This window comes from Oryctolagus cuniculus, chromosome 12 (genome assembly GCF_964237555.1).
Source record: "Oryctolagus cuniculus chromosome 12, mOryCun1.1, whole genome shotgun sequence".
Classification (NCBI taxonomy): Eukaryota; Metazoa; Chordata; class Mammalia; order Lagomorpha; family Leporidae; genus Oryctolagus; species Oryctolagus cuniculus.
In genome coordinates this window covers 7,847,905-7,992,083 of record NC_091443.1, presented here as the reverse complement: position 1 = coordinate 7,992,083, position 144,179 = coordinate 7,847,905, and the positions used below count along the sequence as shown (strand labels likewise).

Here is a 144,179-nt window from a genome sequence, read left to right as displayed (position 1 = left end):
AAAAAAGAACCAGTAGCAGGGGTGCTTGGGGGACAAGGAAGGGGTGTGTTACGGGCCAATGAGGGAGGATCAGGGCTGGGGAGGGGGACTCAGAGCAGTGGAGACCCTGAAGCGTGACTGAAGATGAGGGGTTTAAGAAAGAAGGGCAGACTGGGCAGGACACAGGGAGGTGTGGAGAGCGCAAAGGCTCTGAGTGCAGACAGGAGCCAGCAGGTCAGGCACGGTGGTGGCTCTGCCTCCAGCTGGGTGCCCTTGGGCCAGTCCTCCAGCACTGAGAGCCCCAGTGTGCACATCTGCGACTTCAGATAATGTGGGAAAACCACGCAGCACAGCACCTGGTGCGTAGACATCCCCCAATGTCAGCTGTCATTGTTAGCCAAGCCTGAGAAGGCAGAGGGACAAACGTTCGAAACGAGGAGACGATCGTAAAAGCTGATCCATGTCAGCCACCCAACAGAGTGCCTTTTGTGATCGCAAGACCGGAGGGAGGCCCCTGGAAGTTTGCTGGGCTGGGTTTCCCTCCCTGAGAGTGATGTAGACTTGAAGACCCCTTTAAGCTCCATATCCATCCTTGGAAAATGGAGGCACTGGGCTCCAACATCGGAGGCCAGTAGAAGGGGGGTTAATCCAGCGCCTCCTGGAGTCCACTGAACTCAGTACACCTTACAGCACCCACTGATGCACTGCCTGTTAGTCTCCCCAGTGTCTAAGGAGATGCCTCTCAGCACTCGCGTGGCTGCCAGGGCCACCGAGAGCATCTTGGGTGCCACAACAGTGCTGGGCATAGCCACCCCTTTCAGAGCCCTGTGTATCTATGTTCCAAATTAGGTGCGTTGCTAAAATTAAGAAATTAAAAAGTAAAGCCTCGGCCGGCACCGCGGCTCACTAGGCTAATCCTCCGCCTTGAGGCGCCGGCACACTGGGTTCTAGTCCCGGTTGGGGCACCGGATTCTGTCCCGGTTGCCCCTCTTCCAGGCCAGCTCTCTGCTGTGGCCCGGGAGTGCAGTGGAGGATGGCCCAAGTGCTTGGGCCCTGCACCCCATGGGAGACCAGGAGAAGCACCTGGCTCCTGGCTTCAGATCAGCGCGGTGCGCCGGCTGTGGTGGCCATTGGAGGGTGAACCAACAGCAAAGGAAGACCTTTCTCTCTGTCTCTCTCTCTCTCTCACTGTCCACTCTGCCTGTCAAAAAAATAAAAAATAAATAAAAAATAAAAAGTAAAGCCCTTCATATCAGCCTTACAACCCCTGGGTTGTTACTTTCATGATTTGCTCAGATGTTGGGTCCAGGCTCCAAAATGCTTTGGTTCTTGTACCAAAGCCTATGTCAAGACAACAGTGCTCTGTCCATCAACTTCCAGCCCAAGATGGCACCGGGAACTGGACGGAGACACTCCGGGATTCCTTCAGCCCACACTACGGAGTTTTCAGAGCTGGAAGCTGAAAGAAAAACCCTGAAAGTACACAAAGAATAAAATCAGATTTTAATTGAATTGCTGCACCGTCCTAGTAAGGCTAGTTAAGCATAAAATTAATTGTTGTAACTATAGCAACAGGATTAGCTGGAACTATTAGGGTGGGCACCAGGGGTTCAACGAGAGACTCTCAAAAAGACAAGTGTTGGAGATTGTAGAAAATAATTCATTCTCCTCCAGTGGTTCTCTGGAGGGCCTCACATGCTTTAGCAACCCAAAATAAATCTACTTAATAATATTTTCCTAGATTCACGCAGCTTCTCTTATCCCAGAGGACCCTGGGGTGCTTTGTAAGCCATGAATATAAATATAGATCTGGAATAATGCATCAGGCCAGATTTTCCTAGTGCTTAAACAACGCCCCCGGGGTTGGTTCTGCACCTTTGGAAGCTCCATTACCTCAGGATCCACGCAATCAGTAATTTATTAAGTGGTATCCCCATGGGCCCAGGGCCTGGAAACTCTGGTAGGGGGAATGGTGGCTCAGAAGATAATACTTTTATTTATTTATACCCTACTTCATTTCCTAAAAGGATTCGAGCAGCCTTACAAAACACACAGAGTACATCAGGATAAAGCAAACACATGAGCACTTCCAAGGCAAGGGCAGACAGCACTAAGCAAGCGCTCTCAGGACCCAGGGAGATGTTGGCTCTGGAGATGCACATAATAAGCTCCCGCAGAGGAGCAGAAGGTGGGGAGAGCTGCAGCTGTTCCTCCTCCCGGCCAGAACAGAGTCAGCTGCAAGAGTAAGCGCTGCCGTGCCTGGGCGACGGCTTCCGCTTCCCCTCTCGCTCTGCTCTTCAGAACAGGGAGTCTGCAGCCCCTCCCGGCAGGAAGTGCAGGAGGACCTTGTCAAGGTGGGCTTCCATCAGAGGCCCCGCTTGTGCCTCCATCCCACCCCCAAATGCTAACCGACCGTCTACTTTGATCTGGGCCTCTGAGGGCAGAATCGTTCCATTTTCTGATACTCTGGCTTGATGTGTGATTAAAATTTAGAGTTTTGGAGCAGAAGTAGTAAACAGTGGTGCATGGATTAGACGGTCTGCAAAGCCGCTGATATTGCCCATTCGGGGAGATTTGCATTCAAATCCAGATTCCCAGTCCTCTTGAGAAATAGGAAGACGTGTAACACTCTGAGCAGAAGCTGAGCCCTTGGACGGGAAATATTTCCCAGGGTCCTTTGTGCACAAGGACACACTCCCTGCAGCTTCTCTGCTTGCTGCTATCCACCTGGCTTTCATATGCATTTGAGGATTAAAAAAAAAAAAACCTCTGATCTAGAATCTTGCTTCTTGTCTATCACTGTGGAATATGTGATGAGAGTGGCAGCCAGGAGATTCGGCCGTGAGTGTTTCCAGGCTATGGCTCTTCGTGTCTCTTCCCCAAGTCACCACTGTCAGAGCTTTGATCTGTCTGTGACTCACCAGTGAGTCATCCTGCCAACTCTTTTCTCCTCTCTACATCTCACCCATCTTCTGGGCTCAGCTCCAGACTCCTCCATGGAGCTTCCTCCAAGTCTTCTGACTGCTTGGTCCTCCTTCTGGGATGGCACCTGGACTTCCAAAGGGAGGTAGGCATAGTTCTTTTAAATAGCCATCAACCTTTCCATGTGCACTGTCTGCAGGTGACCTGTCTGTGACTGGGTCCTTGTCCAGCTGCTCTTCTCCTCCCTTACTCCCAGCTACCCCTCCCATCTAGAACCTCACAATGCTATATGGAGTGGACCCAGATCATCAAAACCTAAAAGGTACCAAACCAGGTTGCACAGTGAACTGTTGGTGCCGAGAAAGCAAACGTCTGGGTAACACACCCTTCTGCAAGAAGGTTCCTCTTGGTTCTTTGCTTTGCCCAACACCGAGGCAGATTCCATTGAGTCAAGAGCTGGCAGATAATCAAAATAAATTTTTAATATTATGTGATACTACCATATATATCAGAGTGTTTATCTCATTCCTGTCTACTTATTTATGTAAATGACATTTATTCAGCAGTCATATCTAACAAAATAAAAAATAGAAAAGTACTGATAGCAAATCCTGTCTTATTAGAGCAATATGTAACTGTCACCCATGAATACATGAAAAGAACTGAAAGAAACCTCATTTATTATTTACATCCCAAAACGTTTTTAAGTTTTTATTAACATAAAGAGAACAGATTTAATGTGCTTCACAGATACAATTCTAAGAAGATAACAGTACTTCCCTCTTTCCTCCAATACATTTTTTAAAAGATTTATTTACTTACTTGAAAGAGAGAGAGAGAGATTTTTTTTGACAGGCAGAGTGGACAGTGAGAGAAAGAGAGACAGAGAGAAGGTCTTCCTTTTGCCGTTGGTTCACCTCCAATGGCTGCCACGGCCGGCGCACCGTGCTGATCTGAAGCCAGGAGCCAGGTGCTTCTCCTGGTCTCCCATGCGGGTGCAGTGCCCAAGCACTTGGGCCATCCTCCACTGCACTCCCTGGCTACAGCAGAGAGCTGGACTGGAAGAGGGGCAACTGGGACAGAATCCAGCACCCCTACCGGGACTAGAACCTGGTGTGCCGGCGCCGCAAGGCGGAGGATTAGCCTATTGAGCTGCAGCGCTGGCCAGAGAGAGGGAGAGATCTTTAATTTGCTGGTTTACTCCCCAGATGCCTGAAACCTCCAGGGCTGGGCTGGGTCAGAGCCAGGAGCCAGGAGCTCCATCTGAGTCTCCCCTGTGTGTGGCAGGGGGTCACGGCCTTGGTCCATCATCCACTGCCTCCAAGGTACAATAGTAGGAAACTGGATCGGAACGGAGGAATAGCTGGGACTCAGACCAGCTACCCAGACACAAGACATGAGCTTCCCCAGTGGCCTCCTAACCCACTGTGCCACAGTCAAATTTTATGAGGGCAATTTCTGTATCAATTATTAACTATCAGTAACTGGAATGGTAAGTGCATCCAGAAGGAATAAAATTGTGTCAGGAGAGTGGAAAATGAATATGATTTCAAGGAGAAAGGGAACGAGAGGACATTTCTGGCCGCCACAGAAGAGCTTGCTTGTGCACATTTTAGGTAGTTGATGGTGGCATCTATCACTATGGTGTCCATAGTTCACTGGATACTGTAAAACAAAGGATCAACGTTATTTCTAAAGTCTGTATTTACAACACACCAGAAGCCATACTTTGTTTAACTCTCCAAAGTCATAACAAAATATTTCAAAGTCCAGTCATCAAAGTACCACTGAATATGTGGTTTTTCAGAGTTCTTCGCAGGCATTGCTTGAGTAGTTGTGGTTTCTCCTAGTGATCTGAATTTTCAGCATAGTGCCACATTCTCGTGTCTTTGAGTTGTTGTTTCATATAGTGCCACACTCTCGTGTCTTTGAGTTATTGTTTCATATAGTGCCACACTCCTGTGTCTTTGAGTTGTTGTTCCATGGCTTTATCTCTGGCATCCACAATTTAAGAGCCTTATATCTCCATGAATCACCATTTGCCCAGAACTTATCAATCATTTACTGTGTACCTAGAAAATATGGAGAATGCAAAAGGGGATGGGGAGAGACTTCACTTTTCCCATAGAAGATCATATATTTTATTTAAAGAAAGATGACAATGAAAGCAAACAGCAAAAACTATATTTCAAACATAGGTAGATTCCTTGTGCTTGGAGGTCATTTCTCCCATAATTCTACATTCCAGAGTGTGAGCAGTGATGGAATAAAGACATAAGCTCATTGTCCAAAAGACAGATAAACATTGGAGTTTATTCCTTGCCCTTGAATCTCAATTGGGTCTCACAACCTATTGCCTTCAACCACACCCTGCATTCTTTCCAGGTTCCCAAGGCCTCATCCACTTCCAGGAACTCCCCTCCAACTGCTGCCCCCATCCTCACCCTCATCCCTAGCCCTCTGGCCCCTGGGATCAGGGCCTTCTGCCTTGTGTTCCATCAATGTGCACTCCAGCACTTGGTCGCAAATTTATTTCCTCTGAATAAATGCAGTCTGGTTGTACACTCCTACACTGCCTCCTCTGTATTCTGCACCTCTTTTCCTAACCTTTTTGGTGCCCTGTGTGGGGAGGCACCAATCTGCAACTCTTTTCCTAACAAGCAGAACATAGTAAAAGCATTCTAAGCAGACCAGATTGAAACAATGGGCGTCCCACAGGAAGCAGCAACAAGTCCTCTGGACTTACATCGAACTTATTTACACATACCTTTGAAATTGTTCTAATGAACTGCTCCTCTATTGTCACAATCAAGACAAAAGTGAAGAATTCTAAATGAGACAGGAAATTGACACCTTCCTTAGACAGGTAGTATGTAATGGACTGCATGTTTCCATTGTCCTAAAATACACCTGCTGAAACCTTAACCCCTAGTGGATGGCATTAGGAGGTGGGGCTTCAGTTTGGTAGTTTTCCACAAGGACATTGGTGATGGGGCGAGCATGGGGGAAGGGTTTCCCACGGTGGGAGCAGTGTCTTTGTAAGAGGACAGTAAGCTCACCCTCTCCACTGTGTGAGAATACAGGAGGAGACAGCAAGTTTGCCATCTGTAAACTAGACCAGCCTTCACCCCACCCCAGATCCACTAGCACTTTGATTGTGAGCTTCCCAGCCTCCAAAACTGGGGGGAAAAATGAATCTGCTGTCTCGGGCATCCAGTCTGTGGTTGTATAGTGATAACAGCCCAAGAAGACCAAGACAGTGTAAAGGTTCTTAACAGTGAGGGAGGAGATAAATGCAGAAAACAAGTGAACAGCAAGGTGTTTAGAGTTGTGTAGTGTAAGCGTATACACTGCACTAATACCACTTTGTTACGTATGATTGTCGAGACCCAGGAGTCTGAATCAAAAGGGTTGATGGAGCCGTTGCAGATGCCTGTCACAGGAGGAGCAGGCCCTGGGACAAGTTCCACAGCTACCAGCAGCAAGGCTAGATAGCAGATGGAAAATGTCCACTTGACCTAGAACTCAGAGGGGTTTTATAAGGAAAATTAGGGGAAGGACAGCACGAACTGTTTACGTTGAGCTTACGCTGGCTGCAAGTGAGAGAAGTTGGGTATGACGGCATGGGGAAGGTTTCAGAAGATCTCACTGCTCTGGGTTGGGTGGCTGACAGTCTGGAAAGCTTATCTGTAACCAGGAGGCAGTGATTCCTGGGGTCAGCTCAGCGTCTTCAGTCGCGGTCCCAGCGTGTGTTCAGGAAAGTGGGATCATCTTCTGCTGGTCTTCAGCGATTGCTGCTAACTGAGCAGCTTCCCTTACCCCTTGCCCTGCCTTCCTCCAGCTTGGAATTATTTGGAGTATGTCTCAGATATTTTCTTTTCTTTTTTTTAATTTATTTGACAGGTAGGGTTATAGACAGTGAGAGAGAGAGAGACAGAGAGAAAGGTCTTCCTTCCATTGGTTCACTCCCCAAATGGTGGTCATGGCCGGCGCTGCGCCAATCCCAAGCCAGGAGCCAGGTGCTTCTCCTGGTCTCCCATGCAGGTGCAGGAGCCCAAGTACTTGGGCCATCCTCCACTGCTTTCCCAGGCCACAGCAGAGAGCTGGACTGGAAGAGGAGCAACCGGGACTAGAACCTGGCGCCCATATGGGATGCTGGCGCTGCAGGTGGAGGATTAACCAAGTGAGCCATGGTGCTGGCCCCTCAGATATTTTCTTTTGTCAACATAGGGCAGAGAAAAATAATTAGACTACATTTGCCACAATAAATTCACTGATTTAGTTAATTCTGCCTACCAAGAAAGAAAAGTGTAAAATAACTTTTAAAAGGTTTCTATAGATTTTTTTAAATATGAAGTTAATATTGGAATTAAAGGGAGCAGATTAAGCTTTAACTATAAAAGTCATGTAATGGAACTCTCACTCCCATCTATCACCAGGCTCCACCACGTGTAGTTCAGAAATGAGCTATGGTTTAGGCTAAGGGTGCTCCTTCTCTGTCCGGCCCATGTCTGCCAGAGCAGCCAGCTCTACACTAACGACCTTGCAAAGTAATTGTAAAACACGTTGTGAAAGCATCTTAGTACTGTCCACAGTGATCGAATAAGCAAAGTGATCCAACAAAATACTGTAGGGACTACGTCCCACATGAACCCATGAGCAGGATCCGGCTCAGGACACAGGGTGTTTGGCTTTTAGGGCTTGATTTCTGAGGCTGATGATGAACAAGCGACCAAGGGCAGTCAAGTGCAGTTAGCTCAGGAAACTCAAAGCACAGAACACACAGAACAGGCACAGAGAGACAAGCAAGCAGGGAGATGGTAGTTCTGAAACGAAAAGAAAATAAAGCACCTTTAAAAAGTGATATATGAAAACGAAAAATAATTATATGGTTATTTGGGTGTGCATGTGTGCACATGTACATGTGTGATTATGAGTGCCCATGTGTAAGCATATGTGCACACAGGATTCATATTGCAACTTTCCTGTTTAGAAACATGTCATGAACACTTTCACACCTTTAATATGCTTCTATATCATGATTTTGGATGGCTGTAGAATCCCAATATAATTATGTATCAGGGCTTATTTAACAAATCCTCTCCTTTTTTTTAAAGTTTCCTTTCCAAACATCACTTTTTAGCCTTAGAAAATTACAGTCTGTGTGTGTGCTATCGTATTTTACTTTACCATTCTATAATAAAATATATTATGCAATTTGAGTGCTTTTCCATTACTGCCAAAGCTTATTATTTTATTCTTTTTGAAAATACTTTTAGCATTTAAAATTTTGATTAACATGTAATACTTGTGCATTTTTATGGGGTATTGTGCAATACTTCAACATTTACACAGGGCAAATCAAGGAGGAGCAAGGGGCCAGGTGCTTCATCCGGGTCTCCTATGAGGGTGCAGGGGCCCACGTACTTGGACCATCTTCTGCTGCTGTTGCAGGCACATTAGCAGGGAGCTGGATTAGAAGTAGAGCAATTGTCAATTCACAATAGCTAAGACCTGGAACCAACCTAAATGCCCATCAACGTTAGACTGGATAAAGAAATTATGGGATATGTACTCTTTAGAATACTATACCGCAGTAAGAAACAATGAAATCCAGTCATTTGCAACAAAATGGAGGAATCTGGAACACATCATGCTGAGTGAAATAAGCCAGTCCCAAAGGGACAAATACCATATGTTCTCCCTGATCGGTGACAACTGACTGAACACCAAAAAGGAAACCTGTTGAAGTGAAATGGACACTATGGGAAACGGTGACTTGATCAGCATAGCCCTGACTGTTAATGAACAACTTAATACATTATCCCTCTTAGTAGTTTTTTGGTCTGTTCTACTTAATATGACTGGTTTAATTCTGTAATTAATACACAGTTATTCCTAAGTGTTGAAAATTAACTGAAATGTGATCCCTGTTAAACATAAGAGTTGGAATAAGAGAGGGAAGAGATATATAATTTGGGACATGCTCAAGCTGACTTGCCCCAAATGGTAGAGTTAGAAACATACCAGGGGATTCCAATTCAATCCCATCAAGGTGGCATGTACCAATGCCATCTCACTATTCCAAGTGATCAAATTCAGTTCACAATTGATCATAATGAAAGGACTAAGAGTCAAAGGGAGCACATAAACAAGTCTAGTACCTGCTAACACTAACCGATAGAATAAATAAAGGGGAGAGTGATCCAACATGGGAAGTGAGATACTCAGCAGACTCATAGAGTGGCAGATGTCCTAAATAGCACCCTGGCCTCAGAATCAGCCCTAAAGGCATTCGGATCTGGCTGAAAAGCCCATGAGAGTATTTCAGGCATGGAAAGCCAAGACACTCTGGCAAAAGATCTCTGTGAGTGAGATCCCAGTGGAAAGAACAGGTCTTCAAAGAAGGAGGTACCTTTCTCTGAAGGGAGGAAAGAACCTCCACTTTGACTATGACCTTGTCTAAACAAGATAAGAGTCGGAGAACTCAGAGGGCTTCCATAGCCTTGGAAACTCATGACTGGAGCAGAGGGAGATTACTGATGCCATAGACAGGAGTGTCAACTGGTAAAGTCAACAACAGGAGTCACTGTGCACTTACTCCTCATGTAGGATCTCTGTCCTTAATGTGCTGTACATTGAGATTTAATGCTATAACGAGTACTCAAACAATATATTTCACTTTGTGTTTCTATGGGGGTGCAAACTGTTGAAATCTTTACTTAATGCATACTAAACTGATCTTCTGTAAAAAAAATAAAAAAAAGAAATTATCAACTCCCAACTTGACTCTCACTGGGATTAAACATGACAATAGGTCTGATCTGATTTCATCATCATTTAAAAAAAATCATCTATTATTTTTCACTTTATGTTTCTGTGTGGGAGCAAACTGTTGAAATCCTTACTTAATGTATACTAAGCTGATCTTCTGTATATTAAGATAATCGAAAATGAATCTTGATGTGAATGGAAGGGGAGAGGGAGTGGGAAAGGGGAGGGTTGCGGGTGGGAGGGACGGTATGGGGGGGAAGCCATTGTCATCCATAAGTCATACTTTGGAAATTTATATTCATTAAATAAAAGTAAAAAAAAAAATTATAAAAAAAAAGAAGTAGAGCAATTGGGACATGAACCATGATCCTTATGGGATGCCGGCATTGCAGGAGGCAGCTTACCCTCTGTGACACAACACTAGCCCTAGTAAGTTCTACTTTTTTTTTTTTTTTTTTTTGACAGGCAGAGTGGACAGTGAGAGAGAGAGACAGAGAGAAAGGTCTTCCTTTGCCGTTGGTTCACCCTCCAATGGCCGCCGCGGCCAGCGCGCTGCAGCCGGCGCACCGCGCTGATCCGATGGCAGGAGCCAGGAGCCAGGTGCTTTTCCTGGTCTCCCATGGGGGTGCAGGGCCCAAGTACCTGGGCCATCCTCCACTGCATTCCCTGGCCACAGCAGAGAGCTGGCCTGGTAGAGGGGCAACCGGGACAGAATCCGGCGCCCCGACCGGGACTAGAACCCGGTGTGCCGGCGCCGCTAGGCGGAGGATTAGCCTAGTGAGCCGCGGCGCCGGCCCATAAGTTCTACTTTTAAAGAGACTATTTTATCTATAAAATATTATGTAATGATATTCCCTTTATATTCTTAGACTTGTTTCTATGAAATAGACTGAATCTACTAAAAATACTAAAAGTTAAAAAATAAAAGAAAAACAAAATAATATTATAAACAGAGAGCTCCCATCAAGTGCTAACAATTGCTGAGGCTTGGCTGGGCCGGAAACCAGGAACTCAATCCAGGTCTCCGATGTGGGTGACAGAAACAAAATTTTGAGGCCTCATCGCTGTCTCCCAGGTTCTGTATTAGCAGGAAGCTGACGTCAGAGCTGGATCTGAGAATTGAGCCACTCTGCTGTGGGGAAAGACATCTTGACCACTAAGCTAAACACTCCCTCACCAAGGGACCATTTACAATAGCAACAAACGTGTAAGTTTTCTAGGAAAATATACTAAGAGTTGGGAATGATATTTAGAGGGGAAAATACATCGTTGCTGAAATGTATTTCAATAAATTAAGATCAGTGGGAGAAGTAAGCTGTATTTCCGGATGGAGAGACTCAATATCACAAAAATGCTGATGCCTGAAATTCATCTACAAGCATAATCTAGTTCTAATCAAAACATCAAAAAGTGTGTGAAAACTGATAAACTGATTGTAAAACATGGAAGAGAACCAATAGCAACTCCTTTGAAGACCATTGTGTAGCCTAGGAAAAAGGAGACATATTTTACTAAAAATCAAGAATCGCTGTGCAGTTGTTATAATTAAGCCAGATGGCCAGATATGCAATGCAAAGTAATAAGTGCATGACCCCCGAAGCTTACTCACCATCACCTGGAAACCTGGTGTCCGAGAAGGTCGCATTGCAGACCAGTGTCACAAGTACGGTCCATTTAAGAAACCCATCATTATTCGAAAAGAAAATTTATCCTTATCTTATGCTGTATAAAAAAAATCAACTCTGCAGAGAAGAAAGACTTAGAATATGAAAATAAAGTATTTTGGTATCTTATAAAAATGTGATTTTTGGGGTGAGATTGGATTTTTTTAACGTAAAGAAGATAAGCCAAAAAGAGAGAGAGATAAGTGGGGGGAGGAAGGATAGCTTAATCATATTTTTCATAAAAAGCTGAATTTGGCCAAGTGGAGAAGTATGGACTGCACTTCTGGAGACCTGGGATGGAGGTGTATTTCCCACGTAATGGCTCAGGGGAGCTGAACAGATCCATTCTCTTTTGCTGTCCGGGGCATCTGTGCACTCTCTGACGTCCATCGCTGAGTCCCTGCGGCTGTCCTCACTCTCCCACAGAGCCTCTGCCTTGCGCTTCCTTGTATCTGTGACACACGGATGTGGTCACCGGCTACCTTCACATCATGCACAAACCCACAGCCTGATTACTCACTGCGCACCACAACCTCCAGCACAGAATGATGCTGTTTTCTTTTGTTTCCTGCACACAGGAAACGAGTGACCCCGTCAGAAAGAAACTCCACTTTGCATGTTGGTAGGCTGTGACTTCCCAGCAGAAAAGAACGATGAGTCTTGGCTCCTAATGCTGCCATTCACCTGCATCATTCCCTGTGAAACTAGTCTGGGTCCCATGAAGTGTGCTGGTTCACGCTGTGACTCCGCAGGACCAGCTCCTCCACTGTGAGTCTATATAGTGCACGGCAAGCAGAGACAGCACTTGTTTAAAGAAGCAGTTCATCAAACTTAGATGTGAAATTATTTTTCTATGGTGTTATATTCTGAGATTCAGAACTGCTTGCATATGTACTTGATTTTTGAGAATAGATAAAAGCTATTGTTTATTTTACAAAAAAATAGGATAATATTTCTAATCATCATGTATACTTATATTTAAAATTTATCTTCTGGGGCCGACACTGTGACATAGTGGGCTAAGCCTCTGCCTGTGGCACCTGCATCCAATATGGACACTAGTTTGAGCGCTGGCTGCTCCACTTCCAATCCAGCTCTCTGTTACGGCCTGGGAAAGCAGTGGAAGATGGCCCAAGTGCTTGAGCCCCTGCACCCAAGGGGGAGACCTGGAAAAGACTCCCGGCTCCTGGCTTCAGGATGGCCCAGCTCTGGCCATTGTGGCAATTTAGGGAGTGAACCAGCGGATGGAAGACCTTTCTCTGTCTCTCCCTCTCTCTGTCTGTAACTCTACCTCTCAAATATATAAATAAAAATATTTTAAAAATAAAAATTTACCTTCTAATATGCAAAAATTAAAATATTTGGGAAATTGAGATTATTCATTATATTGTAATGAGATCTTCTAAGGTGACTCAACTTCCTTTAGTTTATTTAAGAAAGAATCACTTTTTCAAGGAAGTGTCTACTTTGCTACTATGCAGTAGAAACAAGTTATACAAGAAGTAGAAGAAGGGGAATGGTTGGGATATGGCTTCCCATATTGGCCATTTCCACTCCCTGTGTCATCTGGGCTCAAGGAGAGGGGTGAATGTAACAAGCATTGCCCCCAACCATAGGCCAGTTGCTTAGAAATATTTGCACATAGCTGTATTTGTACGTGACCAATTCTCAACTCTCAAGACTGTATGATTTTCATGTTTTCTAACAAGTTTGCTGAAATACACCCTTAAATACAGTCACTGAAGACATACATATTTTAAGTGAAATGCTTCCTTATTCGGCAAAGCCAGGGCCCAGATTGTCGAGGCTTTGATGGAACCATGGGGACTCCTCAAAGCCTTACTCTCCTACTTCCTTCACAATGACCTCTTCTAAACTCTAGACCTGGGGAGCAGTCTTCTGGGGGAACTCAGTGATGCCACTTGCCCATCTGCAGCCCTTGACCCCAGAAACCCTCGTTTTTTCTCTCTATATCTGCAGAGTTAGACAGGTACCCTTCTGAAAGACCCTGGGGACCATGACAGTCTCCGATACAAGACTGCTATGTAATTCTTTCTCTGATTAACAGGAAGCAGGGAAGGGCATTGACATCTGCTCTTGACTGCACTGTGTCGGCAGGGAAAGTCAGACCTTGGCTTCTATCATGACAAGCTCAAGTTTGGCATCACACTTGCCTGGGAGAGAAGAAAAGGGTCAGTGAAATGCAGTGTGGTTTACCCTTACGGAGGGCTGTGCAGAATTTACAACAGCAGGTGGATTTATCTTCTTAAGCGTTTGAATGGCAGATGGCAGCCTCTGTGTGCATGTGTGTTATAAACACTGTCCTGTGAACTTGTCTTTTCCTATGCTTTTGCTTCCTGAGTAATTACTTGCTAAACATTTGTGGTGGAGATAGCAGCTCTACAGAAAGTTAAATACAGACTTGCCACATGATCCAGCAAATCCATTCCTTGGTATACGCCCAAAAGAGTTGAAAACAGGATCTCAAACAGGTATTTGTGCACATACATTTGTAGCAGCATTGTTCATAATAGCCAAAATGTGGAAATGACCCAAATGTCCATCAGTGGATGGATGAATAAGCAAAATTAGGTTCATACATAAATACAGTGGAACATTGCACAGCTTTGAAATGGAATGAGGTACTGATATCTGCTGTACAAATAGGTGGGCCTGGAAAACAGTGCTCAGTGAATGGAGCCAGACTCCACGGGTCACCTAGTGTCTGATTCCACTTATGGGAAACATCCAGAATGGCCAAATCCATGGAGACAGAAAACAGGTTAGCGGGTGCAGGTGGCTGGGCAGAGAGAGAAATGGGGAGTGATTGGTTAATGGACAGAGTTTCCTTCTGGGGGTTTGAAATGCTTTGTAACTAGATGGAGTGAATGCTGAACAACATTCTGAATGGGCTGAATTTACTAAATATCATGCCATGGAACGGCACATGTCAGAACTATTAATTTTATGTCATGTGAGTTTCACCTCAGGTTTGTTTTTTTAAAAAAAAAAAACTATGATGGTATTTCAAGAATCTAAGAGTGTAACTTTAGAGACAAGTCAGATAAATAGATTTATTGAATGTTACATGATATACAGACGTATACAGATGCTCTTCAACGTACACTGGGGTCATGTCCTGATAAACCCATTATGAGCTAAAAATACAAGTTGGAAATGCACTGATTCCACCCAATGTACCCTCATCCTAGCTCAGCAACACAGTGCCCTGCAGAGCTGGGGTTTCCTCATGACTGCAGCACTGACTGGAACAGAGACCACAGGGCTACACTGGGAGAAGACCTGAATTCAGCACTCCAAGAATGGTGCCTACTGAATGTACCTCTCTTGGACATTATCAAAGAGTTCAAAAACGGCAAGTGAAATTGACATTTTGAGATCGGATGGTTGTTTCTAGCCCTCGTCTCTACTGTTGAGGAACAGTGGTTTTTCTTCTTCTTACTATTTGTTGAACTCTCTACTTAGTGTAGGGTTAATCTTGTGAGTATAAAGTAAGCTGAAAGTAGATCACTGTAAAAGTTAGGAGAGGGAATAAGAGGGGAGGAGGGGAAAGCATGGGCGTGTGGACGGGAGGGAGGGTCGCGTGGGGAGTATCACTATGTTCCTAAATCTGTATATATGAAAAACATGAAATTTGTTATACCTTAAATAAAATTTTTAAAAAACAAAGCCAAAAAAAAAAAAAAAGGAGAATGGGAAGTTGAGTGTCTATATAAAGAAGTCCTGGGGGGGGGGGGGACTGTTAATGTATTTTGGCCAGGTATCTGGTACCATTGTCTCTTCTTTCTAAACTTTCCCTTTATCTCTTTATAAAATGTCCTCTTGTTTACATGCCTTTACTTCAAGGCATGTCAAGGCCTCTTTAGAAGCATGCGGAATGAAATTAAAACTCAATAAATAAGTAAAGCTCCCTTAATAATTGCTTGTCTGACATGAAATGAGAATTTCATCAGAAAATAAAGCTGGTAACTCCTGTGTTCTTTTCACTTACAGTTGATTTGGCCAGGTGTGAAATGTCACCAGACTATGCACTTTTCATTGCCTTTTTCTTCGTAAGAGGGTTGTGGTTGCGCTTTTCTGATGTGACTGTTTTAGAGTAAGGTGTCAGGTTCACCTGAAATCTGCTGTGCCCTGGAATGTTATGAAACAGTATGTGGCCCTCATGAACTTTGATGATCATAATTATGTGAAGCCGGAGTTATGTCCAGGGCCCGTTCTCTGGGGTATTCCTGAATGAGTCCATCAAGAGATGATGAGTTTTAACCAAGCTGGAGGCCAGGTACCATGATTTATTACCTATTTTCTAAAAGTAAGAGTATTTCTCTTAAGATAAAACAACAGGCGAGAAACCAACAGAGGCCGTGGTGGAGAAATCCTTTGATTAGTGTGGTAGACGAAGCTACAGAGAGGCAGTGCTTCCCCCGCTGTTGGCCTAATTGAGTGAGGAGGGAGAGGTAAGTGGCAGCTCCTGAGCCCACTAATGAGTTAAACATATATGAGGATGATCTCATTAATCCTCACAAAAGCCTCATAAAAACAGAGCATGACCTCCGCTGCAGAGATGAGCACACGAGTGCTTGCGTGGCAGAACGTGTTGTGGCATAAAGCAGAGCTCTCGGCTGTGAGGCCTGATTCCAAGCATGTCCGAGAGTCCTGCCCTACCAGGTACTGGGGAGCAGGGGCCCACGGGGACCTCATTGCTGGACTGCAGCCAGGGTGGCAAAGTAACACATCGTGTGCATACTTTGGCGAGCCATCACCAACGCCTGATTCCCAGGAAGGAAGTGCTGCAGAGAGCAGGGACCAAAAGGAAAGGGCCAGGTCACTGAGCTCCCCAGGGGATTCAATGAGTCGGAGCCGCCACACGCACTCAAGGCACAAAGTGGGGGCTGCGGGAATGGACGATTTTGCTGGCTTTATAGGCACAGCGTGAAGCATCCCCTAGGCTCAAACAGAGGTGGGAAGTGTTGCCTGTTGCTTGTGGGCCAGGACAGAGAGTAAGCATTTTCCAGAGATCATTAGGAGTCCAGGGTCAGGGCCTGTCTTGGAAACTAGGGGCTGAGTCACATACTAGGCACTACCATAATCATGACCCGGATTTATTCTTGCCTAGTTTGCCCTGGAAAACACAAAATAATGGCTAAGCATCAATAGCCTATTGTCCTCAACTGATTAAAAAGAAAACACAATGGAATTCTGATGAACACACTTTCTAAAGGAATAGACAAGGTCAAGGTGCAGAACACAATTCAGAAAGTGACCAGTGACTGCGCATGATAAAGGTGGGCTTTCAGACTAAAGGTTAGCAGCAGGCTATTTGACAAACAGCATTTAAATAATTTCCTATCCCTCCCTCACACCATGAAAACAAAATTCTACACAAATCAACAGCCTAACCAATGAAAATATAAAAACATCAAAGAAAAAATAGAACATATTACAAACCTTGAGAGTAGGACAAGGATTTCATGAAAAACGTGATAGAAAACCATACAGAAAAGGATAATTAAATATAGACATGTTAGGGGACTATGTCAAGTTCACGCATTGGCTCCATAGAAACTTTTTTCTTGGTTTTATGTAAAAAAAATATCATGTCACCCTGCTCCCACGGAGGTGGAGGATTGTCAGGGTTCATCAAAACCTCTCTCTCCACCTGTCAGATCCTTGGTATGGTAGAAGTACTGAGTTATATTGACATCATCTCTTGGGGTGGGGGCTGTATTCTATGGATTTCTTCCATAATGATCTCATTTCTCACCTTGGAATAGAACATCTATTATCTCGAAATCTCAGCCAAAGCTAAGATCACACAGTTCCACTTCAGTATCTTCATAGGTGAATGTGTTTGTATAAACGTGTGTGTATGTGTGTGTCTGATGGCACATTTTAAATCAGTAGCAGTAGCAACTCCCAGGGAGGAAAAGTGAGTGGAGGGATGAGTGGTCAAGAGGGACTTTAACTTTATCTGTATTGTTGGAGTTTTTATAGTGGTAATATATTCATGTATTACTTGTGTAATTAAAAATAAATGAAATTAAATACACTCTCGCCTGGACTGATTGGGTTTCTGCAATTTAATTTCCATCTGCCAATGAAATAAATCCGAAGCCTTTCATTTGGGTTAATGGCCCATCTTAATGTGTTGCTCTGTTGGAAGAAAACCAAATTGCAAAGCGTTTTGCAGAGCTCTCTGCTTTGGGTTGCCTGGGGTCACAGTGTGTGTCTCCTGGCATTTGCTTTCCCAAATACGCGCTCTAGGTGTCATGTATATCTGTTCTGGTGCTTTGACTTCCCAGCCCTTGGCAGCCTTAAGGGATGAATGGCAAGGCCGACAACTTCCATTCTTGCAAACACGAGGTACAAAGCTACCTGGTCCGTTTCCAGCTGGAATCACAGTCCACGAGGTAGAATGTTTATTTGAACGGTGAAATTGAAATGGGCCTCTGTTTGGCTTCCTAATAAGCTAAATAACCAGTTTCCTGATTTGCAGAGAGCATCCTGGGGATTTATTGGCAAAAGCGCAGTTGTGGAATGGACAAGGTGATTGATACAAAATGTGCAATGTGACTTTGTCTGGAAGCCTTCAAGGCAAGGCATGGCAGCAAAGACACCAGCCTCAGTCTTCCACGCTACTTTCCTCTGGGTGTTTCCCAGCCATGCAGTATGAAAACCGGAACAGTTCCTATTTATTATTGTATAAACGTATGTAAGTGCCCACAATTGTGGGTCCCCAGGCTGGGAGTAGAAAGAACTACTTCCTCTCAACATCTTGTTCAGAGATGGAGACTCGTAAGCCAGCATGCAGCTGGAAAGTGCTGTATGAGACAAGGGAGCGCAGGAGCTCTGGGGGGCCTCCGAGGAGGGTGGGGGAGACGGCACTGCTTTGGGGAGGGAACAGCATGTGCGGAGGCACCAAGGCACAGAGCTGGACCCTGGGTTTTAAGGAGCATAGTAAGCAAAGACAAGACACAGACAAGCGGAGGCTACAGCCACGTGGAGGACCCCGTGTCCCTTTCATGGAAAGTGCATCTGACCTGAAGACAAGGAGACTCTCTGATGGGTTCCAAGCAGGGAGGACTTGAACACACTTGTCCTGAAGGGTGAAGAACGGATTGGAAGGAAGTAGCAGTGGAGGTTAGGAGGTCACTTAGGGAGCTAGCTCAGAGATCCACTTGAATGAGGGCGGCTCTCAGACAGAGGGGCCAGAAAAGGGTAGTGGAACCAAGCAAAGTGAAGAAGGTGGCTTCCCTTGGTGACCCATTGGATGCTGGGCAGGTGGCAGCAGCAGTAGGTTGCTGGCGCTGGTGCCATTTTCCATTGGTGAGGCAGAGAGAAAGAGTAGGAGAGTCGGGAGGAACTGATAAATGCACCCTCCCCGCACCCCTGGAAACACACACTTTCTAACCAAATTCCAGCAGACTAGCTGTGAGGGTACTGCGGAACTACCTTCTGATGGGAACTTTCTACCTTCGAGAGAAACAGACCCATCCAGGGCCTCCATCTGCCTAGCACAAAATATAGGACTAGAACCGAGTTTTATTTGCTGCAGCTCAGAACTCCTTTAACTGAACCGTGAATATTGCGTCCCTGTGACTCTGCATCCACTGGCCATGCCCCAGAAGGCAGGGTGTCTACCAGACATACATGGGACTGAATTCCTTCCCTTATTCAGAATTTTGTTATGAGTACCCTGCATTGTGCCAGGCACTTCTTAGGTGCTGGGAATTCAGCTCTGGAAGTCACACGTCCAGAAGCTTGCATTCAGGGTATGGCATCAGAAGGCACAGACACAAGCAATCCCACAGGCAGGCAGCTGCTCAGGGGAGCAGGGAAGCAAGGATGGGATGACAAGTGCTGGGGAGGAAGCCGCTCCTCCTGGGAGTGCAGTCAGGTAAGCCCAGCGGAGCAGGGCTTTGGCCTCCCTCAGATCAGGGGAGTTTGCAGAAAGGAAGTCAAGGAGTGTGTTCTGTGCACAGCTGGGGAGAGTCTTTCTGGTTAAGGAAGTTGCCAGCACAGAGGTGCTGCTGTGTGGGGGTGTTTGACATACTCCAGGAACAGTGTGGTGGGATGGCAGGAGGTGACATCAGAGCAGAAGTGGCTGCATAGGTCCTACACGGAGCCTTAGCTGCCAGTCCCAATATGCTGGCTCCTGCTCTGGGCCACAAGTGAACACTGGAGGGAGCCATTCACAGAGCCATTGGTGATAGAAGCGGCAGAGGTTAAGGACCCAGCCCAAGATCTGAGCCACAGCCAACACGGGAGGTTAGGAGAAACCCTGGAAAGAGACAAAGAAGGAAAAGGGAGAGAGCTAGTGGAAAATTAGTGAAGATGCTTTGCTGCAGGGGAGTTTCTGTTGCCAACGGATAGGTCAAGTAATGCAGGGACTGAGGCCTGACCAAGGAGGTCACTGGCCACCTTGACCATCACTGTTCTGATGGAGAATGTGGAGACAGTGTAGTGAGAGGAGAGGAATTGAAGATGGCAAACACAGACAATTTTTCAAGGACTTGTGTTACAATGGTGAGAGAAGGACCTGGACATGGCAGACATTATTGAAATTTTTTCAAGATTTAATTTATTTATTTGAGAGGCAGAGTTACAGACAAAGAGACAGAGAGAGAGAGAGAGAGAGAGAGAGAGAGAGAGAGAGGTTTTCTTTCTGCTGGTTCACTCCCCCAAATGGCCACAATGACCAGAGCTGGGGCAATTTGAAGCCAGGAGCTTCCTCCTGGTCTTCTACATGGGTGCAGGGGCCCCAGCATTTGGACCATCTTCTGCTGCTTTCCCAGGCCATTAGCAGAGAGATGGATCAGAAAAGGAGTGGCAGGCACTCAAACCAGCACCCATATGGGATGCCAATGCCACAGCAGGAGGCTTAATCTACTATGCCACAGTGTTGGCCTCGAATCTGTTCATTTTAATGGACAATGTTACTGCATGTTCTAGACTGATAGAATGGATTCTGGAAATACAGGAATTGCAGGAGTGATGCACCTATTGAGCTAATTAGCAGGCACTGCATTGATTAAGGGAGAGGGTGGCCTTGTCTAGTGACTCATACAAATGGAGTTACCAGGATGGATTGGGCGGAGAGAGAGGATTATAAGCACGCAGAATCACTGTACCGGGACAACAGGTATTCTCCTGAGAATAACAAAACACGAGATTCACACTTTGTACTTTATGTTACAGGTGTATTAACTTTTAAATGCTAAAGAGTAAAATTGTAAAGGCGTAAAAAGAACTACAGAAAAAAATTAATAGTGATGTTAGTATGGGAAATAGCTTCTCAAGTAAGATATTAAACAAACACCCCCAAAATGAAAATGTTGACAGATTCAACCTCATACAAATAGAAATATTCCATATAGCTGAAAATAGTTAGACCAATCAACAACTAAATCCAGAATTTTATGGAGCTTTTACAGCTCAGTAAGATAAAGACAAACAACCCAAGAAGCTCACGGTCAATGCTGCAAGTCAGTATGGCTTGTGGAGAAGATGGTCTGGCCACATCTTTCAAAATTCCAAGTGCAAATGCCTTTGCCCTAGACATTTCATTATAGATGTTTTTCCTCCAAAGAAACTTCTACCTATGTGAAATGATGTTTATTCAGGGGTGTTTGTGGTAGGACTGCGTGTAATAGCAAAATATTTCCAATAAGTACAGAAGAATTTTAATAGTTTAGCCCTTGGGTTGGACTTCCTGGCTAAGGCCAGCTCCTTGGGAGCACAGAGGAGAGACAGCCACCCTGAAGAGTCGAGAACACTTCCTGGAGGAGGAAATCCACCAGAAAATACAACTTACTGGTAGAGAAGCAGTGAGTGAATTGATTCCCCTTTGCCAAGTCTCAATGAAAAGTCATGACATAAGTTTTTGCCAACAGTGACCAAGTGAGGAAGGACTTAAGCTAGAACTGCAAAGTCCAGGAAAGGAATGCAAGGTTTGCAGCAAGCAGGGTAAGGCTGCTTCCTGACAACTCCTTTTCAGTTCTCAGAAGCCACAGCACCGAGTTGCCAGAGCCCTGGAAATTCTCGCTGTGTCCCTACATCTCCAAAGAGGAGGATCTCTCTAGGTTTTCTTTCTGAGGGAAGTGGCAATGGCTGTGGGACAGATGGCAGTGATATGGGACATGAGTTCCACAGAACAGCAGGTCTCTCAGCCCAATGAGGAGACCTGACAACCACGCAGGAACTGGAGAAGGGGGCCACCCCTAGCAGCCAACAGGAGTTCCGCTTAGAGCCAGGGCAGAGTGCAGGCGTTGTCTAAAAAGGAAGGAAGAAAGGAGAAGAAACAGCCACATTCACTGCGCATCCTCTGACCTTGTAACGCTGTCTCAGGGTATGGAAACGTGAGTAGAATATAAAGTCCCCACTCATCTGCAAAGTATGCATGGGGGGAAACAGCAGCCCTGCCTTTATCAGCTGAACAGGGGGCCTGATCAGAGCTGGATGAACATGAGCCGAAAGGAAAGTGCACTTTGTTGACTGAGACAACCCACGCCAGGTACAAAGGTGCTGTGAGCATGGGGTGCAGATCAGAGGAGCATGGTGTGAGCGTGAGAGCAAGCCAGACCAGAGGAAACATGGAGCAGAAGACGACTCTTAGCAGCTGCTTTACACTACAGAGCAGTTTAGTGAGAACAAAAATTTGGTTTAGCTCAAGATGAAAGGACAAAAACAGTAAGACGGAAAAAAGGCAACTTGTAAAGTCAAAGCCATGACTGAACTCAAGCATAGAATATATCCTGTTTTATTTTTATTTATTCATCTGTCTTAACGACACATAATGTTGTGTACACACACACGTATATGGCTTTCAGTACGATACTTCGATAAATGTTCATCATGTGAAGTCACCAAATCATAGTGATTAGCATTTCCATCCCCTCAAATGTTAATCAATTCTGTGTGGGGGAAACATATTTTGAAATGTATTGCAGATTGCTGTGGGCCACAGCTACCCTACTAGACCATAGAAGGCCAGCGCTCCTCCTACTTGGTGGTATTTAGTACCCCTTACCTAGTCTCCTTCAGTCCTCCTTCCTCACTGCTATTCCCCTCTCTTCTATTTTAGTCTCCACACATGAGTGAGAACATGCGGTGTTTGTCTGTGCCTGGCTTATTTCATTTAACATGATGCCCTCCAGTTCCATCCGCTTTGACGCAAATGACATGATTTTGGAAATGAAAGACAGACTGCAACTTGGAAAAAACATTTGCAAATCACATATTCAATAAAGAAATTATATCTAGAACACAGAACAGATACTCAAAACTCAGTCAGAAAACAAATAATCCAATTATAAAATGGGTCCAGATTTACTAGAGCAAAATGGGACCTGGGTTGACACAAAAACTTAGTTTTCTTTCTAGTAGCTCCAAACTGAAAACAACTCAAGTGTCGCTCAAATGGGGAGTGGGTAAACCCTGTGACACATCCCTAAGACGCAGTGACATGCCAGCATCCCATACAAGTGCTGGTTCAAGTTCCAGATGCTTCACTTCTGATCCAGCTCCCAGATAATGTGCCTGGGAAAGCAGTGGAAGATGGCCCAAATGCTTGGGCCACTGACCCACGTGGGAGACCTGCAGGAAGCTCCTGGCTCCTGATGCCAGACCAGCCCAGCTCCAACTGTTGCGGCTATCTGGGGAGTGAACCAGCAGATGGAAGATATCTCTTTGTCTCTTATTCATCTCTCTCTCTCTCTCTCTCTCTCTCTCTCTCCACCCTAACTCTGCTTTTCAAATAAATAAATCTTTAAAAAAAATTGAGAAAGTCAAAGTCCACATGCTGTAGGACTCCACTTACAGACCAATCTGGAATACAGACAGAACACTGGTGGTACCAGGACCTGCAAGTACAGAGCAGTCTCCCTACCAACATGTGCAGAGAAGTGTTCTGGAGACAATGAATTCCTTGATATCATGGCTGTTGGGTGGTTATGGGACCATGCATAAACATGAAGAGCCTGACACTAAAATGGTGAATCTATGGTGTTTTAGTAAAACATTAATAAGGAACTGAAAATAAATTACAAATATAAGTAAACTGGAAGTGTCAAAGAACACAGAATATGAAAATCAAATGAACCCTGGGAGAAAGAGCTAATATAATCACAGAGAACACAAATGGTAAAGACAAAGGGATTAAATGGGAGAGAAGTAGGTTTGCTTCCACTTCAACAAAAGGTAAATTGATGTCTCTGAAACAAACAACAAACTCCTACAAATAGAAAAGCTATGTTCAGTGTTTAATACAAGAAAAATTTCCTGGAACACAGAACAAATAATAAGACTAAATTTAAAAGATTATTCCAGAACTCTTTTTAAAAATTTTTTAAAGCTTTTCTTTAATTTATTTATTTGACAGGTAGAGTTAGAATGTGAGAGAGAGAAAGGTCTTCCTTCCATTGGTTCACCCCACCCCCCACAAATGGCCGCTATGGCCGGCACCGCGCTGATCTGAAGCCAGGAGCCAAGCGCTTCCTCCTGGTCTCCCACACAGGTGCAGGGGCCCAAGCACCTGGGTCATCCTCCACTGCCCTCCTGGGCCACAGCAGAGAGCTGGACTGGAAGAGAAGCAACCGGGACTAGAACCTGGTGCCCATATGGGATGTTGGTGCCACAGGCGGAGGATTAGCCAAGTGAGCCACAGCGCCAGGTCCCCCAGAACTCTTAATACTGAGACATTCTCCTTGACCTATTGAGTATTAAAAGAAATGTGTTTTCCTTTTCATGAATTCAGGCAGAAAAGTAAAATTCATCCTACAAAGAAAAAATGTCAGCTGGTTCAACTTTTTCTAGAATGTTCTGTGTCAGAAAAATACAGAGTCTGAAGGCAACATGTCCTGCCATACATACTACACAGGCAGACTGCCTTGAACTCTAAAGGAAATAGGGGACATGGCCAAGTAATAACAAACCCAGAGAATAGCTGGAGATCATTGTGGCAATTAAAAAACAAAATATATAATAAATACATTTTTTCAGTGACATCTCACTAAAGTTTTTTTTTTTTTTTTTTTTGTAAGTAAAGACAATGGAATTGGAGAAAACATATTAAATTATCTTCTAATGGGCACTGGGCCCACTTCAATATGCAACTCATTGTTAATAATTATAAGAATTATTAGGGGCCGGCACTGTGGCATAGTCAGTAAAGCCACTGCCTGCAGTGCTGGCATCATATGGGCGCCGGTTCAAGTCCTGGCTGCTCCACTTCCAATCCAGCTTTCTGCTATGGCCTGGGAAAGCAGTAGAAGATGGCTCAAGTTTTGGGCCCCTGCATCCACATGGAAAGACCTGCAGGAAGCTCCTGGCTCTTGGCTTCATATTGGCACATCTCTGACCATTGGGGCCAACTAGGGAGTGAACCAGGGGATGGAAGACTCTCTCTCTCTCTCTTTCTCTCTCTGTGTAACTCTTATTTTCAAAAAAGAATTATTGAGGTGAGATCTGGCCTAGAGGTGAAGACACTAGTTGAAGCCCATATCCCATATTGGAGTGCCTGGGTTTGATATCCTGCTCTAATCCTGAATCCAGCTTCCTGCCTGTGTGCACCCTGCAAGACAGCAAGTGATGGCTCAGTAGCTCCCCTATCACCCTGTGGGAGACCATGATAGAGTCTCGTCCCTGGCTTTGGTCCTGGTCTGGGACTGCTGCAGGTATTTCACCATCAGGTGACTACAGGTAATGATAATGTACTATATGTTTACCAAACAATGCTAGATGAAAGGATTTTGGTTTTTTCACCACAAAGAAATGATGAATGTTGCATGAGGAGACTGATATGCTAAACTTGATTTGAATGTTATACAATATATCCTGGTATCAAAACATCACATGGTATCCCATGAACACAATTTTAATCTATCAATTTAAATGAAACAATAAGCAAATTCAACTTGTCTTTTAGTCAGGCAAGACAAGCACCATTTCTCAGTAGGTCTAATTTAGCCTCTGATTTTTATTGGTGGTGCTTGCATCTTTGACCATGAATATCTTCTAAAGTTCATTGTTTATTTTTTATTTTTGTATTTATTTAACAGGTAGAGATATAGATAGTGAGAGAGAGACAGAGAGAAAGGTCTTCCTTCCGATGGTTCACCCCCTAAATGGCCGCTACGGCCAGCGTTGTGCCATTCCGAAGCCAGGAGCCAGGTGCTTCTTCCTGGTCTCCCATGTGGGTGCAGGAGCCCAAGTACTTGGGCTATCCTCCACTGCCCTCCTGGGCCACAGCAGAGAGCTGGCCTGGAAGAGGAGCAACCAGGACTAGAACCCGGTGCCCATAAGGGATGCCAGTGCCACAGGCAGAGGATTAACAAAGGGAGCCACCGCGCCAGCCCCTAAAGTTCTTTGTTTTTAAATAGCAAGTGAAGTGCATTGAAAACCACCATGTACTGGGCTCTTTTTATAGAGAGTGGGGTACAGACAACTACAATGAAAGAAAAGGGGGAGAAAATATACCTATGGGAAACATGATATAATTTTAAATAATTATATTTGGAAGAAATAGTATTGGATTTTTATAAACTTAATGATGGAATTTTATATTCTCTGTTCTAATCCTACTGAGGAAAATTGTAAGGTACTTACCCAACATATCCATACAAATACCATGCTCTGTAAATACATATTTAATCATCATATAAAATGGTTGGATGTGTTCTCACTAAATCTGGAGAGTATTTGGGGCCTAAGTTTACTTAAAATATAGGCTACCTAGTGAGCCAGATGTTCTATTAGGAGGCTTGGGAGTCATTTCCGAGCAGCTGAAATTGTAGTACAGAACTGACTGAGTGTGGAGGCCGAGTTTTAACCTAGTTTAAAATATAGCCTTTGGAACATGACTGACATTCCGTGCAGGACTTTTTGAGGAGTTCCTGTAAAGGAAAGGCAGTAACAATCAGGTATAGGACGGGGCCCATGTGACTGCGGAGCTGGGCCAGGCTGGCGTGGGCAGAAGAAATGTTCAGTGCTTATGTACACATGCCGGGACTGGAAGTCACAGGGAAGAGCTCCAGGAGAGTAGGCACTGATTGGTGACCCAGCTGTGTGGCAGCCAAGATGGTTCACCTGAACAGTGATTCACCTGGGCAGGCTGGGGGGGAGTGGCCAACACAGAGATACCGTTCTCTGTGCCTTGTCTTTGCAAGCATGGCCCCTCCCTACTGTCAGTGACCAATGAGGAAATTTGCCTATCCAATTGCACACAAGGTACAATGGTGGCTTGAAACAATGGGGCACTTGCCCAGGTGAACGGCAGAAGTTACCAACCACCAAGGCCTGGCTGAGCATGCAACTGTGCAGTTTTAAATCTTGTTCCACCACGGAATATTTGTGTGACCACCCAAGAGCCTTAGCTTCTTTAACTCAGTTCCCTGTAAAATGAGAGAAATAAGTATGTCACCGCTAAAGGCAGAGCTGTCATGGGGGTCAATAAATATGAACCCCTGGACAGGACACAGCCTGGGCACAAGCCCTGAGAATGTGAGTCGTCACTGTCCTGATTGTAATTAACTCACAGAGCTTCATGAGCTCCCTTACATCTCACACAGCAACAAGAAGATATTAAATGCACAAAACAAAACAGGTAGTTTGACAGATTTCCCAAATTCCTTACTGATTTTTGGAAAATTATGTAAGGCCTGGAATCCAAGGGTCTAAGATTGGAAAACACCAGTGCCTTCCGTATAGATCTGTGATGCTGACACTGAGGAGTGGCAAGACTCAGAGCAGGGGTGTGGCTTCCCAGCAGGAAGCGGCCACTGGGCCACGATGCCACCCAGTTTCCTGAAGGATCTGGAATGGTGGCATGCTGTTGCGCTGCTGACTAATCTGGTTCCTCCCCACCCTTAATCGCTGGGACTGCTCACCTCTCTAAACATGCTCATTGTCTCCCCCAGGACCTCTTCTGCTGAATGTCACCAAGGAGCTAATGACAAAGAGGAACACCCACAGGAAACAGGAAGCTGTAGGCCACGCACCAGTGGCACGAGTTGGTTGAGCTACACTGATGAATCAAACGGTTGAGGTCAACAATGAATGTGTTGCTGCTTTAGCTGCATGAGAAAGGAGAGCTTTAATAAAGTGCCAGAGACTCCTCCCTGTGTTGGCGTTCTTGTTTCTTTGCCAAGTTGCCCGAATACTGTGGTTTTCCTCGTATTGTATTGACCTGGTTGACATGACCAGAAATAGCTCTGGATATCACCCTGGATATCCGTTCATCTTCCACTGGACTAGCTTGAAGAGAAGAAAGAAATGCTGGCCTTGTTTGGGCGAAGTGGTAAGAGCAGAGAATGACAGGTGAGGTCAGTGTTCCAGGCGGGGGTGCTCACAGGGGTTCAGGGCAGTGTCAGGAACATAAAGAGAAGCCAGCGGGGGAAGAAGGCTCGGAGCACTGTCAGCCATCCGTCCAGCAGCTCAGGCTGGTACTCAGGCTTCGAAGAGAGGAAGCGTGGGCACACGGGGCAGGAGAGCAGACACCTAGCTTAGCTTTTCCAGAAGGAAGCTTCGGGAACTGAGAACCGCCAGGCACCAGTGGTCTTTAACTCCATGGAGACTGGGTTGTGTTTGTGACCATGGATCAGCCTCAGCCCTGGGTTGCAAGTGAGTTTTCCTCCTGCCGGTCCTGAATGTGCATGGAGCCTCTATTAGCTGATTGGTCGACCTTGCTCTCTCTCTCACTCGCAGAACCAGCCTCGGTGGGTGAGTAATGGAGGCGGCATGTGGTGTGCATGACAGATTGCCAAATTTCCTGCTGCCCAGGGAGTTCCTTCCCCGAGGCAGTGGGGACTGTCACTCACCAGGCCCAGGCCTCAGTCAGTAGATCTGCTTCCTCTTTCGCCAGGAACGTTTGCATTGTGCTCTAGATGTCTTTTTTTTTAAAGGTTTATTTATTTATTTGAAAGCCAGAGTTGGAGAGACAGAGAGAGAAAGAGAGAGAGAGAGAGAGAGAGAAAGGCCTTCCATCCACTGGTTCACTCCACGGCCTTCCCGGGCCACTACCAGAGAGCCGGATCGGAAGAGGAGCAGTGGGGACACGAACCAGTGCCCATATAGGATGCCAGAGCAGCGGGCAGAGGCTTAACCTACATCACCACAGCACCGGCCCCTCACACTCACTTTCACTTTTTAAAATTTTGAATTTATTTATTTATTTTAAAAGACAGACAAAGAGAGGTCTTCCGGCCATGGTTTTATTCCCCAAATGCCTATAAGAGCCAGGGCTGGGCCAGGCTGAAAACCAGGAGCCCAGAATTCCATCCAGGTCTCCGCTGTGGGTGGCAGGGAACGAACTACTTGAGCCATTGGCAATGCCTCCCGAGGCCTCTCCGTCTCCTGCTGTCTGCACGGCCGGCCTCTTCTGGCTTTGAGGCCATCAGCCACAGCAGAACTCGCCTCCTTGAAGGCCTTCTGGGCAGAGGTGGCCACATTCGGAGGCCCTGGGGGAGACTGCGGTGTCTAGACAGAGAGCAGGGAACACAGCTAAGCCCACAACCGCTGGGGCACTTAGCATCTTCCCCCTGCAGTGTACGAAGGACTTTGCTTTTATCAAAAGCAAATCAGCTCTAAGTTAGAGAAGCAATCTGCCACAGACCAGCCGCAAAGCCACTTCCTGTAGACATGACTCTCTCCTAGGGGATTTCCAAGCCACCTCTCCTTGGGATTTCTTTGTGTCTCTGCCTTTCTCAGTGTGGCCCTGGGCTGAGAATAATCGTGCTGACTTCTTGAGCTCAGCCACGACAGAGCAGCTGCCTATTAAATTCCATTATACTGCACAGAGTGAGCAGAGATAGGTGGGAGTCGCTGGAGGCTTGTTGGGGATGGCAGAAATTGGTTTTTAAGTTGCAGGCAAATGATGTGTGTTCTGGGACTGATGTGGTCGCCAGAGCTCCCAACCTGATCCGGGCATATGGCCCTGGACTCCTTCCCAGCAGATTGGATGGGAAATTTCCCATTAATCCAGCCCTGCTGCCAGTGTTCAGAGCACTCTGGGAATTCCCGGGAAGCCCGGCAGCAGAATTCTTAAAACTTTAGCTTTTAGAAAACCGCCAGTCGTGGTGCGGAGCCAAATCGGGTGAATAATGAGAGGTCACACGGAGAAACGCTGCCGTGGCCAAAACGGAGGCTCTTCAGAGAGAGTCAACACGTTTGTTTTTCATGCACAGTTTGGAGGCTCTCTCTGAGGATAATTCCAAGAGATGGCTTCTAAAACGTGGTGCACAATGTTAACGGGCCCACAGTCATTGCTTAACCTCTGAAGGTCGTGTTGCTCACTGTGGTCGCGCAGTGTTCATTTTTTAAAAATCAGCTTTAATTCTTTTTTTCCATTAGTGAAGGAGAAGCAGCAACGGAAACAGCAAGTGAGCAATAGACACTGTTTGAGTACCTGCTCTGGGCCCAGAAAATGCTGAACACTGGGGAAGGAAGCAGGGTCCCGGCAAAGCAATGGAGAGAAACCAGACCTGTATACAGAGCAAAACCAGTCATTGTGGAAGTGTGCCCTGGAGGGGTGTGGGAAAGCTGAGTCCCACTTTCTCCCTCTGGAGAGGAGACAGAGCCAGACAGAGTGACAGGGAAGAGAACTTGGTCTTCCACTAAACTGACCCTCTGCCCAGCCTTCACAGTGGCCATCCCATGAACAAATGCTTTCACTTTCAGCTCTGTGGAACTCCAGGTTTACAAAACTAAGCATGGGTGCTGTCTTGCTCTGTTGTTTGTTGCTATAACAAAATGCCTGAGTCTTGACAGCTTGTCAAGAAAAGAGGTTGGGAGCAGGCACTTAGCCTAATTGTTAATATGCCCACCTCCCAAATGGGCTCTTGACTCCAACTTGACTCCAGCGGGCTCTGGCAGTGGTGATGGTTCAAGTATTTGGATTCCTGCCACCCACACAGGAGACCTGCATCCTGTTCCTGGCTTGGAGCATCAGCCTGAAGCAGTCTTTGCTGTTGCAGGCATTTGGGGAGTAAGCCAGCATATAGGACCTCTCTCTCTGTCCCCCACTTCTGAAATGGAAGGAGGGAGGAGGGAGGAGGGAGGAGGGAGGAGGGAGGGAGGGAGGGAGGAGGGGGGAGGGAGGAAAGGAAGGAGGGAAGGAGGGAGGGAGGGAGGAAGGAGGGAGGAGGGAGGGAGGGAGGGAGGGAGGGAGGGAGGGAGGAGGGGGGAGGGAGGGAGAGAGGAGGGAGGAGGGAGGGAGGAAAGGAAGGAGGGAGGAGGGAGGGAGGGAGGAAGGAGGGAGGAGGGAGGGAGGGAGGGAGGAAGGAGGGAGGGAGGGAGGGAGGGAGGGAGGGAGGGAGGAAGGAGGGAGAGGGGAAGGGAGGGAGGGAGGAAGGAGGGAGAGGGGAAGGGAGGGAGGGAGGGAGGGAGGTGGGAGGGGGAGGGGAAGGGAGGGAGGGAGGAAGGAGGGAGAGGGGAAGGGGAGGGGAAGGGGGGAAGTGGAGGGAGGTGGGAGGGGGAGGGGAGGGAGGAAATGATGCCTGCACTGGTGAGGACCTGGTGGTGGATGGAGTGTGTGCAAGAAGATTACATAGTGGGACAGGAAACCAGAGAAAGGGAAGGGAGCAGTCATGAGGTCTTGTAATGACTCACTCTTGCAAGAATGACCCAGGGTCATGTGAGAATTCCCTTAATCCTTCTCAGGAGCAGGGCTTCAGTGACAGGTCCCACCTCCTTACATTGACACGCTGAGGCCCAAATTTTTAACACATGAATCTGTGGGGAGTACATTCAACTGCATCCAAGCCAGAGCAGGTGCATTCTTACGTCAAGTGGGAGAGAAGCGGCCAATATGGCAGGTCTTAGTTGTCCAGCTGGAGTGCAGAGAAGAGGGGGGTCATTCACAGACTGCAGTCCTGGAGAAAGGCGACTGCGTCAGGACGCACCAGGCTGCCTGTGGAGACATGGAGCCAGCAGCCCCACTTGGATTTCCTCTGGCCCTGCGTCCTGTTAGGAGTCAGGGAGCTCCAGTGCCATCTGGAAATGACTCTACACTTGAAGGCAGATCCTGCGTTCTCCAATACCTGATTTCACATCACATACATATGTGTTTTGGTCTATATTTTTCCCCAGGCTTACCAGGTGAAGTTAACACAGCAAAGAGTCTAAGATAGGAAAATTAGAAATAGTCTGTACAACCAGAGTTTCAGTTACATCAATCATTATGCATCCATAGCTTAGACTATTATAAGAATTATGTTAATGAAGGACCTTCTAGATTCTAGCATGGTGTTTCAAAAAGTTACATTATATAGCTGAGATCACATCAAAATCTCAATGATTGGTAATATGTTTTTTAAATATTTATTTATTTATTTATTTGAAAGTCAGAGTTACACAGAGAGAGGGAGAGGTCTTCCATCCACTGGTTCACTCCCCAGCTGGCCACAACAGCCAGGAGCCAGGAGTTTCCTCTGGGCCTCCCACACAGGTGCAGGACCCCAAGGACTCGGGTCATCTTCTACTGCTTTCCCAGGCCGTAGCAGAGAGCTGGATTGGAAGTGGAGCAGCCGGGTTCCAAACCGGTGCCCACAGGGGATGCCGGCATTTCAGGCCAGAGTGTTAACCCACTGCGCCACAGTGCCGGCCCCAGTAATGTAGTTTAAACAAGTAAAAACTTCAATTTATCTCTGAGTATAGGGTTGTTGATTTTTTTATATTTTTCTGTATTTTTTGAATTTCTGTATAAGCAGCAAAAATTATTTAATTATATGAAAAGTAGCATGTCTGCCAAATTGAGTATCAAAGTATTCTCTGGCCTTGTAAATGACTTCTGAGGGTTGCCTACAAGGCAAAGATTTGTGGCATTGCTGTTTCCCCCTCTTCCCTCCCACTGCTCCCTGGCTAGCCCCTAAACCAGACAGAGAGCCACAGGCCACAAACTGAACCCACGGGGAATAAGCCCACACCGGAACTGAAACTGTCAGGAACACTTCAAGTGCTGCTCACAGCCTTCCCTGTAGAGGGTTCTGGTTCTTTATGACCTCAGGTCCAGCTTATCTAGGGCACAGTCTAACTGGACTGTTTCTCTTGATTTTTCTGTCTGGATGATCTGTCCATTTCTGACAGTGGGGGTTCCAGCCCTACTCTTATTGTATTGGAGTTTATTTCTCCATTTATGTCTATGAACATTTACTTTATGTATTTGGGTGCCCTCATATTGGGGGCATATATATTTACAGGAATTATTTCTCCTTGCTAGATTAAACTGTATGCTTATGTATGTATGTAAGTTTATTTTGCTCCAAAAAAATTTTGAAATAAATCTATCGTAGTTACTATGCACTTTTCCATGAACTTTTTGAACACCACCCATACATATATTTTTTGAATGGACAATTGGGTTCAAAAGGTCAGAAGAATAACTTTGTTTCCACACATTCAACCTCCAGCCAGAAATGGTGAGGTTGGGGCAGTGAGCTAGGAGTTGGTAAAAACAAAGCATCATCATCAGAAAGTTTGCACACAAGGTCAACTTCTAAATGCCTAGACCTCCTGACTCATTTCTTCCACGCCTTGTCTCCCACCCCATCTGGGGTCTGGATCTGAGGCTTCTCTCAGCCCCTTGGATATGGGATTGTGATCAATTTTCTCCCTGACCTTAAAGACAAAATCACCATGGCCTCACCAGACAGGTGCTTTCCAAATTGCAATATGTGTCTTGTGCACACACCATGCCATTGCCTACCACTGAGTTTTGTTTCTTCATTTTCCCTGTCAAATGCTTGACTGTCCCCCCATGGGAAATTCGGTCAGGTTTCCTGGCTCCACACTGACCCCTTCTCTTGTGAAAGGCAAGCTAACCACCTTTCACAACAAGACGAGAAGTGACTTCACTCAGAGGCTGACCCAATTACAGTGCTTGTGCTGTGACCCATGGAGAAAACCACAGCTGAAATCCAGTGGCAGGGAGACCTGGAGATAGAAACTGACCCGAGTTCTGGATAACAACCAGAGACAAGGAAGTCTGAGTACAAGCTGGCGTTCTCCCAAAACCTGGTTATTGTGTGAATTCCTAGAAGACAGTGTGGTACCGAGAAACAGGCTGGGGCAGCACGCGGCACACCCAAACAATTACCCCACAGAGATCTGCAGAGGCAGAAAAACAAACTCAGCAGCTTGGCTTGCAGAGGGCAGAGTCCAGCCTTGGTGGACCAAGTATTTGCTGTGGTGCTGTCTCTGTCATCGCCGTCTCGTTAACCTGTTGGACTCTAGGAAGAGGTCCGAAGCTTCATAGGTTTCTTCTATCCTGAAACTGTCTTGAAACAAGGGCAGCAGCGGCAGCCAGTATTTCGAGCACCCCCTACCTGCAAACACTGCTTCCGGCTGTGCAAATGCAATAGCAGAGTGAGCGGACATGGCACCTGTCCACAGAGATACTATCTCCGTACAAGGTCAGAGGACCGTAAGGACTGAAGTGAACCTCCCTGTGGGACGGTTATCCTACTGGTCACACTGCAGCTAGAGAGAAGGTAGCTGAGATGAGGGATGGCCTAGAGGAACCTCCCCGCCCCCACTGCCCTCCAAGGCAGGTACCATCATGGAGACCTGAAACTCCTGGTCTGAAGTACAGGACCGAAGTCTCACTGAGCAAGACTGCTCTATGGCAAGTTGAAGGCAGCATTCTCTAGCCACAAGTGTTACTGAAATGCTCCCCTCAACATAATGGCTTGTATTGCTTCACCCTACTAGAAATTTATGGTGAAATTGTTAGAGTTTACATCTTAGATTTACAAAAATTTGAACATTTCTTAAATGCAATGATTGAAAGACCATATAAACTATTCTTTGACAGTTCCTATTGCTAGCAACAAAGTTTTAGGGCTCCAAAAACCCTGTCTATTTGGATACTAAGGAGACGCTCACTATTGAGAAATGGAGTAGAAAAAGCAGTGACGAGGAGTGAGGAGATCTGAGTTCCAGTCCTGCGGTGTCATTGACGTGATTGGACAGTGGCACCCCTCTGGGCTTCTGTTTCCTGGGGTCCAAAGGGAGAGGTGTTAGCTGGGGGGTCCCTTGGAGTCACCAACAAGAACTGAGGTGCTGAGAGTCTGTGAAGAGTGAAAAATCTCTTACACCCAGTATTTGGTGTCCAGTGACAAGTAGCAGATCTTCCCCATACAGTCCTTTTAGCTAAAGCAAAACAAAACAAAACAAAGCATGTTTCTAAGAGCAGAAATGTCATAACAGTAACTGGCATTTGTCTAAAGTGTATAAGGTGCCAGACCCTGGGCTCTAAGCTCTTCTACCTGGAATCTTTCCTTTAGGTTTTTGGACAACCCCATGGCAAAAGTACATTATAACTCCTCTATTTTTTATTTTTAGCACATGCGGAAAATCAGACTCAGGAAGGCGCTGCCACTTCACAAGAGCCATCGAACTGGAAAGTGGAAGAAGAAATCCAGGTGTGGGCTGCAACTGTGGTGTCCCTTCCAAGGGAGGCTGTTCTGTGGGCAGCTAGCTGGCCTCTGCCAGTAGTCTCAGGGGGCCTCTGGAGGAACAAGCTGACATCCTGTCTCCCCCAACTCTGGATTTCATGTGCAGAAGCAGTTTCAGTCACCTGCCCCACAAGAAGGAACCTTCCTGTGAGTGAGCCAAGGTGCTGCCTGCAGTCGAGCCTCCGTTATACATTGTCTCCAAGTGTGTGGGGCCTGGTGATGTGACCGAGGGACTCAGCCATCACCTCACAGTCGGTCACTCCTCTAGTTGTCTACCCGGAATACCATTGTATTGGAGCCTTGTGGTGGCCTGTTCATGTCTCAAGGGACATGTGTCATGCCTATCTCTGATTTGAAAGATTAGAAATTACTGAACTGTTTGCACACGAGACAGGGAGCAGAAGACTCGTGGATTCCAGCCATGACAGCATGATTTAGTGGGAGTGAAACCCTGAGAAGAGACTCTGCAGGAGAGTCGACCAAAGCCTTAAAATAAAGGAATGGCTTTTAGAGATTGGCTAGGGAAACAATCACCAAAATCATTCACTCACTCGTCAAACAGTTCCTGAGCTCTGTGCTGGGCTCCAGGGAGCCAGGGATGCAGAAGAACAGGTGAACTTTCAGGATCTAGCTGGGAGAACTCAGTTATTTGAAGAGGTGTTAGTGTTTCTTGAAACCCTACAAGCTCCATGGCCTGGTGGATCTCTTTCTTTGGAATTAGACGACCAAACTTGAGATTCAATTCCCCCGTCTCCCACTCCAGTGGGGTAACCACAGGGGACCACAGCTTCCTCCTGTGTGCCTCAGGACACATCATTTCTACCACGCTGTGTCTTCCCTAGGATTAAGTGAGACGCCGTGTGAAAGTGATTTTCAGATGATTTAATGTCGACGATGATGAATGCATTGGGTGCATTTGGGGGCTTCATGAGATGATTTCCCTCCTCCTTCGGAGATTCTGAGATTTTATTTCACAGCTTCTAGGCATGCATGTGTATTTTTTAAAAGGCTGATTAATAAAAACTATCCCCTTATTTTATGCCAAAAATGGGATATACTCCAAGTTTTTAAATTGATTTCTCAAGGTTATAAACTCTGAATTTTAAGTCAGCTGTGGCTCTTGGATAATTCCAAATCTACCTTTGAGTGCTCTTCTAAACTAAAAGGCTGCTTTAGGGAAGAGACAATGGGGATTTTTATCTTCATCAGGATAAGAGGCAGGCACCCTCAGTAAACACTTCAGACAGGTTTGCCTCCTATGCCGCAGCAGAGACGCACTTGTGGGCAAGCCACAGAGTAGCTCAGGTTTCCTGGTGGCCCCTGCTTGGCCTCCCTCACATGATCCCAGGATGACTCAGCACCTGCTGGTGCCCACAGTGGGCAAGAAGCAAGCGCTCTGTGAGGAGCAGCCCAGAGTCAGCTGGGTCTGGTCTAACATTTGCACTGTGCCCACAAATACGCATGTGTAGGCCACGTCCTCTCTGGAGCTGCTGGCCTCCTGCTGGCCTCCCTACTCCAGAGTCCCTGTGAGAGTGCTCCTTTTCCTTAAGCACTCCTGCTCCATGTGACCCTATGCCCATCTCCCACTCCATCTTGCCTTCGAAATGAGCCACTTAGCGGCATCCTCCTCCTGAGCTATGAACTTGGAGTGCCTTTGGGTGTTTCCTGATTCCAAGTATTCCTCAAGACTGGGAAGCCTGAGGCCGGCGCCATGGCTCACTTGGCTAATCCTCCGCCTGCAATGCCGGCACCCTGGGTTCTAGTCCCAGTTGGGGTGCCTCTGTCTGTCCCGGTTGCTCCTCTTCCAGTCCAGCTCTCTGCTGTGGCCCGGGAAGGCAGTAGAGGATGGCCCAAGTGCTTGGCCCCTGCACCCGTATGGGAGACCAGGAGGAAGCACCTGGCTCCTGGCTTCAGATAGGTGCAGCGTGCTGGGGTGCTGCGGCTGGCCATAGTGGCCGTTTGGGGGGTAAACCAACAGAAGGAAGACCTTTCTCTCTGTCTCTCTCTCTCACTGTCTAACACACACACACACACACACACAAAGACTGGGAAGCCTGAGTTCAGCACGTAGAACTTTTCTTTCTGCTTTCTACCATGGCAGAAAGGTCTAAGGCAGAGTCTTTGAGAGTTCCCGGACTTGCCAGAGACTTGCTCCCTTGGCGGGTCTGATTGGGAAGAATTGTGCAGTATTCTGGAATTTCTTCTTTTAATTATATCCAAGGAGATTCTTATGATCAGGCTAGATCGCTGCTTGGGAAGTGATAAATGTTGTTCAAAGAGTTGTGTTTTGCTGTTTCATGTGTCTTTCATTTTCTCATAACAAACACTCACTACAACTGAGTGACTGGCAGTAGGGATGATTCGACCGGCATGCAGCTGCCCGATAAGAGCGGGAGAAACGCTGTGTGCAGAAAATTGAGAAAGGCCTTGGATACTGCCACACCCCAGACTGACTGTGAAACATAAAGCCATGATGCCGAGCCTCTAGTGAGCCCCTCATTGGTGTAAAGACTGCGCGTGGAGTGCATCAAAACGACTAAGCTTCATGGGGGCCTCTCCGTGCTTCGTACAGCATGTTGCACAGAGCAAGTTCTCAAGAGAAGCTTAATAGATGAGTAAGTGGGCGAATATTGTACTCAGTGGCGGTGACTGGGGCACATTTCTTCCTCCTCTCTGGGTCTGTGTCGTCCCGTCTGTGGAATATTGGAGGATCTCAACTGGAATTGTGGGAGTTCAGGATGAGCTCTGTGGGGCATCAGGAAGAACTCTGGCCCCATACTCACTCTGCAGGGCATTTGCTGTCTCTGGGCTTCTTGAGCTACACCTATAATGGGGTGAGGGTATCATTGAGTCACATGTGAGAGCAACTGGAGACAGGGAGACAAAGGGTTTTATCACTTCCTAAGGTCTGAACACATGTGAAGGATTCCTGTTTGTTGCTTCCACCTAGTAATTCCAGAGTTCTACCCCATGTGACCCAAAGGACGCTTCTCAGTTTTGTTTTTCATTTCCTTTTGGAAGAGTCAGTGCCCAAGATCTGTGAGATGTTCAGGATAGTGCTTCTTGTTCTCAGTATATGCATGTCGGATACTGCGAAGGATCAGAGAGAGAGACCTTGCTAAGCCACCCTGGGCACTTCCTGAGTTCCTAGGCCTTGTTTCCCTCTGTAAATGGTGGATCAATTGCAATCACCTGTCTCCTCTGTCACCTGCAGGAGGGGGGGTAGGTCTGCTCAGTGCACCCGGGGTAAGTGGGGTGAGGCCCAAGTGTGTAAATGGAGAAAATGAAGGTGACCATGCCTTGACCTGTTCCCCCCAATGCAGATAGGGAAGATAAGCAGTCAGGAGACAGAAAGAAAACAGCAGGGGCCTTATCTGTTTCCCTGTCTGCTACAGGGACCTTCTCTGGGCCACTTCCCTGCTCTGTGCATTTTCACTCTTTCCTGCTCTCATTTACATTCAACAAATATTTACTCAGTGGGGACATAGTTCTACCGGCCCCTCATCTGTGTGTCCTGTGTGCAGGCTTTGTGCTTTTTTGTCACTAAACATCCTCTCAAGCAAAAGAGCAGATGCCAACAACCACTTTGTAGAATAGTCTAAAGGCTAAATTGAAACAAATATGATGTACTGCTTGTTCCAAAAACAGATTGGTATTTTCTCATGAAGTCTTGCATGTCCACTTTCTAGTTAACTCTTTTTTTTTTTTTTTTTGACAGGCAGAGTGGACAGTGATAGAGAGAGACAGAGAGAAAGGTCTTCCTTTTGCCGTTGATTCACCCTCCAATGGCTACCGCAGCCGGCGCGCTGCAGCCTGCGCACCGCGCTGATCCGATGGCAGGAGCCAGGTACTTATCCTGGTCTCCCATGGGGTGCAGGGCCCAAGCACTTGGGCCATCCTCCACTGCACTCCCTGGCCACAGCAAAGAGCTGGCCTGGAAGAGGGGCAACCGGGACAGAATCCGGCGCCCCGACCGGGACTAGAACCCAGTGTGCTGGCACTGCAAGGCAGAGGATTAGCCTAGTGAGCCGCGGCGCCAGCCTCTAGCTAACTTTCAAAGTCAGTTAATCATGCCACTTTTACCTTGACATGCACAAAAGTACCTACTCTCTCAGTTGGACCATGCTAAATTTTTATCATATATTTTAAGTTGTCAATATTATTATTATATCCCAACTACAAAATAACCATTTCGTTTATCTTTACTTTGCCTCAAAGCATGGTAGAGTTGATTGCCAACCCTATATAGTACTCAACAAATACTTGTGAGCTAAATCAGTGAATGGATAGACATAGAATTAATTCAAAAGTATGCTTGTAACCAAGATTTGCTCGTGTGAGAGACTAGCAAGGTTGTTGTTCCTTCCTCGTTGAAATTCCTCTCGGAAATAAAGGCTTTTGAGGATGTTTCTCCAGTAAGATAATTGTCACGTGTAACTGCGAGAGGACTAGAGTGCAGAATTCACACAGCACCCAGCTGTACGAATCAATAAGGAAAAAGGAACAAATCGCAGACACAGGTAAAAGGCAGGAACAGAAGGTGGAAACCATGTGCTGGGGGCAATGGCCACCACTAGTCTGATCTCAGGTTCTCTCCTCCACGTGGGAAAAAATTCAAGGTGGACACATAAAAGTGTGCAATGAAGCAGAATTTATTTAAAGCAAAGCTAAAGTGCAAACTCAAGAAATAAGTCAGGGCAGCTAGAGAAAACGAGAGGAAGTACAGTCAAATCACAAAAGATCCCCACATTACCACCAAAAAAAAAAAAATTAGCAAGCTTTGGGCCATCCTTTATTGTGAAGCATTAAGGGTGGTTCTAGGGTGGGGCTTAATTGAATATTCAAAAGAAGGTGGAGTTTGAATGGGCTTGAGTACCACCCATTTCCAAGCCCAGGTTCAGGATGGGAATGAGAGAGGGTCAGCATGACAATTTTACTTTTTATTTATTTTTTAAGATTTATTTATTTTATTTGAAGGGTAAAGTTACAGAGAAAGAGAGAGGCAGAGACAGAGAAGGGGCTCTTCCATCTGCTGGTTCACTCCCCAAATAGCCACAATGGCTGGAGCTGGGCCTATCTGAAGCCAGGAGCCAGGACCTTCTTCCCAGTTTCCCACGTAGGTGCAGGGGCACAAGCACTTGGGTCATCCTCTGCTGCTTTCCCAGGCACATGAACAGGGAACTGGATCAGAAGTGGAGCAGCTGGGACTTGAACTAGTGTCCATATGGGCCGCAGGGGCCGCAGACGGCAGCTTTACATGCTGTGCCACAGTGCCAGCCCTGACAACTTTATTACAATAACATAATAATTACCTAAGGGTCATTGCAGTGGTATCTGCAATGGTATCTGTAGCCATACTGGTTATTTCTAGCTGGTCCTGGTTCTAAGTTTGGGACATTGTGGAATTTGTGGTTCCCCCTACGTGGAAAGAGTGGGGAACCTGGTGCACAGAAAGGAGGTCGTCACATGGGCCTGGCCACGCTGTCACATGGGATGGGCCAGGCTGTTATGAAGGGGTTGACCTCAGCAGTATCCTGGTGGGTCAGCCTCTAGCGCACTCCCATAGTGGGCTGTGTGGCAGCTAACAGTGGCTTCTCCCTCCAGCTATCTACTTGCCCACATCAACATGCCAGGAAAGCACAAAATGTCATTCAACCTTGAGAGTAACTAAGGACATTAAAGCTAAAACCATGAGGGAACATTTTATGAAATAAGAAATTGGGGAAGTATGAGGTACTGATGGGGCTGCAGAAAACAAGAAGCTGCGAAGTACATGCGTCAGAGTGGGCATTGTGCCTGATGGTTAAATCCCCACATTGCACGCTGGAGTTCCTGGGTTCGATTCCCGGCTTTGGCTCTTGACTCCAGCTTTGTCCTAATGCAGATGAAGCACTAGGACAGCAGTGAGGCAGCAGTGACCTAAGTGGTTTTATACTAACTTTGGAGACCCAGAGTGGGTTCTTGGCTTCTGACTTCAGCTTTGGCCCAGAGCCACCCATTGCAGGCATTTGGGGAGCAGTGGAGTGCTCTCTGGCTCTGGCTCTGAAATTAATAAATTAAAAGTGCTTCAAGTTCCTCATGGTACAAACCTATAATAAAATTTTTTAAATGCAGTGAGAACAGTAAAATCTAACTGCATCAATGTGGATAAGAAAAGAGCATAGGAAATTATGGGGGCTGCTTGCAGAAGTGTTTAGTAGTAGGACAGCATTTTGAATACACACATACACACATACACACACACATTGTATTGTTTCCAGGGGAAAGCTATATTTATAGTAAGATTGTAAAAATTCACAGAAGATGGAATCGCATAACATTGGCACCAGGTTCTCTTCTGAAAGGAAATAAAGGAGGGAGGGATCAAGAGAGCTGAAACAGAATCTTTGATTTTATCTGAACAGTTTTGTCTGCGTTTATAAATATCTAAAACAGGTGAAGAAAAATACGACTAGTAGAAAACTAAGGGGTAAACAAGCATTTCATTTTATTCTAACTTTCTAAATTAGCAATATTTCATAGTCTTTATGTTTTTTAAAGGTAAAACTTCATAATTGGGGATGCAAAGAGTTAGCCTTCGTCCAGATGTTTGTTTCCAGAGCAATCTAGCAATAAATTCAAATGAATGGGAGAGGGCCTTAGTTGACTTATTCAGAACCATACCTAAAACTAAAATCCAGGGGCTGGCACTGTGGGGCAGTGGGTTAACGCCCTGGCCTGAAGCCCCAGAATCCCATATGGGTGCTGATTCGAGACCCGGCTGCTCCATTTCTAATCCAGCTCTTTTCTATGGCTGGGAAAGCAGTAGAAGATGGCCCAAAGCTCCTGGCTTTGTTCAGATCACCACAGCTCCAACCACTGTGGCCAATTGGGGAGTGAGCCAGCAGATGGAAGACCTCTCTCTCTCTCTCTCTGCCTCTCCTCTCTCTGTGTAACTCTGACTTTCAAATAAAATAAATCTTAAAAAAAAGTGAAATCCAAACCTGGGAATCCAGATAAATTATTTAAAATGTTATACAAAGATTCAATTTTTGCTGCAGAAATGCTGCCTCCCATAAGGTGACCTAGGCCATTTTTCTTTTCTTCCCAACGCCAGTAGCATGGCACCTGCTAGCAATGCCTTGGTCTCCAGAGACCCATGACTCTTGTTTGCTCTTTCACCTTCTCTGCTGGGAGTACTGTTCTGAAGTCTTCCACCAAGGACCTATGGAGTGGCCACACCAGACCTTCAGGTCTGCTGAGGGAGAAGCAGAGAGGATTGATCTGGGGATTGTTTGATAGTGGGGCAGATGGAGGATGGGCAGAGGACTAGTTTCAGTGTAAAATCTCTGTGAAATGAAATTAGCACATTTCATTATTGCAGAGATGGAATAACATCACTTTTTTCAGATTCATCTAACATCTACTGAGCACTCATTATGACTTCATGCTTGAGGGATGTTGAGGTGGATTCGTTTCTGGGAGGAGGAGCGTGGTGGGGGCAAGAGGCGCTGAGTCACCACACAGACCCCGGGAGTCGGGTGAAAGCAGGCCTGAGGCAAGCAGTCTGCAGACTCATTTATTTCAGTTGCTACAGCAGCTTATATAGCCAAGGCAGCTATTCCGGTCAAGGGGCGGTCTATGCCCTAACCAATCACAGCCTGTTGCCAGGCAGGCTCCGTTGTCATGTGGTTTCCGAAACCATCCAATCACAGCCTGTTGCCTGGCAGTTTCTGTTGCCAACGTCCATCTTGGCATGGCCTTCTCATTCCACCACATTCTCTGTAGGTGTAGGTGGCAGTGCCTGTCTTAGGTTGTCCCCCAGGGTATCTTACCCATCATTGACTAACCAGTGCTCAAAACAGGAGACCACAGAGGGACCTAAGCTTTGTGGATGTTATTCGATTGTTTCTCTAAGCAGTCATTGACAATATATTGTTATTTCCAACTTTCAGACATTGAGATGGAATCTCAGAGAAATTTTGTGATATGGCTGAGGTTGTATAACTTGGGCAGGGAGAACTTACAGCCACGTTTCTCGCTGTGTTTGGTATCGCCTCTTATATGATTCTCCAACTTGATCTGTTTCTCTCGTTGAAAAAGGAATCGTTCTCTCTCAGCCCAGGACACATTCTTCCATGGCATTAAAAATGTGTAGTGAGAATAGCACTGCTCTTTCCCCTCCGTGTTCCACCTGGTGACGTCACTGTACACGAATGAGGACAGCATCTCTTTTGAGCACTTAACAAACTTTGGCAAGTGGAGTGGGCGGCCCTGGACTCTGAGACCTGGTTGGCGCTTCAGGTCATTCACAAGGAATGTCTGTCTTATTGATGGGTGAGCAGGAGACAACTATTAAAGGATAACCTTTAAATGAGAATACCAGTAAGTCTGAGTTCCTTAAAAACATGTGGCAGCTGACTGTGAGATGTAATTGACCTGCGGTGTTTCCCAGAGATCTGAGAGAAAATCCTTCGCTTTACCTTTACCCTTCCTTACCTGTGCATCCGTAGCTGAGGAACCCAGAGAGCTCTCCTCTGAGTCCTGACGGAGTGGATGTTGAGGACACCTGGCTGGCTAAACCACAGGTTGAGGGCTAAAGGAAGCTGCGGCGGGTGCCCCAGCTGGCGAGAACTGTGTGGGAAAACTTCAAGGGGGCGGCAGTACCTGCTTACTGTCATGGATGATGCAAAGGAGGACAAGGAGGTCCTTAGCAAGGAACAGACACACCCTGCAGCACTGCCTGTGCCGCCCAAATACCCCTTCGCTGTGCTGCCCCAAACCCCCACCTTCCAAGTTGTGGAAAATTGCAACTTCCACAGTTTCAGCCAGAAATCCCCAATGTGATGGCAAGCTGAATCGCCACAATGACCTTTGGTTCATGATGATGTCGTTGTAATAAACGTGCCATGGCCAGCACTCCCAACCCCAGCGTGTGCACCTGACGTCATGACACTTCGGAGGTTGTTAAAAAGGAGGGAGGAAATGGGTGGCACTCAGGCCCCACCCCAAACTCTGTGCCCTTTGAATATTCAAGTAAGCTCCACCCAAGATACCAATTCCTATGCCTCCCAATCATCCAAAGGGACAGCCGAACCTGTTGAACAAAGCTCTTTCCTGAGTTTATCTGCTTTCTTTCCTGTGTATTTCCACTTTGTGCATAAATGAATCTTACTTTTGGGATGACTTTATGTCTTGCCTTTGAATTCCTTTTGGCAGTGGAGAAAAGAACCTGGACCCAGCCACCCCAGAACAACTCGTCTCCAAGTCTCTGGAACGCCAAGGAAACCCATGCGCTCTCCCTGCACGCCTTCATAACAGAGAGGTCCTGCTGAAAGGTGAAATCCAGCAGCGGAGCTGCGGGGACAGCAAAGGCTGGGACTGTCAGGGGCATTTCTCAGAATGGCCTTCCACCACCCAACACCAGCTCAGCATTCTCCACAGATCTGGAGTTTAGAGTTGCTTTGTGCTATAAAAACCAAACGAGACGCTTTTAAATTATTTCTGTTGCCTGAGAAAGAGAAATATTATCCACAGTAACAAAATCATCAAGTTTTATTATGCACAAGTTAGTGCCATATATTTAAGAGTTTTGCTTTAAAAGATATCATTTAGAAAAATGGGACAGCTTTTCACTGGCTTAGAAGTTTCTATTGTCAAAAAACATTGCCAAGAAAGTACAATACATTGTAAAATTACAAGGAACTGCGATACAGCCCTCTTTTGACTTTATTTATAAAAAAACAAATTAATAGCAAATGAATAAAACTTTTAAAGCATTATCTCAGTAATAATACTAAACAAAACAACTAATAAAACAGCCGCATCCAAACAGCTGTTTAAGAAAACCCAATGATATTTCATCCATTGTCAAACTTGGCATTTGAGCAGAATAAAGACCAAAGTAAATATTTATTGATTCATGTGAGAGTACTGAAAATTCCTCTTTTATAAGTAGAATAAGCAAATAAACCATGATTTATAAAAACCCCGGCTAACTAAATCAGCTAATGGGTCTATTCAAAAAATTCTTATCATGTAAACTGTGAACTGACAATTATAATTGAAAATTACCAGTTTCTCTATGAATTTAATATACATATAGTTAACCACCTGCTTGACTGTTCTGAAGAGCCATTTAAACGTGCAAATGGATGTACAAATGTTTGAAGGCTTTTGAACCAAGAGCATTAATTGCCAGGCTGTGTTAATGGAAACATGCAGAATGAATGCCTTCCTCTCCCTGTAATAAATATAAAAATTCCCTGGTTTTCAGAGTCTCTGTACTCAGCACACAGACAGGCTTTTAAAAGGAAAAGCTCAGTTGAGAGAGAGAGAGCGAGCCTGCCCCCTCTCCACACCAGCTGCAACCAGGTAGGTGAAAAGGAGGCAAGAAGAAGCTTCATCAGCCAGATTCATTGCAAGTGCTATGTTCCTTGCACAGTTCTGTCTGTGCAGAGCCTGAATGCTTCTTGGCCAAGCCCAGATGGCTACAGAACCGGAAGTGAGAAGGAAGGTGAAGTTCAAAGCAAGCCCAGGGGCATAGCAATGCCTAGTTCCTCCCCATTGACACATGTGGGCATGGGACCCAGGCTTGCCCTCAGGGTCCCGGGGAGGGGGACCCCCTTGCAACTTCCCCAGGACCTGCCTTCACCAGGCAATGACCCCCAGCTAAAATGTGCTCCCTCCCCAGCGACATATCAATCCTCTGACCCCTGCCTGCAGGCTCTGGCTGTTTCAGATGGAAACGGGGTGGTCTGGTGTGCATCTTCCCTTGTTTCTCACTCCCAGGACCATTGGCTATCTGAGGCAGGTGGCCTCTCCTGAAGACTGGACGCTGGGCCTCTTCTGTGGTCATTGGGGTGCAAGGGAAGGGGTCTCAGCCTGACTCTGATCGGAGCCAGAGTTGGGCGATGCATGCAGATGCCTGGAAAAGCAGTGGTGGGCCTCCCAGCGGCTGCAGACTCATCCTAGGGACAGAGGGCAATGAGGGGAGACGAGTGTGGCACAATCCCTGAGTTATAGTCTTCAAAACTTGTGACATGCGGCAGCTTACTCATACCTCATCCTCCCTGGGTGCTCCCAGACACCACCAACCTGGTTCCTACCCTAACTTGCTCTTGCAAAATCTTAGTATCTTGCCAAGTCCTTCCCATTCTTCCAAGAGCTTTCTGGAAGGCCCTATGAGTAAGTCAGTTCCCACCATCTGGTAGCATCACCTCCAGTTCCCCAAAAGTCTGCAGAAACCCGGATTTGGGTTGATTGTGTGGGGAAGGGTTAGAAGGATTCCTTTACTATTTAGAGTCCCTGCCCCAACTCCACCACCAAAATGATTGCTTGGGTCCCATAAGTGCCTTGTTTTTAAGAGAAAATGCTGATGTCATTTTTTTTTTTCATTTAAATGTCCTTTTCTGTAAGACTCGGTCTGCAGCTTTGGAATTGGGCTACCTCATAGGTTGGTGGTGCCGGAAAGATGCCTGCCATGTGAGTAGGCTGTTGGAAGGGCTGCCGTGGAGCCAGCCGGCAAGGACACCAGGACACATTGCTCTCGGCTCTCCCTCACCTCACCTGTGTCCTCCTTGGCTTTGCCTGGTTTTATCAGTGCCACTTCCAGCTGGCATCCAGCTTTACTCTCCAGGTTTTTTCTGAATGACCTTTGAGTGTTTTTGAATGTTCCTACTTCAAGGGATAAAGACTTTTCACCAGAGTGGAGCTAAGAAGTCCCTGGGGACATTGTCAAGAGAGGAGCTCTGGACGCGTTGAGCACAGCTCCTCCCTGCTTTGCAGCCATACATAGGAATGCACCACCTGGTCCTGACCCTAACTGGCATGGTGTGTATTAAAGGGAAAAGCCCCAGCCTCACTAGACATAGGTCACTGTCGAAAAAGTTGCAAGAGGTGCCCTTTATGGGGGTCACCGTCCACTCCCATCCGTGGGTCCTGGCCCATTTCTAAGAACATTCTCCCCTTGGCCGCTGTGGGGTGAGGGCAGGAGGCACTGTGGTGCAGCAGGCTAAGCTGGCATTTGTGACACTGGCATCGCATATTGGAGTACCGAATTGAGTTCCAGGTATTCTGCTTCTGATCTAACTCCCTGCTAATGCACCTGGGAACGCAGCAAAAGGTGACCCAAGTACTGGGGCCCCTGCCACCCACCTAAGAGACCTGAATGGAGTTCCTGGTTTCGGCCTGGTGCACCTCCATCTCTGTCTCTGTCTCTGTCTCTCTCTCTCTCTCTCTCTCTCTCTCTGCGAGCATTACTCTGCTTTTAACAAATAAAAATATTTTTATTTCTTAAGAAAAAAGAAAAAGCTGCAAGAGGAAGGAAGGGGACCCAGCAATTCTTGGGAAATCAGTCCTCATTTCTTTATAGGCCAAAGAGGGAAAACAGCTCCGGATTCCTCATTTCCAAATAAGTGAGAGAGAGAGAGAAAGAGGACACAAGCAGAAGACAGCTTGAGAAATCACGTCCCCAGCCTCTGACCGCATACATTTGTGTGCAGAGCTCAAATCCTGGGAGGAATCACTGTGCACAAATGTGACCAGTCTTCAGAGCCAGGCCTGGCCCCTGGGCGCCCCCATGAGCTGGCCCTAGGAAGATGGACCCACATGGCTGGCAGGGGAGGCAGAGGGCCTAGAAGGGAGGAGGTGGACACTGAAGCAGCTGGAAGGTGCCCTTTATGGGGGTCACCGTCCACTCCCATCCGTGGGTCCTGGCTCATTTCTAAGAACATTCTCCCCTTGGATGCTGTGGGGTGAGGGCAGGAGGCATTTGGTGTTGGAGACTCAGAGCAGGGGCGAATGACTCCATGAAAGACCAGTCGATGCCTGTGGGTGTGGGGAGCTGGAGTGCCTCTGAGGGGTGGAGTCACCAACTGTGCCGGTTTGTCCTGGGACATGGGGCTTTCAGTAATAAAACCAAGGAAGTTCTGAGCAAACCAGGACAAATTGGTCTCTCGGGCAAGGGCAGGGGATGGTCAGGAAGGGCTAGGTAAGAAGAGAACCTCCAGCTTTGAGACTGTTTGGGTCTTAAGGTATAAACTTCCTTCATACAAATCAGGTGCAAAGATCACATGCACATTCACAAACACACCAAAAAAGACCATTTTCTCTTGATGTCCTTGTCTGATACGAGCAGCTTCCTTTGTGCTGAGTCCAGCTCTTTGTAGTTTATTCCTTGTCTTTTTTTTAAAGATTTATTTATTTATTTGATAGAGTTACACAGAGAGAGAGGTCGAGGCAGGGAGAGAGAGAGAGAGGTCCTCCATCAGCTGGTTCACTCCCCAGATGGCCGCAATGGCCGGAGCTGGGCCGATCCGAAGCCAGGAGGCAGGAGCCAGGAGCTTCTTCTGGGTCTCCCACATGGGTTCAGGGCCTAAGGACTTCGGCCATATTCCACTGCTTTGCTGGATTGGAAGTGGAGCAGCCAGGACTCAAACCGGCGCCCATATGGGATTCCGGCACTGCAGGTGGTGGCTTTAACCGCTACGCCACAGCAGCGGCCCCCCATTCCTTGGTTTAAGGACTTTCTTGTACCTTCTGCTACCTGGAGTCCCTGGTATTGGAGCTGAGGTTTTGGGTCTCAGGTGAGCACCAGCTATCTGGGAAGGGTTTCCCCCGACACAGCCTGCAAAAGGCAAGGGCTGAATGAGACATGGGGCTATGAGCCCAGGTTCAGACCAGACCTAGGGCCATAAGGTACACTTCGGCTCTCACCACCAGCTGCTGCTGGGGAGCCTAAGGAGGCACCAGTTCTCTTGGAGCCAGTCAGGCCAAGGCTGAAGGTGCAAAGACGGGTAATGTGGGCTGACAGAGGCTGGAGAGAGAAGGTTCACCGAAGGCTGCCTGGCTGCCTCAGCCCAGGTCTGCCCTGTGAGGCTTTGGTGTTCTATTCAGGAGCGAGTCTGAGGCCATCTGAAATCTCCCTGCTCTCTGACCATACCAGGGCACTTCAAAAAGTTCATGGAAAATGGAATAAGCTTGGGGTAGGCATTTGGGGCAGCACTGAAGACTCCCCTTGTCCTGTTTGAATCCTGGCTCCACTCCAGAGTCTAGCTTCCTGCTAAGGGGTACCTTGGGGGGCAGCAAGTGATGGCTCTAGTGGGTGGATCCCTGCTACTCATGTTGGGGACCAGGATTGGGTTCTCAGATCCTGTGCACATGGAGAGTGAACCAGCAGATGGGTAGTCTTTCTCACTGTTTTCTCTGTTCCTGCTTTCTCTTTGTCTCTCTGACTCTCACAAAACAGTAATTAATTTTAATTAATTTTTTTTTGCTTTTCTGTTTTTTAAAGATGTATTTGTTTTTTATTTGAAAGGCAGGGTTACGGAGAGGGAAAGAGAGATCTTCCATACATTGGTTCACTCCCCAGATAGCCAAAATGGCTGGGCTGGGTCAAGCCGAGGCCAGATTCAAGTACCTGGGCCATCTTCCATAGCCTTCCCAGGCACACTAGTGAGGAGTTGGATCGGAGATGGACCGGTGCTCATATGGAATGCCAGTCTTGCAGGTGGTGGCTTAACCTGTTCTGCTACAAAATCTTGCCCCAAATAAGTTAATAAGTTACAGAATATGTTTATTTTGGTGAAAAAAATTTTGAGATCTAGTCATATACACACTGTTTAAAACATCTTCCGGGGGCCGGTGCTGTGACATAGTGGATAAAGCCACTGCCTATGATGCTGGCATCCCATAGGGGCGCTGGTTCCAGACCTGCTGCACCACTTCTGATCCAGCTCTCTGCTATGGCCTGAGAAAGCAGTAGAAGATGGCCCAAGTTCTTGGGCCCCTGCACCCATGTAGGAGACCTGGAGGAGGCTACCGGCTCCTGGCTTTGTTCAGATCAGCACAGCTTCAGCCGTTTCGGCCATCTGGGGAGTGACCCAGCAGAGAGAAGACCTCTGTCTCTCTCTGTCTCTGCCTCTCTGTAACTCTGCCTTTCAAATAAATAAATAAGTCTTTTTTAAAAAATAAATAAAACATCTTCCCATTGTAGAAAAATTACTTTCCTTCTATTCTTGGGCAGACAATTCTCAACATGTTGCTTCCAAAAGACTTCAGGGGCAATGAGATTAATTTTCTTAACACATGCACCCCTCTCAGAGGGTAGGTTGCTGCTGTTTGCAGCCACACACGCTGGAGGCAAGTTATCTTTTGACATCATGGCTGGGTCTCTTGTTACGTCAAGAAGAGAAAAGCAGGTATTTACTGCTGTCATCTCTCTGGCCCAGCAACTGCACTTATGTAAGAGGGCAGATGGCTGAGTTGGGGATGAAATCACACACATAGAGATTTGCTTTTAAATCAGCTCTGTAGATATAGGTCCTCTTAAGAGGATTACCCAGAATCTTTGGCTTTATCCTCTTCTAAGAAGAATAAAAGAAACCAGAGGTTTTGGTTTAATATCACCCTCCTCCCAAGTGCACATACATACGCTTCCACATACTTCTCTGATGGTTTTAATTTAGGCAGGATGTAAAAATTACGGAAGCGTTTAGGATGCTAAGATGTTTTTCCATAACATCGGCTCTCTTAAAACTATTGAAATAAGTCTGTAGTAAAGTCCTCAGAGACTGAGTACTCACTATAGTTCCATATATTAAAGGAGCTTTAACAAGTTCTTGGAAAATCTGCATTTTTTTTTCTATTTGAGAGGCAGAAATACACAGGTGGAGAAACAGAGATCCCATCCACAGTTTCACTCAAATGCCCACTGTGCCATGCTGAAACCAGACGCTAGAATTCAGTCCAGGCCTCCCACGTGGATGGCGGGGATCCAGGTCCTTGCTGCTTTCCAGGAGGTGCATTGGCAGGGAGCTGGAGTCAGGAGCAGTGCTGGGACTTGAACCCAGGCTCTCTGATATGGAACATGGGTTTCCTAAATGGTGCCTGAGCCACTAGGTCAAGTGCCAGACCTTGCATAATTTTTTTCATACCATTTTCCCATGAACTTCGTGAAGCCTCTTCATATGCGTCCCCATGTTCTCCTAGACCCATCCTGCCTGTGCCCTGGGCCACTATGACTTCTTATTAGAGTCGCCTTTGGCGTCCTGTACCACAGTGATGAAAAGTGTCTATGAAATATGGAACTGCTCTCTTAAACACCCCCTTATCCTTTATCTGTTCACTGCTCAACAATGTGTCTGCTACTAAAAACAAGACTTTCTTATTTTTTTCTTATTTGTATGCTTCTAGAAGTAGGATGAATTGGTGTTGATCGTGTGCCCTCTGTTGAGTCCTAGGTCTATAAGCAATGCAATTTTTAATGGGTTGTCTGGCCCACAGGCTAAAGTCTTCATTCGAGAACAAGCGCTTCTGTGTGTGTGGGGGGGGCGGGGGGTCTACACCTGACTGGGTGCATTGTGTGTGCAGTCATGTGTGCCATGTTTTTAAGTAATCTAACTCTAGACCATAAAACCTTTACACTTCATTGAATCGAATCAAGAAATAAGTTCACACAAGTCCACATATTGGCAATGACAGGTAATAAAATAAACTGTGGTGTGTGGGGGAGGATCAGTAGTGGTTTAGTGGTTAAGGTGCCATTAAGACTCCTCATCCCACACCAGAGTGCCTGGGTTTGAAATCTGCCTCTAGCTCTTGACTCCAGATTCCTGCTAATGCAGACCCTGGGAGGAAGTGGTGATGGTCCAAATAATTGGGTTCCTGCTACCCATGTGGGAGACCTGGTTTGAGTTCAGCCCTGGCCCAGCAGCTGTGGGCACTGGGGAATGAACCAGTGGATGGGAGTTTCTTTCTCTCTCTCTATCTCTCTCATTCTCTACGTCCCCATCAAACTAAAAAAAAAAATTCACATAAACTTTCATTTCCAATACCTTCAGGCCATTGGAGTTTTGCTTCTAACATTAAAAAACAAAATAAAAAAAAATTGGAAACCTTCCTGATAGGAAAAAGTGAGTTCATGTATGCAAAGTAAACACTATATTGTGTTGTTATTATAAAGAATAATTATTATTTTGGTTTACGTCATGCTTGAGTGTCCCCCAAAGAACCATGTGTTGGTGGCTTGTCCCCAAAGTCTTAATGTTTAATGACTAATGTTAATGGCTACTGGATTAAGGATGGAAGTTGGCTTCAATTACGCTGTGAAGGTGGGCCACTGGGAAGTGATTAGATTGCAGTAAGTTGCTAGTGTGGAATCCAATGATCAAATCAGAGTGACGCTATGAAGACACCAACATCCTCCCTCTCCCTCTGCTCCATGGCTTGTGTTGTCAAACTCCTTCCATGTGAGTTCCAACCCCATAACTCTCCCCAGATGCCAGACGATTCCTTCTTGGACTGTGAACCTCCAAGATCATAAGCCAAAAAGATCTCCCTTACTAAGAAGCTTCTCTTAAGTGTTTGTAGTAACAAAAAGCTGATTCCAGACTTTCTACCATTTAGTCTTCCAGACTTTCTATCATTTAGTCATTACATCAAATGTGGAAAAATGACCATCTGCATACCACCATGCAGAGGTTTTTTTTTTTTCAAAAACAGTTTATTTCAGCGAAGTTTTAAATTTACAAACCAAGAATTGTGAGGTACTAATACAGAGTTCCCATATCCCCCTCACCTCATCTCCACTTGTCACATTCCCTAATGGTGTCAGCTTCCCCTGTTTTTTTTTTTTTTTTTTAATCCAAACTCTTTTTGACCCTGGCACCCCTCCCAGCCTCTAGTAATCAACATTCTTTGTTTAGATTCAGGATTCTAAAAAAAATTTTAGGTCCAACATTTAGGAGAACTTGTGGTTGCTTGTCTTTTCTGTTTCTGTCTTATCTCACCAAACATAATATTCTCCAGTCCATCCGTTTTGCTGAAAATGACAGGCATTTTATTCTTTTTATAGGTGAGTAATATTCCATTCTCTATGTACACACCATATTTTCTTTATACATTCATCTAATGACAGACACTTTAGTGAATTCCATATTTTGGCTATTGTGAATAGCGTTGCTATAAACAGAGTCATGCAAGTATCTTTTTGATACAATGAGTTCATGTCTTTTGGGTATATACCCAGTAATAGAATTGCTGAATCATATGGAAAGTCCATTTATAGATTTTTTTAAAGAAATATACATACAGATGCTGGCACTGTGGCACAGTGGGTTAAGCTGCCACCTGCAGTAATGACATCTTGTATGGGTGTTGGTTCCATTCCTGACTGTTCCACTTCTGATCCAGCACCCTGCTAATGTGCCTGGGAAAGCAGTGGAGGATGACCAAGACTTTGAGTCCCTGCCAAACATGTGGGAGACCCGGAAGAAGCACCTGTCTCCTGGCTTTGGCCAAGCCTAACCCTGGCTGTTGTGGCCAACTGTGGAGTGAACCAACGGACAGAAAACCTTTGTGTGTGTCTCATTCTCTGTATCTAACTCTGCATTTCAAATAAATAAATCTTTTTAAAAATCCATACTGTTTTCCACATTGACTGCACTAATTTATATTCCCACCAACCACTTGCAAGAATTCTGCTTTCTCCACATCCTAACCAGCATTTATTCCTCTCTGTCTTTTTGATAACAGCGGTCCTGTCAGGAGTGAGATGTCTCACTGTGGTTTGATTTGCATTCCCCTGTTAGCTAGTGATACTGAGCATTTTTTCATATATTTTGGCCACTTTTATTTCCTCTTTTGAGAATTGTCTATTCAGATCCTTCACCCATTCCTTAATTGCATTTGTTGGGGTTTTTGTTAAGTTTTTTAAGTTGCTGATATATGCTGGAATAAATCCTTTATTGGTTAAGTAGCTTGCAAATATTTTGTCTTATTCTGTTGGCTGTCTCCACTCTTCTGGTCATTTCCTTTGCTGTGTAGAAGCAGCTGACATAATCCCATTTGTCCAGTTTTGCTTTTGTTGTCTGTGTTTTGGGGTCTCATCTAAGAAGTCGTCACTCCAATGTCCTGAAGTGTTTCTCTCATGTTTTCTTTTAGCAGTTTCATAGTTCCTGGTATTACATTTTGGTCTTTCATCCATTTTGAGTTGATTTTTGTATATGGTGAGAGATAGGGGCCTAATTTCATTCTTTTAAGTATGTATGTCTGGTTTTGCCAGCTTGTTTCTTAAACAGACTTTCTCCAATTTATGTTCCTGGCAATCATGTAAAAAATCAGTTGGCTATGTATATGGGGGTTAATTTCTTTTCCATCGATAGACATGCTGGTTTTTATGCAAGTACCATACTGTTTTAATTATGATAGCTTTGTTGCATGCTTTGAAATCAGGTATTGTGATACTTTTAGCTTGCTTTTTTCTGCTTGGTATCACTTTGGCTATTCTTTGTGTGTGTGTGTGTGTGTGTGTGTGTGTGTGTGTATGTGTGTGTGATCCTTTAAAAAATTCTGTAAAGGACATCATTGGTATTTTTATAGGGATTGTATTGACTTGATGGATTGTTTTGGTAATACAGTAATTTTAGTGATATTAACTCTTCCAATCCATGAACAAATAATATCTTGATTTTTTAGTTCCTTGATAATTTTTTCATAAATGTTTTATAATTTTCATTGTACAGATCTTTCACTTCTTTGGTTAAATTTATTCCTAAATGTTTGATTTTCAGCAGCTATTGTAAAAATAATTTCTATCATGATTTCTTTTTCAGAGAGATTATTGTTGATATATCAAAATGCTACATCATTTTGATTTGGTATGTTGATTTGGTATCCTGTGACTTTACAAAATTTGTTTATCATTTCTGACAGCTCTTTGGTGGAATATGTGGTTTGTCTACAACAAGATCCTGTCATCCACAAACATGGGTATTTTGACTTCCTCCTTTACAATTTTGGTGCCCTTAATTTATTTTTCTTTCCTAATTGCTTTTTTTTAAAAGTTTATTTTATTTTATTTTTTTTGAAACTCAGAGTTACAGAGAGAGAAAGAGAGAGAGAGAGAGGGAGAGAGGGAGGGAGAGTACTTTCATCCACACATTCATTCTCTAGGTGTTTGCAATGGCCAGGGATAGGCCAGGCTGAACTCAGGAGTCAGGAGCTCCAACCAGGTCTCCCGTGTGGGTGGCCGGGGCCTGAACACTTGGACTATCTTCTGCTGCTTTTCCCAGGTCATTGGGAGGGAGCTGGATTGGAAGTGGAGATGCTAGGACAAGAACCAGTGCCCACAGGGGATGCCAGCATCGCAGGTGGATGTCATCCACAATGCTGGCCCCTTCTGACTGCTCTTGCTAGTTCTTCCTATACTACACTAAGTAAGAGTGGTGAAAGTGGACATCCTGGTTTTGTTCCAGATCTGAGGGGACATGCTTTTAATGTTTTCCCTGTTCGGTGTGATACTGGCTATGGGTGTGTCATATATAACCTTAGTGATTCTGAGATACACTCCTTCTACACCTAACTGGTTGGGGGTTTTATTATGAAGGGATACTAAATTTTATCACAGTCTTTCTCTGCATCTATTAAGATGATCGTCATGATTTTTCCCTTCATTCTGTCAATGCGATTTATGATGTTTAGCGATTTTGAAATGTCGAAACACCTTTGCCTCTACAAAATAAATGCCACTGGATTGTGACGTATGACCTCTATAATGTAGTCCTGGATTTCAATTGCTAAGATTTTGTTCAAAATTTTTGCATCTATGCTCATCAAAGATACTGGTCTGTAGCTTTCTTTTTGTCGTGTGTCTTTGTTTGCTTTCGGGATTGGAGCGATGCTGATTTGGAAAATGAGTTTGGCAGAGTTCCATCTTTCTCAGTTTTTTTGGAATAGTTTGAAAAGGATTGGAGTTAGTTCCTCTTTAAATGCTTTGTGTAATTCACTAGTAAAGCCATAAGTTCCTGGACTTTTCTTTGATGGGAGACTTAGTCACTGCTTTAGTCTTGGTGGTTGTTATGGGTCTGTCTAGATTTTATCTTCTTTATTTAATCTTGGTAGCTCATATGTAACCAGGAACTTGTCTGTTTCTTCGAGATTTTCCAATGTGTTTGCATGTTGATGTTCATAGTAGTTTCTTATGACCCTTTGTATTTCTGTGCTTTCGGTTTTAATTTCTCCTTTTTCATCTCTAATTTTATTTGAGTTTTTCTCCTTTTTTCCATGTTAGTCTGGCTAATGGTTTATCTATTTTATTTATCTTCTCAAAAAAACAAGCTTTCTGTTTTATTAGATTTTTTTTTTGAAATTTCTTTCAATTTCATTTATTTTAAGTCTTATTATTTCTTGCCTTCTGTTGACTTGGGGTTTAGCTTGTGTTTTTATACGTCCTTGAGAGACATCACTAGATTGAGAATTTTTAAAAGTTTAAGCATTTATTGACTTTCCCTCTTAACACTTCATCTGCTGTCTCCCACAGGTTTTAATATATTGTGTTTTCATGTTAATTTGTTTCTAGAAATTTTATTTCCTTTTCTATATATTCGACGATCTATTGGTCCTTCAGTAACATGCTGTTTAATTTCCATGTATTTATAAATTTCCTTTGTTCTTTGTGTTGCTGATTTCTAACTTTATTCCTATGTGCTCTGAGAGGATACATGGTATGATTTCCATCTTTTTAAATTTACTGAGACTCGATTAGTGTGTAATTTTACAGCACTTGATTAGTGTGTAATATCTGTTCTATCCTAGAGAATGGTCCCTGGGCTGATGAGAATGTGTACTCTCCAGCTGTTGTGTGAGATGTCCTGTAAATGTCTGTTGCTCCATGGCATATTTCAGTTCTGATGTATCTTGATTTTCTGTCTGAGTGATCTATTGATGAAAGGTAGGTCTTGAAGTCCCCGCTATCATTGTAGTCTATATCTCCCTTTAGGTCTAATAACGTTTGCTGTGGATAGCTGGGTGATCTTGTGTTGGATGCCTATATGACTGTTATACTTGTAGCTGAATCAAGTCTTTTATCAATATGTCATTTTTTAGTATAGTTCTAGATCTAAAATCTGTTTTCATAGGAGTATAGCTATTCCCACATGGTTTTGGTTTCCATTTCCTTGTTCATCTTTTTACAAACTTGCACTTCCAGACTGTGTGGATCTTCTCCTGTGAAGTTCATTTATTGTACACAACAGGTGGTTGGTTCTTGTTTTTTATTCCATTCAGCCAATTTATATCTTTTGATTGGGAAATTGAATCCATCTATATTCAAGCTGACATTGACAATTTGCTTTTAAAGGAAAACGATAAATTCCAAGCACCCAGTGCTTGAGTTCACTCATGTGATAACATTTTCTGATGTCTCTCTACCAGCATTGTACTGTTGGGAGCACATTGGTTAAAAACTGGTGGAAAACGAATTCTCTTCCAGCAAATAAGTTGCTAAGTAGCAACCCATCACCTGTTTCTCCGTTTAGCAGCAAAGCTTACAGTTTGATCTGAGAGAGACTCTGGTCTGGAGGTAGAGGGTGCATACAAGAGAGCAGAAGCTAAGGGTTTCTGTCTCCGTGTGTGCAGGAGGGTGTGCGGGCACATGCGTGTTAAGTGTTTCTGTGTGTGTGGGTTGGAGGGAGAAGTTTCTAAGCATGAGGGAAGCACCTACTTTTCAGTTGTTCACAGAGAGAGGTACTGGCCTAAAATACGTCTCTTTCTGTCCACTTAAGACAACCTGGATCCTTGAAAATTTGGGCAAGAACAAAACTTCTGCCACTGAACACAGAAACCGCACTAGTAAGAAACATTCCGTGAGCTGACAGATGTCCTGGAGCGGGCACCAGTCAACACGTCTTGTCCACCCTTCACCCTCATCACTATGCATTTCTGTTTTGTGGCTTCCCTCCATATTTGACAGATACAGGTCTGGTTTTATGGACAAGCTCCTTAGGTTATTATGTATGTAATAGCTTTTATGAACTAAGAGCTCTCCTGTTTAGAAAAATATGTCTTCACAAGTATACCTATGTTTTATATTGTTTCATTAAGAATAAGCACATACTTTGTAGTTAAATTTCTTTTTTAGCTTCAAAATGAGCTTTCTGTCTCATCGGTAAGCGATGCCACTCAGGGCAGGCATTTGGTGTAGCAGTGGAAAACCCTTCACAGCGTCCTGGGCTTGAATTCTGGCTCCGCGTCTGATTCCGTCTTCCTAGCAATGTGGACCCTGGGAGGCACCAGTGAGGGCTCAGGAACTTGGGGCCCTCCACAGAGACCCAGCTTGAGCTCCGTTCCTGGCTTGTGCCTGGCTCAGCCCTGGCTGTTATGCGCATTTGGGAAGCGAACCAGAAGATGGAAGATCTCTGTCTCTGCCTTCAAATTAAAAAACAAAGGTTACTTAGAAGTTCTTTTGATGAAGTTGTATTGTAAAAGAAGGGAATTAAAGAGGCAGGGGAAAAAGGAAGAAAAAACTACAGAATTTGTACACAAACACACAGGGGAATGTAGTCTTTCCTGCATAATTTATGTTAAAATTCATGAGATTCAGAAGGTGACAGGATAAATACGTCCACATACTTTCTACCTGGTCTATAGTTTAGTAACAGGGATATCTTGCTCAATTATAATGCAATAGCATGCTGTTTAAAGGCAAAACACTTCAATTACTTTGGCAACCTAAAAATTAGTCCCTGCAAGTTTGTGTCAGTCTGTATTTATGTATTTCCTACCTAAGAGGTGGTCCTCAGACTCCACACCAAGACCTATTTACAAAGGTGTTATGAGCATATAATTATTACAATTTTCTTTGCAAAGCACAATATGAAAATTTAAGTAGTCAAATCTGATTCTTTTAAAATCCAACTAAACGACAAAGGATACACTGATAGTGCAGGAAGCTGCTTGTGAGGATCTTAAGGTTGTAATATTGCTGAATGCAAAAGCCAGTCTCAGAAGGCACATTCTCAATGACTCCATGTATCCAGGTTGCAAAATGACAGAATTATGGGGATGGAAAACAGATCAATGACGGGGTGGGCTCGGGCAGGAAAGGGTGTGAAGTCTCCATCTTGATGTGGGGCTGATTCTATGAACCCAGACATGTGATACAATTCCACAGAGCTCTATACACATACACAAGCAGAAACCGGGCGTCTGAGTTGTCAATGCCCCATTGCCAGAGACTGTGGGAGGGATACACAGGACGTCATGGTACTATCATTGCAACATCTTGTGAGTCTGTAATTATTTCAAAATATAAAGGTAGAAACACAGCTGTTGGGAAAAAAGATCCCAGCTACTAATTAAACACACGTAGGAAGCAATTTAGTGGAAGACTGGTAGACTCTCAGGAAGCAAGCCTTTCAGACGCAAACACTGAGTCTTGATCTGGCATGTGTCTGGTCTCCAGGTCTGCAAATCTCAAGCTGTGCGATTGAAACCAGCGCCTATTTCCCTCATGTCTTCTACAGTTGCAGAATCAGGAGATTTCCGAGCCAGCAGAGACCTCTTACAGGTGAATGGAGGCCCAACTCCCAGGTTCCGTCTCTGGGTTTAGCATCGTCACTGCTAAGGTGAGGGCTTGTCCTCATCTATTCGCGGAGTCATCTCGTTCTAAATGTGATTATCTACAGTGTTCCCATATGACACAAACTCTGATGCAGGTCTTGGGGAAATTTTGCCTCAGTATTTATTACATGGAACAAATATTTCCGTTAAAGTTGCTAAGAAATGTTATTGCAGAAACAATGCATTTGTTAAGTTATGTCACACCACATGCGAAAAATAACTGGAGACTAGAAGATTTTCCAGGACAGAAGGCGGCCAGCTAGAGATGATGTGCCTTCACACAGGGCTTGTATCCACCTGATCTGCTCCATCAACTGTGGCGAGTTCTGATCCAGGAAATACTGAAACTCAGAAGGCTTTCAAGAATGGTCTTTCTGCATTGAGGGTAAAGAGATTTCCAAGCACTTCAAGAAGTTCACAGAAAAGGGGCCAGCGCTGTGGTGTAGCCGGTAAAGCTGCCACCTGCAGTGCTGGCACTGCACATGGACGCCAGTTCAAGTCCTGGCTGCTCCTCTTCCAATCCAGCTCTCTGCTATGGCTCGGGAAAGCAGTAGATGGCGGCCCAAGTGCTTGGGCCCCTGCACCCGCGTGGGAGACCCGGAAGAAGCTCCTGGCTTCGGATGGGCCCAGCTCCAACCCTCGTGGCCATCTGGGGAGTGAACCAGCGGATGGAAGACCTTTCTCTCTGTCTTCCCCTAACTCTACTTCTCAAATAATTAAAATCTTTAAAAATATATGAAAAATGGTTCACTTTAGTGCAAAAACAAGTTGAAATCTGATGATTTCAATCCATGATTGTTCACCACACCCACACTCAGGGACGTTTTGAAGAATCCTTATATGCATGGATTTCAAAATTTTTTACTGAAACAAACTTATCTTTTAATTCCATTTTCCACGAACTTTTGTATACGCCAAGTCAACAGCCAGTGTGGCTTCCACTTTGTCACTCATCTCGACTACTTCTCTTCCCAGAATGTGAAGAACCCCTTACCTCGGGGAAACAGCCAGTTACAAGCAGCCGGCATTCCTAGGGCTGCTCTTTGCCTCTTGACAGCGTGCACACAGCTCCCTCTCAACAGCAAGAACATTCTGTTTCCTGTACTGATCTTCCCTAAGTCCCTAGAAGTTTAAATTAGTCTTTCAAAAATACAAACGAAAACAAGTAACTCACAGCATTACTGTAATCATTTTATTAACAAAAAGAACCCATGGGGTTCAAACAAGAGTACAAAATACAATTTTTTTTTCTCCTGTGGGTTAAATTGTTACACTTTTAATAATAAAAATTAAAAAAAAACTTTCATAGTTAACTTATCAAAAAACATAACCTCTGCTTATTGAGTCTTTTGTTGTGCAAAACAAAAACACAGAAAGTAAATTTTTGCCTAGGAGAAGGAGTTTTGTGTGCCAAAAGGTGCACATTTTCAATTTCACAATTTTTGCGTCAAAAAGAAAATTCTAAGGCCACTTTATTTTTCTTTTTTTGCAAACTAAACAAGAGCAAGAAGGGAATAAACAAGCAAGTAACAGCAGCTAATTTTTATCTTCATCCCCAGGTTTTCTCTGCTCCAATGTGGTTTTCTACATTCAGAAAATGCTATCTTGATTAAGTAAAGATTTCACCCTACAGCTTAAGGACAGATGGACCACTATCAAGTCAGTAAGGTAGGTCAGACCTTTGAACGATTAAGTGTTATGGAGTTAACTCTGCCTCAACCATGCGGGGGGACTTCATGATTTCTCTAATTAAGCTTATAAAATAATCCTAACAAAGGTTCCTCTAAGTAGTCGCTTCTCTACGTGGAGCCAAATTACTCAACTCTCTCTCTCCGTGTGTCCGGTTTGCGTGTTTTTCTCGCTCTGGTTTCATGGAGGTGGACAGTGTCCCAACAAGGCACACCAGCTGCAACTAAGGCATCAACAGATAGCTGAGGAGGGACTATTCTGCAGTAAAGACAAAACGTTTTAGACAGTACTTAAAGACACACACCTGTTTAAGGACACACAAAAGAAGCAAAGCAAAATAAACACTCTAAAAACCAAAGTAAAATGAGGCTTTGTGACCGTTTCCGTACCACAGGTACTAGCATGGCATCTGGCACTGTGATTCTGAAAAGTGGCTACAAGGAAAGACGTGTGCTTGACGCTTGCGTGACTGCAGGAGAGGTATGTCCAGAGGGCAGAGAGCACACAGTACCTAATGTTTATAGAAAAATCCCTGATCCAGTGGCCCACCGAACTCGAAATACAAAATTTAACCTCAGAAGGACTGTTCTAAGTGAATGTGCCGACCGGAAGATGAGTCGGTCATTTTGTGGGATCAATTACAGTATTTTGTACGGGAAGCACCAGGGTTTCTAGATCAAACCCTTAGGACTCAGCTGGTCCAAAATCTGTATCTAGGGGACCCCTTTCTCCCTTCTGCTTAGTGTCCAGAAACAGTCTCAGCTCAGGAAACCAACAGATGGAAGGAACAGCACGTGAACAGGTGACCACGGACATGAGGGCAAAGGGGTACGGTGAGAACACTGTGCAAACGTTCAGCAGCAACGCAATCCTGTTGGTGTGAGTATCCTGAGGCTAAATGATAATAAAATATTGCACCAAGACAATAAAGAAAATCAAAGTTTAAATAGAATCACAGAACAGCTGGAATAAACAATGTACAATGCAGTGACTGCCATCTGTAGACATCAGCCTTTTGATGGGAATTAATTTACATTTTTGGAAAATGGTATTCCTACCCTCTTTTGATTTTGGATTTATTTTGAAATAAATATATGTAAATATATATATATATTTACTTCCATTTAATGTTAACTTATGGATTTTTCCCTTGTGTCAAGGAGTTGAGGCTGCTACGTAAATAGCAGAACTTCAAAGATCACTGATCAGGCCTAGAGTTTTAAAAACATACCTGATAACCCCATACGAGGTAGGTTAAGAAAAGGTTTTTTGTTTTTGTTTGGCCATGTAGTTATCAAGGCATTCTGAAGATGCAACTGTTTTCCCCTGTCTCCTTTTTCTGATGTGCCCACAGGTAAACAAGGTATGAGGAAACTCAAACATGTATCCCGTTAAAGTACTTAAAAGGGGTAAAAAGCTACAGCCTTCAACCAAATCTGTTTTCACACGGAAATCAATCATTCTGCTTCGATCCCACAAAAGCTCAAGTTTCTCAAGGAACCTTTCTTGGTTTCCCACAACTGCAGAGCCAGGTTGTGAACTGCATTTCAGCCCAGGGTTCAGAAAGCCAAAGCTGTGTCATCATTAGGACCTCGTGTGACCATGGGGTCAGGAAGGGATCCTTCCGAGGACTTCAGTCCTCGAGTCTGGTCACGTGGTCAGAAATCATGAAGACCCAGGGTCCCAGGGGTCTCTCTGTCTCCAGAGCTGGCCGTTGCCCCGCTCCCGCATACCCGGCGCCGCCACACACATTCTCCTGTCAGCATGCTTCTTCACTTGTGTCCACTTTTGGAAGACTTCCTCACAGCGCTTCCTCCCGCTCGGGTCAGCGCAGGCACTCCTCCACTTACTCTGCCCCCTCAGGACTTCCACTACATTCTGTGGCTTTTCACATCTTCACCCCTTTGCAAAGGGGACAAACGACGACCATCCCATCAAGTTGTGCAAACATCCTGTTGGCCCACCAGAAAGTTCCCGTGTTCTTTATTTTCTATGGCCTTCTGTCTTAATGTCCATGTATGTCTGTAAGGAAATCTCTCCACCCACCCCAAAGGGGCAGGAGGAACGAACCAACACTCTGATCTGATGATGAGCACAGTGATTACTGAAACACATTCAGAGAATGAAGGAGACAGGCTGGGTCTCTTCGACATCACTAGGGTGTGGGTCAACCTGACAAAAAATAAAAAATAAAATTAAAAAAGGATAAGGAGGTGACTGCTGTTAAAACTCCAAAATGATTCTAGCATCTATTTTTAGTTTTACGATGCTTCTTATAAACCAAGTTGCTCAGAACCTATTATTGAGTCCCAACAGGCCATTAAGTTCTCTGTATTCCATGATCAGATCAAACACCCTAAAGGGAATTCATACTACCGTGCATGCATGCACAAAATCACAAGAAAAACACTAGAGAACGTAGGAAAGGGATCGTGACAACCCGCCACCACTGTGAAAACAGATTTACACATATCTCCTACTAATTACAGGCCAGCAACACATACTCCCATGAACGCAGGGCAGCAAATGATCATTTGCACACAGCACAGTAAAAGTCTCATTTTCTGTCGCTTTGTTTACCTCTGAATAAAGAGGCGGAGGCTGAAACCGGAATTCTTGTATGCAGGCAAGCATGGGGTAGCACGCTCCTCCCAGACAGCCCGGAGGCTGAGGGTAGGGGGGAATGTGTCTGGAGAATTCTTCCTCGGACACCACATCTGCGTAATTCGGTGGTGCTGAAACAGAGATGCGGTGAGTTGAGAAATCCACGCAGAATTATTAATCTCTTCTGAAGTCTTACACAAGAAATTCAGCTAAATTTGAAGATAAAAACATACTGTCCTCTAAACAACACGCTTTTGTACCTATTATAATAAAAGTAGTTTTTAATCAAACTGCTACTAACATTAATTATGTTCTATTCTTACGAGATCTGTGTCACAGTCTAGCTAAACAAATTCATTGAAATGTGGCTACAGAAAGTATGTAACACTCCATAATTTCCTTTTGACTATTTTTCATGGTTTTTCTATTAATGAATTGGAATCAGGAAGAATAATTTTGTTCCTGAATCTGGCATCAGCAGCTCTGTGTCCTGGATATGTGAAACTTTCAAGGTCTCTTTGAGGAGTAACGTTTCATGATTTTTAGCAATAAGAGTAAGGACAGTTGCAGTAGTGGTAGTAATTAACTGTTGAGAACCTGCTATCTTGCGTGTCCTGGCACACAAGGTATTCTCTGTCTAAAATCTCACTACAAAATGACGGGAAAATGCTTTACCTTCAGGTTGTTCCGGCAGGGTCAGTGTCAACCAGCTCATATCCATGCTGAACTGGCTGGCAACGCTGGAGTTCCTGCTGCCAAAGCCATTGTACGGAACGGTACCGATCACTAACGGCAGCTCGAGCATCAGCTTTTTAGCACCAGGAATGTGAATGTACACCTAGAACGGGAAGAAGAAGTGGAAGGAAGGCACAAATGTAAATCAACCCTCACAGCAGAAAGCCTGCTTTCTCTGTCACCCGCCATCCCTCCCCTTACAAGTGTGAGCTGTCCTGAGGGGACAAAACAGAACAGGGTAGTGACCAGGACAAGGGGCGTGCCCTTGCACTTGACCTGATAGTGACCTGGGAGGGGGGGCGTGGCCTTGCATTTGACCCATTTGACCATGATAGTGACCTGGGACAGGGGCGTGGCCTTGCATTTGACCTATTTGACCATGATAGTGGCCTGGGACGGGGGCGTGGCCTTACATTTGACCTATTTGACTGTGATAATGGCCTGGGACGGGGGCGTGGCCTTGCACTTGACCCATTTGACCATGACAGTGACCTGGGACAGGGGGCATGCCCTTGCATTTGACCCATTTGACTGTGATAGTGACCTGGGACAGGGGGCGTGGCCTTACATTTGACCTATTTGACCGTGATAGTGGCCTGGGATGGGGGCGTGGCCTTGCACTTGACCCATTTGACCATGATAGTGACCTGGGACAGGGGGCATGGCCTTGCATTTGACCCATTTGACCATGATAGTGACCTGGGACAGGGGGCATGCCCTTGCACTTGACCCATTTGACTGTGATAGTGACCTGGGACAGGGGGCGTGGCCTTACATTTGACCCATTTGACCTGATAGTGACCTGGGGGGGCGTGGCCTTGCATTTGACCCATTTGACTGTGATAGTGACCTGGGACAGGGGGTGTGGCCTTACATTTGACCCATTTGACCGTGATAGTGACCTGGGACAGGGGGCGTGGCCTTGCACTTGACCATCACGTACAGGAGTAGGGCAAGCACTCCTCAGTGGGATTCATTTGTTATTTTATTAAATCCCTGGGGGAAGGAGGACCGTTTTTGATGAAGAACAAAGGCCAATCTTCATAGACACCATGACTGATGGCAATGAACATATAAAAGGACATTGCTGCAGGGACGAACTGCACACACTCACAGTAACATGACCCTAGTTCCAACTGTTTCTAACTTGAAAAAGGGCTCTACTCACAGCTAAGGAATAGTCTACTCTGATAATGCAGCAGTCCAGGATGGACGGAGTAACAGGGGGGATTTTCAGAGTTTTGCCATTCCACGTGTCGGTGCTCCCAGAAGCAATGTGGTTTCCTCGCACGTTGGCGACCATGTGGCGAACGGTCTTCGTTTTCCCACTTGCCAAGTATGTTTGGGTTTGGAAAATGGCAGCTTTGGGAACAATCAGGCGAGAGGAGCAATTCTCTATCTCTGCATAGATTGGAATAGCTTCTCCTGAAAAGAAAACAAAAATAGGGTGCATCCAGAGACTTCGCAGAAAGTTCTCACTACCGTGGAATACGGCTGTTGCCAATTAAAGCGGCAATGTTCCAACGTTATTTTACAAACTGAGAAGCCTTAATGGAAAACTTGCATCACTAAGAGAAACTTGTATGAGGAACTCATATGAGTCAGAGAAATAGAAATTCACTGTAGGCTGTGGCAGATATTATTTTCTAATTGCCACATTATTCATTATTCTAATGTACTAATAGTATATTAGCAATTCTGAGAAACTGATAATGTTAAGGCACAAAGAATATAGTACTCGCAGCAGGCAAGTTTTCTACAATTATATACCCACAGCACACTACCCCAGGCCACATTCACGTGCAATAAGCCAGAACCCTGCAGAGGGGCCCAAGCCACTGCTGGAACTGGGCCCTTCGTGAACGACAGCTGGGTATCAACCTGACCACGCAGCTGTGTTCTTTGTCCAGTCTAGTGTATTCCTGTTTCTCCAGCCGGCAAGGAGTCAGAAGGTCCAACAGTATTTTCAAACTATAACAATTCTCCTATAAGCAACACAACTCCTGACATTCTTTTGCAAGGTTAAAAGAAGATGCTGGCATTTTCTGACTCCTTTTTTTTTTTTTTGGGGGGGGGGGCAGGCAGTGTTAAACAGTGAGAGAGAGAGAGACAGAGAGAAAAGGTATTCCTTTTTCCGTTGGTTCACCCTCCAATGGCCGCTGTGGCCGGCACACCACGCTGATCCGAAGCCAGGAGCCAGGTGCTTCCTCCTGGTCTCCCATACGGGTGCAGGGCCCAAGGACCTGGGCCATCCTCCACTGCACTCCTGGGCCACAGCAGAGAGCTGGAAGCTGGACTGGAAGAGGAGCAACTGGGACAGAATCCGGTGCCCCAACTGGGACTAGAACCCTGGGTGCCGGCGCCACAGGCGGAGGATTAGCCTAGTGAGCTACAGTGCTGGCCATGACTCTTCTGTTTTTTTGTTAGTAAAGTGACTGAAGTCAGAAATACCAGGAGTTTTATTGCAATCTATTTATACATTTAAAATATTTAAATATCAATGTTCTACACCAAGAAGAAAACTTTATTATTTGTTTTAAAATACAATATACTTTATACCTTAAAAAACACATTACTCACAGGTGTGTGGAGGGGAGAGGAGGGTAGGAAGTGTCACTATATTCCTAAATCTGTACATATGAAATACATGAAACTTGTATAACTTAAAATTAAAACAACAAAAAGACACATTACTTGAGATCACTTACAATTAGCTAATAAAATGATCACATTTTCCTTTGCAGTTCTTGCTTACCATTACAGTAACCCTTTCTTTCAATTTTGGCACTCAGCGAGACTGGTCCAGAAGTGAAAACCCAACAGCCAACCATTTTCTCTTGAGTCTTCAACACAGGGGTCTTGAAAATAATAATAAAATGACTTTAATTAAACTGCTTAAAATTATATCTGTCCTTTTATGTAAGAAATATTTACAAAAACACACAAATGGAATGTTCTTATCCTCTTGTGACATATTAGGCAAAACATGTAGTGAAACACAGGTGCTAAAACTCATTTCCCTTTTAGGAAAACAAGGGCACATTTTGAGATTCAAATTAGCATAACAGCACCCCATTTTATCCTGGAGTCACTATATTTTTAGGAAATTATAAAACATCCATTAAAGCAATCAAAAGCTGTATATTAAGATCTGTCTATGTAACAGATGAAAGGCAAAAGAGAAATGAAATAAAAACCAATAATCAGGTTTTTCTGGCATTTAATAAATGCAATAAACAAACAGCCTATTTTTTAACTTCAGAATGCATTATCAGACAGAACCTTCTAGTGACCTTAGCTTGAAATGGTTTGCGGAATTACACAACAGAGCAATAATGTACAGACATTAAAAAGCTATCAAATACTCCACTACAATATTCTAAAAGGGTACTTAAAAATGTTCATTGAGAAATGGAATTAAAAGATGTGTATTTTGTGAAAAAAATTTTTGAACTTCTGAGGTAGGAAATTGGCAACACAATTAAAATGCTTCCAGGGATGCCCACATTGCAAACTGGAGTCCCTGGGTCTGCATCCTGGCTCCACTTCTAGACTCAGCATCCTCTCGATCTTAATGCACATCCCAGGAGACAGCAGGTGACGGCTCAAGGATGGGAGCTCCCGCCACCCATGCGGGAGACCCAGATGACTTCAGGATTCCTGGCTTCAGCCTCCCCGGCCCCATCTGTTCAGAGCATTTGGGGGGCATGAACCAGTGGATGAAAGTCCTTTGTCATCTCTCTCCCTCTCTTCTTTTTATTTGCCTTTCAAATAAATAGATAAAATTTTTAAAAAATGTACTAAAATACATGAATTCTGAGATTTCCAAGAATTTCAAGAAAAATATATATTAAAAAATAGCTCATGTTCTGTAGCTTACAAAAATGGAGACAAGATGTAAAATGCCCAACTCACAGGGTGCATAGATTGAAAGCTTACTGTAATATCCAAAGTTATCTGCAATTATTTTTATATAAAAGAAAGAATAGAAAAGAATAAAATATGTCTGTTTTTGGTAAAAACCAAAATCCCTTTAACTCAATTGCCACAATGTCATAGAGATATTAGAGATATATTTAACCTTCCAGTTCTAAGTAGAGTTTAAAATATGACATTTATTAGCATCCCCAACTTTTTTTTTTTTTTTTTTTTTTTTTTGACAGGCAGAGTGGACAGTGAGAGAGAGAGACAGAGAGAGAAAGGTCTTCCTTTGCCGCTGGTTCACCCTCCAATGGCCGCCGCTGCAGCCGGCGCACCGCGCTGATCCTGGCAGGAGCCAGGAGCCAGGTGCTTTTCCTGGTCTCCCCTGGGGTGCAGGGCCCAAGCACCTGGGCCATCCTCCACTGCACTCCCTGGCCATAGCAGAGAGCTGGCCTGGAAGAGGGGCAACCGGGACAGAATCCGGCGCCCCAACCGGGACTAGAACCCGGTGTGCCGGCGCCGCAAGGTGGAGGATTAGCCTATTGAGCCACGGCGCCGGCTAGCATCCCCAACTTTTAAGGACGGCTTTAAGTGGACGTTGAAGCTGCTGTACCAAGCCAGGTCAGCTCTGGTATGGTTTTGGCCATAATGGGTCATGCAACCACAGGAAATTTCTTATCTTTTCCCAACCGGAAGGTGCACATTAAAGTAAATTCTATTCCTTTTTCATGTGAAAATAGGAGTTAAACAACTTTTAACTGTTTTTTCCTTTGTCTTTAAAAACACTGGGTAGAAAAAGAAACCTCCAATACTAAAAATACATCTTTGTCACATCAGGATCATGATGGAAAGTTTAAATTATCTCGGTATTTTCTATGAAGTAAAAAATCATTCATATTTAAATGAAGAACCATTAGGTCCTAGTAGCTATCATGAACGTACAAGGTATAATTTTATATTATTTTGATAATATGGGTTTAGATAAAAGAATCTAGCTCATTAGCTCCCATCTTGCCTATTCTGTTGTTACTTATAGCCTGATCCTTCTTATCAGTCTACAGTATTTCCAGTGATTATTAGAAGTTCAATGCTTTAATGTGGCCAAATCTGTCACAAGGAGACGCTAAGTGAAAGGCTCTCGGCGGCAGCTGCACGCACTTACTTAATGTTAGAAAATGACATGCAAAATGGAAGGACACACAGCATAATGGCCCGGGCTTCAATAACAGGCTGAGCGTGATTAATACTCTTCATAATTACTGTTCCTCAACCTGCTATTATTGAAGAGTTTAGAATACCCAGTCCTGTGCATGTGGCCAGTCTGGTAAAAGGAACGACTCTCTGTGTGTGCATTATTGTTATTAAGCCTTATTAATGCATTTCAAGCCTGTGTAACTTTTTGGCAAAAGAAGCCCTGAACAGCAGGGGCATAATCAATAGTATTAACACACACAATTTGTGATTTCCCCAACCTAGAATCATATCTTTAGAGTGAATGCCTATGGGTTACACGATTGTATTTTCTGAGCCGTCAGAAAGTGACAGCACAGACCACAGCTCCACTGGCTATATACAGATGGCGCTATTCGAAGGCAGGAGGAAGAGGAAGGAGAGAACTCACCAGCAGTGCTGGTGTGTTGACGTCCACGTGGCTGACCACTTGCAGTTCCCGTCTCACACTCTGGGCCGGCACTGTGGGTCGCTCCAGGACAGCTCGCACACAGTACTGGATGCTCCCGTATTTCCCCGTGAACGAGGTGACCAGGGGTCTGAGGCAAACCAGGGACATCCGTTGACACGTGCACTTCTCAGTTAAACCGACCCCAGGGAAGCATGGGTGAACATGCTGGGGTCAGGTTAAAAAAAAAAAAATGCAAGCAGAGGCAGAGGTTGATGGAGGGGCTGTGAGGATAAACGGGCACACACAGAGGCAGGGGCGCCTGGCACCCGACACGCGAGGAACACATGGCAGGTAAAGGCAAGCGCAAGAGCCGTCCCACTTACTCAGATGGAAGTTGAAAGCGAAATGGAAATTCATGCTTCCCAGGCTGCAGTAAGATGACACCTTCACCTACAGAAGAGATCACATTTATTTCAATTAAAGTCCGTATTAGAGTAAGCGTTTTATCACCTGAATCGCATTTTTAAAGGAGGTTTTCCTAGATATAAAATGTGGTATGTCGGATTTAGGGAATTACATTTGAAGTGGTTTTTACCAAGTTTCAATCTCTCTCTCTCTCTCTTTCTCGCTCTCTCTCTCTCTCACACACACAGCCTATTTTTTACCTTCAGAATGCATTATCAGACAGAACCTTCTAGTGTCCTTAGCTTGAAATGGTTTGTGGAATTACATAACAGAGCAATAATGTACAGACATTAAAAAGCTATCAAATACACACACACACACACACACACACATACACTCATGTATACAGGCATGTGCCATCCTCAAACAGACCAATTACACAATTACCACAGAGCCTGGAGCTACAAAACACACATGTAGTATGTATAAACACAACTTGTATGTATGTATGCACAGCATACAGTATGGGTATTTGTCTATGTGTATGTGTGTGTATCTGTGTGTGTGTGTGTGTGTGAGAGAGAGAGAGAGAGAGAGGTAGGGAGGTAGGGAGGGAGAGAGGGAGGAAGGGAGAGACACTGTACTTCAAAAGTTCAGAGGAAATGTTATTAAAAGATGTTTACTGGGGCCGGTGCTGTGGTGCAGTGGATTAAAGCCCTGGCCTGCAGCAGCAACAGCCCATATGGGCACCTGTTCAAGTCCCAGCTGCTACACTTCTGATCCAGCTCCCTGCTGATGCTCCTGAGAAAGCAGTGGAAGGTGGCCCAAGTCCTTCTGGAAGACTTCCAAGTGGAAGATGGCCACATGGGTGACCCAGGAGAAGCTCCTGGCTTCGGATTGGCTCAGCTCTGGCTGTTGTGGCCCTTTGGGGGAGTGAATTAGAGGACTGGAGAACCCTCTCTCTCTGTAACTCTTTCAAATAAATAAAATAAATCTTAACAATAAAGATGTTTATTGCATTGCCCCAAATTTTGAAAATCCATGAAATTTTTCATAATATGCATTTTAGGAACTCTTTGAAAACTCTTCAAAAGGGATTTCAAAAATTTTTGTACAAAGTAAATCCTCTAATTCCATTTTCCATGAACTTTTTGAAGTGTATGTGTGTGTGTGTGTGTGTGTGTATAAGTATATGTGTGCACGTCTGCTTACTTCACTCTATTTTATGAATGTGATACCACCATTGCAGTGTACCTTAAAAGTAACTTAGCAAAGAAAGATTTCTTTTGGGTATACCACGAACATCACACTCTGTATTCTTTGGGTAGACAGGGAAAAGGAAGATGTTTATGAATTTATTAATAGTGGGTATAATACAAAACAGTCAAACCAACAAGACTAGTTCTTAAGCAAGAGTTGGGTAGGTAAGCTTAGGTCTGAGTGATTACTAGGGTTTTTTGGTGGGTGACATGGATACATGGTTCTACCAACATGGCCACATCCCTTGCCCCGACAGCGGTCCCCAGGGCCACTCCACTTTGTGCAGAGGTTTGTCATGGGCAGGGTACAGATGGCCCCAGTCAGGTCAGAGGCATGGCTGGAGGCTCTGATGAGGGTACACAGTCTGCCTAATTCAGGTCCAGCGTAGGCTCCACGGCTTCCAGTGCCGGTCAGGTGTCTCCTGGACACCGACAAGCTCTCCTTTGATTGGGCACTAAGTCCTCTCACTGAGGGTGGCCTACATGAGACGAGAAAGGCCAGCACAGGAGCCTCCGTCTCAGATCTGCCCCATCACCTGACGCTAAGATGAGGACTTCTACCTTATCCATTCATCTAAAGATTCTGAAAGCCACCAGTGCAGAGATTTTTCTTTTTCACTTTAACCCTCGAGCTCTGTGACCTGACCCAGTTCTCTCAACATTCCAAACCTGTATTTCAGAAAACAGGGCCATGATGGCCCATGAAGTCCTCCAAACCTACCTCCAATTTTCAGTGTTTATAATACATCGGGGTGGGAGGGGAGGAATGCATTTGCCACTTCAACACATTTGAATAGAAATATATCTGGGGCCTGGAGGCAAAGTGAACAACAACAAGTAATGTGTGTGTGTGTGTGTGTGTGTGTTGTGGTGGTGGTGTACTGCATGGTGACCCAGCAGGTAAGGTAGCCGCCTGCAACACCTGCATCCCATATGGACGCCCATTTATTTTTCCTGTCTAATTCCCATCAATGGCCTGAGAAGCCCAGATGTTTGGGCCCCTGCCACCCATGTGGGACACCCAGATGGAGCTCCTGGCTTCAGCCTAGCCCAGCCCTGGCCATTGCAGCCCTGAGGACTGAAACCAGTGGATGGAGGATCTCTCTATGACTCTCCAAAAATAAGAAGGGTATAATGAATGGGCTGGGCCTCCGCCTACTGCACCAGCATCCCATATGGCCACTGGTTCATATCCCAGCTGCTCCTATTCCAATCCAGCTCTCTGCTGTGGCCTGGGAAAGCAGTGGAAGATGGCCCAACTGCCTGGGCCCCTGCCTCTGTGTGGGAGACCCAGAGGAGGCTCCTGGCTCTTGGCTTTGGATCGGTGCAGCTCTGCCCATTGCCACCAGTTGGGGAGTGAACCAGCAGATGGAAGACCTTTCTCTCTGTCCCTCTACCTCTGGAATAAATAAGTTAAATCTTTTTAAAAATAATGAACACAGGCCGGCGCCGCGGCTCAGTAGGCTAATCCTCCGCCTAGCGGCGCCGGCACACCGGGTTCTAGTCCCGGTCGGGGCGCCGGATTCTGTCCCGGTTGCCCCTCTTCCAGGCCAGCCCTCTGCTGTGGCCAGGGAGTGCAGTGGAGGATGGCCCAGGTGCTTGGGCCCTGCACCCCATGGGAGACCAGGAAAAGCACCTGGCTCCTGGCTCCTGCCATCGGATCAGCGCGGTGCGCCGGCCGCAGCGCGCCGGCCGCGGCGGCCATTGGAGGGTGAACCAACGGCAAAGGAAGACCTTTCTCTCTGTCTCTCTCTCTCACTGTCCACTCTGCCTGTCAAAAAATAAAAAAAAAAATAAAAAAAAAAATAAAAATAATGAACACAGTAGGTAACACGGACAGGAGAGTTCCCAGGGGCTCAGGTGTGCTGGGAGCTGGCCGCAGGGGTGGCATAGCAGGGAGGCCGTGCTGGACGCCAGGGGAGTATCTCCGCCTTAGAGCCGGCAACGCAGACTCTGGGTGCTCTCACACTCAGGGGCGGGTTCCAGGTCCACAGGAATCATCAGGTTACTGAAGATGACAAACAGCTTCTAGATACTTCAACATGGATTTCATCTAAATCCAAAACTGCCAGTGCTGAGGCCTGGCACCGTTGCTATAGAGACGAGTCGCTTCAATCTTCAAACAGACCACTAGGAGGAGCGGAGGCCGGCCCCCGGTGCCCAAGCAATGACCACAGACTGCTAGAACCCAGAGCATCTGCCCAGAAAGGCGGAGGCTGGCGGGAGTCTGGGGGTGTTGCTGACAGAGATGGGGGGGGGGGGGGAAACAGCAGGAAGAAGAACATGATTGGCATGTGGAGAGAGTTTCTCCGGACACTGAGAGAGTGAGAGAGATGAGCGCCCCTTAGGAAAAAACCAATCAAGAACGCACTTAAAATGAGGCTTTCAATCATCTAAAATACAAAACAGGGGAAAGAAAGTCACGAAAACATAAACACGGCTTGTACTACCTGGCGTGAGATCTGGGTTTCCTGCCCTGTGTTTCATTAAAAACCTTCCCAGGTAGAATCCCGGGCCCATTTTCTGCTTCTGCTCTCAGGGCTGGGCTCACTGCGCCCTCCTGGACACCCAGCTCTGCCAGGTCAGGGCAATGCTTCCCTGGCCAACGGTCTCACAGCCAACGCTCTGGCCAAAGGCTCGTAGGAGTGGCGGTGACCAGGGCTCAGGAGGGCTAAGGGGCCAGCCTCAGGTTGCACTCCTGACGGGTGCGCAGAGCTGCAACCCAGGCTCCAGGTGGGTTCCTGCCCCTCCACCCCTGTCCCCATCATCATGGGAGCAAGCATTGGCTGAGATTTGTGCGGCCAACAACCACACGGGGATTTTTTTTTTTTTTTAAACAGATGCCAGGGCCTCATTTCCCACTAACCCAGATTTCTGAAGACTTTTGTAGGTGATGTGCAGACCAGGATGACTCTGAGAGAATCTGTGACTAAGTCGCTAACTTCTCCCAGGTTAGTGGCTATCGGCTGACTTTTTTCCCCTCTCTACTGAGCAAGATTATGGTTATTCTTGGTCCATGTGGATCAAAAATCAAGATCAAAAACCATGGGTCAGCCCGGGTTTTACCAAAGCCATTTGCATTGCTAAGCCCAGGAGCGCCTTCTTTCAATTCTCCATCTATTCACCCAGCACCCACGGGCCCTGGAAACACAGACACCTTGGACAAAACCCAGGTCCCTGCTCCCTTGGGTCGGCCATCTTGGAAATCTGTGTCCCTGTCACCACTGGGAGGGGCGAGCATGGTCCATGCCATAAACCAGGGGGCAGAGGGCGGCAAGGCGGGGTCCAAGCAACCGTCTGGGGTGTCAGCTGGCTAAGCCAGTGACAGTGGCCCCAGGCCAGGACAAAACGGCCCATTCTGTATCCTGCGAGACCCGGCGAGCCTCAGTTTACCCTTCCGGGGGGGGGGGGTGCCACCATCTTACCTGGCAGCAAAGCTTAAGGGGCGGAGGGGTAAGAGGGCTCGGAAGGGCTCCCACCTGTGGACCCTGGTTGGGCCCAGGGTCCAGGGAATCCCTCTCCGCGCCTACTGCGAAAGGAGCACCCCTCCAAGCAGGGGGGGTCCCCGCGTGGGCACTTTGGGGGACGCCTCCCACGTGCGAGGGCGAGGCGCGCCCAAGAGCGCACGCACACCTGGCAGGGAAGAGGGGTGCGGCGAGGAAGAGGACCCCAGGGTCGGCGACGGTGCCCAGGGGGTCAGGTCCAGGAACCTTTCCTGCCACTGCCCTGCCCTCCCCGCAGGACTCGAGTTTCTGCTAATTCATCCCGAACCAGGCAGGGGCGCGCAGGCTCAGGCCGGGCAGGAGACGCCCCAGAAGCCCTGGGCGCTGCGGACCCGGCCGGCATCCCCGGGCCCCCAGCTGTCCAGCTGTCCGAGCGCAGGTTCCCATGGCGACGGCTCGCGCCCCGGCTCCGGGTTCCAGCTGCTGCCGAGACTCGCCCACCGCGGCGGCCGGGCAGGGGCGCGGGCATTGTGACCCGCCGCCGCGCCGGGCGCCCGGGGCCCACCTGCCAGGTGCGCCTCCCGCCCGCGCGCCCCCCGGGGCCCCCAGCGCTCACCGGACGGGGGCTCGCGCAGGCTCAGGCGCACGTTCAGGTACTCCACCTCCGAGGCGGCGGCCGGCGCCGCGCCGGCGCCCGGGCCCCAGGCGGCCGTGGCACGGCCCTGGGCCTCCAGGCGCAGCGCGCGCAGGGCCACCGGCTCGGCCGCCTCCAGCAGCACGTGCCCGGCCACCGTCTCGCCGCTCGAGTAGCAGCCCTTGCGCTCGTCCTCGAACACCAGTCCCAAGCTCTTCACGCGGCCCTCGGAGCCCAGGGCCGCCGCAGACCCCGCCTCGCCGCCCATCCCGGCGGGCGACGGGGCTCCGCTCCTGCTGTCCGCAGAGGCCCGGAGCCGGGGTCGCGAGCCCAGCGGCGCCGCTGTCACGGGCGCCCGCCGCACGCCGAGGGCCACCGCGGCCGCTGTGCCGTGCCCGGTGGAGCACCGGCTCGCCGCGGGGCCTGTCGCTTTAACAAACCCAAGAGGGACAGGAACGGGTCCTGGACAGCCCACCCCCGGCGCGCTCCCATAGGTCAGCTGTGAGCCCTGCTTCTTGCCGATTGGTTGTTCATGACTACTGAGTCATTTCATTGGCGCCCCCACGCACGGGCTGGCGCAGGAAGGCAGTGCGTGATCAGGCAGTGTTGACCAATCGGGAGACGTAGGCGAGCACGTGCACAGGCCGTTTATTGGCTGGAGGAAAGCACTGTCCTGGGGCACGGACCAATAGTGAGGCGGTGCGCCCATGTGGACAGGCAGTGGGAAACAATATCTGTCAGGGAGGGGGCGGAATGGAGCGGGGCTTCTCCGGCTTGCGGCGTGTCCGCCGTTCCCATGGTTACGGACGGGGCGGGGTTGCACTGCTGCGTGAGCAGGGCTTTCGGGAGGCACCGGGTTGGCGCTGGCACCTGAGCTGGCGGCGTCTGTGACACGCGAGTGGAAATGAGATGCGGGGACGATGACCCCGCGGAGTTTCCCTGCGGGACGTGGGGCAGGCGCGGCTGGAACTCTGAGGGACGTCTTAGAGTCTCCGGGCCTGCGGGTTCCGCACCCCGCGTTCCCGGGTTCGCACCGGGAGAGGGCCCCGGGACTAGTCCGGGTGCGGGCGGGCTGCCGCCGGCCCCTCAGCCTCTCTGGGCGCCGCCTTCAGTCGGGTTGCGGTGAGGCGCCCGCCGCCGGCCGGGGGTCGCGGCCCCGCGAGGGCTCCTCCGACCTGGCCTTCTTCCTCTGCTCTCTGCGGCGCACCGTGTAGCGCAGCTGTCCTGTAACCGCCATCGTAAGCTATTTCCATTTCTCCACTGACTGAGGTTTACGGCTTTCCCCATGTATGCCATGTTTTCTCCTCACCCCGGCTTTTTGAAAGAGACCTGAGTGGAAAGGTCGCTCTGCTGCCCTTTTGAGTTTGGATCATGCACGTGGAACTTTACGAAGGCCTTGGAAGCTCCGAGCTTCCTTGTCGTCGCTCAAAGACATTGCAAGAGGCTGCAAACCCAGCTGTTTGTCTTGGGCCACGAGGTCTCCAGTGAGCCCCAGCGCTCCCCTCTGCACAAAATGACCTGCCTGCTTATTTGCCTACTGTCCGTCACGCCCAGCTGAAGCACAGAACAAGCCCTCATCCATCTGATGTACCTTTAATTCCCACAGGGCTTCACGTACAGCCACCGCTCGATCAAAATTCGGCCCAGTGAATGCCAAGCCCGGTTCCGTGACAGGTGAACCTGCCTCGCCTCCTGCTCCAGGGCGCTTCCCTCGTCTGCAGGCGGATGGTCTTTCCAGCCCTCTCCCCTCAGAACTGAGGGGTGGGCGCGGGGGCGAGGACAGAACCAGGACGGCATTCCGTGCTGGGAGAAAGCAGACGCTCTGCGCCGTGGTCAGCGAGTGCTTTTGACTCCTGGTACCAGTGACCAGCAGTGGCGTGAACCGTAAGTCCCTTTCTTGTTTACTTGAGGACTCGCTCAGCAGTGGACACTCTTGGGTTGGCTCATCACTCTTCTCTGCCTTCCAAGCAGTACTTATCACAGAGTATCTCTTTCTCATGCAACAGAACTCAAACGCGAAGTGATGCAGTGTCTGCACTCCCCCACCCCCCAAACATGACCTTCCTCTCTTCTCAGGGGAAAATTATATTTCTGTGATGCCCCCATTATTCTCATTGCCGTAATGAAATACTGGACACAGACTACTTGTGACTTTGAGTTGTGGTGCTCAAAGTTTGTAGTCCAAGATTGGACGGGCCCTATGGTTCTACGTCTTGTGCTGGCTTTCTTGCAACAGGGAGCACATACCTGTGTGTGCCTCTCCTTACAAAGCCACCGTGATAGGCCAGCACCGCAGCTCACTAGGCTAATCCTCCGCCTAGCGGCGCCGGCACACCGGGTTCTAGTCCCGGTCGGGGCGCCGGATTCTGTCCCGGTTGCCCCTCTTCCAGGCCAGCCCTCTGCTGTGGCCAGGGAGTGCAGTGGAGGATGGCCCAGGTGCTTGGGCCCTGCACCCCATGGGAGACCAGGAGGAAGCACCTGGCTCCTGGCTCCTGCCATCGGATCAGCGCGGTGCGCTGGCCGCAGCGCGCCGGCCGCGGCGGCCATTGGAGGGTGAACCAACGGCAAAGGAAGACCTTTCTCTCTGTCTCTCTCTCTCACTGTCCACTCTGCCTGTCAAAAAACAAAACAAAAAAAAAGCCACCGTGATTTCATCCTCAGAGTTCAACCCCAACATTCTAATGCAGTCCAGTCACTTCCCAAAGGCCCTACCTCTTACCACCGTACTCAGGTGCCACTGATGTGAGACTTGAACGGATCCTTGAACGTATGGGATTTGGGGGGAAGTAACATCCAAATCATTGCACACCCAACAGATTTCTGTGTATTGCTGGCTGAAACTGAGGCATGAGTGCCCCTGTGGGTCATTAACCTGTCCCCAAATGAGACTTCTGTAATGGAGTTGGTGGCTGAACACTCAAGAGCTCTATTCTTGTAGAAGCAGGCAAACTGTGGAGCCATTTAAGTGACTTAACTGAGCCTGGACAGCAGAACCACCCCAGCCAGACTAGAAGGGACACTGAAACCGACAAAATTGTTCCACAGCTAGAGAGAAGTGAGTTATGTGGTGACTCACCTCATTCACAGTACAATTTCACTTCTGTTGCACACATGTTGCAGTAAGTATTCAAAATCAGCTAACAGCTTTTGTTGTTGTAAAGTCAAATCTGACGATCTTTATTTAAAAAGTTTTTAATTTCTTTATTTGAAAGTCAGAGTTACAGAGAGAAAAGGGAAGAGGGAGAGAAAGGAGGGAGAAATGCCTCATCCATCTGCTGGTTCATTCCCCCAGTGGCCACAATAGCCAGGGCTGGGCCAGGAGGAAGCCAGGAGCCAGGAGTGTCATCTGGGTCTCCCACATGCGTGCAGGGGCCCAAGCACTTGGACCATCTTCTGCTGCTATTCCCAGGTCATTAGCAATGAGCTGGAACAGAAGTGGGACAACAGGGACATGAACTGGTACCCAAGTGGGATGCTGGCGTTGCAGGTGGCAGCTTTATCACCATGCCACTGTGCTGGCCCCAATCTCTGTCTTTTAGTGGTTATGTTAAGGTCATTTAAGTATAGTGTAATCTTTGATAGGTTGGTGCTGCAATCCGTATGTTTGTGTCTTCTCCAAATGTGCGTGTTGAAATATCAACATGCAAGGTGATGGTATTAGAAGACTGGGCCTCTGGTAGGTGGGTAGGTCCTGAAGGCAGCGCCCTTGTGCAGGGGGTTACAGCCCCTATGAAAGAGGTCCAGGAGAGACTTTCACTCCTTCTGCCCTGTGAGGACTCTGAAGTTCACGGCTGTGAGGACAGCAGGCCCTCGCCAGACTCCAAGTCTTGCCTCTTGACCTTGGATTCTTTGGTTTCCCGAGCTGTGAAAAGTAAGCATTTCTTGTTTATGGGCCATGTTGTTTATGGTGTTTTGTTATAGCAACCCGTACAGACTGAGACGCTTGGTTTTTATGTGCATCTCTTTATTCGCTTTGATTGTGCCTTCATCTGGGCGTGTGTGTTTCTGGGTTTCTGTTTTCCATTTCCTGCTTCATTTTGATTACTTGACTATTTTTTAGTAAGCCACTTACATTATGTTAATTTATCTGTTGCATTTTTCCCTTCCCTTTCTCTCTCTCTCTCTCTCTCTCTCTCTCTCTCTCTCTTGCAGACACTTTAGGAATTCCAGCCTCCCTTTATGTCACAGTTGCCAGGGTGTATTATATCTACATACGGGGCAACCGCACCAGACAATGTCTGCAGTTTGGCTTTAGATAGTAATTTTTATTTGAAGGAACTCAATAGAAAAATAGTTTATTATAATTGCACAGATAGTTATCATTTCTGTTGCTCTTGTTTTATTCCTGAAGTGCCAGTTTCCTTCAGAGAATGCTCAGTTTTATCTCCGATTTCCTTGTTGTTTTGTCATCGCTAATATAGGGTATATTTTACTAGACCTAGAATTCTGAGTTGGAAGCTCGTTCAGCACTTTATGTGTGTTATTCTGTGGAGCAGAATTCAATTCCACTGAAATCAGCAGTCCTTGTAATTGTTCTCCTACGTAAAATGGAGCATTTCTTCCTGTTTGCTTTCAAGACTTTTCTTCATCCCCAGTTTTCAGCAGTTTGATTATAATGTAGATGGGTTTGGTTTTGTTCAAATTTGTTTTGTTTGGGGTTTTCTGAGGTTTCTAAAGATGTAAATTTATTCTTTTACCAAGTTTGCATTTTCTGCCATTTTATCTTCAGAATTTTTTCTGCACCAAAATCTTTCTTCCCTCCTTTTGGAACACCAATATCAGAATGTTATGGTTTATTTTGAAAAGCAGATGCACACACATACACAGACAGAGATCCCTCTTCTGCTGATTACCTCTCTAAATGCCTACAACAGTGGTGCTGGTCCAGGCTGAAACCAGAAACTGGAACACAATTCTGATCACCCATGTGAGTGTCAGGAACCCAGTCACTGGAGCCTCCCAGGCTGCACATCAGCAGGAAGCTGGAGTCAGGAGCTGAGGGTGGATTTGAACCCAGGCACTCCAGTACATAATGTGTACATCTTAATTGCTGGACCAGATGCCGGACTTTGTGTTTTTGCAAGTTTTTTTTTTTTTTTTTTTTTTGCTATGTTGAATGATTTTAGATCATATTCTGGACTTCTTGATTATGATGCTGTGATGCTCTGGGTCCTGTTAAAATCTTCTTAAGAGGGCTGACACTGTGGCACAGCAGATAATGCTGCCATCTGCAGTGCCGACACCCCATATGGATGCCAGTTCGAGTCCTGGCTACTGGCTTCTGATCCAGCTCCCTGCTAGTACACCTGGGAAAGCAGCAGAAGATAGCCCAAGTGCGTGGGTCCCTGCTTCCACCTTGGAGACCCGGAAGAAGTTCCTGGCTCCTGGCTTCAGCCTGGCCCAGTCCTGGCCATCATGGCTATTTGAGGAGTGAACAAGCAGATGGAATATCTCTCTTTCTCTTTGTCTCTCCTCTGTCCTCTTTTACCAAATCTTCTGAGGAATATCAGCTGTTTCGTTTTCACAGGCTGTGAACCTGGGCATCTTCAAATCATGCATGTTCTCACCTTCTGTGGGCAGCAGTTCCAATGTCTCTTTAGTTCTTGACAGCTTTGCTCTTCTTTTTTTAATTAATTTATTTATTTGAAAGTCAGAGTTACAGAGAGAGGTAGAGACAGAAAGAGAGGTCTTCCATCTGCTGGTTCACTCCCCGGATGGCCGCAACGGCCAGAGCTGCGATGATCCAAAACCAGGAGCCAAGAGCTTCTTCCGGGTCTCCCATGTGGGTGCAGGGGCCCAAGGACTTGGGCCAACTTCTACTGCTATCCCAGGCCATAGCAGAGAGCGAGATCAGAAGAGGAGCAGCTGGGACTAGAACTGGGCCCACATGGGATGCCGGTGCTTCAGGCCAGGGCGTTAACCCACTGTGCCACAGCGCCGGCCCCAGCTTTACTCTTCTGAAAGGTCTGACACATGGGCCGCTCAGAGTGAGCCTGGGATTTATTGTCAGCTCAGACCCAGAATTAAGGGATTCCTTTCTAAATGCTTTCCTTTTCCCTATTCCCCCCATTCCCTGTGGCTTCCAGATCTGTTTACTGAATCACCCAGATGGAGATGTGGTTTCTCTCTAGGAGTTCTAGCTATGTGTGTGGCTGAGTAGCTTTGTGAAGGTTTTTTTTTTTTTTTAATTTATTTTTTATTTATTTGGAAGACAGAATGAGAGGGGGAGAGAGAGAAAGAGAGAGAGGAGTGGAGAGAGGGAGAGAAAGAAAGTCTTCAATCTGCTGATTCACTTCCCAAATGCTTGCAACAGCGGGGACTGGACCAGGCCAAAGTCAGGAGCCTGAAACTCTATGCAGGTCTCCCACTTGAGTGACAGGGACCCATGTACTTGGGCCATCAAGAAGGGGTTCAGTATTGACATTTTCCCTTATGCTTCAGCCCACACAGTCTGCTCCTCCCATGTCCTCTAGCCAGAAAGACAAATTTTCTCTTTGGGTGTTAGGTGCCTGTGCCACCATCAACACCTGAGTGTGGATCTGAGACAGCTCCCTTCATAACATAAAGAAATAAAGCAAGAAAAGAGACAAATCTTCCTTACAGAAAAGTCTGAATAATTTTTGGAGCTTCTCCTTCAACTGGCCTTGGGTGTGTGCCAGACTCAATGACTTGCTTACAACACAGCAAGCATCTTTTTGGCCAGAGGGTGAAGGTAAATGTTGCCAGTGACAAGTCTTGTTGTGTGCCTCTGATGTGATGTTATGAAAAGGGCACTTTATTTCCTTGTTCTCCCCAGGTCTTTTAAGTTCAGTTGAAACATAAGAAAAACATTAGGCAAGTCCAATTTGAAGGATTTTCTACAAAATAGCCAATGAGTACTCCAAGCCAGTAAAGCACAGAGACCAAGACACTGCCATAGACCAGCCAAGACTAAGGAGTGAATGCCACGTGGGATCCTGGAGCAGAAAAGGGCTTTAGTGGAAAAACCAGTGAGTACAAGTGAAGTCTGAGTGTGGTCAGTAGTGATGTAGCAATGTCAGTTTCTCAGTTGTTACAAATGGACCATGGCCATGTAAAATGTCACCAGTGGGGAAACTCAGCAAGAGGGCCATGAGGTCTCCCTGCACTCACTTTTATTATTTTCTGTAATTATCTCAAACTAAACTTTTATTTAAAAGAAAGGATTTTCTATGAATTTTCTTGTTCTCTGGCTGAGATATGTGTGTGCACACATACACTTATTTTTTTCTTTAGTTTTCTGTTGTTTGTGTCCTTGGGTACTTCCACACTGGGACCACCCTTGGTTCAAAACTAGGAGATGAAAGAGAAAAACCTCTGCACAAAACTCACCCTGATAACATTTTGCTCTTCAGCTTTTTTTGTTTGTTTGTTTAACACCTTGCTATTTTCAGAGTTCAGATAGTTGCTTTTATTTATTTATTTATTTATTTTTATTTTTTGACAGGCAGAGTGGACCTATGGATTTGTTCCATGCAAGTGTTCTTTTTTTTTTTTTTTTTTTTTTGACAGGCAGAGTGGACAGTGAGAGAGAGACAGAGAGAAAGGTCTTCCTTTTGCCGTTGGTTCACCCTCCAATGGCTGCCGCGGCTGGTGCACCACGCTGATCCAATGGCAGGAGCCAGGTGCTTATCCTGGTCTACCATGGGGTGCAGGGCCCAAGCACTTGGGCCATCCTCCACTGCACTCCCTGGCCACAGCAGAGAGCTGGCCTGGAAGAGGGGCAACCGGGACAGAATCCGGCACCCCGACTGGGACTAGAACCCGCTGTGCCGGCGCCGCAGGCAGAGGATTAGCCTAGTGAGCCGCGGCGCCGGCAGTTTCTTTTATTATTATTGTTCCAGAGCTGTGGTTATGATGTTCTAATTCGTTTGCCCGGTACCTGAAGTCCTCATTTATCTTCTCCGACCCTTCAGGTCTCATAAAGTTAATTAGGTTTTTTCATAAGTACCAGTACTCATCCGTTATCTTCTTTGTAGTGCATACTTGTAATTTACTTGTGTTTGCATACACTTAGATCTCAATTTCAGGGGTTACAGCTAGATTCTTGCTGATCTTTGAAAATTCATTTATGGTCTGAATTCCTGGTCTACAATTTCACAGTTAGAAATAAAGTTACAAAGCAAATATGTTCAGAAAGAAGGATGACTTGAACTTTACTAAACACCCACTGAACTCCAGTCCAGATGTCAACACATACAATGTCATTTGAACTCACAAGGAAGCATCTTGGGATACAGGTCTGAGTTCACAGTCAAGGAGCCCAAAGTTCAGAAGATGGACCATGTGTCTGGCTGCACGTCCAAAGCCAGGAAGTGGTAGGGCTGAGATCAAACCCAGGCTTCCCGTCCTCTTTTTCACCACATTGCATTCAAGGTTAGAGGAGAAGGAAAAAGGAAAGGGAAGGAGGAGGACAACATAAGTAGGAGAAAGGGAAGAAGGTGAACGTATTTAATGAGCGGCAACAGGAGATGAGGACCAGCGTCCCTGTGGATCCCTTTCCAATCCTGGTCATGTGCACTGGATAGGAGTGCCACGTCCGGGCTAGGAAGTCCCTAGGGTAATGGCGCTGTGCTGCCTGCAGATCCCTGTGCATCCACACACCCGAATTCACCCTCCACCTTCTTCCAGAAACAGTGAGTGGCAGCTGAGGAGGAAATAACCAAAATGAATGTTGCTACCTGAAGGAAAGATGGAAAGGAGAAAGAATGGGGCAAAAGGCAACTAAGGACAGGGAAAAGAAACTACCCCATTCCCAACAGCACCCGCCCCCCCAAAAACTCCACTGGTGACCATTTTTGTCTGAGTACTAATTTTGCTGCAGAAGCAGGAGTTAATCTAAAGGAAGATTACTTCGCAGTTAAGATTTTTATCCTAAGCAGTACTCAGTTTACCTTGACATGATGCAGGTGTTTGGGAATTCTAGTAGACGAGGCCAGGAAGGTAGTTCCAGGAATGCACTAACAGTGGATTACATTGCTATCACTAAAACTGAACAAGCAAACATGAAATCAAGACATGCAGGATAAGTAACAATTAAGGGTCTTAAATAAATATAATTAAATCTATATTGAATTCAGAATCAATGGGGAAAGCTCGTCTAACCAAACCTCATTTGTTCTACATGATTGCCCTTTAAATATCACTTTCTCCCACAAGGAACTTGAACTTGGCATAACTGACTCCATTGTTGACTTCACAAAACACCACCTTGCAGATATCTGGTGATTCGTGCAGAATGCTAATTGAACTAAGTAATAACATTATCATGAAAATTACAGAAATTATAACAGCTTTAAGAAGTCATCTTAGAACCTGATGATCAGAGAGACTTCAGACGCTGTGTTATTAGATGGACTCCTGGCAGAGCGTGTGTGAGTGTGGGTCTATCCAATTACTACCACGTATGTATTTAGGAACGTGTAGACGTATGTTTTTGTTGTTACATGAAGTTGTATCTTACATAGTTTTGTTTGTGTGTCTGACACACACAAACACCGAGAATACTACTTGTGGGTTCCGCACCTTGTTTTTCTTCCTGTCAGCACATAAAAGTCTGTCTCATAGTTTCCATGAGAAACATTAGATACCATTGTGTGACCACACCATTGCTTGTTTAATTGTAGCCTCACTAATAGGTGTTTAAGTTATTTTGGACTTGAGGCTATTAACAATAATAATACTGCTCACCCTGTGTAAGGCTCCTTGTACACATACACACTGCTTTCCCTAGGATAGGACCCAGTTTCTAATTTAATCCTACACTGCCCAATCACTCTTGGATCGTGCTTGAGATCACTTTTTAAATTTGTAAATGCTGAATATAATCAGTTTGAAATTTCCCCAATCAAATCAGTGATAAATGGTATTTCATTGTGGTTTAGGTTTGCCTTTGTATGCATGTGAGGGATTATGAGTAGAGGTGAGTGTTATGTTCCTTTAACACAGTTCATCTGTGAAATATATGAAATGCTAATTCATCTTTGCCCTTTTTTTCCTACTTGGTTATTTTTCCTGATTTATAGGTATTTCTATATATCCTTGGTATTTAAAGTTGGTCTTATATATTGCAAATATTTTTGTCCCTTCTTGCTCATTTTTGATCATCAGTCTTACATATACTTAAATTAAATATAAATTAACTTAAAATTGTCATGTTAATCATTTATATTATGGAATCATTTTTTAAATTGTAAGCCTTTCCCCTCATCTAGACTGTAAAGTCTATACCTGTATTTTATTCTAATATATTTGTAATTTTGGTTAACCTTAAGCTATAATAATCTGAGTATCTTGTGATGAAAATGGTTTAATTATTTGACCCTCCAAAAGATAACTAGTCCCTCTGACATAGTTAATTCAATAATTCTCCGTTTATCCATTGAATGGAATATTCACTTTTGTTGCATCTTGAATTGGTATAATTTCTTCAGTCTGTTTTTGAATCCTTTTCTCTTGCAGTGATTTAGTGACATTTTTCAGATTTTTCCATAGTACGTTTTGATAATTAGTAGGACAAGAATCATCTTATTTCCATTCTTTGAGTGTTTTATTTTGTCTATTTTTGTATGTTTTGTCTTCAAGAAGATTTTAGGGCTTATTTGGGATTTTTTTTTTTTTAAGTTTAGTTACTTGGTTGCAGTAGCTTTGGGAAGGTATTGATTTCACCTGTTAAATTGAGATGAATGAGTAACTTTAAATATTGAATATTCCCATCCAGGAACGTAAGTGTTCTTTAATATTGTTGTCTTCTCCACTGACATCTTGCACGTTTCTGGTTAGGTTTATTTTATAGCTTTTCCCTGCTGTTTTTAATTGAATGGGTTTTCTTTTTCTCCTTGACATTTTGGATTGGTTCTTGCTAGGGTAGAGGAAAACTGTTGCTTTTTGCACGTAGGTCCTGTACTTGGCAGACTCCGCCTGTTGGACTACAGGGCTTGAATAGAAAGCTTCCTAAAGTCTTTTAATTTTTTTTATTTTTGAAGGCCAATTGGGAAAATATGACAAAAAGTATTAAAATAATAAATCTACCCACATCTTCCAAATGTTAACTTCCCTGTGTCCATTGAATCACTGACCTTCTAAGGTAGCAGAATCAGGCCAGAGAGAGCTTTGTGACGGAGCCAGAGATGTTTAGAATCAGACACAGTGAACTGTGGGATAAGAAATCACAGTCATTTAAGGGGAATCTTACTGCTGAGACACTGCTCTGTTGAAGTATCACATTCAGAGTGGTTCTGCAACCAGGCAGTGGCAGATTGGAACATTCTAGAAGAGAAGCCAGATGCTAACCATTCACCAAGATGTGGCAACCATTCATTCTGTCCTTGAAAAACTCAAGAGTTTTTGGTAAAGAAGCCATTTGAAGTATTGAGCTGTTTTCCAGGCCTAAAGACTTCCAACTAAATAATTCATTATATTTGTTGTCAACATCCATGAGCTTTAAATGATTGGTCAGCAATTTTCCCTAAAATTAACACGCTTCAAGGGTTGAGGGAAAACTCCATGTCCTCTTAAAATTTATGTGGAAATGATGCGCACATCTACCTCAGAGGTGGAGCCCTCAGTGGGCATCTTTGTGATACTGACCCCTGTTTACCCAACGCCAGGTGAGTCACCTGAGTTTCAGAGTGGTGCAAGTCATTGTGAGAAAGGTCGGAGCATTTCCCCACCCTGCTTGTGAAAGACAGGAGGTGGAGGCAGAGACCAGACAGTGTTGGCTGAACTTGGGTTTTATTGGTATTTATTAGTATTGGTCAGGTTTTCAAATGAGGACCTAAACAGGACTGTGCCAGCATGGAAGAGACAGGAATAGGAGACGCACTTCTTCCCCAGCTCACTTTTCTCTGTCTGGGCATGTGGCTTCTCAGACAGAGGAGGTGCAGAGCCGGTGAGGCAGGAAAAGGCAGAGGCTGATTATGACTTAGCCCAGATCCAGCTCAGGGCGAGAGCACCCTGAAGCAGTGGTCCCCAACCTCAGGCTATAATTTAATTTTTTTTTTTTTTGACAGGTAGAGTGGACAGTGAGAGAGAGACACAGAGAAAGGTCTTCCTTTTGCCGTTGGTTCACCCTCCAATGGCTGCCGTGGCCGGCACGCTGTGGCCAGCGCACCGCGCTGATCCGATGGCAGGAGCCAGGTGCTCCTCCTGGTCTCCCATGGGGTGCAGGGCCCAAGCACTTGGGCCATCCTCCACTGCACTCCCTGGCCACAGCAGAGAGCTGGCCTGGAAGAGGGGCAACCAGGACAGAATCCGGTGCCCCAACCGGGACTAGAACCCAGTGTGCTGGCGCCGCAAGGCGGAGGATTAGCCTATTGAGCCACGGCACCGGCCCTCAGGCTATAATTTAAAATCACCTAAGAGACTTTAAAGACACAAATGTCTGGAGCTTCCAGGTGGTTCCATTGCACATTCAGAGTGAGTACCACCACCCCAAATTCTCATTTTCTGCAGATGAGTTAGTTTGCATTGCTCTTAACCAGTGGGATGCCACTTCGTGACCCTTAAAGGTCAGAGTTTAATGCTGTAGTTTCAAAGAAGAAATAAAAGTGTATGAAAGGTGCCAGTGTGGGTTCCTTACCCCAAGCCATGAGATCACATGGATTCCAAAAACTCTTGAAATTGAATGTCAAGTTGTGAGGCTCTATGGATCTCTGTTTGGGGAGTAGGGCAAGAGGGTAGAAGGCACACACCTCTGGGAGGGTTTTCAAGGGAAGCCACAGACCAAAAGCCCAATAGTGGCAGCAAAACTCATGGTAGAGATGAACAAACAATGGGAAAAACAACGACAAAACAAGTCACTAGGCCCCAACAACAAATGGAGTCCCTCACCTTTGTTCATGCTCCAAATTTCTCTTCTGATTCCCAGATATTTAACCAGTTTCCTCTCCCTCTAAACCACCATTGTCTCCACTTGACTGGGATAGTCTCAGTTTTGGCTACATAAGAATGTTCTCATGAACCCAGAGCCTCTAGCAGAAGTCTGGGAGATTGGTGTATGTGAGACCATGCTTCTTGCCTTCAGTACCCCTCAAGTCCCCTTTCAAAACAAGGTTTATGAATGGATTTGGACTCATGGGTTAGCCCACTAATGAATAATGCATCCTAACAAAACTCCTTAACCTGAAATGTGCATGTGAATTCCAAGGCATCCTGTTACAATGCAGGTATTGGTGCCTCTGTGTTGACTCTGGACAGCAAAATTCAGGAGGGTTTGGTTGAGAATGACTCAGAGGGACTAGGATCCCTTGGCTCTGTGCTGCAAGGTAGCCCTGAAGGTGGGGCCCTGATCTAGATTGTCAGTCCGCTGCCTCCTGGAGCATCTGATTATGCTAACAGATGTGCAAGTGTTGTGGGCTCAATGTTTCATCTTTCCTTGTCAATTTTATGCCTGTCTTCAGCTCGGAGAGGGAGGAAGTATCATCCCAACCGCACAGAACTGCATCCAGCCTTCTGGAAAGCCAGTGTTGGCAGCGTGGTGCAAGTTTACTTCCTTTTGCTGACTGAATGGGCCTGGAGAATTTGCACTGCCTAAGCTGGTGTGGCATGAACGCAGCTGTGGGTGTTTGATGGGTGCTAGTCTGCAGCCCTTCCTGCTGTCTTGTTTCATGCTCCAGTACCCTGGTGAAATTGGAACCAAGCTTTGATGCGTAGATGGGCTCTTGCCTCTTTTCTTCTGAGATTTGACTGTGTGATCCTAGCCCAAGTCAGATACAGCGTGGAGGTGAGAGGCTGGTGGTATCTGGTGTTGGCCTGACCGTGAGCCACGGCATCTTGCTGAGCCACCTTGGACTACTGCCATTGAGAGCTGATGCCAGTGTGGGCCGGCAGTAGCTCTGTGGCTGAGACTTGGTGAGTCACATGCCCCTTGGTCTTGCTGTTGCAGCCCTAGATTCTGTTGACAGGTTAAATTATTGACAGTGATAACAGTATTAGTATCACTAATTACAGTAATACAAGCACAGTCCTTATAATCCTTGTAAAAAGCAGTTAACAATTAGTACTTACTGAGTGCTTCTAAGTTCCAAGGTCTGGATTAAATGGGCTACATACATGTATATTACTACATTTTATTTTAAAAGGGACCATGTGAGGTTGTTTATTTTTGGCACCATTTTCAGAGTGGGAAATTGAGGCCAGAGGGGTTTAGTACTTTGCCAAGCCTACATAGATAGTAAAAGATGGAGTTAAGAATGGATCTTGGAGTTTTCAGGTATAATGGCTGTGTGCCCTTAACCTCTGTCACACACTACCAGGTGCCCAGCTAGCCCTGACTGATAACTATTGGAACTCCAATAGAAAGAATCACAAATGGTACTTTTTAGAAGCAGCCAAATGACCACTGGCCAAAGCTCTTTGGGAAGCATCTGATTGTGGAGCCTTTGTACTGTCAGGTCTGCATAAGCAAAGTTCTCAAAATTCATGAGCATTTTCCTGCATTTTGATGACTGCTCACAGTTTAAATATCCGAGAAGGGAGTTGATACCCTCTCTCATCCCCGATTGGCGGAGTAGATAAGTGAGGAAGCATGACCAGCAGTGAGTGGAATTCATCAGGCATCTTATGCTCAGAGTGATTATAAAACTTTCCTGCAATGGGTGAGCCAATGGGAACAGCGGCCTGAAGCTTCCATATGTCAGTGGAAAGCAGGAGGCAAGAGACAGTTGCCTTCATAGTCTAAATATGAATATTTGATCCAATTGTCAAAATCTTTGGCCTCTACTGGCCTGTGACAGCCCTGGAAGGCAGCATCAGCACCACAGGGAAGTGCTGCTAAGAAAATTCTGCCTTTTCAGAAAGTAACATTTCAGGGTAGCTGCTGTTGCACTAATGGTTTGTGTTTGTATTATACTTGTCCCTAAGGGAGTTTTGTGTTTGTATTATACTTGTCCCTAAGGGAGTTTAAATTGTTTTAAGACATATTTTTTAAAGCCCAATACTGTTCTGAGGGATCTCTCAATGCTTTTGTCTATGGCATGTTTTGGCTCATGCCTCCTGTGAGGGACACGAGTGCTTATCAGGGGCACTCTCCAAGGAAACTGTGGAGTCCTGTGCTCAGTGTGGCTTGGGTCTCAGGCACTGTGGCAGTATCTGTGAATGTAGGGCTCTTTGGTGGCAAGTAACAGAAAATGACTCTGGCCAACTTGACTTGGAAAAAAATGGTATTTATTAGAAAGCATATGGTAGTTTACATAAAGAAATAGCTGAAGACATGGACAGAACAGGTAGGAGGAAGCTCTAGGCATCTAAATGTCAAGAACAAACACTCTCCCTTTCTAACTGATCAGGATGAATCCATTCACTTCCTCCCTTGTGACAGCCCCACCAAGACTCCTGGGGTGCGGAGCATCTGACTGTCCTTGCCTGGCTCCAAAGCCCACCTTTGGGATGGAGGGAGAGAAACACCTTGACTGACAATTCGGCTATGCTCAGCTGATGATGAAAAAGGCCCCAGATGTCCCTGACCTCTATCTGTGCCTCTTGCCTTGTGATTTTGCAGCTTTGCCATCAAGGGTGTGTGTGTGTATGTGTGTGTGTGTGTGTGTGTGTGTGTGTGTCTTTTTCCCCTTCTTTGCATTGGGGCTGGCCTAGTGCCTCATTTTATTTGAGTAATAGTAAAGTAATGTCATTTCTGAGAGTAGGCCTTAGGGGACCTGTTTCAGTGAATGCACTCTTTCTCGGAACTTTGTTGTGATGGTTAATTTGTTTTTAATGATTTACTTATTTGTTTGAAAAGTGGAATTACAGAAAGGCAGAGGCAGAGAGAGAGATATCTTCCATATTCTGGTTCACTCCCCAAATGGTAGCAACAGCTGGAGCTGTGCCAATCTAAGCCAGGAGCCAGGAGCTTCTTCTAGGTATCCCATGTGGATGCAGGGGCCCAAGCACTTGGGCCATCCTTCACTACTTTCCCAGGCCTTGGCAGAGGGCTGGGTTGGAACTGGAGTAGCCGGGACTCAAATCAGCGCCCTTAAGGGATACCAGCACTGCAGGCAGTGGCTTTACCTACTACACAACAGCACCTGTCCCATGATGGTTAATTTTAAGTATCAGCTTGGCTGGCTAATCAGTTGCTGGGTAGCTGATAGGACATTATTATGTGTGTGTCTTTGAGGGGGTGTTTTGGGAGAGAGATTAGTATTTGAATCTGTTGACTAACATCTTCCCTCACTGAATGTGCATGAACCACACCCATGGGCGATTCCCATGGTGCCCCATGAGGGCACCCATGGAATTAAAAGGGAAAAACAGGGTCATTCATTTACCTTGAGCCAAGACATCCGTGTTCTCCTGCCTTTGGACGTGTGAGTTCCTGTTTCTGACTCTGGGGCTTCAGGCTCTGGGGCTTGTTTTCCTGCCCACCCAGTGCTCAGGCCTTTGACCTTGAACTGGGAGTCACATCATTGGCTGCCCTGGTCCTCAGGCCTTAGGCTGTGGCATGAATTGCATCACCATTGCTCCTGGTCTGCTTGCAAACAGCAGATTGTTGGACACACTTCTGGGGGCATCGTAGTTGTGTGAGCCAATTTTTATAATCTCTCTCTCTATCTCATACACACAAGGGTAATTCTAAAAGTCTGTGGAAAAATGAATTTGATTGAATTCTCTCTAGAGGATTCAGACATGATGCTGGCGGGGCTGTGATCATCTGAGGTGCTGGGATTCACACTGAAGGTGACTCCCTCATCTGAGTAGAAGGTGGCTCTGAGCTGGAGGCTTCTCCCCACAGGCTGCTCAGCTGTTCAGAGGACACAATGTCTGACACTCACAGAACAGACATTCTGAGAGAATAAGTCAAAAGTGGCAATGCCTGGGGAGCTCCGTACATGTGCTCTGCCACATTCCACTTATTGGAAGTGAGTCACAAAGTTTGGCATGCATTCAAAGTAGGCTCCACTTTTTGAATGGAGGTATGTAAGAGAATATTCAGACACATTATAAAACCACCAAGAAGGCTGGCTTCCAGTCCACCCTCCAGCGAACTTAGAGATGCATAGATGAGCCTCCCAAGACCAGCCAGGCCAGCCTATGTGAGCAGATCTTCCCAGTCCACCTGCAGACCCACACCAAAAGGAATGTTTGAAGCCACAAGGATTTGGCCTGATTGGTTATGCAGCAGTATTGTCAGTGGTTTCACTAGCTAAGACTCTGAGTGGAGGGCTAGTTCTCCAAGGGAGGGTCAGAATGCTGCTGGTGACCGTCTGCAAGGAGCCAGCAGTGCCATGGGGAGTGAGACGGGTACCAGTTGGAATACAGTGAACTGCTCATAGTAGTAGAAGCATTTCCGAGGAGCAGAGAGTTCAGATCATGAGCTCCCAGAGTGCAGAGATTATGTTTATGTTGAGGAATGCATGTACTCTATGGCTAATTCTTGATTACATGAAGAGAATGGTCAACATTGGAGAGAGGGATGCGTGGGTTTTCCTTCTGAAAGATGCCACCGGAGCTGGATTTTAAAATCTCAGTAGGAGCTTCAGAAGCACATGGTGACATCCCATTTGGAGTGCTTTGAACTAGCACCAAGGGTTGTTCAAAAAGTTCATGGAGAATGGGATTAAAAGATATTTAGGGGCTAGCATTGTGACGCAGTAGGTTAAGCTGCCACCTGTGACCCATATTAGAGCCCTGGTTTGAATCCCAGCTGCTGCACTTCTGATTCAACTCCCTGCTAATGCAGCTGGGAAAGCAGTAGAAGATAGCCCAAGTGCTAGTGTTCCTTCCACCTGTATGGGAGACTGGGATGGAGTTCCTAGCTCCTGGCTTCAGTCTGGCCCAACTCTGGCTGTTGCTGCCATTTAGGGAGTAACCAGTGAGTGAAACATTTTCTCTTTCTCTCTCACTCACTCTTGCTTTGTGTGTGTGTATGTGTGTGTGTGTGTGTGTGTGTGTGTCACTCTGCCTTTCAAATAAATAGAAAAAGAAATATTAACATGAAAGAAAGATAAATTTATTTGGGAGCAATTTTAAAAAATTGATGTGTAATTTTTTGTCTTTATAATGAGTTGTCCATGAGCTTTTCGAAGACCCCTCCTATGCATGGATTTCTGAATTTTTTGAGTCACAATGAGCTAATCTTTTAATTCTATTTTTTGAAAACTTTTTGAAATACCCTCATGTTTGAGAAGCTGAAAGCATGTAGTTTGAAAGGCCCAAGCAAACTCTGGTGGAAAACCAGACTAAGGAAAAGACCGTCAAATGTCCTACACACAGGATGAGTGGCGTTGTAGCTTTTCCAGAGTAGTCTGGATGGGTAATGCTGGCTGTCCTGGGGTAATTTTTAACAGGGCCCCCTTTCATATTCAAAAAGGTCTGGTTTGAACAACAAATTATATGCTCAGTTTAATCTCGTGCCTTGGTGAGGAGAGTCAATATCTGCATATTAATAAATGACCGGGGTTTTGCTCTATAATAATGAAAAAAACCTAACTCTTATTTTTTTTTGAGTTGAGAATAAATGGAAAGAAATATTGGAACTGTGGAAAGTAATTTGGGTCGGGGTATTGTAAAGGCAAGACTTTCAAAAAAGTCTTCTTTGGCTGTTTTTCACAAGACTGTCTTGTAAGTTTTCCCATGTCTTACTCTTAGATATGAGACCAATTTTTAATATGAGCTAGAAATTTTTTCATTAAATGCACACATTAAGTTTAATGAATATGCCATTATTTGAAAAAGTTGCCTGAATTGTTTTTCTCCTTTAGTCAGAGACTAGTTATAGAAGATACTACATTATTTTTCTTTTCTTAGAAAATACTTATTTATAAATTAGTACTCCTAGTAATAGCTTAAACTACACAGAAACATTTTCAATAATATTATTTAATTCCTCCTGATTTTCAATCAACCTGTTTGAGTTATGTGATGATCTTTCTTACCCACAAAGTTATTAAGGTTTTTGTCTTCATCCATTTACTGCTGCTCTCACAGAATACTGTAGGCTGGGTAATTTATAATGAGCAGTTCATTGCTCAGAGTTCTATAGACTGGAAAGACTAGGATCACGGACATCTGGTCTGTGCCTCACATGATGGAAGGCGGAAGGGCAATATAGCAAACTCATTCCTGCAAGCTGTTTCATTATGATGTTAATGTATTTGGAAAGGCAGATCCAAAGGCCTCCTGTTAGGCCCTACCTCCCCACACTGTTGCCCTGGGAATGAAGTTTTCAACATTTCAGTTCTAGAAGATATAGTCAAGCTGCAGCAGATATTGCCATGTATTTTATTGAGTTAGTCCATTATATGAGGTCTCATCTGTTGGTTCACTCCCCAAATGCTTGCAACAGCCACAGCTGGGCCAGGCTAAAGTCAGGTGCTGGGAATGCAGTACAGGTTTCCTACATGGTGTCAAGAATCCGATCACCACTGCCTCCCGAGGTCTGCATTGCTGGAAAGCTGGAGCCTGGACTTGGAATCCTGGAATTCTGATGTGGAACAAGGGTATCTTAACTGGCATTTTAACTACTGGGCTAAATATCTGCCCTGTTGTTTTTAAGTGTACTTTTGTTTCTAACTACATATTAGACTATAAATTACTCCATAAGCCACTCAATCTGCATTGTTCCAAAACTGAAGTATCACTTTGTCATAATGAATTTTTTATGTTTTATCTTGTCTTGCATTAACTACATATGTAAATGTGTATACTAAAGATCAAAATATTTTTGACACTGACTAGAAAGGATTTTTAATCTTTACCTTCTGTTGAATCAAAGTAGAGATTTTTTTCATTCAGAAAATACCAATTTTTATGATGAATTACAAGAAACTATTATCCACCAATAATAGTACCTTTATTTTTTGTTTACTCACTTTCTTTGAGGTTCAGAGTTATTTTTAAAAAGGTACAATTACAGTTTTGACATTTATGATTCAACCCAGAAAGATAGCACTCTATAGAAACTTGTTTTTGAAAGATTCATGTATTTATTTGAAATGCAGAGTTACAGAGAGAGAGAAGGACACATAGAGAAAGAGAGAGATCTTCCATCCACTGATTCACTCCCCAAGCAGGTGCAATGGCCAGGGCTGGGCCAGGCAAAAGGCAGGAAGTAGAAGCTTTATCATTGCACCCTAAGTGGGTGACAGGGGTCCAACTACTTGGACCATCTCCATTGCTTTCCCAGACCATTAGCAGGAGCAGCCAGAACTCAAACTGGTGCTCATATGGGATACTGGCATTTTGGGCAGTGGCTTAACTGTTGTGCCACAGAATGGACCACTACATGGAAATTTAAAAAATGATTTTGAATGTATCAGAGGAATTTCAGCCACTTTATTGAATGGAAAATAATTTTTCTCCATATGTAGGTAAATTAATTATAAATTCAGATGATTTTCATCTTTAAATAAGAGGTTTTAATTTTCCTTCTGTCTTGGTCAGAGATGTCTAGGTGATTTTGTATCTATAACTTTCCTATACAATTTTTTTACTCACAATTATTTGAGATGTACTTGAAAATTTAAAAGTTAGGCTGATATAGCTCATATTGGTTTCACTATAAAATTAAAATAGAAAATAAAGAGATAAGGGAAAATACAATATAATCCAATATGATTTCACTTTAATCCCCCATTGGTGGTTTACTAGTTTTATTTATTTTTTTTAAGATTTATTTATTTATTTGAAAGATAGAGTTAGAGGCAGAGGCAGAGAGAGAGAGTCTTCCATCCACTGGTTCACTCCCTTAATGGCTGCTATGGCCGGAGCTGCGCTGAACCGGAGCCAGAAGCCAGGTGCTTCCTCCTGGTCTCCCATGTGGGTGCAGGGGCCCAAGCACCTGCACCATCTTCTACTGCTTTCCCATGCCATAGCGGAGAGCTGGATCAGAAATGGAGCAGCTGGGGCTGGAACCAGTGCCCACATGGGATGCCGGCACTGCAGGAGGTGCCTTTACCCACTATGCCACAGTGCCAGCCCTGGTTTATTGGTTTTATAGAACACTTTATTTCTTGCTGAAGTCTGCTTTCAAGTGTATAAATTCACTTGTAGTTAAAGAACCTCTTGGGGCCAGCACTGTGGCGTAGTGGGTAAAACCACCTCCTGTAGTGCCGACATCCCATGAGGGTGCCAGTTCGAGTCCCAGCTGCTCCACTTCTGATCCAACCCTCTGCTATAGCATGGGAAAGCAGTAGAAAATGGCCCAAAACCTTGGGCCCCTGCACCCACGTGGGAGACCCAGAAGAAGCTCCTGACTCATGGCTTCAGATAGGCCCACCTCTGGCCGTTGCAGCCATTTAGGGAGTGAACCAGTGGATGGAAGACTTCTCTCTCTCTCTACCTTTCAAATAGATAATTAAATAAATCTTAAAACAAAGCAAAACAAAAAGAACCACACATTGCTGTACTTCCATTGTTCTTCCCAGCCGGCATGCTATTATTAAACATTTTACTTTTCCATATGTTATAAACACCACATTTCCTCATAATTTTTGCTTTGAATGATCAGTAATCTTTTAAAAATATTTAAGCAACAAAAAGCACACAAAGCTAGTCATGTAGTCACGGTTACTCATGTGCTTCATTCTTTTGTAGAGATTGGTATTTCCATATGGAATCATTTTTGCCCCCCCCCCCCCCCCCCCGCCCTGCCCCTGCCTGAAGGATTTCCTCTAGAATACTTTGTACTGAGTCTCTGCTGGTGACAAATTCTGTCATCTCTTACCAGCCTGAAAGTATCTTTATTTTGCCTTCAGCTTTGGAAAGATATTTTCATTGGTTATATAACTGCAGGTGGATAGTCTTGTCTTTTACTGCTTTAAATATGTTGTTTCATGGGTTTCTTGCTGGAGTTTCACTGAGGGCAAGTGGGTTGTCACCCTTGTCTTTGCTCCTCTGTTGCAGAATGTGTCTTTGTATCTTTATCGCTTGTGAGGTCTTTCTCTTTATCATTGGTTTCAGCAATTGATTATGATGTATTCATTGAGCTTTATGGATTTCAGCTTAAAGTTTACATCAAAATTGGAAAACTTTCAACAGTTACTCTTTTCAAATATTTTGGCTGTCAATCTTCCTGCCCTTCAGGGATTAGGAAGGTACTTAAAAAAGTTCATGGTACGTGGAAATAAAGGGTAAGCTCATTTTGATACAAAAAATTTGAAATCTACGAATCTGAAGAGACCTCAGAATGTTCATGGAAAATGTGTATTTGGAATAAAATTTCATGAATTTCAAAACTTTTGGCCAAAATAAACTTATTTTTTATGGATTTATTCATTTATTTGAAAGGCAGAGTTACAAAGAGGCAGAGAGAGAGAGAGAGAGAGTGAGAGGGAGAGAGAGAGGTTTTCCATCTGCTGGTTCACTCCCAAATGGCTGCAATAGCCAGAGTTGGGCTGATCCGAAGCCAGGAGCAAGCAGCTTCTTTCAGGTCTCCCACATGGATGCAGGGGTCCAAAGAGTTGGGCCATCTTGCACTGCTTTTCCAGGCCATATCAGGGGGTTGGATCAGAAGAAGAGTACCCATATGGGTGGCTGACACTGCAGGCAGCAGCTTTACCTGCTACATTATAGCACTACCCTAAATTAATTTAATATCATTTTCCCTGGGCTTTCTGAAGCATGTTTCTATAATAAATTTTTTATAATCTTTGTTTTTCACTGAGTTTTCTCCTTATTATGGGTCTAATTTTCTTCTGCCTTGCATGCGTGGTAAGTTTGAATTGGATGTCAGACATTGTGAATGTTGCGTTTTTAGGGACACTAAATGAAATTTACTATTCTGATCGATCTTCTTGAGCTCTGTGATAGGATGCCGTTATTTTAAGATTTATTTATTTATTTGAAAGTCAGAGTTACACAGAGAAGGAGAGGCAGAGAGAGAGAGACAGAGACAGAGAGAGAGAGACAGAGAGAGAGTCTTTCATCCTATGGTTCACTCCCCAGTTGGCCGCAATGGCTGAAGCTGCGCTGATCTGAAGCCAGGAGCCAGGAGCTTCTTCTGGGTCTCCCATGTGGGTGCAGGGGCCCAAGGACTTGGGGCCATCCTCTACTGCTTTCCCAGGCCATAGCAGATAGCTGGATCGGAAGTAGAGCAGCTGGGACTTGAACCGACGCCCATATGGGAAGCTGGCACTGCAGGCAGCAGCTCTACCTGCTATGCCCCAGCACTGGCTCCAGTTCACATCTTGCTTTTAAGATTTGTTAGGTGAGACCAGAGCAATGCTCAGGTTCAGGCTAATCATTTCCCACTAATAAGGCAAAATTTTCTGTGTATTGTCAGTTGCCTTCTGAATCATGAGGTTTTTAACGTCTGGCTAATTGGAACAGGCATTGTTTCCAGGCTTATGCTACCTCTGATACTCCAGGTGGTCCTTTCTTTAACCTTATGTAGTTTCTTAACACATAGGCACAGTATTCCCATGAGTTCTAGGGGGAGACCCTCTGCAGATCCCCCTACTCCTGTCTCTGTCCTGCCCTCTTCCCTTGTTAGTCTATTTTGTAGGCTGTGGTTAGATTGGTCTCTTCCAACTGGGAAGTCTGCTGTTTCCTCATAGGTTCCTTCTGCCCTGTATGGGGGAACTCTTCTTGTCATAGGAAGCTGTGGAAGCCACAGAGCTCACCTGTTACCTTGCCATCTCGTAGGCATCTCCATTCTTCATTGCCTGATATTCACTGTCTTAAAACCCCCTCAAGGCTGTCAATTTTTATTTATTGATTCTCCAACCCAGCATCTTCTGTAATTCTTTTATGGGCTTCTACAACTTACTGAATTTGGAAAATCCAAGAATTAGGAAAGAGCCATGTTGGTACGAGAAATATTTTTGTATTTTCTGTTCTGAATTTAATACTTTGATTTTGTTCCCTTCTGTCCCACTAGTGGATAATGCTTTTAGCTCAGGAATGAATAATAAGAGATAAAATAGAAGAGCTATTTTTTTCCAGAGTTTAATGGGATTGCTCCTAAGGTTTCCCAATTAAGTATGGTAGTAGCTGTGGCCTTTTTCTGTTTATCATCTATTCTTAATAAAGTTAAGAAAATTTTTTCTATGTCTCCTTTCTTATAGGATGGTTTTGTTAAAACTCAAATGTTACATCTACTTACAAATACTGTAAGAGTCTATTCAGATGTTCATGTAGTTTTTCCTCAATGTATCATTGCAGTGAATTTTTTAAACATATTTCCTAGCATTGAACCAAAGTCATATTCCTACTGTAAAACCTTGATTGATCAAATCATACTTTAAAAATTATTATGTTTTATTTGTCAGTGCCTTACAGTTTTAAAATCTGTGTTTGCAGGTGGGAATGTGATATGGTTTGTATGTGTATGTGCATCGTACAGATGTTTGCTTCGTCTAATTTAGAACCAAGGTTACACTAGAGTCATAACAAATAGCTCAGAATGCATGGGTAGCCCTGTAATCAGTGAATAAAAAAATCAAATCAGGAGTTAAAAAATATTCCCCAAGTTGTTCAGTCAGACATTCAAGTAACTAATAATTGTAATTTTTTACAAATTCTTCCATAAATAGAAAATATAAAACCTAACCCATTTTGTTCAATGAACTTAGAATATTCTGAATTCTAAGAGTAGATAAAATTTAAACATATGCACTCACACACATATGTGCACACATACACATACAGTGTTCAATGAACTTAGAATATTCTGAATTCTAAGAGTAGATAAAACTTAAACATATGCACTCATACACATACACATACAAGTATCTAGTTTGGGTATAAGAAAGACTTTATGAAATAAAACTAAGGAAATAAGGGAAATTAAACAGAAAAATTCAAATGCAATTAAATAAAAAAGTCTATTCTTACAGACTTTAAACAGTAAGAAAATAATTTTGAAGCATACACCTTACCTTATAAAGATTCAGTATCAAAGTATGTTTCAAAAAGTCTTCTGCAGGCTGTCTTCACTGATGTATACCCCTTCCCTAAGAGGATGCTCTTCTTTCTCATTTTGTGATGTGAATATGTAAACCTCTGCTTGCCTTTCTCTGGTGTATGTTTGATTTGCAAACTTTCCAATGGTTTTGTTTTGATATATGTCTCACAACACACAACTAAATTTACTAGGTGACCCATTCTGAAAAGCATTTTGCCTTAACAAAAATTTACTGTTATTAAAACAAAACAAAATGAAATGAATAAAGAAAAACTTTCTAGACACAATTGAGTAAAATGTAAAACAGAAAGTGATACAAATAAAAGTGAAATTAATAATCCTGACAAAATATTATTGCAAAACCATGGCATACCATAACTGTACATATTTCTAGCAGAAGTATAAATTCATGCAAAGGTTTTGTAACAGAATTTTTCATATTGCTTAAAACTTAAAATGCATATACTCTATAACCCATTCCTAAAGTCATACCCAATTCACTGAGGTATGTTCAAGCATGTTCATAGCAGAAAAATCTGTGATGGCAGAATATTAAAAGTAAGCTGAAGTCCATTGATGGAAGAATAAATTGATTGTGGTGTATTTGTACAATAGAATCCTCTGTAGGAATGAAAATGAGTTGGATATATGTGTGCATATCTCATTATGGATAAATTTTAAACAAACCCAAATTGTAGTAAAACCATATAATATAATATAATATTATATTATATAACTTATATGAAATATGAATGCAGATAGTGCATAGTGTTTTGCTTAGGAATCGATGCACTGTGGCAATGACAAGAAAATGAAGCATATAAGTTTTAGAAGACAGTTACCTTGGGAAACAGAGGAGGTGTGGGAGGGACTTGGTATGGAGAGGAAATGGGTGCCGGGGATGGGGGCTATACCTGAGAGCTTCAACTGTATTTCTGAAATTCTGTCAACCATATAGAAGGTTTAGGCGTGTTCTCAAAATTATTTTTATACCTTATACCTCTGCAATATTTATTTTCTTTAGAGCATATGACATATTTCATAATAAAAGACAAATACATTTGCTTTCCCACATTATATAAACAGTATTTTAATTGTTTATCTTATTCAGCCTCTAAAAGAGCTATCCTGAAAACTATAATTTATTCAAATGTATTTTAAACTAATTGAATTTGAAGATGGTGTTTCGAAGTCTCACGTATCAGTGTGTCTTTTGAAAAGGTACCTTATGAGCAGCCAATTAAAATGGTTAATTGAAAATATTAAACTTACAGTGGCAAAAAGTGCAAACACAATCAGCTTCTTTAAAAATCTGAAATAATTAACATGCATCTTTTGAATATGAAAGCTATAATCTTTATTAGTTTAAAGATAAACTTCTAATGGTAATATTAAAATGCAAATAGAATTCAAATTATAGTCTAATCATTAATTTTTTTAATTCTAACAATTCATTAAAAATAAAACTATAATTCCTATGTTGTTAGACCTGACAAAATGCTAGAAAGTATACTTACTCCCATATAAGATATAAAATTAAACAAATTTGGTGTCAGTGCATTTGTGTGTGTGCACTTTGTGTATGTTCTACAGGTGAAATAATTCTGCCAAAGTTAATTTCTTTTCTGAAAAAAGATTTTATTCATTTGGTAAGCAGAGTTAGAGCGAGAGAGAGAGAGAGAGAGAGCAGTCTTCTGCCTGCTGGGAGAGCGCAATTCAACTTCCCTCTGATGTTCTGTCTGCTGTGATGGGGGATTGGATGGGGCCGCCCACATGGCAGGCAGATCTCCCCTCTTCACTCACACTCACCTGCCAGTCTCCTTTGGAAATGCCCTCACAACACACCCAAAATGATGCATTACCAGTTCTCTAGGTGTTCCTTTATCCCATCTAGCGGACATCTAAAATTAGCCATCATATCATCTAAACTATTAACTTAATAGTTCTTATTTCCTTATCTGCCTTGATTTTGCCTCCACAGCAAATATTATTTTCTAACATATTATTTATCTCACTTGTCTTTGGTGGTGTTGTCTGAACAACAGAAAGTAACTTTCTTGAGGATTAAGATTTTGCTTTATTTTATTTATTGCTGCACCACCAACCCCTCAATAAATGTTTGTCAAGGGAGCACAGGATGATTGATATTATTCCAAAATAAGAATTACTGATCATTAGAAGATCAATAGTTTCGGTCAAAGTAAAACTAAATAGTTGAGCAAAACTGTACTTTAAATATGTATTTTCTGTATGCTCAATGGAACCCAAATTGTTTCACATTACCAAAAATGTGAAATCAGTTAGTTTTATTGTAAAGCATTAAGAAAACACATTTGAAAAGTGTGACAGAGAGGTTTGGCTTTGAAATTCAACCTGTTTGAATGGGAGCCCAAATCCTTAACTTGGTTGAACTTTGATACATGCTATTCTCTAGAGGCTTCAAAATTGCCCTAGTATTTCCTGCTTCTGCAAGAGATCATATTATAATGCAGACCATCATTTCAGCATAAAACTCCATCTACTTGCCTCTGATTCCTGGTCCAAAAGTTTTAGTGACTGTGACCTGGCTATTTAGATGAGTGCATTGGACAATGAAAATACGCTTTATGTACAGAAATCTGGGTTAACTATTAACTCTGGAGGTAAGATTCTGTTTCTCATGCATGAACTCAGTTTCTGAACCTCCATGTGTCTTTTTTTTTGGACAGGCAGAGTGGACAGAGAGAGAGAGACAGAGAGACAGGTCTTCCTTTTCCGTTGGTTCGCCTCCTAATGGCCGCTGTGGCCGGCTTGCTGTGGCCTGCGCAACACGCTGATCCGAAGCCAGGAGCCAGGTGTCTCTCCTGGTCTCCCATGGGGTGCGGGGCCCAAGCACTTGGCCCATCCTCCACTGCACTCCCAGGACACAGCAGAGAGCTGGCCTGGAAGAGGAGCAACCAGGACAGAATCGGGTGCCCTGACCGGGACTAGAACCCAGTGTGCTGGTGCCGCAGGTGGAGGATTAGCCTATTGAGCTGCGGCGCCGGCCCCTCCATGTGTCTTGATGGCCATTGCTAAGGTCCAAGTAAGGCTCCTGACGATGGAGGTTTTATAGCATTTTTCAGGGTATCTTTTAAAGTTAATTTAAAAATATATTTGATGATCAAGAATTGGTGTTGGTGGATGTCAGTGTATTAACTCTTCTTGAATATGCAGTAAACATGGGTTACTTTTTACAGAAAATAAGTGCCAATATCGACTATAAACTATCATTGTAATAATTACTCTTTTATCTAGAATATGAAAATATAGTGAATCAGTTTAAGGAAGTAGCTTTGTATACTGAAACCCAGTAACATGTCTTGCCTCCTTGCCCACCACTATTCTCCAAATCTGTTTTCTTTCTTTCTTTTTTAAAAAGATTTATTTATTTTGAAAGAGTTATGGGGAGAGAGGGAGAGGGAGAAGAGGGAGAGGGAGAGGGGGAGGTGGATGGGGAGGGGGAGTGGGAGAGGGAGAGGGAGAGGGAGAGGGAGGAGGAGAGGGAGGAGGAGAGGGGGAGGGAGAGGGAGAAACACTTCCATCTGCTGGTTCACACCGCACATGGCCAGCACTGGGCCAAGTTGAAGCCAGGATCCCGGATCTTCATCCGGGTCTCCCACATGGGTGGAAGGGGCTCAAACACATGGATCATCTGCTGCTGCTCTTCTCAAGCCATTTGCAGTGAAGTGGATTGGAAATGGCAGCTTTACCTGTTATTCCACAATGCTGGACCCCCAATCTGTTTTCTGTAGAAAATTACTAGAACTAGATCAATTCAGATCATGCTTATTTAGAGTGATAGAAATTTAACATATTAGCGACAGTTTTAGTAACTATGTTGTTTGCCATCTGTATTTCAGTAATGCCAAAATAGTGAAATTCTGGACTTTAATAAATTGAATTTAAATTTAAAATGTATAGTCCATTGACATTTCTGAAGGTTTGTTCCATCTGAAATCACAGTGTCTCCCGAATACTTCATAATCAAACTTTGTATACCTCCACTTCTGGTATCACGCGAGTTTTAGACCATGATTGCTATGGACTTCAGCAGCATTCTCATTGCTCCCCAGCATCACCATTTCCTAGGCCTGTTAACTCGGTCGAGTACCTTAATTGCTCCAAGCTTCTGTTTCCACATCTTGTGATGGGTGAGTGTAATATTATGTTTAGAGGGGGAAGATTTGACCTATGTTTAAGACGCTGGTTGTGATGTCCACATCCCATAGTGAAGTGCTTGGGTTTGAGCCTTGCTCTTCTGCCAGTTCCAGTTTCCTACTCCTACAGAATCTAGGAGGCAAGAGTGATGGCTTGGGCTGTTGGGTCTCTGTCACTCATGTGGGCGACCTGCATTGCATTTCTGGCTCCTGGCTTTGGACTTAGCCTAGCCTCTAGACATTGCATGTGTTTGGAAAGTGAACTAGCAGTTAGGAGTTTTCTCTCCTTTTCTCTCTCTCTCTGTTACTCTCACTTTCTCCCTCTCAAATAATAAATAAAATGTAAAAAAAATATGTCTAATAATTAGAGAATAATACCTACTTCCTGGCATGAAGATTAAGAGAGCAGGTTATAGAATTAGGTTGCTTGAGTTTAGATCCCCACTGTATCTATGGAAGTCACTAACTTCCCCAAAGCTCAGTTTCTTCGTATATAAGTTTAAAATAATAATTGTATCTTCTTCAAAGAGTTGTGGCCAATAATACAAGCATATTTGTTTCAGACTTTAGCAATTAAAATATTCAGTAAATTTAAATGTTTATGAATATTATAATAAGTTAGATATAGTTATTACTTTTTTTTCATTCTCCTTTTCATCCTGATTTGTTCTGTATGTATTGAATTTTATAACATCCAACATATCCATTGTTTATCTCTACAGTGTTTTGTTGGGAAATTTAGAAATAACCAACATAGTCACTGAACAGGTGAGTGATAGAAATTTGAGAATCTAAGACTTGACAGTTATCAAATATATAGTGATTGGACAGTTTTCCAAAGAAATAAGCATTTTATTTTGATAGAAAGAACTATAAATATGCCTCCATCTGCCTGGGTCCAACTGTTCATCATTGCCTTTCTGATCATTTTTAAATGAGTTAGAGCTATTATGGTTTATTTTGTATGTATTGTCAATTACACACTAGCCTATTTCTTTTTATGTGTATTATTTCTCTTATCCCAAATGTATCCTATGAAATATATCAAACTCGTTCACTTTTCTGTAACCCTTTGGCATAGACACGTTTCTGAATTACTGGTTTTCCATTTTTTTATTTTTGAAGAAGAGAAGAACAGACAGAGGGAGAGGAGACATTCCATCTGTTGGTTCATTCCATATCATGCCATAAGTGCTTGCAATGACTGGGGCTGGGTCAGGTTGATGCCAGGAATCAGGAATTCGGCCCAGGCCTACCATGTGTGTGGCAAGAACTCAAACACTTGAGCCATCACTTGCTACTTCTTAGGGTCTGCATTAGCAGGAAACTGGAGTTGGGAGCTGGAGCAAGGACTTGAAACCACTTACTCCAGTAAGGGTGTGAGCATCTTAACTGCTGGTCTAAACACCTGCCTTGATTTTCAGCATTTTTAAAAGTATACCAGCCGGTGCTGCGGCTCAGTAGGCTAATCCTCCGCCTTGCGGCGCCAGCACACCAGGTTCTAGTCCCAGTCGGGGCACCGGATTCTGTGCCCCTCTTCCAGGCCAGCTCTCTGCTGTGGCCAGGGAGTGCAGTGGAGGATGGCCCAAGTGCTTGGGCCCTGTACCCCATGGGAGACCAGGAGAAGTACCTGGCTCCTGCTATCGGATCAGTGTGATGCGCTGGCCACGGTGGCCATTGGAGGGTGAACCAATGGCAAAGAAAGACCTTTCTCTCTGTCTCTCTCACTGTCCACTCTGCCTGTCAAAAAAAAAAAAAAGTATACCATGCATATTCTAATGATTACTAACTAATTCTAACTATGTTTAGGAAAGCCATTAACATTTCTCAATCTCATATTTCTTTTGAACACACCCATACAAACACACAAGCAAAGTGTTATAAATACTGTAAAAATCCTGTAGGAATTTAGGTTGGGTTAGCCTGTAAATAGTTTCATGTTATATTAAGTTCTATGGAAGTTCTGCTATTGGTATTGGGTATGATGTGGGTAGATTTTATTGTATAAACTATACTATAGAACACAACAGTAAACTCTTAACATAATATTTTTAAATATTTGTATAGCAAGTGGGGAGCTCACAAAGCAGCAGAAGCTGTAGCAGAATTGATATCTAGAACAGAAAGGCACTGAGTGAGTCCACATATTTTATGGCTTTTCTAGCTTGAGGGGTGGTTCCTATTCAGGACAGACTATTGAAATATAAAACCCATTGTCCAACTGTGTGGACGTTCTGAATAATCAGAGGACACAGTTGAGAGTCTCTTCAGCATTTGAGGAGTGAGCTGAGAGTCTAGGAAGAGAGAAAGCCCTGCATTCTGTGTTGGAGCTTTGTTACTCCTTGGCTAAACCCAGATTTAGGGCTCCCTCTAAGCAGCTCCAGTTGAGGCTAAAAGAAGCAGCCTGAGATTTGGGCTGCACAGTTGTGTCAGCTCAGGTACTGCTATGCTTCGGGTAATAGTTTAGATGTTGAATGACCTCCGGAGTTTCTTACATATGGTAAATTGTACCCAGGGTGGTTCTGTTGGGAGGCAGAGCCTAGCTGGACATCCTAAGGTCACTGGGGGTGTGTCCTCATAAGGTAGTTCGCAGGAGAGGTTTGACCCTATCTGCCTTCTCTGCTTCTGACTCAAGATGTGATTGGACCTCTCTTCCCATGTTTTGCCATCCACCATGGGGCCTTTCCCAGACCTTGTATCATTCAGCTTGAACTTTCAGCTTGCATAACTGTGAGCAAATGGCATTTTATTGTAGAAATGAAAAGCTGTCTAATGCAGTTACATAAACTGTCTTCTCAAACAACAAAATACTTAACATGTTTTGAATAAGTCACACCAAAATCACATTCCCTATAATGTATCACTCATAATGTCTAGGATATAACAAGAACACTTAGTGTACCTAGAGACAGGTATATATGACCAATATTGAAGGAGAGACAATTCATATTGCCACAATTGAGAATCAAAAGTTTTCAATTAGCATGCAAGGATTTTAGAGTAGCTATTATGATTTTGCTTTTGTGTAATCAGTAGTTTAATAGAGGTATTTTCAATCAGTGAAAAGATAGAAAATTTCAGCATACAAAAGGAAACTATTAAAAAATACAAGTTTTAGAGCTGAAAAATACAATATCTGCAAAGCCCAGTGAATAAGCTTAGTTTCAGAATGAAGAAAATAGGGGAAATAATGAAATTTTAAACAAACCAACAGAAACTGTCCATTGTGAAGAATAAAGGGGAAAAAGATTGGGGGGAAGGAAAGAGCAAATCTTCAGAGATGTGTGGGGAACAATGAGAATATCTAATATTCATATAATCATGATCCTAGAAGGAGAGTAGGAAGCACACACACACACACACGTTTGAAAAACTAAAGACTAAAATGTCTCCACATTTGTTGAAAGATATAAATTTACATCTTCAAGCAACTCAGCATATGCTCACAAAGGTAACTTGTTTAAATTCAATGATAAAGAATTTGAAAGCATCCATAAATAAATGACATTATCAGCAAGAGAAAAATTCTTGGTGTGACAACTGACTTTTCATCAGAAACAAGGGAGATCAGAAGACAATGGAATAGTATTGTCTTTAAACACCAGGGGGAGAAATACTGCTAACTCAACATTTTATATGGAGGATTTCTTTAATAATTCTCTTAAGAGAAAAGGAAAATATGAAAACTTTTTGCTTGGCCTGGTCTAGCCCAGGCTATTACAGGCATTTGGGGAGTGATTCAGCAGATGGAAGATCTGTCTGTCTGTCTCTAAGTTTAAATTTTTTTTAATCCAGGAACCTGACACTCAGACACTTATATCTTCCTGTTGAATTGATCCCTTAATCATTACATAGTGGACTTCTTTGTCTCTTTTAACAGATTTTATGTTAAAATCTATTTTTTTCTGATATTATGGTGGCTACACCAGTTCTTGTAGGTAGCAAGTAGATGGGTTTTGTTTTTTAATCTATTCAGCCAGTCTGTGTCTTTTAATTAGAGAGTTGAGGCCATTTACATTAAAGGTAACTATTGATAAGTAATGACTTTGCCCTGCCATTTTTGCATAAATATTCCTATTGTTTACTGTTCCCTGAGATTGCACTCTCTCCACTTTTTTTTTTTTTTTAGGGGTAGATCCTTTTTTTTTTTTTTTTTTGACAGGCAGAGTGGACAGTGAGAGAGACAGAGAGAAAGGTCTTCCTTTTTTTCCATTGGTTCACCTCCCAATGGCCACTGCAGCCGGCGCACTTTGGCTGTCGCACCGCGCTGATCCAAAGCCAGGAGCCAGGTGCTTCTCCTGGTCTCCCACACAGGTGCAGGGCCCAATCACTTGGGCCATCCTCCACTGCACTCCTGGGCCGCAGCAGAGAGCTGGACGGGAAGAGAGGCAACTGGGACAGAATCTGGCGCCTTGACTGGGACTAGAACCCAGGGTGCTAGCGCCGCAGGCAGAGGGTTAGCCTATTGAATCATGGCGCCGGCCTCTCCACTTTTTTTTTTTTTTTTAAGCCATCTTCCCCTAAACTAAAACAGTAAACTCTTTCCCTATTCTGTCATCTTGGAATCTTGCAGACTACTTTCTAAAGAAAAAAAAATTATCTTGACTCACAGTTCTAGAGGTTCAAAGTCCAAATGATTCTGGAAACCTGTACCCAGATTGCCCATTTCTTGGCAATCTTATATTCTGTTCAAAAACTAGTTCAAGGTGAATTGTGGACATATTTGTAAGACATAGAGCTGTAACATATTTAGAAAAAATAGGGCTAAATATTTAAAATCTAGGATCAGGCAAAAAATTCTTAAACTTGACAACCAAAGGGGAAAATATGTATGTGTATATATAAGAAAAAAAAGATCAACAGAATCTCTTCAAAATTAAAAATATTTGCTTTGTGAAAGGCCTTATTGGGAAGATAAAAAGAGAAGGTACAGACCTTTTAAAAATGTGGGTCAAGACATACCCAACAAAGGGCTGATGTCAAAAGTATGAATATATAAGCATTCTCAGATCCACAGTAAAATGATCACATTAGGAGATGCTGAAACAAGAGCTGTTTTAAAAAGGATGAGGACCATAAGCATATGAAATGATGTACAAGGTTATGATCATTATGAAAATGCAAATAAACTCACAATGAAATACTTCCGTTCACCTCTCAGAACAGCTACAATTAAATAGTGACAGCAGTGAATGCTGGTGAGGACCTGGAGAAAGTATATCATCATACATTTCTGGTCAGAATGGAAAATTGTACAATCAGTGGAAAAGAATCTGGCAGTTTTTTATAAAACTAAATGCAATTACCATATTACTGATTAATGCACTTTTGGACAGTTATCTAAGAGAAATGTTAACTTACATTCATACAAACACTTGTATGTGTATGTTGGTAGCAGTTTCTTTTTAAAAATATAATAGTCCAAAACTGAATACAGTTCTGATATGCTTTGACAGGTGAATGATTAACAAAATGGATCACTGTTTTATGATGAGGGAAACAAAGTATTGATATATGAGGAAGCTCCAAAAGGCTAATGGAAAATGTGGATTATCTTTTAAAATTTCTTTATATTTATTAGAGATTCTCATCTGCTGGTTCACCGCTCCCCCCAAATGCCCACAAGGATCAGGGCTAAAGTTGAGGTCCAGGAAGACAATTCATGTCTCCTACATGGGTAGCAGAAATCCACTTACTTGAGCCATTAATGTCACCTGCCAGATCTACACTGGCAGAAAGCTGGAATCAGGAGACTATAGCTGGAATTGAAACTACACACTTTGATGTGAGATGCGGTTTTTTTTTTAAAGATTTTTTATTTATGTATTTGAGAAGTAGAGTTACAGACAGTGAGAGGGAGAGACAGAGAGAAAGGTTTTCCTTTCATTGGTTCACTCCCCAAATGGCTGCAATGGAAGGAGCTGCGCTGATCCGAAACCAGGAGCCAGGTGCTTCCTCCTGGTCTCCCACATAGGTACAGGGGCCCAAGCACTTGCACCATCCTCTGCTGCTTTCCCAGGCCATAGTAGAGAGCTGGATTGGAAGAGGAGCAGCTGGGACTAGAACTGGTGCCCATATGGAATGCTGGCGCCACAGGCGGAGGATTAACCTACTGTGAGACAGCACTGGCCTCAGGGACGCTGGTCTTTCAACAACTAGGACAGATACCCACTCCTAAAATTTGTTTTGTCTTTCAATTCCAATTTTCCATAAGCATTTTGAAGCCTTCTCACTTAAAAACTTTGATGAGTATTCAGATGATTATTTCAGGTAAAATAAAGCCATCCTCAAAAGGTTGAAAACACAAATTTTTAAAAATGGAGGACAGACTAGTGGTTGCCAGCACAGCAGATGAAGGGGCAGGGGTGGTGGAGAGATGGGTTTGGTTGTAAGAGGGCAACACAGGTCTCTCCTGGTTATGAACTTGTACAGTGTTTTTATTCTGGTGGTAGATAAGTGAACCAACAACACATGTGCTGGAACCAAACACACACACACACACAAACACATGAAATAAGGGAAAGCTGAATAAGACCTATGGATTTGTTCCGTGCAAGTGTTCTTTTTTTTTTTTTTTTTTTTTTTTTTTTGACAGGCAGAGTAGACAGTGAGAGAGAGAGACAGAGAGAAAGGTCTTAAGGTCTTCCTTTGCCGTTGGTTCACCCTCCAATGGCCACCGCGGCCGGTGCACCACGCTGATCCGATGGCAGAAGCCAGGTGCTTCTCCTGGTCTCCCATGGGGTGCAGGGCCCAAGGACCTGGGCCATCCTCCACTGTACTCCCTGGCCACAGCAGAGAGCTGGCCTGGAAGAGGGGCAACCGGGACAGAATCCGGCGCCCCGACCGGGACTAGAACCCCGTGTGCCGGCGCCGCAAGGTGGAGGATTAGCCTAGTGAGCCACGGCGCCAGCCCCTGTGCAAGTGTTCTGATTGTGACATACTCCAGTTTTGTAATCTGTTAAAATTAGGGGAAACTGAGTGATGCATACGAGGGAGCTCACTGTATTAAGTCTTTCAACTTCATAAAATTTAAAAAAAAATCAATGAAAAACTTTAAAAAATGTTATATGAGTATATTCTTCCATTCTCTATATATGTTTATTATATATATGCATATATCCATTAAGTATATTTATAAAGTGTTATTCTCTATATAATTCTGCAATGGTTTTTTTAACACTGTAAGACTTATTCGTGTTGCTATGCATAGAACTAGATCATTCATGTATTTTAACTGCTGTAGAATAACACATAATATGCTGAAGTCAACATTTGCTTATTAATTGCCCTTGCTCATAGCTGTTTGTTTCTAAGCAGTGCAAAAGGCTGCATACTGGGAAACTGCCTTGGCTTCAGGAGCCTGGTGCTAGCGAAGTTAAGCCCTGGGAGCATGCCCAGTGAGCAGAGGCCAGAGGGCACAACTCCTTCTTGCAAGGTCTGTTGAACGTCTTCTACTGACAGAGCTTCACGTTGTACCATCTGACAAAGAAAAATACTGAACAGACCACATCCTTTTTCATTCTAAAGGTAACAATTCAAAAAACCCAGCAAGATAGATAGCTAATTATACCAGCACTATTTCAGAATGTCTATCCTTTTCCTATTATAGTCAATGCCGAGTTTATCACATATGGAATTCCCATATACTCCCTTAGCCCCTGTGTGCATTTCAACTTCTGTAGGCTACCTGTGTTTCCTTTGTCTATTGACCTATTCATACGCTCACTCCACACTGTCGCAGTCACTGCACTTTTTCAATATATTATGATCTTTGGCTAGGCAAGGCCTTCCTACTTTGCTTCCCTTAAAATTTCCCCTGGATATTATTTTTCATCTGTGTGCCTTTCTGTCTTACAAGAAAGCAGAGCCTGTAGCACAGAAGGTACCAGGCATAGCTGTTAATGCTCATATTGTTGCTGCTTGGCGTTGAATCTCCACATACAGCAAATGGTGCACTTCATCTATTCAGCGTTTATTTCACGGCCTTCAAATGCATTTTTTATAAAGATGTAGCATCTTTTCCATTGTGCTTTATAATTTATCTGTTTATTAGCTGTTTTTGTCCATTGTAGCCACTTTCGTAATGCAGCTCTCTGGTTACACTGGTATTTAAAAATGCATTGGTTATTCTTGAGGCCACACATTGTGCTACCTTATTTTTATTTCATTTGCTTGTTTGTTTGTGGATTTTATTTGATTTCTTGTGTAGAATAGGACTGTGAAGACTTCTTTCGGAAAGGGCTGCATACATTTCATCTGTGAGGGTCTGTGGTCTTTGGAGCAACCACTCAGCTCTGACTTGTAGAATAAAAGCACCCATAGACACCAAGGAAACAAGTGGCAGCGGCTAGGACTAGCCCATAATAGGGCCTGATTTAACACATGACCTAATTTTTGCAGGCCCTTGATGTATAGATAATAACGCTACTGTTTTTGTTCTGAAAGTCATAACTTAAGCTTCTTGCCTTTTTTTCCTATCATATTTCATGGTCCAGGATTTCTAGTGTGGTATTATATGTTGGTGCTAGCAGTTGGAAATCTTGCTCTTTTCCAGAGTTATTGGGATTCATTACAAAGTGTGATCTGAAGAATGTTGTCTTTGTGTTAAGGAAACTTATCACCTCACCCAAATATTTACCATCTTTTGTAATAATAAATGTTTACATATAAAATTATTTTGCATCTGTAGTAATAATTGTCACATTGTCTTTTAGTGTTGATTGACTATGATTTTGAAATATCTTTGCCTTACTAATAGAAATAGAAACTCACTCATGATATATTTTTATTGACTATTATATTAGACTTGATACTATCTTATTATATTTTCATTCATGTTTGTAAATGAGTTGGGTCTTTAATTGCTCTGCAGGGTCACAGCCTGGCATAGGTTTGGTGTAAGGCTATAACAATGTAATAAGAGGAGTTGGAGTGTTTTCTCTATTTTTTCCCTGAAAACTATTTGCAAAAAAAAATTTGTGAAAATAAATTCCAAAAGAAATGAGAATTTTGGGCTTTGTGGATTTAATCTGACATTATTGACTGCCAATTAAAATGAGTTAATACTTGCTTACCTATTCAGATTTTAATTTTGAATCATTTTGTTGATTAAATATTTTTCAGAAAAATTTTCATTTTGTATGTTTTCAAATGTATTGGTATAAAATTGTTCAGAGTATTAATGTAGGTTATAATTTATCAATAATTATGTTTCTTTTCCATTTCTAATTATGCTAACCTGTGGCTTTGCCACTTTTATCTTTATCCATTTTGCTAGAGATTTATAAATAGTCTTATCTTTTCAAGGAATAAGATTTTGTTTTTTTGTTCATCTCTTTTTAAAATGTATGAAATTGTATTCTTATACTGTCTCATTTTACACTACTTTATGAGGAGTTTTATTCTTACTTTTTTATATCTACCTCAGTTAAGTGTTTCATGTGTTTATTCTCAGTCTTATTAAGACTGTAAACTTTCCTGAAATACTAGTTTAGATTTATCCTATAAATTTGAATATTTAATGTCATTTGGTTATAAGTGTTTCATGAAGTCTTAAAATCAAAGAATGTGTTTTTAAGTCCCTAAATATATGGCAATATTTGGGGATTTTTGGGGGGAAAGTTTTTAATTTTACTGCTTTATGATTGAATAATAACATTTTAAATTATATTAATTTTTAATTCTGAAAATTTTAAAGTAGTCTTTTATAAGTGAAAAGTGCTTTTCCTGTGTTTCTTATATTTTCTGGAGTGTGAGTGTGGTATGGAGTGAGAACTCACAGACATGAGGAGTGGCTAGAAGTGGAGATGCCAGCAGGTGCAGGCTCACGAAGAAGACAAGCCTGCATGCATTCCTCAGTAGTCTTAAGCTTTCTCATCCACCAACCTATCAAATTTTATGATGCATATTTCTGTTGTACAATGTCTTTCATTTTAACATTCTACACACTGGCATCAGGTGTGTATTTTACTTAAGGACAATTCACAAATCAAAACAGAAACCTGTAATAAACTCCCTTTACAGTTGTAGTTATGAGAAACATCAAATTCCCTTAGGCTTGATTGATAAAACACGGCATTCATCTTCTTCCTATGACGATGTGCAGCAAACTTGACGATGAGGGGAACAGCTGGTGAAGTGGGTTCAGGGAGAGGTGAAGGTAATATCGCCATGAAAAACATGAGGATAATGATTTTAAGAGGGATAATCGTTGTAACAACACCATTAACCTTTTGCTTCAAATTATTGAATGTGTGGTCTTTTTCAGAGGGATAATCAAAGGTTTGCCGTCACTGCAATGTGGGAGAAAGAAAGAGCAGTATGGAATTTGCTGTAATTTTTCCCTTCAAATTATTCTTTCCCCTAATCTATTAAGAAGGCAAGACCGCTGCTGGGTTTGGACTTACTTTTTAGAATCTATTAGTATAATTTCCAGAACAAGGAACTGCTTGTTTCAGTAGGAGGGATCTTTGATGACACCTATAGATCCACACCGTGGACAAGGGTTCTGATTACGTGGCTCTAAGATCAGATGCTAACACTGAGATTGGAAAGCATTCTTTGCACATGAAAGCATAACACAGTGTAGGATTGGTAGCATATTTGGGATTGGTATGCCATTAGGGTGACAGGTCAACAAAATGGGAATTGGGATCAGTTTCCTTTTAGACTTGGTAGTTTTATCACATAAGAAATTAATTGAGAGCAAATGGGACCAATGTAAACGTCAATGGGGGTAATTTATATGAGAATAGAGTTTAAGTTGTGAGAAAGCAGACTTATCAAGACTAAGGAATCCTACACTGGCTTCCAGTGTGAGATTGAAGCTCTTGGATTGCAAGGGTTCTGTGAACTTCTTGAAATTGTGTGCACACTTCTGAAGGAAGATACCTGTAGAAGTCATTTTTTGGGGAAGGTTTATAGTGCTCAACAACGTGTCAGAGGTTCTAGATTGTCTTTCCTTATTTACCTTGCTGCTGCTGTTGCTTCATTTTCTGCCCAACTTTTTGTGATTAGAATTTTGAGATTTGATGCCCCTCAATACTTCCCTTTTCTCCAAATTCTATTGAAAGTCTTCTTCAACAATCTCTCTTAGAAACTTGAATTTACAAGGAATCTAGTTTTCAAGCTAAACTTTGGGATACATGATTCAACAAGTAAGAGAGTACTTGTAGGGTGAGGAAGATGGAATATTGATCATCATACCAGAAATCTGTGTCAAGGTCCCTGAACACATGTGGATTCCTGAATTTTGTGTTTGTGAAACATGAGTCAAAAATACTCTGCCCATTGATAAGACTTTCGCTTTTTTTGGTTGTAAAAAAATTAAACAGAAATTGCTGCCTATGAAATCCTATTCTTTTGGGGGCCAGTATTGTGGGATAGCAGGTGAAAAAAATGCCACCTGAGACAATGCCATCCCATATGGGTGCCGGTTCGAGTCTTGGCTGCTCTACTTCCCATCCAGTTCCCTCATCATACACCTGGGAGAAGTATCAGAAGGTGGCCCAAGTGCTTGGACTTCTGCACCCACGCAGGAGACCTAGATGAAGTTCCTGGCTCATGGCTTCAGCCTGGGCTAGCCCTGACTCTTCAGGCCATGTAGAGAGTGAACCAGCAGATGAAAGATTCTCTCTCTCTCTCTCTCTCTCCCTCCCTTTCTATATCTCTATCTCTATCTCTCTGTAATTCTGACCTTCCAATAAATCAATCAATATTTTAAAATAATCCTATTCTTTTCACTTAGAACTTCAATGTCAACTCCTAAATCTGTCTCTGTTTCTTTATTCCATCACAGTGGCTGTTTTTGAGTTTTAAGGTGTTATTGTCCTCTTTTTAAGGGCTTCATTAGGCTTTCCCTCAGAGACATGCTCATCCCCATGCTTGGACAAATAATCTCAGGACTTCCATAAATCCTTCAGAGAACATGGCTCCCAGAGGAAGAGCTCTGTTTTGGGCTCTGCTCACTTCTCACCTGTTCCCCCTGCCTCTGGCTTTGGTCATTCCAGCCTAGTTTCTCCATAATGGACTTTCTCAAAGTGCATGTGATTATCTGGCTTCTCTGCTTAAAAACCTTCCAGTGGCAGAAAGCAAAGCCTCATCCACATGCCCACATCCCTCTCAGGATCCTCTTCTCTACTTCCCCTCCTGCTCCCTACTTCCCTCCAAGTGCTCTGGTGTGCATACACCCTCTCAGTCTTGTCATCTGCTCCTCCTTCCCTGGCCAGCTCTGCACTCTTCTTCCATGAGTGACTCTGACATCCTGCTTGCTCATCCATACCTGATGTGGTAGCAGGTGGCTCCTGTGCACCTCCAGGGCCTTGTGTGTGCTTCCATGTCAGCTCTTATAATACTGCAGTTCGTGTTTATGTATGCATGTCTGCAAACATAGCAAAGTCAGAAGGGAATTTTCTATTAGTACTTGTTACCCAGATGCTAACAGGCTTCCTTATTTATTTTTTGTTGGAATTTTGAGTTTGCCAATTGAATATTTCATTTGATCTCATCGAGTACTTTGGGAATTTGGTAACAGAAAAGACCCAAATCTTGAAGAGAGAATCATCAGTAGATAATAAACAGTTGTTCTGCCTTGTTGTTTTTAACATATTGCATCAACGTATTTTAGAGATCTAAGAAAGTCCACTCAGAGAGGAGTCAAACTGTTTATTTCTTGTAAGTGGACTTACTTGTGGTGTACAAACTGATTCATGCATGGTACTCATATGCAGGGCGTGGAAGAGTAGTTAACCATTCCATTTCCTCAAGCATTTATTGGTTCCTTGTTCTGAGAACATTAAGAATCCTCTCTTCCAGCTATTTTGAAATATGCTATACCTTATTGTTTAAATATGTTTTTCACAGTATCCTTATATAGGGCATGGAAAGAGCATCCTATTGTTGCTGAAGGTACTAAGTTCTAATTCTGGATCTGCCACTAATTATTAGGTGAGCTGAATGAAAGTCCATTGCTCTGCTTAGAACACAATCTATACAAACCCAAATTATAGCTGATAAAAAAAGACTTTATTATCTCACGGTAGCTCTGTCCCTACATAACTTTACTATTTTAGTGATGTGACATGGAAATGTTATTAGCATTTGTTACTGTTGTGTTGCTGGATTTGTAGAACCTGTGCCATACTTTTAAATTCAATGCCTAGTGAGAGTGTGAGAACAGGGATGTAAAAGAGAAGGTATCTTAGTCCCTACTCTCTTATTCTGAATCCATTACAGACATCACTAGTGGATTGTAGAGCTTTTTTTCACTGCTGCCACACTTTAAGACTCCTCAAGTAGCTATTACTAATCAATCAATGACTCAAGAGATAAAAGCCTGTTTATTATTTTAAAGTTAGATGATAAGACTAATCCAAGAAACAATGTGCCAGTAGAAATCTTAAAAGTCCAAATGTAGATGCCTATGTCCCCATCGATAGCAACTGTACTGGTTCTTCTGTAATGGTAGGATTTTGCTTGGACACATAGTTCCTCAGAAGAAAAGCTGAGTTTTCTGGTCTATTCTTGCACACCAGTAGTGACCATGAACAGTATATCTTGTCCAGAGGAATGTGAGCTCACATGTGTCAGCCTCTGGAAACTGCTCTTAGGAGGCTATGGGTGCAAGCTCTTTGACCCTCTTCTTGTTCTTATCCTGACTTCTGCTGCCTGGATCTTGTTGTGCACTTGCTGTCATGTGGGTGGAAAATCACTGAGCAGGAGGAGCTTGTGTCCTTTAAAATACCTCCATACCATGGAGGACACTTCAAAAAGTTCATGGAAAATGGATTGAAAAGATAGGTTTATTTCGGTGCAAAGAAATTTTGAAGTCCATGCATGATATTCTCATCATATTAATTTTCCATGAGCATTTTGAAAATCTCCCAAATACACTATTTCAAACTTTTTCCCCCCACCAAAATTAACTTATTGTTTGATTCAACGTTTTGCTGTGCCCTCCCTCAGCCATTGCAATGTGCTGGGTTTGCTGTTCACAGTAATGGTTTGTTTATTTAACCATGCTTCTTGGGAGTTCATGGCACATTAGGAGGATGTCCGGGCAAATCACATTCACCTTAGGGATAGAAATGTAAGGGAAAGTTACCTGTCTACTTGGCCAGGTTGGAAAAACTCTCTGAGTTGATGTCCAGCACGGGGTGACCTGGTGCAGCCAGCGTGTGATGATGGGGTAGATAGAACAGCACAGTGGGATATGACTTTGTTCCTTTTTGGGGTTGCTCCCATGTAAGTTGTCTGAAGTTGCTCTAACTATATAGATTCTCAGTAAATGATGCACACGTCTGAGGGGAGTGCCAGAGTCTCTTGTTGACAGGGGAGGTGGAGAGGAGAGTGTGAGGATGTGAATGGGAGCAAGGCCAGGAGCTTTCCAGATCCAACGTCCTCACCCATCTCGTTGGGGGCTGACCCATTAACTTTCAGAAGCCCTGTCAAAATTGTGTGAGTAATGGACACATTCTTCTTGTGACAGCCCCGTAGGTATGTACATCATCAACACACCTCATACATTTTCAAGGGAGAATAGTTTCCTATGTGATGGTATGCACTGCTCACCTTACATTTCTGTCTCAAAGACTCACTTTCACTCTTGCATTTCCATATATTCTGTTTATGCTGGAATATCTAGAGGAATACTGGCTACAGTAAACAGTGTATAATAAAGTTATACAACACCAAGAACATCTTTGTATCTGCTCTGTCAGAATATTGTTTAAATAGCTACATTCTGTTAATGCACGGTAGTTAAATAAACTCCAAGATTCTCATTCTGCAGCAACCCATTAAATCATCTTAAATACTATGTCATAATGACAACTTGATGCAACCAGATGTGATATCTGGGGATTTAAAAAAATACTTTCATAAAGACATAGTTTCCTGATTTTACATTCCCAAGCCCATTTGCACAGCTGTTAAATCTCTGACTCTACTTACTGTGGGTGTCTATCACTTATGTTCTGTTTCATGTATGACACTACTGAAGTGCAAACCAATGCTCCCCGGACATTCTGCTGTGTGCCTATGTGAAATCTGCACCAGCATCATTTAGTTCTTGAGGTGTGATCTTTTACACTGGAAAAATGTCAATGAGTTTGATCCTGTGTTGACATAAGAACATTAGGAACAGGACTTGGAAGGTATACTGTGGTCTGGGAGTCCCAGGAAGCCAGCTGAGCCTGAAACGACAGTGCTCGTCAGACCCAGACTTCATAGGAAGCTGGTGTCTTGCACCATGTGCAGCAGAAATGCACTTACCCACTTCTGGATTAAGAATTGTTTCCTGGAGGTATTTTAACACCATCGTAACAGTAATCAACCCATCCGGTTCCTGCCCTGCACAGCTATTAATCATTCACAAGAGGTAGATTATTTATGTGCTAAAATTTCTGTGCCACATGTGATTGGAAGTGAACTTTTGAACTTCTGATTTTATCAGTTGGTGTAAAAGTTGGCACAATGCAAAGTTGTGTATGTGATGAACCATCCAAGAGAGAGGACCCATTTGACAACCATATTATGCACTCTGCATGGGGAATGATAATGCCACCATCCAGCAGGAATCCTAGAAATTAGGTCATAATAGGCAGTGCAAGTGGGGCCTAATGAACCCAGATTCATATCTGTGGTGAAATTATATGCTGGATAATGTCCTCTGCAAAGCTGCCATGGTTCACTCTGGAAGGAAGCCCATTGCTGATACAACAAATCAATTGATAAGAAGTGTCTTTATTGCATCCAATAAAAAACCAGCGCAACCCCAAATAAACATACATGGCTCATAAAACAAATTGCTCACCTAAAATGAATTACACCCTAAGTTTTTTTAAAGTAAATTATGCCACAGAATATTCAGTGATGTATCCATCCACTAAAGAGTAAGATTATAAACAGCACTAAAAGTAAATGTTTCCACGTTTCTTTTTAGTTTGATTTTTTTCAATCTACAGGATTACCAAGAGCAAAATGGGAAAAGGAAAAAATGTGGTAGAAATAGCCTGTTTTGTGAAATATAGGAAAAAATATACCATCTGTGATTTAGCACAGTTCTCAATATTCCATCTGTGATCTAAACACGGTTCTTAACAAAGGCTGAATCCCATTGTAGTTCAATATGATTTTTTAAAAAGTTTTTTTCTAAGAAAACTACTTTTGTAACTTACTGTTATTCCTGGCATGGGCTATCCTTTTAATGAAATGATAAATATGGCCTTTAGAACTGTGGTAAGAATGTGCTGGGTTGTTTCATGCAAAGGCTTAGAATTCTCAACAGCGAATAAACCAGCCTTATCCTACCACCCCCAGCAAACTTCACTGTAAAAGGCACATGTTTTGAACCCTGTTTAAAGGGCGTCTGTTTCCTCATTCATCTAGTCAACCCATGTTTATTACCATGTACCTTGTTAGAAGGACTTCTATGTTATATGGACATCTAACGGCATTAAACAGAGTTATTATGTGGCTTTAGCCAACGTAGTTTTGTTCAGAATGAAAAAAGAAATATATTGGCAGATCCATGATGAGTAAAAGTTGGCATTTCCTCACTTCTCTTGAATCAACTCTTGAGAGGAAGCCACACTTGGGGGTTACACTGGTCACCATCAGATAATGTAAAAGCAAGATTTCTGAACCTCAGCACTGTGATACTTTAGAGACCCAGGGGTTCTTTGCTCTTGGGAGCTGGCTATTGTATGCCCCATAGGATATTTACCAACATCCTTGTCCTCCACCTATAGATTCCAGTTGTAACACCCAATTGTGACAATACAAAATATTTCCTGAAATTGCCACATGCCCCCCAGCAGGGAAAAAGCCCCTTTGGCCAAGAATCATTAGTATACAGAGAATTGTTGAGATTTTTATATTATTAATTGTTGAAAACTACTGTTTTCTATTTCTTTGTAGGGTAACAGTTAATGATTTGTACCTGGCCTCTTGCTGTCAAAGACAATGAGATGGAGAATGATACTGCCATCAGAAGGAAGGGGGTAGAGTAGAGTTCAGGGTCATCTATGGCTGAAACAGCTGTTTTCCATGTCAAGATCAAAGGATCAACAGCATTATTCTCACTCAACACAGTCCAGTTCTCCAACCACCTAGGAGTATTCCTTTTTTTTTTTATTTTTTGACAAGCAGAGTTAGAGAGAGAGAGAGACAGAGAGAGTTATAGACAGTGAGAGAGAGACAGAGAGAAGGGTCTTCCTTCCATTGATTCACTCCCCTAATGGCCGCTATGGCTGGCGCTGTGCCGATCCAAAGCCAGGATCCGGGTACTTCCTCCCAGTCTCCCATGCGGGTGCAGGGACCCAAGCACTTGGGCCATCCTCCGCTGCCCTCCCGGGCCACAGCAGAGTTGGACTGGAAGAGGAGCCACCGGAACTAGTACCCGGCACCCCAACCAGGACTAGAACCCGGGGTGCTGGCGCTACAGGCGGAGGATTAGCCAGCTGAGCCATGGCACTGGCCCACCTATACGAGTATTCTTGAACATTACCTTTCTGGCCACCATTCTTCTCTTCATGTTGTGTCTTTGGTGTAGGGTTTCTGATCCTCCTTGCCTAGAAGGAATCTCCTCATTCTGTACAGAAAAGATCCAAGCCTTCTCCATCCTTTCTGTTTCTGCTTCCGTAGTATGACCTTTGCCTCTATCAATCCATGACATTTCACAATCTGTTTGATATTTTAGTTGGTTAGACACATGCCTCCTGTAACATGTTATAAAGTCTTTGCAGAGAGACTATCATCTTTGTGGTCTTTATCATCTAGTCTAGGGATTACATTTGGCTATGAGTAACAGAAATCTAAAGTAGCACAAATAGGAAGTTGTTTCACTTACATTACAAGGAGCCCAAGTAATTGGGCAGTTAAGGCTCAGGAATTTTCTCGGCAGCTCCATTTTGGTTGTAAGAAGGTGACAGCTCAGTCAACCTTTGTCTCTGAGTTCCAGGCAGGTTCTGTGGGAGTAGGGTTCTGAAGAGGTTAGCAGGCTACCTTTGTATCTCACAGGTCGGAACAGAGTTACATGACACTTCCTAGGAACTGGGAAAGCTGAGTTTTTGTTTTCCCAGACTCTAGTAGAAGATGGCATAGGAAACAAGGTTGGCATGGATTTGGAATAATCCATCCCTCAATGGTTAACAGCATACTATTGCTTAAGGACAGAAGTTGATGTCAGACTATGTTCAAGCAAGAACACTTCATCCTATGGCCTTTGGGAACAGGAGGAACAGACAGTAACACTATCTGCTTCCTATTGCTGGAAGAAAGTACTTGGGGCTGGGTAATGGATGAGGAAAAGAGGTTTAGGAGCTGGCACTGTGGTGCAGTGGCTTAAGCTGCTGCCTGGGTAGTGATGGTTGAGGTCCCAGCTGATCCACTTTGGTCCGGCTCCCTACTAATGCACCTGGGAACTCAGAAGATGGCTGGAGTACTTGGGCCCTTGCCACTCATGTGGGAGACCTGAATGGATTTCCAGGTTCCTGGCTTTGGCCTAGTCCAGATCTGACTTTTGTAGCCATTTGGGGAGTGAATCAGTGAACGGAAGATATCTCTTTGTCTCTCTTATCCCCACCTCCCTCCCTTTCAAATAAGTATTTTTTTTTTTTAAAGCAAAGAGTCCACAGTTTTGGAGGTTCACAGACATGGTGCAGGCATTGGCTTGGTGAGGGCCCTTGTGCATCGCATCATGGTGGCTGGCATCATGGTGGGAGCACATGTGAGAGTGGAAGTCAAAGAGAATAGGGAGGGGCCGGTCTTACTCTCTTATCGCAGCCTCCTCTTAGAAACTAACCAGCACCCCAAAAGAAGGATCTTAGGATCTTCCAAGGGCAATGACCCCAATGGCCTAATACCACCCAATTAGGTCCCGCCTCTTAAAGGTCCCCTCACCTTTTAATACTGTCACACTGGGGATCAAGCTTCCAACACATGAGCTTTAGAGAGATGCCCATATCCAAACTGTCGCAGGCCTTAACTTGAGGAGTGCTTTTCAAATCAGAGTTTAGCACATTTTCCAAATTCTTATCACCCTTTGCTTTAACTCTTTCAGGGCTCATGGTAGGAGAAAGCACAGAAATCAGCTAAGAACAGAACACTGATGGATGATCCAGTCCAACTACACAGGAAGGTGTGAGAGACATGAGTAGTCTGAAGGCAGAAATGAGCGTGAAACCAGCTGATGTGGTCGGTGTTGTCACAGGGGGTTTCAGTAAAAGGGTCACATGATTAAAATGGAATTTTCAGATTAATCTGCCAGAACAATGCAACATGACTGTTTCTTTCCCAGGCCATCTGAAAATTCTATAGATAAAAAAAATCAACTCTTATAAGTAGCTGAAATTTATTCAATGCTTCCTTTTTGGTCTTAGCATTTTCCACAAACTTGTCTCCTAGAAACTGTACTTCTGTGGGCTTTTTTTCTTTTCCAGATATTCCTGTTGCAATATTGTACCCTGCAACCATGAGGTTAAGCAGAATGCATTCATTTTATTTTCTTCTTCAGTGAGTGTGACAATTTGAACAAGAATGGCCAAATTGCTTTCTTTTTTCTCCTAAATCAAACTGTCTGTTCAGAAGAGGATCACACGGTAGTTTCATGAAACAAAACAACTCGCTCTGCTCTGGTACTTAATGGGGCCACCGCAACCTCCCCGTGTCTCAGCTTTGCTGACACAGGAGCTCACCAAGGGACACCTCGCCCCACAAAGAGTCTGGACAGTGTCTTCCATAGGCTGTCGATTTGGCAGTGATTTCTGCTGCTACAATGGACTTTGGCTTTGATAAATAATACAGGGCTTGCGGTGGCTTATACATAAGATCAGAGAAGGAAAATCAGGAGGTACAAAAATAGTATTTCACTTTTTACCTAAAAAGCTATTTGAGGGGTTGATGTTATGGCACAGCACGTGAAGCCAGCCCATGTGATGCCTGTTTGAGTTCCAGAGGCTCTGCTTCCCATCCAGCTCCCTACTGATTCACCCAGGAAGGCAGCGGAAAGATGGCCCAAGTGCTTGGGCCCCTGCACCCAAGCTCCTGGCTCTTGGCTCCTGGCATTGGCCTGGCCCAGCCCCAGTTGTTGTAGCCATTTGGAAAGTGGACCAGTGGATGAAAGGCCTCTCTCTCTCTCTCTCTCTGCTACTCTGCCTTTCAAATAAACAAATACATAAATCTAAAAATAACCTTTAATTGATTGTGGATATTTTCTCATGAAACGGTAACCCTATTAGAAAACAGACAAGATAAATAAATGAAGGGAGGTATTTGCAAAGGGTTGTCATTGGTTGTAATGAGGGTAGTCAGAACACAAATTGGGCACACCTGCCCAGGCCACAATCCTTGAGTCCAACAGTCAGTCTATCATTGGCAACTGTACCAAGAGACGTGTTTGCCCTTGATGTTTCAATGCAGTTTGCCCCTACACATGCCACTGTGAGGTGGATGCAGTGACATCTGAGCACTTGCTAATCACAGGTTTATGTTTGTACTTTCTAATAGTGTCCTGAGGGGAATTGCAAGCTTCATAGTTTGTAGGGTTTGCTCCTGTTTGGCCATCCACGTTTCCATGTACCTGATACTTCCTTGCATGCTTTGAGGGATGAAGTACACTCTAGAATTCTTGGGTTTGGGAATCAAATCAATGTTCTCCTTGCCTGTGCCCTTGGTTTAAAGATGATTTCATATTACAGATGTAACACAACATCATAAAAACACACATAATAGATAAAAACAGAAAAATAGGTATGTGGAAAGGTGAAGGTTGTAGTGTTGATGGCAATAGTGAAAACTTGGGAACAAACAATGTTCCTGAATAGGAAAACAGTTACACAAATTACCACAAACACATCTGAGAAATCTATGCAACTTTAACAAGTAAGGTGGATATTTGTGTATTGATACAGAAATTTATTTGTCAAAGACATTTTTAAAATTTATTTACTTGAAAAAGATAGATATAGGGAGATAGAGATAGAGATAGAGATACAGAGGGAGAGAGAGAACTTCCATCCACTTGCTCACTCCCAAAGGATTGCAGTGGCCAGCTGGGACTTGGCCAGATGGAAGTCTGGAGGTAGGACCACATTCCAAGTTTCCTAGGGTAGTAGGACCTTCATCATTTGAGTCATCATCAGTGCCTCTCAGGGTCTGCAGTAGGAAGAAGCTGGAATCAAAAGCTGGATCCTAGAATAAAACTCTAGCACTCTGATATGGGATGTGGGCATCTTAAATGCTAGGCTAAATGCCCACCCCTCTCAGTCATATTTTTAATTGATAAAATGAAGTTGCATAATCATACATGAAGTGTGACAACATTGATACTGCTAGAAGTGATACAGTGATCCATTTCTGGATTAGGCAAATATCCCTCTGGAGACATGCCAGCTACATCTGTTTCACATAGTGGTGCTGACAGGGATATGCTATGTAAAATACATTTTTTTTTTTAAATCAGAGGAGAATGGAAAGGAAAGGAACTGTCCCACGATTTCTCTTGCCCACATAATGTGTGCGATCATGGGTGTTTGGGACGTTCATTAGTCAGTGGGGAACAAGTAGAAGTAGAAGGCTGCCTCCCTTGGAGTTGGAGCATCCTCCACCACGTGTCCCCAACTTTCCCCCCACCAATTTCCCAAGGACAATTGCTGGCACTGCTTTATTAGTATTCCTTTTGGGAGAAAAAAACACAAGTATATATCCAGCCTCCATATCCAAGGGTTCTGCATACATAGATTCAACCAATGTCACATAGAAAATATTAAAATGTAAGTTACCTCTAGACTGAAAATTACAGACTTTCTCCATCATTATAATATAGTACAACAGCTATTTACATACCATTTCTATTAAGTGTCATAAGTAATCTAGAGAGATTTGCAGCATACAAGAGGATGAGTATGTGTTAGACTGCAGCATTTTATCTGAGGTACTTGCCTATCCACAGGATATGGTATCTGTGAGGTCGTGGAGCCAATCTCCCACAGATGGCAAGAATTGACTATATTCACATAGGCACACAGATGAGATACTGACCACACCTAATATTTAGTAGGCATTCAGCATGAGACCAGACACTGGTCTGCATACAGCACTTTGTATGAATTAACCCCTGAACTCTCTGTAGCTCTATGAGTTGGGGACTATTATTGTTGCCATTTCATTGATGATGAAACTGAGGCACAAGTAAGCTAAGGAAACCGCTGATAGTCACACAGCTGGAAGGTGGGTGTAACTAGGATTTGAATCCAGAAAATCTGGTTCAAGTCTCAGTATGAACTAGGGCACCTCACCATCCCAATGATAACAGCTCCTTGACATCATAAACCTAATAGGGCATGTCTGTAAGAGCCTTCACACTACATCTACTCTTCTGAGTCTTCTTTTCTTTAAAAATTTTCCTTATTCAAAACAACTTTATTCTTTTAATAAATTACAGAGTTTCATATAGCAGGGGTACAGCGCTAAATACATATGCTAGGGTTATTTTCTATTTTTTCAATTTGTTTTATGTATTTTTCTCCCTATTCTGGCGTCCATTATTTTACTTTGTATTTTTCTAGAAAGTACTCCATTTCCTTTTTTTCCTGTTTTGTATTTTCCTCATTCTTTCCCTAATCTTTATCTTCTTTCATCTGTTATGTGGGTTTATTTTATTATTGTTTTTTTTCAATTGAATGTTTCATTCAGGTTTTCCTTATTGGCTCATGTAGGCTTTTAATGTCATGAATCTAAAGTAAACATATTTTTCCTTGATATTCTGCTTTTACCAAAAAATGGGAATTATTGAACTGCTGAGTTAAGATTTTTGTAGGTGCTTGACGTTTTCCCTTCTAATTTACTTGTCTTGCTCTTGCTTCTGACTTGCGTCTACTGTGTGGTGATTGCTGTCTTTGTGCTGTTTTCCAGGTGTACAACATTTATCTTTTCTGCTTCTATTTCCCATGGTAATTTAGTTTTAATTGTATATTTAAATAAATGTAGTGCTCATACACGGCACCTTGTATCCAGCATTTAAAACAAAAACACCACCTGTCTCTGTCTTTTTAAATGAAACAAAGCCTAGGAGTTTACAGTTCTCATAATCTCCTTGGCTGCCTCTTTACGTTGGATGTTTGGGTCACTTCTGATCCCTCTTGTAAACTCCACGGCAGTCCCTGGGTGAAACAGCGCATCCCCCAGCCCATATTCTGCGCTCTTTCCACTGTGAGAGAATTCCCTCAAGGGCCTTGTGGGTGTTGGTCCTCCAAGCCCTGGGCAATTTGTGAGAGCCGGCTTGGAGCAGCGCTGGTTCTGCTGGTGTCGTGTTAGACTGCCCTCCTATGGCAGCCAGTCTAACTGCATGCACACGGTGGCTTCAGCAAACCTTGGGGATGCAAGGTGAGGCTGCTCTCCTCTAGCCAGGTGTTTTTTTGTTTGTTTGTTTGCTTGCTTTTTAATTTCCAGGCTGTTCTTTCTTGCTGCCCCAGCATACGTATGCACTCAATTTCAGAGCATTTCCCCAAATCACCTGTGAGAGTTGTGGCTGGCAGCATTGCTATGAGCATTGCTGTTACAGGATTTGGACTGTAAGCATAGTTGGATCACTTTTCTGTAAGATAACTGGCATGTCCTTACCCAGCTAGCTACAAATCCACTCACCACTTTTTAACCTTCACATGAAGCATGAAAGTTTTCTCCACAAGTTAACGCCCATTAAATGTTAACCCCATAATAATATAAAGTTATCTTTGTAGATGGAAAAAGGCCTTGGTTACATGTTTTCAGCAGGGGCTGACCCATTGCCATGCCCACAGATGAGATTAGAAAACTAAGCTGTCCCTATGAAATACACGCTTTTGCAGTGGCTTTGGGGACGACCTGACACAAGCCAAGCTGACTCTCTTGTTCTAAAATTGGCTCGAGCTAGCAAATGGAGTCCGTCTCTCGACCTTCCCATTCCACAGCCTGCCAACTGCTCTGCCTCTATCACGCAAGTCCATCCTTTCACTCCTTCCCACTGCAAGCACCTGCCAGGTCCAGGGTGCCCAGGTGTCTCACCTGCATTCCTCTAACAGCCTCAGATGGTCCTCTGCTTTCAGACTTGCCTTTTGAGTTCCTTCTTGGCATAGTAGCCAGAGGGATGTTTATAATGATTTTTTTTTCTTGCTCAGTAGCTCTCTCTGAGTCTTGTGATGAACTTTACCTACCCCAGGGGCCTCTCCCTGTGGCTCCTTTTCTCAGTACACAGTCCTCTCCCCTTACAGTGGGGCCACATCGAGCAAATCCTTAGTTCTAACCAGAGATTTTACTCCTCTGGAGGAAATTTCCAGATTTCTTGGATCCATGACTCCTGTAACCCCCCCCCCCCCAATCTAACATTTCCTCCCATGGTATTAGTCCCAGACAATGAGCCCTTACACTCTAGTAAGTCAGTGATATCTTGATCTTGTTTCATGTATCAGAAGTTGTGTTTGGCTGCCCATAGCAGAAGCTAAACAATAAGGTCAAAGATATTTTCGTCTCGCATCCCAGTCTACAGAAAGGCCCTAAGAGCTGGTGTGAAGCTCCTAAGGCTCCCTCTAGGTGATGCCACCATTGATTGTCCTTGGCTTTCATACCCAAGCTTTCTCCACCATCCGAGGTGGCTGCTGGAGCCCTAACCATTTCAGCCACAATCCGTCTTTGAAACAGGAAGGAGAGAATAATAGCAGAAAGAATGCAGAGCTGTTTGTCTCTCCTTAATGGAGATTCATCATAATTGTCCCCCATAATGTCAGCTTCTACCTCATGATTCAGAGCTTGCTTTCCTGAATACTGCACACATCCAGCTACAAACTAAGCTGGGAAACAGTCTTTGCCGAGAGACAATATCACTGGCTCTGAATCAGTTATGTTACTGGGAAAGAAGATAGGGACTGGTATTTGGAAAGAATCTGCTGCTGTCATTTTCATGAGAGCCTCTCAAAGACTGCCTGTCTGAGTCCTCAGTAGGTGTGCCCTGTCCTGCTTCAGAGAAGCTCTGAACCCAAGGCATGAAGGAGCTCAAATAGAAGAAGTGTCCTGCTGCAGTCAACAGACAGCACTGCGCTCGCAACCACGAGCAAACGACGATGCTCTGTGATCCCCGTGCCTGACCCATGAAACTTGTATGGTGCAGTGGAGAGCCCTGGATGTGGAATCCATGGCTGGGCTCTGCACTGGCTCTGGAACCAACAGTCATGCGGCTTTCTTTGCTCCATTCACCTACTTTCTTTTTTTTAAAAGAAATATTTATTTGTTTATTTGAAATTCAGGGTTACACAGAGAGAAGGAGAGGCAGAGAGAGATAGAGATAGAGATAGAGATAGAGATAGAGATAGAGATAGAGATAGATAGAGAGAGAGAGGTTTTCCATTTGCTGGTTCACTCCACAATTGGCTGCAATGGTCACGTGGGTGCAGGGGCCCAGGGACTTGGCCATCTTCTACTGCTTTCCCAGGCCACAGCAGAGAGCTGGATTGAAAGTGGAGCAGCCGGGTCTCCAACTGGTGCCCATATGGGATGCCAGCACTGCAGGCCAGGGCGTTAACTCTCTGTGCCATAGTGCCGGCCCCATTCACCTACTTTCTATGTCATTTTCCTTATTTGTAAAACAGGCTTGTACCACCTCTTTATCTTCTTACTGCAGGCACAGGGACACAATGAGATGTGCAAATACAAGGCCCGATGGTCTGCAGTGCACCCCATGGACCAGCAGTTTATAGAGGCACCTTTAGAATGGTAATGTGGGGTGGGCATTATGGCTCAGCGGGTGAAGCGACAGGTTGGGATTTCCACCTCCCACATCAGAGTGCCAGTTAGAGTCCCATCTATTCCAGCTACTCTGCTGCTGCTGCCCTTTTAAAAGATGTTATTTATTTATTTGAAATGCAGAGTTATAGAGAGGCAGACGTAGAGAGAGAGAGGTCTTCCATCCACTGGTTCACTTCCCAAATGGCCACAATGGCCTGAGCTGCACCAATCCGAAGCCGGGAGCCAGGAGCTTCTTCCGGGTCTCCCACATGGGTGCAGGGGCCCAAAGAGTTGGGCCGTCTTCTGCTTTCCCAGGCCATAGCAGAGAGCTGGATGAGCAGTAGAGTAGCAGGACTCAAACCGGTGCCCATATGGGATGCTGGCACAATAGGTAGTGGCTTAGCCTACTATGCCACAGCGCTGACCCCGCTACTCAGCTTCTGAGCCAGCTTCCTGCTACAGCACCTGGAAAGCTACAGATCATGGCTTAAGTACTTGGGTTGCCATCACCTACATGAGACACACTTGGATGGAGTTCCAGGCTCCTAGCTCCTCGGCTTCAGCCTGGCCTGCCACAGCTATTGCAGCCATTTGGGGAGTGAACGAGTACATGGAAAGTCTCTCTCTCTCTCTCTCTCTCTCTCTCTCTCTCTCTCCCTGTGTCTTTATCCTATTTATAAGGAGTAAATACATAAATCTTTAGAACATAATGTATCTGTGTATTCCCATGGACCTTAGTAGCATTACTGGTTTTGTAGCAGTTCTGGCTAAGACCCAAATTTCATATCCTGCCTTTCAAAACTGATGGGATGGCTGGGGAGGGCATGAGGTGAGCAGAAGGCCCCGCCCTGCCAGTCTCCTATGAGAGCTCCAAGCAGCCTGAAGCCACGTGCAGAGCTATGGTAAACGCCCTTGGTGAACACGTGCCCGGCACCCACGAGGCTTTCCCCCTGAGCTCACACAGAAGTCTCAGACACCTGCCCCAGCAGCCTCTTCTGCGCCGGGGGACTCTGAACCCCAGCCCCTCTGCCGGGCTGAGTGGTTCCCACACCATCACTGGTCATTGATGTAGTCTGATGGCAAAAATCTCCACTTCAAGTGATTGGAAACCTTAAGAAAGAAAAAGAAACCAAAAAGCTGGTAACAACATCAAGTGGGTGAAACAAATACAATGTAGGAGGGAAGGTTTGTTATGAATCATTGAAAATCTTGATGGGAGCTTGTATGGGATGGGCCATCTCCCTCCCCCACCTTTACAGAGTCTTTCCAAACTTGCTGGGCCCATGCCGTACCTGGGACCCCTGCTCTGAGGCCATTTCCAAGACAATTGCACTTTTCCTGATTATGAAAACAGCAGGTAGTTTAGAAACAAATGTGAGTGAGTAGAAAAAGTGGGGGAAAGCAAAGTCCACTGGATTTCATTTGTCAAAGGTAATAGTTTCAAACATTTTGATAACTTTCCTTGCAATTCTATTTTTTTCTGCATAAAGTTCTGTAAACTTAGACTTTAAAGAAAACGGCAGTAGTCGTGCCTCCTCTGTGATTCCATTTTCTTGGGTTTGAGAGGTTACCTGTGGGGAACTGCCATTCCAAAATATTTCATGGAAAATTCTTCACCACCAGGTGTTCAAGATCAGGGCACAGAAGGCAGCTCTTGGGCCAGTGGAAGGCCCCTCCCACACCCTGCTCTGGGGTCTGTGCCTTTGGGCTTGGGTTTCACTTGTTCCCTCAGCCAAGGATTGTGTCAGGAGCACCCCCTGCCCCCGCACTGACCACGTCTTTGTCTCCGTGCTCCTGGCTCCTGGGCGCAGCACCCCCGTCTCTGCAGTGTCTGGTCCCGGGGATGTGTGAAAAGTGTCCAAACTCAGATCTTCTCCAGGAGCGGGAACAGCAGGACGCAGCCCCGCTTAGGGCCAGCCCGGGGAAAGAGCGCTTCCGAGGGCAGAGGCGGGGGGCGAGGCACCAGGGCCGCCTCCTGCCTGCAGGGGCCCAGGGCGGCCTGGCTTGGATGCGTCCCTCCTTGCGTCTGGACCTGGGAAACCACTCTGGGGGGAATCGCTGTCTTGCTCCCTCATTATTTTTATGCCACTAATGAATCAGCACTGACTCGCGGCAATTAGCGTAAGCAACAGGCGTCATTTCAGCGGCCTGACAAATGAAGGTTCTAAGGAGAGAACGCAAGCGTCCTGAGGATCTGGGCAGTCCCTTAGCTGGAACCTCGAGCACAAAGCTCGCTGAGCGGAATCTGAGCAGCGCACCGCCGGGGACCTCCGCGCTCCCGGGGCCCGGGCGGCCGCCCGCAGGTGCGCCCTGGTCGCTCCTCCCTCAGAGGAGGGCCGGCCCCACGCGCGGCCCCATTCCAGAACGTTCCAGCCCGGGACGGGCGCCGCGGCGTCTGAGGGTCGCGCCCCCGCCCCCGGCCCCAGCAAGGGCCGCGCGGCTGTGCTCGCGGGGAGCGGTTCCGCGGCGCGGGGGTGCGGGTTTGCTCTCGCAGGCGCCCGGGCGAGTCCCGGATTCTCGGTGCGGGGCGGCCAGCGGCACCGGCCCGGCCCTTCCGTCTCGGTGGCACTTGGCACGCGCTCCCCGCGGAGGTTCGGAGTCATCCCTGGAAATCCCATTTTAACGGAGGGAAAACTGATGGCGTGAGTCCAACGGTCTCGTGCCCAGATTTGCCCGGAGAGTCTCTGGGGAGGAACACGGAAGGGGGGGTACTGAGTGTCACAGAGGATAAATGATGGGGGGAGCGCGCAGCGCGGCCCCGAGCCGCCCCGCGGGAAGCGCCCCCTGCGGGCGCCGCCGAACACCCGGCCAACGCCTCGGGCTTCTGGCCGCGCGGCGCCACCTAGCGGCGGCCGGGGAAACACCTGCTTGCGGGACCTGGGCCTGCATGGTGCACAGCCTCAGCCCTCCTGGAAAGGGCATCCGGCATCCTGGCCCCGCGTCCTCGCTGACGCGATCGGCCCCTTGCGCTGAAGCCCGTGGGCAGCAGCGCAGACCCCGTCGTCTCCGCAGGGTCTGGCCTCTCTGGCAAAGCCCGTCGGGGAGCCTGTGGCGCTCCCCCGGAGCAGGTGCACTGGGTGTGGGCTGTGTGCCTCCCACAGGCCTGCTAGGCTTCTACTGAGACCCCACTTTATAAGTGGGGAAAGTGGGGTTCGGGAGGTTAAGGTCAAGGTCACACAGCCGTTCCACAAAGAACCAGACCCTCCCTGGTGACGCCTCAGGGCCACGGCTGTCTTCAGGAGTCTGATGTACCCCCACCAGCTCTTCCACCCCCATCCCCAACCTTCACACCTCCTCCTGCTCTCCTGGGATGCCCCCTCCCTGGTTTAGAGGCCACGTGGGGCATGGGGGAGGGAAGCATCCTCAGTTGGCCCCTGCGGCCCCAGACCTCCCTCCCAGGCCTCCTTAAGAGGCCCCATGGCATTGCAGGTGCAGATCTCCCTCGTTCCCTACCTGGAGTTCTTTGTGGAAAAAGGATACCCTCTGGAGTTGGAGATTTTGGGACTTCTACCCCATTTCCTCCTGAAGTGATGCTTATGATGAAACAGGCAGAGAAAGGTTAGAGCAGACAGGTCGTTAGGGCACCTCGTCCTGGGATGCTGCACAGAGGGTTTCAGGCTCCTGCCCAGCACAACCTGGTGCTGCGGGCATGAGGGCCAGGACTGGCGCTGTGTCCTGAGTGCAGAGGGAATACGGGTGTCGGTGATGGTGCTGATAAATAACCAGGTGGGGAGAAGTGTTCAGGGCTAAAGGGATACACATTTAGGTTAAGTCTGAGGGGACAGTCACCACTCAGGGGGCTGCAAGAACCCACAGAAGAGTTCCTGTCTGGTCGGTGCAGTGGTCTCTGCTAGGGGTGGAGTTGTGTCCCCAAAGTCGTGTTCTGATTCCCTGATATCTTAATACTTCAGTGTGGGACCTTCTTTGGAAAAAAGGTCTTGAAAGAGGTAATTAAAATGGGGTCATTAGGGTGAGCCCCAATTCAGTTTGGTGTGTTAATTTTAGTAAATTAAACCTGGAGACAGGCAGGCACCCAGCGTGAAGATGAAAGCAGGCATCCACAAGCCAAGGAGTGGCCAAGAATGCTGGCACACCTGCAGAAGCCAGGGGCGGGCATAGGATGGGGTTCCCACTTAGGGCTCTGCGAGGGACCTAACCTTGATGGCGCCCCTGGATGTGACACGTTCAGCCGCCAGGGCCTCAGAGCACTCTGTCTCTGTTGTGTCAGCCCCCAGCCCTAAGAGGTGAGTACCCACTCCCCTGGGGTCAAGGATGAGCTCACGTGCGAAGGACGTTCGTTGTTTCCCAAAGGACCCAGGCTGAAGCAGAGATGACCCGCGTTTTCAGGGCTGGACTGAGCCAGGCACCGGGGATGCATCGTGGCAGCCGGCACTCACTGTGCACCTGCGTACCTGTGGGACTCCTGCCTCCTTAGACCTGCCACCTGAGGTGCCTCTTCTGCCTCACCCTGCTGAAAGCCTTGTATGTTGGAACCTGGAGCCAAAGAGTACAACATGGACCCGTGGGACGTGCGGTGTCTGGAGGTGCTATCGTGAGGCCCCAGGTGATGATCCAAAGTCTCGTCTAGACCATGCCTCCATTTCCCTGGGGCTGTGCACGCTGGGTGTCGTGATTTTCATTTTTACAGGGTTTCTGATTGATGGGTTTGGGAGAATTCAGGGAGGAGACATCAGCAGACACATCTGGATTTGCTGTGCTCCAGCTGGGTTAGCAAGGCTGAGCAGGAGTCAGGAAGAGCTGTGGCCTCCCTGGGGGCTGATCATCTTGGACAGAGCACCGCGAACAATCACCTTCCACTTGGCAGACAGGCAAGCGCAGCGCTGGTGTTTTAGCTCACAGCGAGATGTCTGTTTGCACGGGACCTCTGATGAGACACGGATGTAGCCGTGCACCCTGGAATCAGAGGCTGATTTAGTAAATAAAAATACAGGGTGCTCATTAAAATCTGCATTTTAGATAAACAATGCATATTTTAAGACAAATATGGTCCACATATTTCATGGGGAATGTACTCACACAACTTACTTGTTGTTTACCCGAAACACATTTAATTGCATATCCTGTATTCATCTGGTAGCCCTCCCTGGACCCTGGGTAAGTCAGCGACCTGGAACGGTGGCTGGTATTTTAAGTGCTCAGGAGAGTGTGATGAGAAATGGCGTGTTTCTGCTCGTGAAAGTTTTTGTCCCCTTCTCTTGGGGCTTTTATCGTTCCACATCCAAGGAGAGGCCATTAATCTCAGTAGACCAAGTGCCTCTAATTACTGAGACAGGCATGTTCCACCTGGAGGAATTCAAGCCAGGCTTTTTAGACTGGAGCAGAGCTACATCTGTGGCTGCATAAAGACATGGAAATAGGGGTGGTATCGCAGCCTGCTCGATTGGAATTTAAATGTGGTCCACCCTCTACGACAAGCTCTTTCATTATTTTGAGCTGTTTCCTTGAAATTTTCCTCCAAGAGTTGGTGTTCAGGGACTTACAGTCTTTGAATGAATGTTGAATTCTCTTTAAACATAGTCTGTTCTTAAGAATCATCCAAGGAAAATGCCTAAGAACATCCTCATGATAGATGTGATTTGAACTGATGTCCTGAGCGAATTGTGTAGGACAAGAAGAGGGTGGGGAGCCCAGGTCTTCTCGGGAGGGCTCCTAACTATCCGTGCACCTACACCCATCCCTCTATCCATCTGCCAAGTGTCTGGAGTAGGCTCATATTGGAAAGAGGGAAAATACAGGTACACCCTTCAAAGCACTCACAGCTTCCTGAGAAGGCAGACGTGTAACGAGACAATCGGGATGCCTTGGAGTTTAGCTGTGATGGAGGTGAGCATGGGAATCATGGAAATGCCCAGACATTGGATTTCACTCAGGGGTGGGGAGGGAGAGAGGATTCTGTAGAGGAGCGGATGCCTTCGTAAGGCTGGGAGGGTGAGTAGCAGTTGCTTAGCCAGGTGGTCTTTTTACAAACTTTTTTTGAAGGAGGGCCCTGGTTAGCTTAGGTTCAGTTTCTTATCTCCACGTGACAAGGAATTCAAGGAAAAGACATAGGTAAAGGTGAGTAGAAAAGCAAGATTTATTTAAAGCTAAAGTAAACACCCAGGAAGGAGTGGGCAAGAATGGCAGGGAAAGCAATGCAACCCACAAGGGTCACCCTTCTCCATGATCTGGAGGATTAGGGGGCGGTGTCTGGAGTGGGGCTCAGCTGAGTACTCAGAGGGTGTGGCATTTGCAGGGGGACTTGAGTACCTCCCGTTTCCTTGCCCCTTTTGGAAAACTGAAAAGTGCCTTGACATCAGGTGCAGATAGGAGTGGGAGTGTCAGCCACGGCAATTTTATTTTAATGACGTTATAATGACCTAAACATCATCGTGGGGATACCACCTGCAGCCATATTGGGCATTTTTCTATCTGGTGCTGGTTCTAAGTTGAAAAATAGCAGAGACTATGGTTGTCCATTACTTGGGATGGGGGTGGTGATTGGCGGTGCATGGAGAGGGAGGTTCAGGCAGTGCAAGGAAGGAAGGTTTGGGTGGTGCACAGGGTAGGAGAACAGTTTAAGCAGCGTAAGCCCAGCTGTGTCATGGGTCATCCAGGGCTGCTGTGTGGGGCTGGGGCTGCTATGCAGGGCCAGGTGGGCAGAGCTGCAGTGGGCATGGAGGCAGAATGGTGCTGTCAAACCTCAGCACCTTTTCCTAGTGCTACCTCCCTGCCTAGGTCAGACTGGAGCACGGATAATTGGCCATTGTTTGACTCACTCTGGGAAAGTACGTAGAATAAGTAAGGGTGACTCCTAGATTCCTGGCTTGGCACCTGCCTCACTGGGCATAGGTGGATACTGAGGTGTGGAACTTTTAGAGGACGTGAATGATTGGGCCTCAATGGTGAGTATTGGAAAAATCTCAACATAGACATTGTGAGAATTGACAAGAGAATTCACATGGAGCAGTGAGAAAAAGTCCTTGCTGGTTATCCGGTCAGTGAGGGAAGGAGGGCAACGTAGTTGTTTGGCTTCGCTTGCACATGTTCTTTGCTCTTTAAGGGTTTCTTTGTTTTACTTGGATCTGTAGTATCAGAAGCCATGCAGATCCACAAGCTTACCGATTCAAGAGAGTGAGGAGAGGAAAAAAAGTGTTGTCTGTGTGCTCCTGCTTCATGAGGGGGCCGCTTCCAGAGAGCTGCTTGCCCAGTGAATTGGATGAATCAGTACAGCTTGGCTGACTTGCCTTGTCAATCTGACTGCGTCATCAGCCACGCGCTGCAACAGCAGGAGCAGAACGGGCGATGCCAAGTTCCATAGATTGTATTTTTGGGCAAAATGTACTAGATGAGCTACAGATTGTATTTTCCATGCCTTCATGACTAATGTTTGCAACTACTAATGGTTGGGGATGGCTCCCACTGGAACAGACGTCTTCAGTATTTTTTTATACAAAATTAGTCATGTAGATTCCCTGGAACTTGGTGTTTTATTAAATCTCAACCCCCGCCACGCCCCACCACCACCACCCATTTTCTGTCTTTTCAGAGAAAAGCTGTGTGCCGTGCACTCTGGAAAGATTTTTTTTTTTCATGTGCATTTAATGCAGAGTGGGCTAGTTCCTGCTCAGAATTCAAACAAATGGCTTTATGCCTTTTCTGGTCAGCATGACAAAAGGACCTAAAAGACAGCTCTTTGATCAGTGTGATCAGCCGTTGGATGGTACTTTTGTTCTACAGCAGTGCAGCTTGCAGCATGTTTATTTGGCAATAGAAAAAAGGTCACCGTTTTAAGGCAGTTCAGAAACCAAATGTTCCCGTAATATGGCATCTTTCTCACAAAGCACCCCTTGGCTTTGCTGCTTTGGAATCTGTGTGCTTTCAACAAGCTCAGGCTCTTACATGTGTCAGTGTGTGTGTGTGTGTGTGCGTGCACGCCTGCAGGCAGCGGGTGGGGGAGTCACTGGTTGGAGGTATGTTAAGTGCAGAATCTGAGGTTTCTGCAGTTAGGAAAGTCTGTCATAAGGTGAGTTCTTTAAATAGGAGGCGGGGGTGGTGGGCAGAGGATCTCTGCCTAGGTGCATCGTACGTGGGAACTGAACAGCATGTGCAGAGGAACCTGAATTAGGTTTTTTTTTTTTTTTTTTTTTTTTTTTTTTTTTTTTTTTTTTTTTTTTTTTTGCTACCCAGACCTTTATTTTAAGCAGCATGTGTACAACCCCACCTGAAACAGAACACTTCTTTAATTAGCTTGTGCAGAATGTGTCTCTTTACTGCCACCTGTTGTTCAGGAGGGTGTTAGGGCTGGGCTGGGGTCCAGGGAGAAGATTTGAACACCTGAGACGCATCTCTGTGCTGCTGGGCCATCCTCAGTTACAGAATTGAGGCCATCTGAGCTCAACCACACCTAGGAGGAGAGCTGGAAAATGATATTTTTAAACATTTATTTATTTGAAAGGCAGAGTGACTGAGAGAGAGAGAGAGAGAGAGAGAGAGAGAGAGAGAAAAAGAGAAAGAGCTCTTCCATCTGCTAGTTCTCCCCGAAAATGGCCACAACAGCCAGGGCTGGGCCAGGCTGAAGCCAGGAGCCTGGAACTCCATCCAGGTTTACCACGTGGATGGTAGGTGCCCAAGTACTTGGACCATCTTCTGATGCTTTCCCATGCACATTAGGAAGGAGCTGAATCTGAAGCAGATCAGCCGGGACTTGAAACACCACTTGGCTATGAGATGCAGGAATCGGAAGAGCCGCATCTCAGGACATCTTTTCTTTTCTGAACTGCACTTTTATTTGCTAATCATCATTGATTTGGAATCTTGAAAAACAGCACTTCCCATTTCAATAGACGAAAGAGAGGTGCAAATTGAGAGGTGGAAATTGCCTCTCCAAACAATATTATGGAAAAAGACTCCAAACAGAAGGACCCCAAGGTTAGGGATCATGTTAAAAAGCATCGCAGACTCTGATATGCGAATTTCAGATAAGCTACCAAAATGTTGAGACTAATCACAGCCATAGGTCAGAGACTTGTTCATCTCAAAGTCACCGAATGTAACCCAGCACAGTATAGTTACTGTTGCTTCTCTTAGACGTGGCGAATGGGTGTGGCTTTATTCATGAAGACACAGATTGGGATTACGCCGTTAACGTGTGTTAGGAGTGGGGTCTGACTCTTGACTGGTACTATCTGGAATGAGGAGGAGCATGTCGAGGATACTCTAAGATTTACTTATTTATTTGAAAGGAGAGTTTCAGAGAGAGGGACACACACACACACATACACATACACACACAGCACTTTCATTTATTGGTTCACTCCCCAGATGGCCTCAGGGGCTGGGGCTGGGTCAGGCTAGAGCTAGGAGCCAGGAACCAGGAGCCAGGAACTAATCTGAGTCTCCCGTGTGGGTGCAGGGGCCCTAGGACTTGGTCTGTCTGTTGCTGCTTTCCAAGATGCAATAGCAAGGAGCTGGGTCAGAGATGGAGCACCTGGGACTCACACCAGTGCCCATTTGGGATGCCAGCATTGCAGGTGGTGGCTTAACCCGCTGCCCCAGAGGATGCTCTTAATGGGTATTATTCCCAGAACTTCTTGTTTTTATTTATTAAGCCAGCCCTAAAGTATACAAATACACATACATCTATATTTATACATTTTTTTTTTCATGTGGGAAATTTAAATAACTCATGATGCAGCAAACTTATGTTTGGGGTATGAGAGTTCTGTGGTTTGAGGTGCCAGACATCTGTGCTGGTGTGGACGGAGGCTGCGTTTCTTCTCTCCCAGGAAGTTTTCCTTCTTGCTACTTCCTTCCTCATACTCTGGCGCCGACTTCCACCTGCCTTGTCTCTGATTTCCCTGCCTGGCACACAGATGCCATTCTAGGTTCAGAGCCATGTGCCACAAGCCATCCGAGAGTTCGTGACTAAGTGCCATTTTCTGTGATTGAAAAACAACAGGAATCAGAGAAGAACACCTCAGTGTCGTGGAGTCAGGAACACAGAGCATTTTTTTTCTCCTGCAGGCCAGGTGATCGGATGTCCAGAGGCTCGGCGCTCAGCTGCCACCAGGACCTTGGCAGGGAGCAGAAACCCCAGTGCACTCCTTGGGTTGATGTCCTGAAGGATCTGGGTGTGGAAGGGCTTCTGCTCACATCCTCTTGTCCTCCATTTAGTCCTTGGCACCCAGCCTTTGCTGGGAAGGTTGCGTGTGTGTGCTGAGGGTGCTGAGCGGTAAGCTCTTCAGCTCTGAGCAGGACACCTCTTTGCAGCAGGATGTAAGAGCATCCACCTCCTGGAGGGGCTTTGGTAGCTGCTTGTGTCTGTCTTACCCCCACAGAACTCGGCTGAAATGTGCAACCATTTTCCAGAAGGAAACTCGTGGTGCATGCGGGCAAGAGCAGGGCAGAGTCCTGGGTGTTTCTGTCTCCACGTCGTAGGTGGTGTCTTTTCAGGCTTTAAAGGAGTGGCTGGGAAGATCTCTGTGGCAGCCACGATTTTACAGATACACCTGGGGTTGCGGGTGAAGACTGACAGCATCCCTACTGAAAATGTTCAAAGAGCAAAAACGGGTATTTGATAAGAACTGAATGTGTGATGTGGCTCCGAGGAGTTGAGCGGTATTTCTGTAGCCTTCAGTTTAATCCTCATTACTTGACTGACACATGTGGCATGTCTTGAACACAGATCTCATAGTCATCTGTTCAGTGAGGACTGGCTATGCTTATGGGATTAGGTTATTTTATTCTTCAGTGGGACAATTGTGTTATTTTGACACTTTTCATATCTTCATAGGCCCAAGCTTATGACATTTTGCCAGGACTGGCTTAGGGACAAAGAAGTCTGTGTAGGACTTGGAGTGGTCTTCCATCATCTGGGAGGAGGCCTGCAGCATGCAGGGATTGGCTGCCCAGGCCTCGGTGCATGGCAGCTAGACTGGTGCACACCCCTGTGGGTGGCCACCCTCAGGTCTACTTCTCCTGCATGGACAGCTTTCAGTGAATGGGGCTCAGTGCGTGGGAGTAGACTCCGCTCGCCCAGGGCATGGGAGTGGCATAATTGCAATCCATGGCAATAGCAAAAAGCGGCTGCTGCTATGGTTGGGTTTGGTTTGAGGGTGTCTCCCAGGGGTTCATGTATGGAAAACTTGGTCCCCTGTGTGGCTGTGTGTAGAGATGGCAGGGCTTCAAGAGGGAGAACCTTGTGGGAGGTTCCAAGACTGGCTCCTCCTCGTGCTGTGGCTTCCCATCCTGATATGGTCTCTCCTCTCCCACATGCTCCCACCATTGCAGTGCCATCTGCCATGGGTGGGCAGAGCCAGAGGCCCCCACAGAGCTGGCACCATGCCGTTTGGCCTTTGAGCCACCCTGTGTGGACTAAATAAACATCCTCTCTTTATAAGTTCCCCAGTCTCCAGCGTTCTGTTGTAGTAACAGAATACAGATGAACACAGCCAGGAGTAGCACATTTTGGACACTGAAAGCCCAGCATTTCTAATGGGAAATTGGGCTTACACAATACAATTTCATGTGCAGATGCATTTGTGTAGACTCCTGTCATTACAGAATACTATGCAGTGTAGGGATGTGTTCTCATAACATACAAGGTGAAGGAGGTAGGGTATTTATTAAAGAAAAATGTAAAGATGCCTTGTGGCCTAGAGAGATAGGTGATCAATCATAAATGATTGACTTGCTTTTTAAGATTGTGTGACTTCTACTTTTTGTTCCAAAATTATTTATTTATCTGTGGTTCTTATTTTTCAGTATTGAAGCTAATGTTACCATATCAAGATTATAATATAGGGAAAATTTACATTTATAAAAATACATTGAAAAATAATAACTGGGGAGATGTTTTTTCCTGGAGTTTAAGACATAGGTTAAGACACCTGTATGCTGTGTCAGAGTGCATAGGTTTGAATCTCAGCTTTGCTCCTAATTTCAGTTCTGCTGTTGTATACCCTGGAAGGCAACAGATGATGGCCCAGTAGTTGGGTCCCTAACACCCATGTGGGAGACCTGGATTGAATTCTGAGGTCCCAGATTTCAGCAGGTCTAGCTCTGGTCATTACAGGCCTTTGGGGAGTGAACCAGTGGGCGCAAGCTCTGTCTCTGTCTCTGTCTGTCTCACTCTCTCCCCCTCTCCTACCCACCTCTGCCTCTCAAATAAACAGGGTCCTTAACTATTATTCATAAATAATGACAATATTCACAGAAGTCGTGTACTGTACAGTTCAGAAGTCACAGACAAGAATGATGGGACTTTTGCTTGCCAGTTAAAGCTGTCAAAATATTACCAAAAACACAGTTCGTGATTCACTTTGGCCTTTGAGTCCTAAAACTATATGGTTTCTTTAGAGCAAAAAAAAATCTTAGGAGAGATTCACATTTCCATGTTTACACTTGATCTTAGCCAAGAGGCCGAGAAGTGATGATATTTCTATTTTTAATATGGTGTTATTTACTAATATTTTCCTATTTCAAGTTTACATAATGCAAATGTGTGTAAAATTAGCTGCATTATTATTTTTGAGAGTGTAGATGTAGAAGTAATTAGCTAATGTTTTAACTCAGAATGTGGTTGTGATGGCTTGTGCTGTTTAAGGTATTTTTAAATTGTTGTAAAACACATATACATAAAATTTCCCATCTTTACCATTTTAAGTCTGCGGTTCAGTGCTAATAAATGCACACCCAGTGTTTTCAAATCACTACCCAATTCCTCCATAGAGCTCTTCTCGTCTTGGGAAATTGCAGCTCTGCGTCCAGTAAACAGTGACTCTCCACTCCTGCTTCCTACTAGCCCCTGGCAACCACCCTTCTACCTCCTGTCCCTATGAATTTCCTACTCCAGGTAGCTCGTAACGGTGGGACCATTTAGTATTTGTCTTTTGTGCCTGGCTTATTTCACTTACAGTGATGTCCCAGCGTTCACTCAGGTGTATGTGCTGCTCTTTGTTATCCATTGGTCCGTGCATGGACACCGGGGTTGCTTCCATCTTTTTACTTCTGTGAATAACTCTAATGTGCATGTGGGTGTAAAATACCAGGTTGAGTCCCTGTTTCCATTTTTTTTTAATACAGGCTGATATTTACTTTTGCGCCTTTATGGGTTGTGTTCATTCTGCTTGGAATAATCTTCCTCCCAACACCACCACCACCATCACTGCCACCAAAATCTTGTTCCTGCCCAAAAGACTAGATTGCATGTCTGCACAGTGGGATTCCTCCCCTGTGTTCCTGGTGACCCACTGCTCACTTAAGGTAGGCGTGGGTCACGAGGAAATGACTGTGGCACCATGACTGTGGCTGCCTTATGGAGGGTTGTTTATGACGATGCAAAGAGCAGGTTCTGTGGCCGGTACCAGCAAGGTACACGTTGGTTCCACATAGCCCCTCTCTTGGAGGCCCCCATGGTGGTCTCCTTGCAGAGAGAGCATATATCCATATAAAAGACTCAAGAATGGGTATCACAGCTTCTTCGTGTGCATACTATTAGTGCACCATGTAGCTCTAGTCTGTGATAGGAGAAGCTTGTTCAGGGTTTGTTTAAACTTGACAAGAGTAAATTTGAGCAACACTTTATGCCTTATCCTACAGGGAACAGAAATATTCAAGGCATTTGCCACTGAAATTATCACAAAGATGTTGAATTTGATATTTTTACTTCCTATCCTGCAGTTAGAATCATTTAGGGAGCATCACACAGGCCACACACATGTTTAAATGAGTGAATTCATATTTTCAAATCTTTTAGAGAGTCCTCAAATTTTACCTTTTTCTGCATAAATTATATTTCCTGGTGTTTTGTTAACTGAAGGGTTCAGTGCTTCCCTCTTACTAGTACCCCCTGTGGGTGGCTGGCAGGGAAGGAAAGTCAGAGGAAGAGTCAGCT

General features: G+C 44.8%; 1 protein-coding gene and 1 long non-coding RNA gene across 18 annotated transcripts; one reads left to right on the top strand and one right to left on the bottom strand.

Moving 5' to 3' along the window:
* Positions 1 to 60,360: 60,360 nt before the first annotated feature.
* ARRDC4 (arrestin domain containing 4) lies at positions 60,361 to 75,916 on the bottom strand. The gene is made up of 8 exons (XM_051822982.2): positions 75,476 to 75,916; positions 70,136 to 70,202; positions 69,753 to 69,900; positions 66,966 to 67,068; positions 65,379 to 65,635; positions 64,151 to 64,313; positions 63,452 to 63,606; positions 60,361 to 63,043 (listed from the first exon to the last, which is right to left on the bottom strand). Exons 1-8 carry the CDS (start codon positions 75,759 to 75,761, stop codon positions 62,987 to 62,989), a joined length of 1,236 nt encoding a protein of 411 aa, XP_051678942.2. The 5' UTR covers positions 75,762 to 75,916; the 3' UTR covers positions 60,361 to 62,986.
* LOC103352189 (uncharacterized) lies at positions 75,045 to 129,418 on the top strand. Of its 17 annotated transcripts, none has more exons than XR_007910595.2 (6): positions 75,045 to 75,512; positions 77,100 to 77,377; positions 82,290 to 82,482; positions 105,253 to 105,298; positions 111,848 to 112,057; positions 123,591 to 129,418. It is a non-coding gene; the product is annotated as an uncharacterized lncRNA (long non-coding RNA). The 17 variants fall into 17 exon arrangements; XR_011380547.1 differs by lacking the exon at positions 75,045 to 75,512 and adding an exon at positions 75,969 to 76,731; XR_007910604.2 differs by lacking the exon at positions 75,045 to 75,512 and adding an exon at positions 121,448 to 121,530 and having other exon boundaries at positions 75,969 to 77,377.
* The last annotated feature ends 14,761 nt before the right edge of the window (positions 129,419 to 144,179 follow it).

Excerpts from the sequence above, each read along its gene's own strand:
- ARRDC4 (XM_051822982.2), bottom strand. The coding sequence starts at position 75,761 with ATGGGCGGCGAGGCGGGGTCTGCGGCGGCCCTGGGCTCCGAGGGCCGC. Across the intron at positions 64,314-65,378 it reads GAGTAGACTATTCCTTAGCT|GTGTACATTCACATTCCTGG; the intron begins GTGAGTAGAGCC and ends TTCCCGTTCTAG. Across the intron at positions 63,044-63,451 it reads CTCCGCCTCTTTATTCAGAG|GTTGACCCACACCCTAGTGA; the intron begins GTAAACAAAGCG and ends ATTTTTTGTCAG.